The sequence below is a fragment of the Cherax quadricarinatus genome, unplaced genomic scaffold (assembly GCF_038502225.1).
Source record: "Cherax quadricarinatus isolate ZL_2023a unplaced genomic scaffold, ASM3850222v1 Contig1165, whole genome shotgun sequence".
Classification (NCBI taxonomy): domain Eukaryota; kingdom Metazoa; phylum Arthropoda; class Malacostraca; order Decapoda; family Parastacidae; genus Cherax; species Cherax quadricarinatus.
The window spans coordinates 1-103,458 of record NW_027196191.1 but is presented as its reverse complement, the minus strand read 5'-3'; the positions used below and the strand labels follow the sequence as shown (position 1 = coordinate 103,458).

Below are 103,458 nucleotides of genomic sequence, written 5' to 3'. Positions count from 1 at the left end.
CCGACTTATGACCTAAGCTTGGTTCCGACCAACCGGTTGCAAGTCAAAATGGACACAAGTCGAACCTTTGAAAACGGCTGACATACTGAGTAGGGCATACTGTCAAACCTTCCCTAAATAAACTACCTACATAGTACTGTAATGTACAATCATTATTTCATTCTTTTTACCATAATTTACTTCTATTGTTATATTTTAATTATACATGTACTGTATATAATGTATACATACATGGTAGTGAACTGTATTGCAAATTTTACATCGCATACAGTATCATATGTTACTGTTATCTTTATGTATTGTCGACACAGTGGAATGGGAGAATACCACTGGTAGTGTCATCCTGCCTGAATGTAGTATAACCTATACCCTAAGTAAAGAGAAACAACTCTGCAACATGTGTAATACGTATCCAGCCAGGTGGGTGGCCGGGTAGGTGGTCAGGTGGGTGGGTGGTTGGCTGGGTGGTTGGCTGACTGAATGTGGCTGTCTCTCTCTCTCTCTCTCTCTCTCTCTCTCTGTATCTTTCTATATCTATCTATATCTGTATCTATATCTATCTATATCTATTATTATTTTTTTTTTTTTTACACAGGGTTTGACAAGGTTAAGGATCCCAAGCTTTATTGACAAGCTATTTACAGGTTAAGGATTCCTACCTTTATTGGCAAGCTAAGAGCTGTTACCTACATCAGCTCATTTGAAAGCATTTTTATTGTTATGAGACATACAAGTAGGGAACAGGATGAAGTTGGAGCCATCTGTGGGCCAGCATTTTCATTTGATCAACTGACTTTTATCTCGTTGACATCATTATGCTGTACGAATGTGTTCCATACTCGAGTCATCCTGGGTATATATGATCTCAGATGGAATGATGTTCTGGAGAAGGGTACAGCCAGAGTGAAGTTGCTGCTTTCTGCCCGTCTTGTGGCATAAAAGCTTGTTTCACGCTGTCCTCGAAGTGGTCCAAGTGTGGTACTTTGACAATATTGGCCTTGTACATATATATCTATATCTATCTATCTATCTCTCACTCACACTCACACTCACACACGCACACTCACATGCACACGCACACGCACACACACACAGGTACACGTAAGTGAAGTTATCATACATAGTATAAATTACCTAGGATAACCCAAAAAATCCAGACAAAGTGCTATTCAGTGGATCTGTGCTCAAGTGCCTTAACCCTTTGACTGTTTACGCACCACTGTTTCTGACGTATTTATACGCATAAATTCTAGCGGCTTCAAATCAAGCAGGAGAAAGCTGGTAGGCCCACATGTGAGAGAATGGGTCTCCATGGTCAGTGTGCACCATATAAAAAAAAATCGGGGAGCCAATGGTGCATTGTGGGAATGCCATTTCAGTTGTCCTTTTTCAGCATGCTTAGCGGTAAGAAATACGTGACTCCCCAGCAAATCTGGGACTCTTCTCTTCCCAAGTGATACTCTTAACACAGATGGAAGTGTCAGTGAAGATCAATTTCATGATTTCGAGGAGTTTGAGACCAAAATCAATTGAGGAGGAGGAAGAAGAGGAGGAGGAAGAGGCAGAAGAGGAGGAGGAGTGTCAGCATAGTTGCTGATCCCCTTATATGTGTTGTATAGCATATCATAGTACCATCCATGTGCTTTATATAGAAGATCCCTAGGCCGAATGACTGTATGACGTCACGGGATACAGCATGAGTCAGCGAGACAAGCTGCCTCCCTCTCAGTCGACGCATAGGCATAGAAGAAGGCAGAACACGGCAGGCTGGGCTCCATCTCCCATTACCACAGTCTGACAATATAGCGTTACCATCCAACAAGTGAGTTTACCTTATCCATCAATCTCCTACCGAACCCCACACGACAAATTGGTGGCAACGGAGGGCCTGTAATTCTGGAGATAAATTTCTACTGAGACGGTCGCCATCTCCTGACGCTAGGCCGACCTAGCCAGCCAGCTACCCCCGCAAGTGCCTACCAGCCTCTACAATATTCACTGGTCAGTCTCCTTGTATTAGTGTTTATCTGCTTATTTGCATCACTCCCAAGGGGTTGACCCGAGTTTGCAAAATAAGCCAGCAACCAGTCTGTGGTGAGGGAGTCAGTCAGCCTAGCCTACTCCATCCAGCTTTTGCCTGCCAAGCCAACTTTCCACCCCTGCTGTGCTCATCATGAGAAGTTATCAAACCATTCTGTGTGAAGGGTTAAGCCAAGCCAGCCAGCAACTAACCCAGGTGACTAACCCAGGTGTCTTAATCCAGTACTCAAGCAAGCCACGTGGGTACAGTCTTCTCATCGCTTTGTGCTTCAAGCTCCAAGCCATTCTGAGTGCCTTTTCATCCCTGTGGTGTTGTGGCATTTTGTGGGTTTGTTTTTAAGCCAGTCGGCTTAGAAATATCTTCTCGCCAGTGAGGGTGTCCCCGGTGAGGCTTACGCCGTTCATCCCACTTACCATGCAGTCTCACCCCTGCCCGGCCCCAGCCGCCTCACTCAGCCACTCACCCAACCACTACCACTGTTTGTACTCTTACTACGGGTCCTAGCACCATATTTTAAGGACCACATAGGGGGTCAAGAGCTAGAGTGTGTCTTTTGCCATCGGCGCCACCGTTAAAAGCCTCCTGTGTGAAGTCTATCGCCGATGTAAGCGCAAATTCTACGATCACGTGTGGACAGTAGCCAGCCACGAGACGATAGCCTTCATCCTTCCACCATCTACTTAATTCTTCATCAAGTCGTTACAGCGATAATAATTTTCATAGAGACATTTGCGAGTGTTGAGACATTTCTTTTTGTGTTTCCAGTTATTTCTTAGTGACATTCAGTGACTCTTGATTAGACTCAGTGTTTATTATATACTGTTTGCAGTATTTTTTTATCTTCTTAATTCAGTGTTAATTTTCGTGCTATTATTTTATGCCTGTTGTGTTGTGTTTCTTTTTTTATACAGGAAGTAAGTACCTTAGTGTTTTTCCTTTGTTGTGTGTGCAACATATGAGCAGTGTAGAATTTGTGTTTACACTTCAGAATCACCTTGTGTTCTCAGTATTTTGCTATAAGAACAATTTACAGACAATTTACTACCTTGTATTCTGCATCACAATTCAGTGTTGTCTGTTATAATTTTTATCCCAGCATTTGTGTATTCTTGTTTTGTTTTCTCTGTGTTTACCTGGAGTTTACCTGGAGAGAGTTTCGGGGGTCAACGCCCCCGCGGCCCGGTCTGTGACCAGGCCTCCTGGTGGATCAGCGCCTGATCAACCAGGCTGTTGCTGCTGGCTGCACGCAAACCAACGTACGAGCCACAGCCCGGCTGATCAGGAACTGACTTTAGGTGCTTGTCCAGTGCCAGCTTGAAGACTGCCAGGGGTCTGTTGGTAATCCCCCTTATGTGTGCTGGGAGGCAGTTGAACAGTTTCGGGCCCCTGACACTTATTGTATGGTCTCTTAACGTGCTAGTGACACCCCTGCTTTTCATTGGGGGGATGGTGCATCGTCTGCCAAGTCTTTTGCTTTCGTAGTGAGTGATTTTCGTGTGCAAGTTCGGTACTAGTCCCTCTAGGATTTTCCAGGTGTATATAATCATGTATCTCTCCCTCCTGCGTTCCAGGGAATACAGGTTTAGAAACCTCAAGCGCTCCCAGTAATTGAGGTGCTTTATCTCCGTTATGCGCGCCGTGAAAGTTCTCTGTACATTTTCTAGGTCGGCAATTTCACCTGCCTTGAAAGGTGCTGTTAGAGTGCAGCAATATTCCAGCCTAGATAGAACAAGTGACCTGAAGAGTGTCATCATGGGCTTGGCCTCCCTAGTTTTGAAGGTTCTCATTATCCATCCTGTCATTTTTCTAGCAGATGCGATTGATACAATGTTATGGTCCTTGAAGTTGAGATCCTCCGACATAATCACTCCCAGGTCTTTGACGTTGGTGTTTCGCTCTATTTTGTGGCCAGAATTTGTTTTGTACTCTGATGAAGATTTAATTTCCTCATGTTTACCATATCTGAGTAATTGAAATTTCTCATCGTTGAACTTCATATTGTTTTCTGCAGCCCACTGAAAGTGTGTGTGTGTTGAACATTTTTGTGTTAATTCTTTTCATTCAGCCAGTGTCTAATTTGTCTTATTTCCACAGACAATAGTGCCATTATTTTGTGCAAGCAAGAAATTATTTTCCAAATTTTTCACACATCAAGTTTCATAGCAAGAAAATTCTAGTATTGTGTTTATGTTGATGTGTTGTGTTCTGCATCACTGTAAGTGTTCAAACCTTTTTGTTCTGTGTTTTTGCACCTATTATTTTTCATGTTTCATTGAACAAATTCACTCTTAGTGCAATTTTTAAGTTGTTCATTTAAAGCAAATTGTTCTTTTGCTTGTTAAGTGTTGCTTAAGCTGCAGTTAAGAGTTAAAGTGTTCACTCAGTTCATTCCTTGCTAATATTTTTTTTTAATCTTGTAAACTATATTTCTTGTGTGTGTGTAATTTTTTTATTATTGCACATTGACTAATTTTGCAATAATTCTGGTGCAAGCATTGTGTCGTCATTAAAATTTTTCTTTCAGAAATTTTATGTAGTGTGTGCAGCACTTTTGATTAGCAATTGTTAACCCTTTGAAGGTCGAAAGGCCCTCTCCGAAACTCGTTCTCAGTGTCGGCCAAATTTCAAAAAAAAAAAAAATTATTTTTTCTTATGAAAAAATAGAGTTTTTTTCCTAAACATTATAGGATAAACAAAAAAAATTTACCATCAATACTTACGGAGATATGGATGCATGAAGTTTGCAGAAAATGAGCCGCGTATGGCAACAGCGGCGACTGCCGCTCACCCGGTAAACTTTAGTTTACTAGTATTTGAAGGTTTGTTGTATTTTTCACTATTTTATTTTTTCACATAACTTATGTGGCCTATGAGACCAAAGTAAGGTGCAATGTACATATATACATTCGTTGTAAACAACACAATAAGCACACAAACATAATTATCAATATATTGTTTACAAAACTTGTTTACAAAAACAAACAATACAAAACACTGTTTATTATTATTGTTCTATAATATATATACCAATATACAGTCACTGAACATATTCCTATTAGTTCTGCAGCTTGTGGAACTCTGAAACATGGTGTCATACACAATGGTGTTTTATCTTTCTCCCTCATTCTATCTCTTTCAATCTGTCTCTCTCTTTCTATCTGTCTGTCTATCTCTGTCTCACAGGTACACATAAATACAAGTATACATAGTATAAATTACCTAGGATAACCCAAGAAATCCAGACAAAGTGCTATACTCTGCTTGAAGATGTGAGTAAAAGTGATGACACAGTCTTGTGGCTCTCTGAGACAGAGAGCTAGACGGATAGACAGGGAGCTTGACAGACAGGCAAATAGACAGACAGAAATGTTAGTATACCAGCAAAAACAAAGGGAGGGAGATGTTTATCTCATCTTTTGGCATCAGCTCTACCCTCATTTACCCTCATCAAACGTCAGCACTTATCAGATGTTATCTCCCCTTATCTTGTTACTGTCATGGGTGAACATTTATTATTACCTATTATTATTATTATGTATTATTATTATGTATTATTATTATTATGTATTATTATTATTATGTATTATTGTTATCATTACGTATTCTTCTTCTTCCTCCTCCTCCTCCTCTTCTTCCTCCTCCTCCTCTTCCTCCTCCTCCTCCTCCTCTTCTTCTTCTTCCTCCTCCTCTGCCTCCTCCTCCTCTTGCCTCCTCCTCCTCTTGCCTCCTCCTCCTCTTGCCTCCTCCTCCTCTTGCCTCCTCCTCCTCTTGCCTCCTCCTCCTCTTGCCTCCTCCTCCTCTGCCTCCTCCTCCTCTGCCTCCTCCTCCTCCTCCATTCTTGGAACAAGTTTGAAGAGCTTGTAGTTCATAATCACTATCATCACCAATGCTCACATCTGAGTCTGGGATTTTGGAAAATAGGAGTTTCCTCTTTGATTCTGGTACAACTGAACGTGAACAAGATGGCCCAGCACCAGAGGTGGAAGGCTGTGGGTTGTCTGGGTTTTCCTCACTATTACCCATATTATGGTCATTAGTTTCGGTCAAAACCTCACCAGAACCTTGAAACTCATCTTCACTGTCACTTCCATCTGTATTAGAACTGTCACTGGGGAACAAAAGTGTCCCAATTCGCCGAGGAGTGAGGAACTTCTTACCACAGGGCACGGTGGAAATTGTGTACTATGATGGCATTCCCACAATGCACCACTGGGTCCCAGATTTTTTTCCTACTGCGCACACCCACCACACAGACCCATTCTCTCACATCTAGGCTTATCAGCCTTTTCCTGTGAGATTTGAGGCCGCTAGAATTTATGCGTACTAGTACGACAAAAACCCCTACGCGTAAGACGTACTAGTACGACCAAAACCCTCAAAGGGTTAATTGCAGTATTGCTACAGTTTATTTCAGTGCAGTTTCTTATGCTCTGTTCTGTGCATAATATTTTATTCTTTGTGTGCCATTTTATTTTATTTTAGTGAATTGTTTCCCAGTTTTTCTTAATTTTGCACAAGCTTTATTGAGTCCAATTTAAAATTTTTTGATTGATTCATCATTTTATTGTTGAATTTCCCTATTGCATTGAGAGTAAAGACAACTCACTGTGCCATTCATTCAATTTTAAAGTAAAGTTGAGCAAATTAGATTTGAGTAAAGTACAAGTTCTCTTGATTTTCAAAGTGTTGTTTATTCAGTTGAGTATTTTCTTGTGTGAGTTTCCTTGCTTTCTGTGTGTCCTGTCAATTTTTAATTACTTATGCAGAATGGTTAACCATTTTCTTCCCATTTAAGTTCACTGTGTTGTGTGTTCCTCAGTTACCTTTTTCTTTAGTTTCTCTAAATTCTTGTTTTACATTTTGCAAACATGTCTCAAGTCTTCTCAAGCGATGCCTCAGCACATATGCTGCTAGTACAACCATTGATGCATCAGTTCACAATTCGAGTAATCCTTTATCAAATAATAGACACTCAGACTTCTAGCCTGCGTAATTTCAGTCGTGATCCGTATGATGCTATGCCATTGTTCAATGGCAATCCAGACAACCTAGAAGGTTGGTTTACTGCTGTTCGAGCCAGAGCTAATGCTTCAGTTGATGGTCTTCCATCTGAGAGTTGTTTAATCAGTATCGGAAAGGAGAGTCTAGCCCGTTCTCCAGCCGCCTCACATGTGTTTAACTTAATTCGAATGAAGGACTTTCAAGACCTAACCAGGTGGCAAGATTTTTTTATTTATTATCACACTGGCCGATTCCCACCAAGGCAGGGTGGCCCGAAAAAGAAAAACTTTCACCATCATTCACTCCATCACTGTCTTGCCAGAAGGGTGCTTTACACTACAGTTTTTAAACTGCAACATTAACACCCCTCCTTCAGAGTGCAGGCACTGGACTTCCCATCTCCAGGACTCAAGTCTGGCCTGCCGGTTTCCCTGAACCCCTTCATAAATGTTACTTTGCTCACACTCCAACAGCATGTCAAGTATTAAAAACCATTTGTCTCCATTCACTCCTATCAAACACGCTCACACATGCCTGCTGGAAGTCCAAGCCCCTTGCACACAAAACCTCCTTTACCCCCTCCCTCCAACCTTTCCTAGGCCGACCCCTACCCCGCCTTCCTTCCACTACAGACTGATACACTCTTGAAGTCACTCTGTTTCGCTCCATTCTCTCTACATGTCCGAACCACCTCAACAACCCTTCCTCAGCCCTCAGCAAGATTATGAACAGTTAATTCATAACTATCTTGAACTGGTGCGAGAAACCGATCCTTTTGTCGTTCTCAAAGAATTAGTGTGCACAGCTCCGAGGCCGGAGGATTCATTAGATGAATTTGCCCTTCGCCTAAATAACCTAATGTCCTCATTCGTTAGAGCAGGTCAAAATTCCAAGTACCTTAAAGATAACAATAAACCAGCTCTTGAAGGGTTTGCTATATTAGCAGCATTCAGAGTTATCAAACAACTAATGCCACCGACATCTATGTATGTGTACAATTCAAGTCCTCTAGATGCTACTATGGGACCGCTCGCAGCTCTCATCCATGTACGTAATTTGTGTCCCGAGGGAACCTTCCCTTATCGAAAGTCTACGCCAACCACTTTGTCTACTCCTGTACTTCCTCTAGTTTGTGCTACTACCAAAACTCCCAACCTTAATCACTCGCGTCCATCATCCAAAGCTAGTGTTAAGAGCCATCATTCCCGTAGCACCCGTAGTATGTACAGTACCCACAGTCAAAGAGCTTGCTACAATTGTGGTTTCCGTGGTCATATTGCAATTAATTGTCCTGATAGTCACCCTACGAGGCGTTGTACTGATAATGAGTACCAGTCAGATCTTCCCTACTGTACTTATCATAGAATACATGGACATGACACATCTGGGTGCAATGCTCTCTACAACCTTCAGTACTCTAGATCATTCCGTGGCCGTTCCAACTGCAGAGTCAGGAGAGGAAACAAACGTCGTGGTTCTCAAACTAACCAGAACCAGGCTCATTTTTCCAATTCAGGGGAATCCGAGCGCCCCAGTCTACTCGACCAGTTGTAACAGTAGGTGATAATGAGTACACCATCCCAGTTCAAAATTCCTATGAAGCCTTAGCCAGCCTTGAGAATGACAACCTCGCTGTTGATGTTGCTTCACACGTCTCTGACGTAGAGGAATTTGGGGATGAAGTAGAAAATGCCTTCTCCGATAAATAACAAAAAGGCACAATACCGTGACTGGAACAATACACAAATAACCCGCACATAAAAGAGAGAAGCTTACGACGACGTTTCGGTCCGACTTGGACCATTGACAAAGTCACACTAACAGAGGTGGAGCAGGACGGCTATATATAGGCAGGAAGAGGTGGTAGTAGTAGTAGTAGTAGTACAAGAATTGTATATAATACCGACAGGATGAAATTAAGACACATGCACAACACCCGGGCATCCCCATCGTAGACGTTTCGCCATCCAGCCAGCCACTGGATGGCGAAACGTCCACAACAAAGACAACCAGACGCCGCACATGTGTCTTAATTTCAACAGTAGTTGTAGTAGAAGAAGAGGTAGTAGTAGTGGTAGTGGAAGAAGTGGGAAATAAGGAAGACGAGCCAGTCAAATACAAAGGAAGGGGAGCACTGCAAGAGAGCTAGATACCCACAGAGGGAGAGCAAGCGCACAGAGGTGAGTGAAAGGGGAAGTGGTGAAATAAAATAAATGAAGAAGGAACAGAAACACGAGACAGGAGAGAGAAAGACAACACAGAGGAGAAAAGGAGAGAGGAAAAAGGAAGAGGAAGAAGAAAAAGAAAAAGAAAAAGTGAGGATTCAGGTTAAGTCACGGGTGTTCTGAAGTTTGGAGCATTTTACAATGTAGTGGGAGAGGAAGGCATCTACAGAGACGAAGCCAGGGCTAAGGTTCATACAAGGAAAGTTGTGTATTAGAGAGGATTCAACTAGACGGCAACTGTTCGAGTTGGAAGTAGGGAAGACAGTTTTAGCAGAAGACCAGTCAATAGGATGGCTATGATCTCTGACGTGACAGAAAAGAGCATTGTTAGTGTCGGCAAGCCTAACACTATTTTTGTGCTCCCTAAGTCTGTCAGAAAGAGATCGACGAGTTTCTCCGAAGTATTGAAGAGGACAGGAGGAGCAAGAAATAGAGTAGACACCAGGAACATCTGTAGAGGGAGGAGAGGTATGAACGAGATTAGTGCGAAGAGTGTTAGTCTGGCGGAAGGTAAGCTTAATGTCTAAGGGACGGAGAGAATTGTTGAGATTAGAAAGACCGGAAATGTAGGGAAGGCAGAGGATAGAAGAGTTCCCATGAGTAGAGAGTTTGGGAGAGAAGAAATTGCGTTTAGCACGTGAGAGGGCAGAGTCTATGAAATGGGAAGGGTAGCCAAGACGGGAGAACGAATTATGAAGAGTGGAAATTTCTGCTGGAAGGAACTGAGGATCACAGATGCGGAGGGCACGGAGAAAGAGGGAGATAAGAACACTTTTCTTGACAGGGGAAGCATGATAGGAAAAGTAGTGAATGTACATGCCACTGTGCATAGGTTTATGGTAAACGGAAAAGGAAAAACCTGTATCTGAGCGGTGGACATGGACATCAAGGAAAGGAAGTAAGGAATTAGATTCCCATTCAGCTTTAAACTTAATGGAAGGGGCAAGATTATTAAGAGCTTCAAGAAAAGGTTGGAAGAGACTGGAGTCATGAGGCCACAGAGCAAAGATGTCATCCACACAGCGGAGCCAGAGTGAAGGTTGCACATCGAGGGTAGGAAGAAGAACAGTCTCGAAGTATTCCATGTAAAGATTAGCAAGGACAGGAGAGAGAGGAGAGCCCATAGCGACACCGAAGGTTTGAGAATAATATTTCCCTTGGAAGGAAAGAAGTTAGAGTCCACACAGAGGCGGATCAGATCAAGAAAGACATCAGTGGGGATAGGGAGATGAAGAAACCCTTCATGGGCCTTCTCTCTAAGGAAATCAAGGACATCTCCGATGACAACCCACCTTTCTGTTTGCACATAACTCCTAATGAAACGATAGGTCCTTTGGTACAAGATTCTATCCATAATGCGCCCGTTCATGTGTTCATGGACTCTGGTGCACAAGTTAATATCATCAGGTCTAGCTTGTTTAAAGAGAAGCAGTTACGACGTGTCCTCCTCGTTGAACCAACTACTGTAACCTCCCTTAGTGGAGTAGCTGGTTCCCTTCTGCGAGTCCGAGGTCAGACTTCGCTCACCTTTACTATCCAAGGTAAAGACTTTACTGCTGCTTTTCTTGTTGTCGACCAGATTACTTTCCCTGGTGACCTTCTACTGGGATTTGCTTCCATGCGAGACTTACGCATTGTGCTCGACCCTTACCGATGGCATGCCCAAATTGACGACTTGATCGTTCCATTTTGGGGTTACCAGCTTGGATCAGAAATCTGCCATACTGCCGCAGAGTACGATGTACGGATTACGTCCTTACAAGCCAATGCATTTTCCAGTAGCGTACCCAAGCGGTCAGGCACTAGTAACTCTGTCACTCCCATCTGTGTTCCACCTACACCTTCAGATATGCAAGATAGTGTATTGCCTCAAGTGTCCGAGGATGCTCAGACTGCTTTGAGTGCTCAGCCTATCCCTGCAATGTCTGCTAGTCCAAGTAGTAGTTTCTCCACAGGGGACGCCTTGTCGGAAAACGATTACTTGAAACTAGTAATGCCATCTCTTGTTGATGTCACATGCCGTCTGCAAAAAGACGTCTCTGTTGCGGCTAGTGCTCTCACTAGAGTGTCTGTTGTTGTTCCTAATGTTCCAGATGGTGATAACGTCCTAGTTGACAGTGATTCCTGCAAGGTCAAGGGTTTATTTGTTGAACCTTCCTTACACGTTGTAAGAGACAGTAAGATCCATTTATTCCTTGCTAACACCTCGGGTGACAGTGTTCGTCTCAGAGCAAATACCAATCTCGTTGACCTAGTTCACTATCCTTACCCTGTTCAAGTACAGGATGATGTGCCACCTGACCAGTGGGTCAGTGCTATTTCAACAGGGAAGACCTCATCCACTCCACTGGATCAATCCATTCCACCAGTTGAGGAGAAAGACTTAGCTCCCACTGACTTCCCAGACGAAGTCAAGCGCTTGTTGACGCTGTTGAACAAACGTCGTAGAGCCATTGCCTTACCAGGTGAGAAGATGGGTATAACGAACTTATTGTCCCATCGTATTCCACTTGAACCTGGTACTAGGCCTATCTATATACCTGCATACAGAATGCCTCATTCCCAAGTTGCTGTCATAGAAGAACTGATCAATTAAATGCTCAATGATGGAGTTATTGCACATAGTAATTCACCCTGGAATGCACCCTTAATCCTAGTGCCTAAGAAGGATGGTACTTGGTGCCCGGTGATTGACTTTAGGAAGTTAAATGCGAAAACTATTCCAGATCGCTTCCCACTTCCTGTACTAGGTGATCTTTTACGCAATATCGGAGATAACAAAGTCTTCTCGACCCTGGACTTGTTACAAGGGTTTTGGCAAGTCCCTCTTCAAGAGGACAGCCAAGAGTTAACCGCATTCTCCACTCCCACAGGTCATTATCACTTCCTTCGAATGACTTTTGGATTACGATCCTCTCCTATCACGTTCTCTAGACTCATGACCAATATCTTTAGAGGTCTTATAGGAAAAGCACTTATGGTGTACTTAGATGACGTAATAGTCATGTCCAAAGATGTGGATACACACCTGAAAAGACTTGATATAGTACTTGGTAAGCTTGAAGAAGCCAATTTAAAGATCAAACTGTCTAAATGTCAATTTTTCAAATCAGAAATTAAGTTTCTTGGTCACGTAGTCACTCCTAGAGGCGTTACGACTGATCAAAGTAAAGTAACGGCAGTATTAAATTTTCCATCCCCCAAAACTGCTGATGCTGTAAGATCCTTTGTGGGTCTAGCAGGTTTCTACAGATCTTTCATTGCTAATTTTTCTTCAATAGCAGCTCCTCTAACTGAATTGCTTAAGAAAGATGCTCCTTTCGTTTGGACCTTCCGTCAAGAAAGAGCATTCCAGACACTAAAAGAAAAGCTAACGTCTGCTCCTATTTTGAAATTCCCAGATTTTTCTAAGCCCTTCTATTTGACAACTGATGCTAGTTCAATTGGCATAGGTGCCGTACTAGCTCAGAAGACTGATGGCAAGTACAACGCAGTTGCATTTGCTAGTAGAGTCCTTACGAAGGCTAAACGTAATTATACAGTAACGGAGCAAGAAGCTTTAGCAATAGTATGGTCTTTAAAGCACTTTCGAGACATTATTTACCAGTACCCTGTTCATGTCTTGACAGACCATGCACCACTGATACCTTTATTCCAGAACAAACAACCTACTGGAAGGTTAGCCAGATGGACCTTGACTATCCAAGAGTTCAATTTCACTTTTGAATATTTACCTGGCAAGTCAAATGTAGTCGCAGATGCTTTATCGTGACACGTTAGTGTAGTTACTGCGGATCCTCCATTTACTGTCGAGGATGTAAAGAATGCCCAAAGAACAGATCCCATGTGGTCTGGTGTGATTCGATTCCTGCTCCAGGAAGATCTTATTCTGACTGTGAAGCCACCAGCACCCATCAGTGACTTTGTAATGAGCCAAGAATTACTGCATCGAACAGCCAAGTTGGGTACTCCAAGTAGAAGAGTGTACCATTTAGTAATTCCACAGTCACTAGTGAACGTAGCTCTACAGCTAGTTCACAATGCACCAGGTGTTGCACACCCTGGTATGGATCGTTCTGTGAAACAAGCCAGAATGAAATACTTTTGGCCACGTATGGCAACTGACATTTCTGAGTATGTTAAGAAATGTAGTGTTTGTATGCAACATAAAGGAAATGTCAATGGTCCTAATCCAATTCAAGTGTACCCAACCACTAGCGAACCGTGGGAAAGAGTTGCCCTTGATTTATTAACCAATTTAAAATGTTCCCTCCAAGGCAACAAACATCTGTGTGTTATGGTAGACCATTTCACCAGATATTGTGAGTTAGTTCCTATTGCAGATAAGACTGCCGAGACAGTAGCTAAAGTGTTTAAAGAACGCATTATCTGCAGGCATACCACCCCTAAGTCCTTAGTAACAGATAAGGGAGGTGAATTCTGTAATAAGATTCTTGAAAATTTGTGTACTTTGTACAAGATCTCTAAATCCACCATTGTTCCTCATCATCCTGCCAGCAATGGGTTAGCTGAACGAACGAACCTTGATGTTTTGAGAGCCACTATCAACCCCAATAGTGAAACTTGGGATGAAGTTATACCAGATGTTCAATGTGCCATAAATTCTGCTTACAATGCTTCCATAGGTGATACTCCACATTATGCATTGTATGGTGTAGACAAGCGTTTACCCTATGAGTTGTCATATTCCACTCCGAAACCCAATTACAACCCTGATGATTTCATAGCAACTCGTACCAGCATAGCTCAGAGTGTTTATAGAAGAATCCGTGAAACACTTCATAAATCAACAGCAGAATTTACTAGAGTAACTAATAGCCGTGCTAAGCCATCAAAAGTTAAAGTAGGTTCGAGAGTAATGCTGACAAATTTCAACAAAACATCTGAAATGCCTAAACTCGATCAAAAGTTTGTTGGCCCTTATCGAGTTGTAGAACATATCTCTGGTAATAAGTATAAGGTTAGAGAAATTAGTACTGGTAAGTACAAAGAATCGCATTTAGATCATATGAAATTAGTATGCGATGTTGATGATATTGCTACCCAGACTAATGTGACAGATGCTGAAAATCCTCTTCACTCTGTACCCTCTACCTCAAATACTCAGTCAGATATTCAACCTGAATGTCGTTACTCCTTGCGTACTCGACAAGTAATGAGAAACCCACAAGTATCTTTTGTAGATACTCGTTCAGATCTTCCTCAGTCAAGGCATGTGTTAGCCATTACAGAGGAATTCAATCCTCCAAGAGATGATAACCATTCTGCATATGTAAACCTCACCCTCGCAGAATTGGGTTTAAATGTACGTAGTCTGTATAACTAGATGTCCGAGATGAAGGAAATTGTCAACTGTTTGTTATTAACTGATTAGTTTTTCAGAATTTTTTTTTTCGTGTCCACGTTCCCTCCGTATTCTGAGAATTTGACAGTATGTAATGATCTGAGTACGCACCAGATGCCTTTGCTGTTAATTTCACCTTGTATATGAATATTTATTCTTCCACAGAATCCGTAGAGTGCATGAATACAGATCGATCGATCAATTCCATCCATAATGTACAATGATTTGTTCTTATAAGTCGTAATGCATTACACTGAAACTCATTATGTTAAAAGTGATTACGTTAACACCCATTACGTAAAACTCATTTTGTCAACATCCAGTATGATACCATCCATTAGTTCTAAATTATATATGAATTTGTTATTGTATAGAATCAGCCCAGAACCACCTGCCTGTTCAGCCTATAGCATAGTAGTGTATGTCAAGACGACATACGTAACATGACCGAGCTGTCAGCATAGTTGCTGATCCCCTTATATGTGTTGTATAGCATATCATAGTACCATCCATGTGCTTTATATAGAAGATCCCTAGGCCGAGTGACTGTATGACGTCACGGGATACAGCATGAGTCAGTGAGACAAGCTGCCTCCCTCTCAGTCGACGCATAGGCATAGAAGAAGGCAGAACACGGCAGGCTGGGCTCCATCTCCCATTACCACAGTCTGACAATACAGCGTTACCATCCAACAAGTGAGTTTACGTTATCCATCAATCTCCTACCGAACCCCACAGGAGGAGGAGGAGGAGGAGGAGGAGGAGGAGGAGGAGGAGGAGGAGGAGGAGGAAGAGGAGGAGGAGGAGGAGGAGGAGGAGGAGGAGGAGGAGGAGGAGGAGGAGGAGGAGGAGGAGGAGGAGGAGGAGGAGGAGGAGGAGGAGGAGGATGAGGAGGAGGATGAGGAGGAGGATGAGGAGGAGGATGAGGAGGAGGATGAGGAGGAGGATGAGGAGGAGGATGAGGAGGAGGATGATGAGGAGGAGGAGGATGATGAGGAGGAGGAGGATGATGAGGATGATGAGGATGATGAGGATGAAATAATATTGTTCCCTTGAAGCAAGAAAAAAAACAGTTCACCCCATGACAGTGACAAGATAAGAGGAGATAACATCTGATAAGAGCTGACGTTTGATGAGCGTAAACGAGGGTAGGGGAGGGTGCAGCTGATAAGAAAAGATTAGATGACCATCGCCCTTGCTTTGTTTTTGCTGTTACACAAACATTTCTGTCTGTATTTGTCTGTCTGCCAAGCTCCCTGTCTATCTGTCTAGCTCTGTCTCAGAGAGAGCCACAAGACTGTGTCATCATCACGTTTACTCACATCTTCAAGCAGAGTATAGCACTTTTTCTGGATTTTTTGGGTTATCCTAGGTAATTTACACTATGTATACTTGTATTTATGTGTACCTGTGACAGAGATAGACAGACAGATAGAAAGAGAGAGAGAGATTGAAAGAGATAGAAAGATAATTAGATAGAATGGAGGGGAAGCAGCATCCGACCCCATTGTTTTGACAGGCGGTAGGGGGATTGAGTAACGAGACAATATGTCATTTTGACAGCTGCCGACTCCTGACTCAAAACAATTATAAGCCACACACTCACACACAAGACAAGCTTGCTGAATGAAGATAATAGCAGTTATATGAAAGTATCTAGTGACTATATATGTGTATTATATTATAGAAACCAGAAGGAAGGAAGAATGGAAGGCAGGAATGAAGGAAGGAAAAAAGTAAGGGAAGATGAAGGAATGTAGGAAGGAAGGTAGGAAAGGAATGCAGGAAGGTAGGTAGGAAAGGATTGCAGGAAGGTAGGAAAGGAATGCAGGAAGGAAGGAATGATGACACATGACCATTTACCTAGGAAAACTACATAACACAACTGCCTGCTAAAACTTTGAGGAAAACTGCTCAGACGAGGTGTTTTGCCTTTGCACATAAAAAAAAAGGTCCACAAAAATGCACACACACTGGTTTTGTGTGTGAGGAGTGTAAAACACCATTGTGTATGAAAACATGTTTCAAAGAGTTCCACAAGCTGCAGAACTTCTAGGAATATGTTCGGTGACTGTACATTGGTATATATATTATAGAACAATAGTAATAAAAAAATTTTTGTATTGTTTGTTTTTGTAAAGAAGTTTTGTAAACAATATATTGATAATTATGTTTGTGTGCTTATTGTGTTGTATACAACGAGTGTATATATGTACATTGCACCTTGCTTTGGTCTCACAGGCCACATAACTTATGTGAAAAAATAAAATAGTGAAAAAAAACAACAAACCTTCAAATACAAGTAAACCAAAGTTTACCACGTGAGCGGCAGTCGCCGCTGTTGCCATACGCGGCTCATTTTCTGCAAAATTCACGTCTCTATATCTCGGTAAGTACTGATGGCAAAATTTTTTTTTGGACTAAAACACTCAGAAAAATAATCTTAACATTTTCATAAGAAAAAATATTTTTTTTTTTTTTTGAATATTATGCGACATAGAATGACAGTTTCAGAAAGGGGCCTGCGACAGTCAAAGGGTTAAATTAATAATAATAATAATAATTATTATAACAATAATACGTATGTACTAATATTAATAACAATATTATTATTAAACTATAATATAATAATCGTGTCCACTCATTACTTACCTTAAAATATCTGTAGTCTTAATGTAGAGTGAAAGGTGAGTAAACAAGATTAAATGAATAAACGAGAGAGAAAATGAGTGTAGAAGGTTTGCGAGTTTTGTAAACAAACTAGTTGTTGTTGTTACCAGCCCGGACACGAATGGTTTTTGTTCACTCTGTCAAGCCGACCAGAAAAACATCTCGTATTTGTTAATTTATGTTACGTAGCATGTGTATTATATAATTTTGAAAAAAAAACATAGATGGATTAATGTTTTATACACATTTAATGCACCTCAGTGATTATTATTGTTATTATCATTATTAATATGGCATCTTCAAGACCAATTACACTCTTAATGAGTGGGTCTGAGACAGACAAGCAGACAGACAGACACAAGTAGACAGAAAGAGAGACACAGGTAGAAAGACAGACACACACGTAGACAGAAAGACAGACACAGGTAGACAGAATGACAGACACACAGGTAGACAGACACAGGTAGACATAAAGACAGACACACAGGTAGACAGAAAGGCAGACACACAGGTAGGCAGAAAGACACACACAGGTAGACAGAAAGACACACACAGGTAGACAAAGACAGACACAGGTAGACACGCAGGTAGACAGAAAGACAGGCACACAGGTAGACAGACAGACACACAGATATACAGACACACAGATATACAGGCAGACAGATACAGACAGGTTTATGTGCAACAGTGAAAACAAATAGAGAGTTCGAGAGTAAGAGCCTTCTTGCCACAATCCCCAGTGCAAGATTCAGACTTCATCTTAGGGGCCATGGTGAAATTTACTGTCCAGTTAGTACAGTTAATACAGTATGATGCTGCTGATAGGGCAGGGTTACTCAAACTGATGCTGCCTGGATGACGCATTGCTGCTGCGAGTATCGTCAAATATTGTACAGCGGTGTGCATCAGCCGGCCCAGCCCAGCTGCCAGATGCACGGTCGTAAGTCGAGTGGACATATGTCGAGCAGGTCGTAAGTCGGATGGTAGGTGTATTCTGGTATAACATTGATGATTACGTAACAGAATGAAGCAAGGAAAAGCTGATGCTCCTGAGGTTTTGTAATTTGCTTACGTTGGCTCAGACATGTACTATATTACAAAATGTAATGAAAAACTATAAGTAAAACATTACTATAAGTAATACTGCAATAAGGATATTTCTTATTGTCTCAAGGCTATAAATTAAGTTTCAACTTGCTGGGCATTAATAATATTTCTTTGGAAATTGTGACAGACTGACCTTACAATCTTGTGGGTTAGGATTAGGAGTATACAGTCACAATTTAGTTTTACAATAAACAGATATTTCTTTCTTAAATTCCATATAAAAATGTGTCAAAAATTTTTAAATTTACCACAAAAAAATGTTTACCTTGCCATGTTTCTTGTAGTCGTGGTTCCCCTGACCAAACATACGCTGAAGATATGTCAGAGAAAAAACGGATCAGTAACCTTGTATATGAAGAACAAAATGGGAAAATGCCATGACTGAAGCAATACACAAATAGCCTGCACATAGGAGAAAGAAACTTATGATGATGTTTCGGCCCAACACTCAAACACTGTGACTGGTCAATAGTGCAAGTCGGACCAAAACATTGCCATAAGCTTCTTTCTATGTGCAGAATTATCTGTGTACCGTATATTAATATTGTATTATTAAATTCATAAAGCAGTTTATCAGCGGCTGAAGCAGCAGCATCCTGTAAACCTGCTTGCACTCTTTCTCTCAAAATCAATTATAAGATATTAGCTTTTCATTACTATTTAAGTTGTTTTATATACAACAGTATATAATAAAACAAAATATTATTCATAAACCCTACACAATTTAATTTTTTTAATGGCCCTCACTTTAATGTGCACACATATGGGTATGTCCCACTTTAATGTGGTACATACCACTATTTAGTTTGAACACAAACAGGATATGAAATATACAGGATATGCAACATATAGGATAAGTAACACTGTGGTGATGACTGCTGATGCAGTAGAAACCTGAGGTACTTTTCTCTGTGAGGACTGAAAATATACCCACAAATTATACCCGAGGTTATACAAAATCCATTACTAGAGTGAGTCTATCTCCCGCCTAATGGTCCTTGATGATTTATGGCCAGTAATATACAGTGAACACAATGAAACACAAGGGACTATCAGAAGCTGGCATGATATAATAAGATCCATGGTGGGTTTGGAGAGGCTGACCTGATAGAGCACAAATAAGGGTTGAAGACTCACAACCTGATTAAATTACAGTATGCTCAATAATAACCCACATGAGGACAGAAACTCATAAGATTGATTTTTATGTGTATAATTTGATCCTTTTTCTGGGATCATCTTCAGCTGAAGTGGATCCCAGAAGGGGATCAAAATCTATAAATCAATCTTCTGAGTTTCTGACTCCATGTGGGTTATTACTGAGCACTGAAAGGTGTTCCTCACACTTTAGTTAGTATGATTATAGTACAGTATATAAATGAATAAGGAAACTATTTAGAAATGTTCTAACAAAGGAGTGGAAAAGAATAAAGTAGTAATGAGTCAAAGAAAGATAAAACACAACTCCTATTTGGAACATGCAAAGAGGCTTGTAACTGACAATGAGGGTACGCAGGTCTCTGTCTGCCCTGACACATGATGAGATTGAAGACTTTGTTTGAAGTACAAGTAATTAAGAATCAAGTAATTAAGTTTCTGAAATGAATTTATTTGTATGCAAAACAATCACAGTGTTGCAGCCAAAGAGTTTTTCAAGACCTTGCAGTTGTGCAAAGGAATGGAAATCAACCCAGGTAGTTGTGTCTGTAGACACATCCTACAAGGGATGCCTCCATAGACACACCTACCTGGACTGATCTCCTTTCCTGTCCACTATTGCAAGCTCTTGAAAAAGCGTTGGTAGCAACATGAAAGCCCTAGGGCTGTAATTCAGCTTTTCCCTGTAGTTTTGTATTTACCGTTGCGCTCGTTTGTGACTGCTGCGTTTAGCTGTTGTTAAGCTTTACATATAAGGCGCTTTTAGTTTTATTTATCTACAGACATGTTTTGAAGTCTAGGTTAATTTTTAGTGTGTAGTACATATGCATTTGGCATTTTTGATATGTAAATTATTAATCAAGCACTATATTATAGTGGACAAAGCCTTCACACTTATGTTTTGTCATCTGAGGAAGATGATAAAGTGATGTATAGCTCAACATAAAATTAACTAAATTAACTATACATACTGTATTTTTTTTTAATATTTTTCATGAGATTTTGGTAAATAAATTGGTAAACTACACATCCTATCACTTGCAGTAATTAAACCACTGTTACTTAATACAATTACCGTCTTCCATCATAGTTATGTATATGCCTTACTAATTTTTTTTTTTTTACAAGTCGGCCGTCTCCCACCAAGGCAGGGTGACTCAAAAAGAAAGAAAATACTTTCATCATCATTCAAAACTTTCACCTCACTCACACATAATCACTGTTTTTGCAGAGGTGCTCAGAATACAACAGTTTAGAAGTATATACGTATGTATAAAGAATACACAACATATCCCTCCAAACTACCAATATTCCAAACCCCTCCTTTAAAGTGCAGGCATTGTACTTCCCATTTTCAGGGCTCAAGTCCGGCTATATAAAATAACCGGTTTCCCTGAATCCCTTCACTAAATACAGTGGACCCCCGGTTAACGATATTTTTTCACTCCAGAAGTATGTTCAGGTGCCAGTACTGACCGAATTTGTTCCCATAAGAAATATTGTGAAGTAGATTAGTCCATTTCAGACCCTCAAACATACACGTACAAACGCACTTACATAAATACACTTACATAATTGGTCGCATTCGGAGGTAATCGTTATGCGGGGGTCCACTGTATACCCTGCTCACACTCCAACAGCTCGTCAGGTCCCAAATACCATTCGTCTCCATTCACTCCTATCTAACACGCTCATGCACGCTTATGTATATTTTTTATTTTTTTTTTTATTATCACACCGGCCGATTCCCACCAAGGCAGGGTGGCCCGAAAAAGAAAAACTTTCACCATCATTCACTCCATCACTGTCTTGCCAGAAGGGTGCTTTACACTACAGTTTTTAAACTGCAACATTAACACCCCTCCTTCAGAGTGCAGGCACTGTACTTCCCATCTCCAGGACTCAAGTCCGGCCTGCCGGTTTCCCTGAATCCCTTCATAAATGTTACTTTGCTCACACTCCAACAGCACGTCAAGTATTAAAAACCATTTGTCTCCATTCACTCCTATCAAACACGCTCACGCATGCCTGCTGGAAGTCCAAGCCCCTCGCACACAAAACCTCCTTTACCCCCTCCCTCCAACCCTTCCTAGGCCGACCCCTACCCCGCCTTCCTTCCACTACAGACTGATACACTCTTGAAGTCATTCTGTTTCGCTCCATTCTCTCTACATGTCCGAACCACCTCAACAACCCTTCCTCAGCCCTCTGGACAACAGTTTTGGTAATCCCGCACCTCCTCCTAACTTCCAAACTACGAATTCTCTGCATTATATTCACACCACACATTGCCCTCAGACATGACATCTCCACTGCCTCCAGCCTTCTCCTCGCTGCAACATTCATCACCCACGCTTCACACCCATATAAGAGAGTTGGTAAAACTATACTCTCATACATTCCCCTCTTTGCCTCCAAGGACAAAGTTCTTTGTCTCCACAGACTCCTAAGTGCACCACTCACTCTTTTTCCCTCATCAATTCTATGATTCACCTCATCTTTCATAGACCCATCCGCTGACACGTCCACTCCCAAATATCTGAATACGTTCACCTCCTCCATACTCTCTCCCTCCAATCTGATATTCAATCTTTCATCACCTAATCTTTTTGTTATCCTCATAACCTTACTCTTTCCTGTATTCACCTTTAATTTTCTTCTTTTGCACACCCTACCAAATTCATCCACCAATCTCTGCAACTTCTCTTCAGAATCTCCCAAGAGCACAGTGTCATCAGCAAAGAGCAGCTGTGACAACTCCCACTTTGTGTGTGATTCTTTATCTTTTAACTCCACGCCTCTTGCCAAGACCCTCGCATTTACTTCTCTTACAACCCCATCTATAAATATATTAAACAACCACGGTGACATCACACATCCTTGTCTAAGGCCTACTTTTACTGGGAAAAAATTTCCCTCTTTCCTACATACTCTAACTTGAGCCTCACTATCCTCGTAAAAACTCTTCACTGCTTTCAGTAACCTACCTCCTACACCATACACTTGCAACATCTGCCACATTGCCCCCCTATCCACCCTGTCATACGCCTTTTCCAAATCCATAAATGCCACAAAGACCTCTTTAGCCTTATCTAAATACTGTTCACTTATATGTTTCACTGTAAACACCTGGTCCACACACCCCCTACCTTTCCTAAAGCCTCCTTGTTCATCTGCTATCCTATTCTCCGTCTTACTCTTAATTCTTTCAATTATAACTCTACCATACACTTTACCAGGTACACTCAACAGACTTATCCCCCTATAATTTTTGCACTCTCTTTTATCCCCTTTGCCTTTATACAAAGGAACTATGCATGCTCTCTGCCAATCCCTAGGTACCTTACCCTCTTCCATACATTTATTAAATAATTGCACCAACCACTCCAAAACTATATCCCCACCTGCTTTTAACATTTCTATCTTTATCCCATCAATCCCGGCTGCCTTACCCCCTTTCATTTTACCTACTGCCTCACGAACTTCCCCCACACTCACAACTGGCTCTTCCTCACTCCTACAAGATGTTATTCCTCCTTGCCCTATACACGAAATCACAGCTTCCCTATCTTCATCAACATTTAACAATTCCTCAAAATATTCCTTCCATCTTCCCAATACCTCTAACTCTCCATTTAATAACTCTCCTCTCCTATTTTTAACTGACAAATCCATTTGTTCTCTAGGCTTTCTTAACTTGTTAATCTCACTCCAAAACTTTTTCTTATTTTCAACAAAATTTGTTGATAACATCTCACCCACTCTCTCATTTGCTCTCTTTTTACATTGCTTCACCACTCTCTTAACTTCTCTCTTTTTCTCCATATACTCTTCCCTCCTTGCATCACTTCTACTTTGTAAAAACTTCTCATATGCTAACTTTTTCTCCCTTACTACTCTCTTTACATCATCATTCCACCAATCGCTCCTCTTCCCTCCTGCACCCACTTTCCTGTAACCACAAACTTCTGCTGAACACTCTAACACTACATTTTTAAACCTACCCCATACCTCTTCGACCCCATTGCCTATGCTCTCATTAGCCCATCTATCCTCCAATAGCTGTTTATATCTTACCCTAACTGCCTCCTCTTTTAGTTTATAAACCTTCACCTCTCTCTTCCCTGATGCTTCTATTCTCCTTGTATCCCATCTACCTTTTACTCTCAGTGTAGCTACAACTAGAAAGTGATCTGATATATCTGTGGCCCCTCTATAAACATGTACATCCTGAAGTCTACTCAACAGTCTTTTATCTACCAATACATAATCCAACAAACTACTGTCATTTCGCCATACATCATATCGTGTATACTTATTTATCCTCTTTTTCTTAAAATATGTATTACCTATAACTAAACCCCTTTCTATACAAAGTTCAATCAAGGGCTCCCATTATCATTTACACCTGGCACCCCAAACTTACCTACCACACCCTCTCTAAAAGTTTCTCCTACTTTAGCATTCAAGTCCCCTACCACAATTACTCTCTCACTTGGTTCAAAGGCTCCTATACATTCACTTAACATCTCCCAAAATCTCTCTCTCTCCTCTGCATTCCTCTCTTCTCCAGGTGCATACACGCTTATTATGACCCACTTCTCACATCCAACCTTTACTTTAATCCACATAATTCTTGAATTTACACATTCATATTCTCTTTTCTCCTTCCATAACTGATCATTTAACATTACTGCTACCCCTTCCTTTGCTCTAACTCTCTCAGATACTCCAGATTTAATCCCATTTATTTCCCCCCACTGAAACTCTCCTACCCCCTTCAGCTTTGTTTCGCTTAGGGCCAGGACATCCAACTTCTTTTCATTCATAACATCAGCAATCATCTGTTTCTTGTCATCCGCACTACATCCACGCACATTTAAGCAACCCAGTTTTATAAAGTTTTTCTTCTTCTCTTTTTTAGTAATTGTATACAGGAGAAGGGGTTACTAGCCCATTGCTCCCGGAATTTTAGTCGCCTCATACGACACGCATGGCTTACGGAGGAAAGATTCTTTTCCACTTCCCCATGGACAATAGAAGAAATAAAAAAGAACAAGAGCTATTTAGAAAAAGGAGAAAAACCTAGATGTATGTATATATATATATGCATGTGCGTGTCTGTGAAGTGTGACCAAAGTGTAAGTAGGAGTAGCAAGATATCCCTGTTATCTTAGCGTGTTTATGAGACAGAAAAAGAAACCAGCAATCCTACCATCATGCAAAACAATTACAGGTTTTTGTTTCACAGTCATCTGGCAGGACGGTAGTACTTCCCTGGGTGGTTGCTGTCTACCAACCTACTTCTTTCTTTCTTTCAACACACCAGCCGTATCCCACCGAGGTGGGGTGGCCCAAAAGGAAAAACAAAAGTTTCTCCCTTCATATTTAGTAACATATACAGGAGAAGGGGTTACTAGCCCCTTGCTCCTGGCATTTTAGTCGCCTCTTACAACACGCATAGCTTACGGAGGAAGAATTCTGTTCCACTTCCCCATGGAGATAAGAGGAAATAAACAAGAACAAGAGCTAGTAAGAAAATAGAAGAAAACCCAGAGGGGTGTGTATACATATGCTTGTACATGTATGTGTAGTGTGACCTAAGTGTAAGCAGAAGTAGCAAGACGTACCTGAAACCTTGCATGTTTATGAGACAGAAAAAACACCAGCAATCCTACCATCGTGTAAAACAATTACAGGCTTACGTTTTACACTCACTTGGCAGGACGGTAGTACCTCCCTGGGCGGTTGCTGTCTACCAACCTACTACCTATGTATAATAAACTAATAATGTAGAGTCAAACTGTCCCAGTTTACTTACCTTCTTGTGTGCCCTCTTATCATGGTTGTCACCCCCAAGCTTCTGGAGGAAAAACCAATAAGAGAATGAAATTAGGATTACCTGGATGACCTCATCCCACATAACACAGGTATAACACAATTTTCCAGAGCCCTTGATTCCTAGGCCTTGCTGGAATATGGATTTTGCCAGGCCAAAAGAGGTCACAAAATAATAATTAAACAGTATACCTCTAACATGGACAGCTAGAAACTTAAATGAAACATTAGTATAAATTACTTTTTTATATTAATTACTGTACTTATGAAGAATGTTGCACAGCACTACCACTCCCAAAGTGATAATGTTTAGAATTATACTGAAACTGAAGAACTAATCACAAAGGTCTAGATGCTGTTTTTTTTTTTTTTTTTTTTACACAAAGCAGTTTCACAGGCTAAGACCTGTTATTCTATCTGAAATCATTTCAAAGCCCAGCCCTATCTCAGGTATACTACCGCACCCCAGGATGTGACCCACACCAGTCAGCTAACACCCAGGTACCTACTTGCTGCTAGGTGAAAAGACACAGCAGGTGTAAGAAAACACACCCAATGTTTGTAATGTTTCAGGGAGGATATCTGGGATACTTGAAGATGAAGCTGTAGGATATTCACACGAAAGCCTACTGCTACAACACATTCTTCTAGGCTGTCTTTTTAAACATTTCATCCAAGTGCAGCTGTTTCATTTGTTCTGATCTTTCCCTATGTAAATTTTCATGCATCAAATAAAAATTCCTCAGCACTTGCTTTGTCACTAAGGAATGTTGTTCTAACCCTATGATTAATTCCCCTCACAGCTCAATGAACTTATCAATAATAGCCATAGCTATTTACAAATTAATTGTTTAGCTATTAACTCTAGCCATCATTAGAGCTGTTAGCAAGATACACTAAGAATCTCACAAAATCATGGGACTGCCACTATCAAATGTAGTGTAAACAATATAACTGAGTACAGGATGCATACAACACCATGCATGACCACCAGGTACACTAGTCTGGCAAGAAACTAGTCTTGTATTTTGTCCGAAATAAAAAAGGTGCTTGACCATCTGTTGCCAGGAAACTTGTGTTGTACCTGTACAATTCTTACCCACCAATCAAGTGACCCTTAAGTTTCAGATCATAAAAATATAATTCTGAGCTACACATTTTGTGATGATGACATGTACACTCAAAAAATCCAAATAATTTTCCAGTTTCATAATACCTAGAGTGAGTACATGTAACTTTATTTCTTGGTATGGAAGACAGAATTAACAATTTCACAAATACAAATTAAAGCATTATTAAAAAGTTAAACAAAACTCAGCTTCAAAGTGCTTAGAATACAAGGAATGTATTATAAAAATGTAACTTCAGTAGTTTCCTATTAACAAATTTAAACTTAAAGATTCATGCATTCAGAGAGGAGATAATATGGCTGATATGATGCTCAATACACAGAGAAGAGAAAGATTTCTTAACTCACCTTCCTATGTTCCCATTTGTCATGGCCATCAGCACCAAGGGTCCTCTAAATATACAAATATATAATTAAAAACATTAGAGCAAACTAGCAGCCAAGAGTAATACAGGACTAAAAAATAAATAAAATAGATGGTATTCAAAATTCAGTATTGTTTTACATTTTCTAGGTTTTCAGTAACAAGTGCAAACAAGTGGATAAATAAAATACCATATATGGTAGAGAATGCAAGAAAAAATTCCCTATACAAGCCTTTTACAGTCTACAAATATACAAGAACAAATATATACCCTGCTGAGAAGAGGGGAACAAATTGTAGGGAGGAGGGAACAAGAGCATATATGTGTACTGTCATACCTGAGCCTAATTTTGAGGGTTTTTTCTAACCTTGCTGCCTGGCCCATGGCCAGGCTTCCTTGATCATTGCTTGATGACCCACATATCCATCTCAGCTTAGCTGATCTGGTACATGATAAAGGTAATAGTTCAGTTATCTTCTGAAAATATCTACCTTTGTCCCAGCAATATTAGTAATATATGCTGGTAGTAGGTTATAAAAGTCTAGGGTAACAGCTCTGTCCTACACATGTGCAACATCTGGGTATCTTTATTGTAGATGTTTTGCCATCCAGTGGCTTTATCAATACAATTTCAAGGACATGACTGGAAGACAGAAGAGCTATATGCTCTGCATACAAAGGGGCTTTCGGCACGTACACCCAACTATTATATTCTTTTGTACAACTATGTATCATGTCAAAATAAAATTATTATTATTATTATTAAATACAAAAGATGAGGTAATCAGTCCCTCAGCCTCGGAACTAGTGTGAAGAGCACCGGCTACGGTGCTGGTTTACGTTTCGACGACATCCTTTGGGAAAGATGTGAATATGTGGAGTAACTTGAGACTGAAGGTTAAGGTAAAACATTCTTATGAATCGCCTTATGAAAGATTAACTTTAATTAGAATTAATTATTAAGCAGTTGAGTAATTCTCTCAGTTTTCACCTCCATACTTTTCTCACACCTTCTGTAATGATGATAAAAATACAAAGCTCTCTCTAATCATGCCTATATACTTTACACAATGATTCCCCTCTTTCCCAGTTTGTAAAAGAAAGATGCAGTCTAGGAATATTGCAGCAGCACATAAAGAATATTTAAGATAAAAGCTATGCATAATATACACAAAAACTATTAGAGTGACTCACCCTGTCATGGGGCTGGAGATCATGGTCATCACCACCAAGAGTGTGCCTGTCATGGGGCTGGAGATCATGGTCATCACCACCAAGAGTGTGCCTGTCATGGGGCTGAAGATCATGGTCATCACCACCAAGAGTGTGCCTGTCATGGGGCTGAAGATCATGGTCATCACCACCAAGAGTGTGCCTGTCATGGGGCTGGAGATCATGGTCATCACCACCAAGAGTGTGCCTGTCATGGGACTGAAGATCATGGTCATCACCACCAAGAGTAAAGACACAGTAAACTACAAATTCTTTGCAATAAATGATGTACAAGCATACCTCACTTTAAGGCACTTCACTTTAGAGCGCTTCGCTAATATTACACTTTTCAATTATATTCATGTTTATTAATATCGGCACAATTTTATTGCCTACACTCAGTCTGTTTACAGCATTTGTATACTTTGTGTCTCAGTGTCATATTCTGGCAATTTTCAAAACTTTTCACACTTTTTACCAATGTAATTGTTATTACTGTAAATATTAATTACGGTACAATGAATGCCCCTAAGTTTAATGCCAGTGAAAAGAAGTCACAAGCCTCTTACCTTAAATCAAAAGCTAGAAATGATCAAGCTTAGTGAAAAAGGCACACTTACTGCTGAGATTGATCATAAGCTAGGTTTGGTGTGCCAAACAGTTAGCACAGTAGTGAACTTAAAGGAGAAATTCCTGAAAGAAATAAAAAGTGCTATCGCAACGAACACTGAAGTGATAAGAAAGCGAGACAGCCTTACTGCCAATAATGGAGAAAGTTTCAGAAACCTAGATAGAAAATCAAACTAGCCACAATGTTCCTTTAAGTCAAGGCATAATCCAGAGCAAGGCCCTAACTCTTTTCAATTCTATGAAGGCTGAGAGAGGTGGGAAAGCTGCAAAAGAGAGGTTTGAAGCTAACACATCTCCACAACATAAAAGTGCAAGGTAAAGCCACCAGAGATGCAGCATGCCATAGAGAAATCCTTTGTGAAAGGAAGTGTCAGTCAATGAGGCAAACTTCACTGTTGTTTTATACAGTGGACCCTCGCCTAACAATATTAATCTGTTCCTGAGAGCTCATCGTTAGACGTAATTATCGTTAGCCGAATTAATTTTCCCCATAAGAAATAATGGAAATCCAATTAATCCGTTCCAGACAGCCAAAGGTACAGTATTAAAAATTTTTTTGTTTTTTTTTCATGAAATATACATTTCCCTACAAAGAAAACAATGAGACATGCGCAATAACTATATAAATAAATGCTAAAATGACACTTACCTTTATTGAAGAGTATTGATAAGTGATGAGACACTGTTTTTCTTCAACACTTTGGGATTTTCAGAGTGATACACCAGTAAAGGCTTCACTTTGCAATCCCCACTAGCATTACAACAAAACAAGAAAGTTAGCCTGTCTTCCATAGGCTTGTGTCCTGGGAGTGCCTTTTCCTCCTGAGTAATGTAGGTCCTGTTTGGCATTTTCTTCTAGAACAGGCCTGTTTCGTCGCAACTGAACACTTGTTGGGGTTGGAGTTTTTCAGCTTCGCCATACCTTATCACACTGTGTATGCAACTACGATTCTTAAATCTCTCAAACCAACCTTCACTAGCCTTAAATTCACCAATATGAGCACTAGTTCCAGGCATTTTTTCCTGTTCACCTGGGTGTTAGTTGACTGGTGTGGGTCGCATCCTGGGGGACAAGATTAAGGACCCCAATGGAAATAAGTTAGACAGTCCTCGATGACTCAATGACTTTCTTGGGTCATCCTGGGTGGCTAACCCTCTGGGGTTAATTGTTTCTCGGTAATTGTTTCTCATTAAGCCACGCCAACAACAGTCTCTCCACATCTTCGAGTAGTACAGCTGACGGTGGAGCAGCAGCAGCTGACCATGGTACGATAGTATTTCAATAGTATTTCTCACCTTTTTCACCATAGGGTTGGAACTAGAAACTTTCTTTGGGCTCATGGTAGCTTATTTAGCAGTTACAAGCACTATAAACAACGGAAAAATACAAAATGTATCAAATGTATGCATGAAACCGGCCACCCTGGCTTGTAAACAATGACAGCAGGGCAGCTGAGGCGCTCAGGCTGGACGGACAGGTTCGGGACGAATCACGTTGGGCGAGTTTTTTATCGTTAGGTGGGCCAAAATTTTTATGTTCAAATGCTTCGTTTGGCGGATTTAACGTTATGCGATGCTTTCGTCAGGCGAGGGTCCACTGTATTAAGAAAGTGCCACATCCACAAGCAGCCCTACCATTCAACAACTGTCACCATAAACAAAAGACAAAAATATTTTAAGGTTAGCAATGCTGTAGCACTTTTTTTTTTTTACTTCTACATTGTTTTTTTAAGGCCTAGCATACAAGATGTTTGGAAAGAGTTGCCAATGTCCAACTAAATGTTCTGATGAACAGTTCTCCCATCACAAGACAAAATGAAGATAAATTCTTGCCTGTCCCTTGACAACAACTTAAAATTCAACACCTACATTCAGCATATAACAAAAAGAAGTATCCAAATCAGTTGGCATCCTCTCCAAGATGCATTACTTGTACCTCAAACAGCACTTACTTACATTATACAACTCTCTAATCTATCCCTATCTCACATATGCAATTTATGCCTGGGGATCCACCATAGTAAATCACCTAAAGGCAATAATACCACAACAAAAGAGCAGCTGTACGAATGATTACCCAGTCTACTGCCAGACAACCCACTCCCCCCAATCTTGGAAAATCTGAACTTACTTAATATACATAAAATTCACTCATACTACTGTGAATACTACATATAGAGGACAATTAATTCTAATACCAATTCTGCCCTGAAATGCTTTCTTGATAGTTGCAACAGAACTCACAGGTATAATACTAGACACAAAAATCTCTATGATATTCTGTGTCCAACTCAATCTGTGTAAATACTTAAAGTGCATAAAACGCCCTAAAATGTGAAAATATTTGCCTGAAGATTCCAGAATCAACCTATAAGCCAGCCAATTCAAAGCTACCCTTAAAACACACCTCTTTACCTAAATGTGATCCTGACAACAATTTATTATGCCAAACAAATCCTGAAACACTATCTTTCATCCAATATTATCCATTCCTGTTCCATCCTTCCTTCAACTCTCATTTATTACTAGAAACACATTCTTTCCTTATATCAGTTCAGGTACCTAGCTAACCTAACATAAACTCACCTAACCTAAACTAAATTAACCTAAACTAAACTAAATTAACCTAACCTAACCTAAACTAACCTAACCTAACCTAAACTAACCTAATCTAACCTTACTCACCACAGTCATGCTTATGCCTCATATCTGCAAACACAGTTTAGCACTTTGTCTGGCTTTGTTGGTTATCCTAAGCAATTTACACTATGTATGATAACTGTATTTATGTATACCTGTGCCTAAATAAACTTAGTCCTTAATTCTGTTCAAGGGACGCCTTTCCTTCAAGAAATATCTATCAAGCAAACGTAACTGCTTGAATGACAAGTGTCCCGTGAACAGAATCAAGGACTAAGTAAGTTTATTTAGGCACAGGTACACAGAATTACAGTTATCATACATAATGTAACTTACCCAGGATAACCCCAAAAAGCCAGACAAAGTGCTATGCTGTGCTTGTGGATATGAGGCATAAGCATGAAGGGCAAGTAGTACACATTTTGGCCACGGTTGCATTTTTCCACTTGTTTAAATGTGACAATTCTGCAACATGTGTAATACCTGTTTGGCTAGCTTATGATCAGGTTCATGAGCAGCTCTCTCTGAGACAGAGAAAGTGTGACACAGGCAGACAGAGAGATGGACACACAAACACACAAACAGATAGAGACAGAGACAGTCATGTTTGTGTGTGTGGAACAGTGAGAACAAATAGAAAACATGCTAAGGTTCATTGGGGGCACTGCTTATGGTGCAGCAATGTTGAGTGACTGCACCAGCAGCAATTTAGAGTGCCACTTTGTCTGACACTGCTTCAAGGAGTTTCATATACTCCAGCACCTCTAAAATATGGCTGGGACCTATAAATAATTTGTAAATATTTCTAGACAATGTGTTTGTGACTGTTTCATTACTATATCTGTACCTAATATTTGTGTAAGAACAAAGATTGGTCATCATACCACAAGATGTACTATAAATTGTAATTATCAATTTATAGTAGCAATAGCCTGCAAACAGCAGGACTCCATGTTGGCATCATGTGAGCCTCCAGTGCCAACTTTGCTGCCCTATATCTCAATAAGTACTGGCACTAAAAAAAAAAATCTTATCACACACACAGAATTGCCCCTCTTTGTTTAATTTTTTTTTTTTCAAAACAGAGTGCTGGCAGTACAACATAGATCAACATGCCGAGAATTGTAAACAAATGCTTATGAGAGGCAGTGACTGGACCAGACACCAGATTCACAGTTTTCTCTAATGCTGAATCAGAGAAAATGTAATGTTTACCCTTCACCCTCCTCCCTCCCTCCCTCCTTGACTCGCTGGTACTCACCACTTGATAGCATATAAACACTGCATGTTTATATGCTATGTTTATATGCTATGTAATGTCTTTCTTACATAATTTTGAAGAAAATATCATAGATTAATGAAAATGTCTATATTATCCTAAAATAAAACATTTCACCCTTAAACAGTCCAAACGTATATATACGTTCACCTGCGCAGCGCCCCGAATATTTTGAGAAAAAAAAATCGTTTTTTTTATAGGAAAAAAGAGCATGTGGTACCCAGGCGTCCCCAATTTTTTTCATATGGTGCACACCCATTCTCTCATGTCTAGGCGACTCAGGCCTATTATGCCAATGTTGAATGAATGACAAATGAAACGTATATACAGGTTTGGGGCGCTATGCGAGAGAACGTATATATACGTTTGGACCGTTTAAGGGTTAAAGTGCCCAAGAGTGATTATTATTATAAGTCCAATACAGCCGATCTACAAAATGATGGCTGAATACAGGGATAGAATTTCGGCCAAAAAAACAGCTGAAATCCAAATTGGCTGATATCCGGAACGGCTGATAACCAAGGGTCCACTGTACATAGAATACAAGCCTCATAATTAGTTTTCCCAAGAATGCATTGTATAATTAATGGCCTTCTTCTATGCCTACATTTGTATCAAATTGTGTGTATATTCTCTTATCTTCTTAATATGGCTCATAAGCAATAACAAAATTTTATTTTGTTTACATGAAAAACTCCCCAAAAAACTTTTTTTGTTCAATCTACACAAAGTAAACTGTCTTGACTGCAAAACCCACTTAATATTATACACTTTAAACTAAAAATTATGATCAAACTCCACCAAGTAGCTAAACTTGATAATGACTACACTGTTTTTATAAATAAAACTGCCATATAATGCTTAAATTCTTTTGCAGTACAGTATTTCTTTCCCCTTTCCTACCTACCCTCCTCAACTCTTTCCTCACACTGCAGTCTAACAAAGATATTAAATAGAAACAATAAGTGTCAAGTTCACCACAAGACTCACCCTGTCATGAGGTTGCTGGTCATGATCACCACTGCCAAGTACACGCTGTACATGCAATTAAGAGAGTCATTACAATTTATACGCTTCATTACGATTCATACTCTGATGCTTCTCTATAAAGAATAAGTTGAATAACTCTAAGATATATAAACATACATATATACACGAATATCCGATAAAAGTGTAAAGAACACTTGTCTATGCTCAATAATAATCCACATGGAGACAGAAACTCAGCAGGTGAATTGGACTGTATATTTCGACCTCCTTCTGAGGTCCTCTTCAAAAAATACAAAAAATGAAAGAAAACCATAAATATATAGGAAGGTTGTGCATTTCAGCAGTGCTGGCATTCTGTATTATGTTTGATACTGGTATGTACTTCTTAAGGGTGAATTTTGAAATAACATCTGGTTTCCATTTTCCCCGTGAAATATTAAAATTACGCATGGTAGCTATGAGAGCAGATTCTATGATTTTGTGTTTGCAGCTGCAGTGTGATTTGTGTTTGATGGTGGCAGCTTCCCAGTGAATATTATTATTGTTGTTGCTAACATGTTGAAAAATGGCTGAGTTCTCTTGATGATAGCATTAAGCCATGCTGCCCAATATATATACTTGGAGGCAATCTTTGTATGATATCTGATAGGCTCCTGGTATGTCTTGTATAACTGAATGCTTATGTTTCTTGGAAAAGAGATTCCCATTTTGTTAAAATAGAAAGTGATTATGTTGGTCACTTTGTTGAGACAACTGAGTGTTCCTTGGTGGTAGGACACCATTTTACTGGATGGAGTTGAGTTTTTGTGAACTGAAATTTTGTAATAGGTGATATTTGCTTTCTTTTCATCTTGTCTGTTGAACCAGTGAGGGTATCCTAGTTTTGAGACTTGTTTTCTTTGATGCTCTCACCACCAGAAATAACAATCAGGTTGAATTTTCAGTTTATAGGAAGCCTACTCACACTCCCAACTATGTTCATTTCTACAGATGCCATTCAATGCAAACTAAAATGAACACCTTCTCAAGCTTGTTCTTATGTGCACTCAGCATACGTAACCCCTCAAAGCTGGACAAAGAAAAAGAAATCCTCAGAACACAAGTCTCAAAACTAGGATACCCTCACTGGTTCACCAAACAAGGTGAAAAGAAAGCACATATCACCAATTACAAAATTTCCATTCACAAAAACTCAACTCCATCCAGTAAAATGGTGCCCTACCACCAAGGAACACTTGGTTGTCTCAACAAAGTGACCAACATAATTACTTTCTATTTTAACAAAATGGGGAACCTCTTTTCCATGAAACACAAGCATTCTGTTATACAAGACACACCAGAAGCCTATAAGATACCACACAAAGATTGCCTCCAAGTATACACTGGGCAGCTTGGCTTAATGCTATCATCGAGGATCACTGAACATAAGAGAGCAGTATGTTATGGACAAGAGAACTTAGCTATTTTTCAACATGTTGGCAACAACAATCACATTATTCACTGGGAGGTTGCCACCATCAAACACAAATAACACTGCAGTTACAAGTGCAAAATCATAGAATCTGCTCTCAGAGCTACCATGCATGATTTTAATATTTCATGGACAATGAAAACCAGACATTATTTGAAAATTTGCACTCTAAAAAGAACATACCAGTACTTAACATAATACAGAATGCCAGCACGAAATTAAGAATTACATAGTACAGCCTCTCCTCACTTAGTGATGTACTCATTTACCGACGCCTCAGACTTAAGATGGGCTCTTTGGCCAGTATGCATGCCTAAATAATGTATATCAGAGCTGATTCCTCTATTCTGTTTATTACAATATACAGTACACTGCTGTATAAACATTTAAAAATATATGTACCAGAAACGTTGTAAATGGTGCAAAGGTGACATTAAAACAATATCAAAGATAGTTGACACAAACCCACTACCATTATAGTACTATGCTCCTCGCATAGCGACAAATTCATTTACCAACACGGTCTTAGGAACAAAACTCCGTCATTGAGGAGAGGCTGTACAGAGAAACCTTGCCTAAATGTTAAGTTAGGTTTCAGTCACCTACTTCAAGACCTGACACACCACACTCACTTGTTTCCTGACCTGACTTCCCACTAGCTGACTTGATGCTTCAAGTCAGCTACACTGCTGAGATGTCCAAACTTCCTACATATTTATGATCTTCTTTCATTTTTGTATGTTCTGAAGAGAACCCCAGTAGAAGGTTGATATATACAGTCCAATTCATCTTCTTTCTGAGTTGTTATCTCCATGTGGGTTATTATTGAGCACAGACATATATGTACAATGAAGACAACTACGATAATAAACATAATGTATACAGTACCTTCTTGTGTGGCCTTCTGTCATGGTCATCACTGCCAACATTCTATGTGAGAAAAATACATGTATTACTTATATATCTTCATTTTCCTTTATAATTCTGTCAACTTGTAAACCCAACATACAAACATAATGATGCACAAAACCTTTATAAATGTGCACTAAAATCCCTTATTTTTTTTTTTTATTTTTAACAAGTTGGCCGTCTCCCACCGAGGCAGGGTGACCCAAAAAGAAAGAAAATCCCCAAAAAGAAAATATTTTCATCACCATTCAGCACTTTCACCTCACTAATACATAATCACTGTTTTTGCAGAGGTGGCCAGAACACAACAGCTTAAAAGCATATACGTATCAAGATACACAACATATCCCTCCAAACTGCCAATATCCCAAACCACTCCTTTAAAGTGCAGGCATTGTACTTCCCATTTCCAGTACTCAAGTCTGGCTATATAAAAATAACCAGTTTCCCTGAATCCTTTCACTAAATATTACCCTGCTCACACTCCAACAGTTTGTCAGGTCCCAAATACCATTCGTTTCAAATCCCTTAATATTCTGTAAATTAAAGATTCCATTAAAAAAAAAATCCAGATTTTACATAATCATTCAGCAGCTTTGAACATTCCTGAAGTTGGCAAACGATCATATCAAACTCTTCTGATAATATTACTCGCTCCTTCAAAAATCTAAAATTCATTTTACAACTAAAAATAAAAATCATATTTTGAAGAGTTCCAGATATAATATATATTGAAAGTAATGTATTGTAAAAAAAAACTTGTTTATTGTATGTAGAAACATTAAATTTAACTGTGAGACAAAGTAATTAAATGCAAAACATTTTCTTGATCTTTCAATCACATTGTTAAGGAAGTCCTTGAAAATGTGACGCAAAATCATGAATGTGGGCACAGTTTACATAAGAACATAAGAACATAAGAAAGGAGGAACACTGCAGGAGGCCTGCTGGCCCATACTAGGCAGGTCCTTTACAATTCATCCCACTAACAAAACATTTGCCCTACCCAATTTTCAATGCCACCCAAGAAATAAGCTCTGATGTGAAAGTCCCACTCAAATCCAACCCATCCCACTCATGTACTTATCCAACCTAGATTTGAAACTACCCAAAGTCCCAGCCTCAATAACCCAACTAGGTAGACTGTTCCACTCATCAACTACCCTATTTCCAAACCAATACTTTCCGATGTCCTTTCTAAATCTAAACTTATCTAATTTAAATCCATTACTGCGCGTTCTCTCTTGGAGAGACATCCTCAAGACCTTATTAATATCCCCTTTATTAATACCTATCTTCCACTTATACACTTCGATCAGGTCTCCTCTCATTCTTCGTCTAACAAGTGAATGTAACTTAAGAGTCTTCAATCTTTCTTCATAAGGAAGATTTCTGATGCTATGTATTAATTTAGTCATCCTACGCTGAATGTTTTCTAACGAATTTATGTCCATTTTGTAATACGGAGACCAGAACTGAGCTGCATAATCAAGGTGAGGCCTTACTAATGATGTATAAAGCTGCAGTATGACCTCTGGACTTCTGTTGCTTACACTTCTTGATATAAATCCCAGTAATCTATTTGCCTTATTACGTACGCTTAGGCATTGCTGTCTTGGTTTAAGGTTGCTGCTCACCATAACCCCCAAGTCCTTTTCGTAATCTGTATGGCTAAGTTCTACATCATTTAATTTATAAGTACTAGGGTTATGGGCACTCCCAAGCTTCAGAACCTTGCATTTATCTACATTGAACTGCATCTGCCACTTTTCTGACCAAGAATAGAGTTTGTTTAAATCCTCCTGAAGTTCCCTAACATCTACGTTTGAATCAATTATCCTACCTATCTTTGTGTCATCGGCGAATTTGCTCATATCACTAGTAATTCCCTCATCAAGATCATTGATATATATTATAAATAACAACGGGCCCAAGACTGATCCCTGTGGAACGCCACTTGTTACAGATCCCCACTCGGATTTAACCCCATTTATGGACACTCTCTGCTTCCTGTCAGTGAGCCATGACTCGATCCACGAGAGCACTTTTCCCCCAATGCCATGAGCTGCCACTTTCTTTAACAGTCAATGTGGTTAAATTGCATGCCATGATAGTATTACAATGGAACCTCAGTACTCAAACAGCTCCCTACTCGAACAATTCAGTATTTGAACGCTTTGTTCGGTAAAAAAAATCCCTTGGTAGTAGACCGTTTGCTCGGCACTTGACCAAACAAACATGACCTGCCAGAACTTCGCTGTAAACTATTTTGTATCTCTTTGCATTTTTGGGTGTTTTTTATATTATTTGTATAAGTCACCATGGGACGCCTAAGAAGATCAGTGATAACAGTCAACAAAAAAGAAAATTGGCTGGGAAAAATTTGTTCGGTACTCGAACAGATTGGCACTCAAACAGCCTTCTGGAACGAATTAAGTTTGAGTACCAAGGTTCCACTGTACTTGTTTCCTGTGACCTTACTGCAGCATATATGATTAGATAAAATAGGTTAACTTTGCGCCTGAGCTGTCCCCTTTGCATTAAGGTTTTCCTCAGGACTCTGTTCTTGGACCGGTATTGCATACTGTTTATGTTAGTGGCGTAGCCTCAATGTTGGAGGTCCAAGGAGCTGATTATCCTTTTTATGCTGAAGATACACAGGTTTATATCTGCATTCTTAATGTGGAAACCAGTGCAGAAATCAGTTTAAGTTCTTTTTTGATGGCCATTTGGACTTAGATGACAAAAAGAAAATTGAAACCAAGTGAGGGTAAGACAGATTTTGATTGTAAGGGAAAATCTCAGACAGGAAACTAGATTTTGATGATTTTGATTGTGGTACTGTCAGATTGTAGCCTGTAGGATGAGTGAAGGATCTGTCAGTATGCAGCCTGTAGGATGAAGGATCTGTCAGTATGCAGACTGTAGGATGAGTGAAAGATGTCAGTATGCAGCCTGTAGGATCAGTAAAGGATGTCATTATGCAGACTGTAAGATGAGTGAAGGATCCGTCAGTGTGCAGCCTGTAGGATGAAGGATCTGTCAGTATGCAGACTGTGGGATGAGTGAAGGATCTGTCAGTATGCAGCCTGTAGGATCAGTAAAGGATGTCATTATGCAGACTGTAAGATGAGTAAGGGATCTGTCAGTGTGCAGCCTGTAGGATGAAGGATCTGTCAGTATGCAGGCTGTGGGATGAGTGAAGGATCTGTCAGTATGCAGCCTGTAGGATCAGTAAAGGATGTCATTATGCAGACTGTAAGATGAGTGAGGGATCTGTCAGTGTGCAGCCTGTAGGATGAAGGATCTGTCAGTATGCAGACTGCAGGATGAGTGAAGGATCTATCAGTTTGCAGCCTGTAGGATGAGTGAAGGAACTGTCAGTATGCAACCTGTAGGATGAGCGAAGTAACTGTCGATATAAAGAATAAAGATTTTATTTCTTTGCAAAGGTTACAATGTGTAATTACAGTTTTGATTTGTTAAGTACAAAGAAAGCCACTATTGTGCCGGGGCATTTCGGGCAGACTAATCCTAGTACATAATAACTATTTAAGTCTAGACAAGATAAGAATGGCTAACTTTCTAATAAATCTTTATTTCATCTTAATACTAATGCGAGGTAGTCAAGGTGGAGGTCTGTAAGAATAATAAGCTTGTTGTTGCAAATAATAAAAACAATATTACAGCTAGTGGTTCAAACATTAATATTTCATGCAGACTGTAGGATGAGTGAAGGAACTGTCAGTGTACAGCCTGTAGGATGAGTGAAGGAACTGTCAGTGTGCAGCAGACTGTAGGATGAGTGAAGGAACTGTCAGTGTACAGCCTGTAGGATGAGTGAAGGAACTGTCAGTGTACAGCCTGTAGGATGAGTGAAGGAACTGTCAGTGTACAGCCTGTAGGATGAGTGAAGGAACTGTCAGTGTGCAGCAGACTGTAGGATGAGTGAAGGAACTGTCAGTGTACAGCCTGTAGGATGAGTGAAGGAACTGTCAGTGTACAGGCTGTAGGATGAGTGAAGGAACTGTCAGTGTACAGCCTGTAGGATGAGTGAAGGAACTGTCAGTGTGCAGCAGACTGTAGGATGAGTGAAGGAACTGTCAGTGTACAGCCTGTAGGATGAGTGAAGGAACTGTCAGTGTACAGGCTGTAGGATGAGTGAAGGAACTGTCAGTTTGCAGCCTGTAGGATGAGTGAAGGATTTGTCAGTGTGCAGACTGTAGGATAAGTAAAGGATCTGTCAGTATGCAGCATGTAGGACAAATAAAGGATCTGCCAGTATGCACCTTAAATCTCAAATTACTTTTTACTTTCATTATTATTATTATCATTATTACTATTAATATTGCTAACAGTGTAAAATGATTACAAGGGAAAGCCCGTACATAGTTCTGCATAGTATTTCAGGCAGTCTTGGGCTAGTACTACTGCTTACAAAAATTAAAAAAAATATATATTCGACAATATATATAAATACAAAACACACAGGTGCTCCTTTAACTCATAATGGGGATACATTCAGATGAACCGATTATAAGTTTAAAATATCCTAAGTCAGAAATGACCATACGATGTGATAAATAATTAAATAACTAGTCACTGAATGAGTAAATAACTACTGTAATTAAATACCAGTACTGAAAATTAAATATATAAATACAAGTTTATCCTATCAATAAATGTACAGTACTGTATAATACAAAAAAATAACATTAGGTCTATTGCACCATAGTAAAGTCAAAATATTGTAAGTCAAACCATTGTAAAGTAAGGAGCATCTGTACTGTAAAATTTTATACTATACATAGTTCCCCTTGCTTTATGCTGATTCATTCTGCGCAAATTTGCTTACATGTGATGACTAGTTTCTATCGGTAATTTACTAGAAATTTGTTCTCTTGCAATCTCCAAAGCCAAGTAACATTTAATTTATTGCAATGTCTCTTTAGATATTATTCTAAACTGGTTTACATTAATATTTAAAAGAAAGAATGAATGCAGAGAAAAACAGATCTGAGCATGGGGGAAATCCTATTAACATACTCTGAAAGACGTCCTATGGTTGGTTTTCAATTTCAGCATCTTGATTCTAGTCTACAGAAAATGGACACCTGGTCAGATGAAGTTATGTTTTGTTGAAGCTGGGAGAAGCAGAGGTAGGGTGGGAGGGTAGGGTGGGAGGGTGGGATGGTAGGTGGAAGGGAAAGAGGGGAGAGAGACGGAGGGAGGGAAAGAGGGAAGAGAGACGGGGGGGGGGGGGGGGGGGAGGTGGCCTGATAGGCAAAGCCCTCGCTTCACATGCTGAGGGTCTGTGGTTCGATTCCTGGCAAGGCTGGAAGCATTAGGTTTGTTTCCTTACACCTGTTGTCTATGTTCACCCATTAGTAAAACAGGTATACAGTGGACCCTCGACTAACGCTATTAATCCGTTCCTGAGAGCTCATCGTTAGTCAAAATAATCATTAGTCAAGTTAATTTTCCCCATAAGAAATAATGGAAATCAAATTAATCTGTGCAAGACACCCAAAAGTATTGAAAAAAAAAACTTTTAACACATGAAATATTAATTTTAATACACACAAACTGAAGAAGACATGCACAGTTACATGACACTTACCTTTATTGAAGATCTGGTGATGATTGATGGGATGGGAAGAGGGGAGTGTGTTGATGGTCTTAGTGTTTAGAAGGGGAATCCCCTTCCATTAGGACTTGAGGTGGCAAGTCCTTTTTCAGGGTTACTTCCCATCTTTTAATGCCACTAGGACCAGCTTGAGAGTCACTGGACCTCTGTCGCACAACATATCTGCCCATAGAGGCCTGTACCTCCCGTTCCTTTATGACATTCCTAACGTGTTTCACAACATTGTCAGTGTCACCATTAAACACTTGTTCAGGTTTCAGTCCTTCACTGTCTATGTACTCCTTGAATTCCTGCACATATTTTTCAGCTGCTTTTTGGTCCAAACTGGCAGCCTCACCATGCCTTATCACACTATGTATGCCACTACGATTCTTAAATCTCTCAAACCAACCTTTGCTGGCCTTAAATTCACTCACATCACCACTAGTTGCTGGCATTTTTCTAATTAAATCGTCATGCAACTTCCTAGCCTTTTCACATATGATCGCTTGAGAGATGCTATCTCCTGCTATCTGTTTTTCGTTTATCCATATCAATAACAGTCTCTCAACATCTTCTATCACTTGCGATCTCAGTTTCGAAAACATAGTTGCACCTTTGGCAAGAACAGCTTCCTTGATTGCCGTTTTCTTGGCCACAATAGTAGCGATGGTTGATTGGGGTTTTGTGTACAGCCTGGCCAGCTCGGAGACATGCACTCCACTTTCATACTTAGCAATGATCTCTTTCTTCATATCCATAGTAATTCTCACCCTTTTTGCTGTAGGGTTGGAACTAGAAGCTTTCTTGGGGCCCATGGTGACTTATTTTGCAGGTGCAATCACTAAAAAGGCTGTGATAATATGAAATGTTCCGATTGTATGCTTGGAAGCGACCGCGGTGGCTGGCTGGCTTGTAAACACTGGCCAGAAGTGGACGCGTCTCGGACAGAAGGAATAGTGTTGGTCGAGTTTTTTAGCGCTAATCAAGGCAAAATTTTTGCGATAAAATGTATCGCTAGTCAGATTTATCTTTAATCGATGCCATCGCTGGTCGAGGGTCCACTGTACTTGGGTGTTAGTCGACTGGTGTGGGTCACATTCTAGGTCAAAACTGACCTAATTTGCCCGAAATGCTCTGGATAACAAGGGGCTTTCTATATAGTAGTATGTCATTGATGTCAGCTAGGCCTGTATAACTTGTACACGTTTCTTTTTTTTTTTTTAACACATTGGTCGTCTCCCACCAAGGCAGAGTGACCCAAAAAGAAAGAAAAATCCCAAAAAGAAAGTACTTTCATCATCATTCAACACTTTCACCTCACTCATACATAGTCACTGTCTTTGCAGAGGATCTCAGATATGACAGTTTAGAAACCCCTCCAAAATGCCAATATCCCAAACTCCTCCTTTAAAGTGCAGGCATTGTACTTTCCATTTCCAGGACTCAAATCTGGCTAACTGGTTTCCCTGAATCCCTTCACAAAATATTACCCTGCTCACACTCCTACAGCTCATCAGGTCCCAAAAACCATTCGTCTCCATTCACTCCTATCTAACACGCTCACACATGCTTGCTGGAAGTCCAAGCCCCTCGCCCACAAAACCTCCTTTACCCCTTCCCTTCAACCTTTTTGAGGACGACCCTTACCCCGCCTTCCTTCCCCTACAGATTTATACGCTCTCCATGTCATTCTACTTTGATCCATTCTCTCTAAATGACCAAACCACCTCAACAACCCTTCTTCAGCCCTCTGACTAATACTTTTAGTAACTCCACACTTCCTCCTATTTTCCACCCTGCAAATTCTCTGCATAATATTTACACCACATGTTGCCCTTAGACAGAACATCTCCACTGTCTCCAGCCACCTCCATGCTGCAGCATTTGCAACCCATTCTTCACACCCATATAAGAGTGTTAACTTACATATGTACTTTTAGAAATAAAGATACTGCTATTATTAATATTATTTAATCAAAACTGATGATATTTTAAAATTTTTTGGACTACAGTATTTCTTGCTTACCACTAAAATTAAAATATTTTGACTAAAATTCATTACTTTACAGTCAGAATACAGATCCAGCACTTACCAACTCGGCGAAGCTCAGTCTAGATTAATGGTGGAAGACTTCAAGACAAGATGAGAAAGTTTCAGTGGTTGTGAGAAGGATGGAAATGTAAAGACTTTGCTGTAGCTCAAACATGAGGAGAGGAAAAAGAAAAACTTGAAAAAAGATCAGAAAAGCTATGGCTGTTAAATAACAAAATCTAGCAGATAATGACAAATATTTTAGAGAAAATGGTGCATTAAAATTTGACTGAACAAAAAAGCTAGCAAGCAGTAAAGGACATTTCTGAGTAACTACGAGGAAGGGGCTGGAGGAGTAGCTAGACATTAGGTAATTAGGTAAAGGAATAAATTATTCATGGAAAGTACCATACTAAACTTCTAATAAGAGCAATAAAGAAATATGAAAGATATTATATTAAAGGATATAATGACTATAAAGGTCAGCTATGTAAAACATTAGAAGAGTAAAGGTTACCTTTAGAAAAGCACCTGACATGCTTGAATATAAAATAAAAGAAAATTCTGGAGAGGTTGCAAACATTTGAAAGTAGAGCAAAATTAATGCCAATATACATCAATAAATGCTTACATCCACAAAGTTACACAAAAACAAAATAATTGTAAATGGTAAAAATATGAATAGCAGAATATTACTTTAGTAAACAGGGTGATTATCAACTAGGAGGGAGAGGAATAGTTTACTGAAAATCTAATACATTAGTGATGCTCGTGGGCAATAAATATCTAAAATGGAGGACTTTTCAGGATATGCTTAGCATTTAAAGTGAGTGAATGTGTGTGTGTGTGTGTGTGTGTGTGTGTGTGTGTGTGTGTGTGTGTGTGTGTGTGTGTGTGTGTGTGTGTGTGTGCGCGCGCACGCGTGCATGCGCGTGTGCGTGTGTGCGTGTGTGCGTGTGTGTGTGTGTGTGTGTGTGTGTGTGTGTGTGTGTGTGTGTGTGTGTGTGTGTGTGTGTGTGTGTGTGTGTGTGTGTGTGTATGCGCGTGAGTGAGAAAGTGAAAGAGAGAGCACACAAGACATTTAGAAAGGGTAACCAGCAAGAAATTAAGAGTGTAAGGCTATAATACAAGAAACAGAGAGTAATCAAGCAGGTGAAAGAAAAAAAAAAAAGGACAAAGAGCAAGCAAGGGAGGGAGGAAGAGAGAGAGAGAGAGTGAGCAAGAAGAAAGGAAGGGTGACTGAACAAGTCAGAGGTAAGTTAGAGCAAGAGATTGGGAGTGTAAGCAGAACATAATGAGAAAAAAGCTGCAACCGTGTTTTTGGTTTAAAGCAGCAACTTTGCAGTGTATTTTCGTATGTTTTTCATGGTTGTATTCTTGTATTCTCATTTGATAGAATGGAAAATATATTACATAAATAGAGATGATTTTGATTGGTTTCAGGATTGCAAGTAGCTTGAAACTGAGCTCAAGGTAGAGGAAATGTTCGATTTTTGCCGATATTCAAAAATAAACAAATGATGTCACTTGTCCAATGTGAGTCCAACTGGGCAGTCTAATATGCATTTAGGAATGCATTGACATTATTTATATAATTAGTCAGCATAACAGTACAGTAAAACTTTTAATTTTTGTGTTAAAAAAATTCAAAATGGAAAGCAAGTGTAATATAGAGAGGCATGGGGATGTAACTAATGGACAGAGGAAATATTTTTTTAGTGCTACAAATATCTAGATTGTTTATTCTGGACCCTATTTTAAAATTGGCAGTTTTTTAATTTTGTGTGAAACTGGCCAAATTACAGATTTCTGATCACTTTACTGGATAGCTGAAATAGTTAAATGGGTGTTTATGTACTAAATTGATAGAATACATGAATACTTACAAAATAGCTATGAGTTTGGTTGACTGGAACAATGGAATTGGTCAAAAATAGGGCACAAAGTGGGCAAAATCGCCAATGCATAAATATCGCTGATACCACTAAATTTGTGAGAGCATAATCCCATTAGTTTTTCATCAAATTTGTTACTTTTAGTTTCATTACCTTTGGAAAAAGATTCTCTATCACTTCATAAGATAAAATTATTATTACTTTTTTAAATTCTTTGTGAAAGGGTCAAGTATATAAGATTAAAAATGTGGCATAGCTCCAAGAAAACAGCTCCCCTCTACTACTGATTTTAAAATTTTCCAGAGCACTGTGTTAAGTCAGAAAATAGGCAAGTTTGGTACAGATTTGCCAATGTGTTGTTACTCCAGAATGCTAAGTATGATACCCCAAAAGGTTGGGTCTCAAGTCAAAAAACAGAAGCTACAATGCTTAATAAATACAATGTTTCATTTTTAAAAGATTGAAAATTTGAAGTTGATCAGAAAAAGCATTTTCAAATTATCCCCAAACCGTTGCTATAAGGAAAATAAACCATACCCCCGGCCGGGATTGAACCCGCGGTCATAGAGTCTCAAAACTCCAGCCCGTCGTAATCGTGTCATTACGATTTCTTAAGTCATGTTAAGGAAAATATTCTGAACCCCATAACATATTCCCTTACACTGATACCTAATTACACACACACACATTCTCATATATACACACAATGATCAAGATATTACATCACAATTTGTCTAGAAGGTTGTGTATCAATAGATAGCGGATCAAAAACATACCTTCTGTGCCTTGTTCTTGTTATGCTTGCCATGTTTCTGTAAACAAGTCAGCAGGGTTGAGGGATGAGTCATCAGGGTTAGCTTAGTGGGGTAAAGCTTGAGAACTATACATGACAGGTTATCAGAAGGGAATTTACATGGTTAGGTAATTCTGTATCACATCTCACACATCTAGAACTACTACACATGACAATCTCTGATCCCATAAAATCCTTGAGCAACCTTATTAATGAAGTGCGTCACAAACACATATATAGATGTCATCCAACAGATTCAACCTTTATGCAGAAAAAACTGCTATAGAGTACATTATGTTGCTAGAAAATATACTATCATCCAAGAAGGCCTTGAAATAACAATGAAGAGGTGCAAGAGTGAAGAGAACCTTGCATTCAAGGTCACTCAGTAAGTCAGTCAAGTCATTCAGTAAGTCAGTCAAGTCACTCAGTAAGTCAGTCAAGTCACTCAGTAAGTTAAGTCACTCAGTAAGTCAGTCAAATCACTCAATAAGTCAGTCAAGTCATTCAGTCAGTTAGTCAAGTCACTCAGTAAGTTAAGTCATTCAGTAAGCCAGTCATTCAGTCAGTCAGTCACACAAACTCATGTTAACCTCATTTTCTGTGTACAAAGTAACACTTCAATTACGGCTACAGGTTATCTCTTGTCCAATATCTTTGTTAATTCTAAGACTTAAGTGTTTATTCCTCTTTGTGCCACTTTCAACAACACTAGTATGGCTACTGGGTGTAATGACTGCTTGGCAGATATAAGATATAGCAATTAAAATATCATAACACAATTGACAACCACAGCTGCCTTGTAGCAGAGAAAGACTGGATATGTATGAATTACGAATGTTGGGATGGTGGGGTGGTGTCCGGGAGTGGTAGGGGAGGGCTCCCCGGCTGCTCCACAACAAGGCAGCCGCTTGAGCAAAAGAGAATTTTATTTTTCCTTCCCACAAACTGAACCATGTTAAATTAATTATACGACGTGTTACATAAAATTGTGCAGCAATTCTTCAATGGCGGTCTACTGTATTATTATAACGATAAAGCTTCAGTTCCCTAAATTAATAATAATAATAATAATGACAGAGCTTCAGTTCCCTAAATTAATAACAACAATACAGTGGAACCTCAAATATCGAACTTAATCCGTTCCAGGACTTAGTTCTAAATTCAAAGTCTTTAAAGCGAAGCAATATTTCCCATAAGAAATAATGGAAACACAATTAATCCATTCCAGAAACCCAAAAATATTCACCAAAAAAAATACATTTTATAGAGATTAATTACAGTTTTACATACACACAACAAATATAGTGTTCAATTATGTACATATTAATAAATTTAAATAAACATGTAAAATAACATTTTACTTACCTTTATTCAAGATTGGTGATGGCATCTGGAAGATACGGAGGAGGAGAGAGGGAGTTGGGGTTAGTGTTTGGAAGGAGAATCCCCCTCCATGAGGACTTCAGGTATCAAAGCCCTCTCTGGGGTTACTCCCTTCTCTATCTATTAATGCCACTAGGACCAGCTTGAGAGTCACTGGTCGGACCCCTGTCTCACAAAATAACTGTCCACAGTCCTCTGTTTCTGGTGCCTCTTTAAGATTTCCTTAAAATGGGACATGGTTCTGTCACTGAACTTGTTACAAAGATGGCTTGTTTCAGCTTGCTCAGGGTGGTACTTCTCCACAAACATTTGGACATCATTCCACTTCTGTATTATTTCCTTCTTCACATCTATGGTGTTTCTCACTTTCTTTACCACAGGGGTACCACTAACAAGTTTCATTGCTCCCATTGTAGCTTATTTCACAGTCTCACAAGCACTAAACACAATGAAATAATCGCAAAATGTTTGAATGAAATTGCAGGTTAGTATTCACTCAAGCATCAACAAAACCAGACTGGCTCGCAGCGCCTGCGTGGGGACACGGACAGAGCAGGCTGCCAGACAGGTCCGGTACCCGGCGGTTCAAAAGTAGGGGCAAGTTCGATAATAGGGACAAAGTTGGTTCAAAAAAAGGGTTCTATTTTCAAAGAGTTCAATAAGCGATAAGCGATAATAATAATATTATTATTTTTTTTTTTTTTTTTTTTTTTTTTTTTTTCAACAAGTCGGTCGTCTCCCACCGAGGCAGGGTGACCCAAAAAAGAAAGAAAATCCCCAAAAAGAAAATACTTTCATCATCATTCAACACTTTCACCACACTCACACATTATCACTGCTTTTGCAGAGGTGCTCAGAATACAACAGTTTAGAAGCATATACGTATAGAGATACACAACATATCCCTCCAAACTGCCAATATCCCAAACCCCTCCTTTAAAGTGCAGGCATTGTACTTCCCATTTCCAGGACTCAAGTCCGACTATATGAAAATAACCGGTTTCCCTGAATCCCTTCACTAAATATTACCCTGCTCACACTCCAACAGATCGTCAGGTCCCAAGTATCATTCGTCTCCATTCACTCCTATCTAACACGCTCATGCACGCTTGCTGGAAGTCCAAGCCCCTCACCCACAAAACCTCCTTTACCCCCTCTTTCCAACCCTTTCGAGGACGACCCCTACCCCTCTTTCCTTCCCCTATAGATTTATATGCTTTCCATGTCATTCTACTTTGATCCATTCTCTCTAAATGACCAAACCACCTCAACAACCCCTCTTCTGCCCTCTGACTAATGCTTTTATTAACTCCACACCTTCTCCTAATTTCCACACTCCGAATTTTCTGCATAATATTTACACCACACATTGCCCTTAGACAGGACATCTCCACTGCCTCCAACCGTCTCCTCGCTGCTGCATTTACCACCCAAGCTTCACATCCATATAAGAGTGTTGGTACTACTATACTTTCATACATTCCCTTCTTTGCCTCCATAGATAACGTTTTTTGACTCCACATATACCTCAACGCACCACTCACCTTTTTTCCCTCATCAATTCTATGATTAACCTCATCCTTCATAAATCCATCCGCCGACACGTCAACTCCCAAGTATCTGAAAACATTCACTTCTTCCATACTCCTCCTCCCCAATTTGATATCCAATTTTTCTTTATCTAAATCATTTGATACCCTCATCACCTTACTCTTTTCTATGTTCACTTTCAACTTTCTACCTTTACACACATTCTCAAACTCATCCACTAACCTTTGCAATTTTTCTTTAGAATCTCCCATAAGCACAGTATCATCAGCAAAAAGTAACTGTGTCAATTCCCATTTTGAATTTGATTCCCCATAATTTAATCCCACCCCTCTCCCGAACACCCTAGCATTTACTTCTTTTACAACCCCATCTATAAATATATTAAACAACCATGGTGACATTACACATCCCTGTCTAAGACCTACTTTTACCGGGAAGTATTCTCCCTCTTTTCTACACACCCTAACCTGAGCCTCACTATCCTCATAAAAGCTCTTTACAGCATTTATTAACTTACCACCTATTCCATATACTTGCAACATCTGCCACATTGCTCCTCTATCCACTCTATCATATGCCTTTTCTAAATCCATAAATGCAATAAAAACTTCCCTACCTTTATCTAAATACTGTTCACATATATGCTTCAATGTAAACACTTGATCTACACATCCCCTACCCACTCTGAAACCTCCTTGTTCGTCCGCAATTCTACATTCTGTCTTACCTCTAATTCTTTCAATTATAACCCTACCGTATACTTTTCCTGGTATACTCAGTAAACTTATTCCTCTATAATTTTTACAATCTCTTTTGTCCCCTTTCCCTTTATATAAAGGGACTATACATGCTCTCCGCCAATCCCTAGGTACCTTCCCCTCTTTCAAACATTTATTAAACAAAAGTACCAACCACTCCAACACTATATCCCCCCCTGCTTTTAACATTTCTGTCATGATCCCATCAGTTCCAGCTGCTTTACCCCCTTTCATTCTACGTAATGCCTCACGTACCTCCACCACACTTACAGTCTGCTCTTCTTCACTCCTAAAAGATGGTATACCTCCCTGGCCAGTGCATGAAATTACCGCCTCCCTTTCTTCCTTAACATTTAAAAGTTCCTCAAAATATTCTCGCCATCTACCTAATACCTCCCTCTCCCCATCTACTAACTCCCCTACTCTGTTTTTAACTGACAAATCCATACTTTCCCTAGGCTTTCTTAACTTGTTTAACTCACTCCAAAATTTTTTCTTATTTTCATTAAAATTTCTTGACAGTGCCTCTCCCACTCTTTCATCTGCTCTCCTTTTGCACTCTCTCACCACTCTCTTCACCTTTCTTTTACTCTCCATATACTCTGCTCTTCTTATAGCACTTCTGCTTTGTAAAAACCTCTCGTAAGCTACCTTTTTCTCTTTTATCACACCCTTTACTTCATCATTCCACCAATCACTCCTCTTTCCTCCTGCCCCCACCCTCCTATAACCACAAACTTCTGCCCCACATTCTAATACTGCATTTTTAAAACTATTCCAACCCTCTTCAACCCCCCCACTACTCATCTTTGCACTAGCCCACCTTTCTGCCAATAGTCGCTTATATCTCGCCCTAACTTCCTCCTCCCTTAGTTTATACACTTTCACCTCCCTCTTACTTGTTGTTGCCACCTTCCTCTTTTCCCATCTACCTCTTACTCTAACTGTAGCTACAACTAAATAATGATCCGATATATCAGTTGCCCCTCTATAAACATGTACATCCTGGAGCCTACCCATCAACCTTTTATCCACCAATACATAATCTAACAAACTACTTTCATTACGTGCTACATCATACCTTGTATATTTATTTATCCTCTTTTTCATAAAATATGTATTACTTATTACCAAATTTCTTTCTACACATAGCTCAATTAAAGGCTCCCCATTTACATTTACCCCTGGCACCCCAAAATTACCTACTACTCCCTCCATAACATTTTTACCCACTTTAGCATTGAAATCCCCAACCACCATTACTCTCACACTTGATTCAAAACTCCCCACGCATTCACTCAACATTTCCCAGAATCTCCTTATTATTATATTATTATTATAACGACAGAGCTTCAGTTCCCTAAATTAATAATAATAATAATAATAATAATTATTATAATAATGATAGAGCTTCAGTTACCTAAATTAATAATAATAATAATAATAATGCATAATATGTATGTAATAATAATTCAGATTGCTTCTACTAGTTGGCACAGCTGATGGCACATCTGATGGCACAGCTGGTAAGCAGTAAATATGTTTCCATCCCAGTGGGGGCAGTTTTCTCGCGCTTGTTTGCATTTTTTTTACAATCATTTGGCCAAATTTCTTTTTTCTAACCATGGGTCCTAGTGATCTACTGTAGTTAGCCTCAAAAATACTCAGTTTTCTCTTACAGTAAGAACATGGAAAGATACTATAGTCAAATTGGGATAGAAATGGCGACGCTTTTTCTGCTGCCTCTGCCACAATATTATGGACTATTTTATTCATTCTAGAGTATATATCATGTTTCTGTGCTAATTATATTGTTTATTATGTCATATTAGATGAATTGTGATAGATAAATAAGCCATACAGTTGATAATAGCGTTATATTCAAGTATTTTTTCTCGTCTCTCCAGAGTGCAGGAACGAATTAATGGCTTCTCAATTAATTTAAATGAGGAAAATTAATTTGATACACGAGTAAATTTGTGGGCGAAGGGCTTGGACTTCCAGAAAGCGTGTGTGAGCATGTTAGATAGGAGTGAATGGAGACGAATGGTACTTGGGACCTGACGATCTGTTGGAGTGTGAGCAGGGTAATATTTAGTGAAAGGATTCAGGGAAACCGGTTATTTTCATATAGTCGGACTTGAGTCCTGGAAATGGGAAGTAAAATGCCTGCACTTTAAAGGAGGGGTTTGGGATATTGGCAGTTTGGAGGGATATGTTGTGTATCTTTATACGTATATGCTTCTAAACTGTTGTATTCTGAGCACCTCTGCAAAAACAGTGATAATGTGTGAGTGTGGTGAAAGTGTTGACTGATGATGGAGAGTATTTTCTTTTTGGGGATTTTCTTTCTTTTTTGGGTCACCCTGCCTCGGTGGGAGACGGCCGACTTGTTAACCCTTTCAGGGTCCAAGGCCAAAATCTGAAGTGGTGCCCCAGTGTCCAAGAATTTAAAAAAAAAAAAATTATTTTTTCTTATGAAATGGTAGAGAATCTTTTTGTGAATGTAATAAAACAAAAAGTACGAAATTTGATGGGAAATTGATGAAATTATGCTCTCGTGAATTTTGACGAGTCAGCAATATTTACGAATCGGCGATTTTACCGAATTTGACTCCCATTTTAGGCCAATTACATTATTCCAGTCGACCAAATTCTTAGCTATTTCACTAGTATTACTTATATTCTATCGACTGAGCACAAGAAATCACCAAGTCAACTGTTTCAACTACAAAATAAAGTGACCGGAAATTGGTAATTTGGCCAATTTAACACAAAGTTCAAAATATTCCAATTTCAAAATAGGGTCCAGAATAAACAATATAGGTATTCCTGGAACTAAACTAACATTTCCTCTGTTCATTAGTTACGTTTTGAGGCTTTACAAATAAATTCCATTTTGATTTTTTATTCACATAATGAATTTTTATTCACACCAAAAAATAGAAGATTTACTGTTATGCAATATTGTAATAATTGTATAAATATCATCACCACATTTGTGAATGTATATTAGAAACATCAGCTGGCGTGTATTAGACGTGTGAGGTCGTTTGTTTACTCTTGAACATCGGCAAAAATTTAACATTTCCGCCACTTTGAGCTCAGTTTCAAGCCATTTCCAGTGCTAAAACCAATCAAAATTATCTCTATTTCTGTAATATGTCTTCCATTCTATCAAATGAGACCAAGAAATCACAAATACAACTATAAAAAACATATGAAAAAACACTGCCAAGTCGCTGTTTTAATCGAAAATCACGGTCTCAGTTTTTTTTCTCTCATTATATACAGTGTGCTGCAGGATTTGTTTTATGTGGTGCACACATACCACATAGATGTATTCTCTCATATCTAGGCCCAAATTTACCACTCACAGTTTATCAGAGTGAGCTGAGCTCATGACGTAGATGTACGGTTTGGACCCTGAACATAAAGCCGTAGATCTACAGGACGGACCCTGAAAGGGTTAAAAAAAAAAAAAACGAGTAAATTGAGTTACGAGCTAGCTCCTGGAACGGATTAAACTCGTAAGTCAAGGTTCCACTGTATGTGCTCACGGAGCTTGTAAACAAACCGGGTGGCACGCCGTATTTGAAAGACGCTTGCCGTATAGCAAATTCTGGTCATTTGAAATCACTGTATTAGCGGAATGTTGTAAGACGAAGCGCCATAAAGTGGGGCCCTGCTGTATATTTTTTTTGTAGCTTCCAATGTTTTATTACATATAAACTACATTATTTGTACCACATAAAGAAACAAAAATTGTATTGCATGATATTGCATATATGTATTGGTTAAATAATTGTCATTCTATTTTTTAACTGTTCTAGTCTTCCAACACTATGTACAAGAAATATTTATAATATTACAGTTGTTTCAAGGTGTGATAAGTCATTCCAAATTTATTATCCTGTAATAAATGGGAATATTTTGAGGAACTGTTAAATGTTGATGAAGATAGGGAAGCAGTGATTTCATGTATAGGGAAAGGAGAAATAACATCTTGTAGGAGTGAGGAAGAGCCAGTTGTGAGTGTGGGGGAAGTTCGTGAGGCAGTGGGTAGAATGAAAGGGGGTAAGGCAGCTGGGATTGATGGGATAGAGATAGAAATGTTAAAAGCAGATGAAGATTTACTTTTGGAGTGGTTGGTGCTATTATTTAATAAATGTATGGAAGAGGGTAAGGTACCTAGGGATTGGCAGAGAGCATGCATAGTTCCTTTTATAAAGGCAAAGGGGATAAAAGAGAGTGCAAAAATTATAGGGGAATAAGTCTGTAGGTTGGTAGACAGCAACCACCCAGGGAAGTACTACCGTCCTGCCAGATGACTGTGAAACAAAAACCTGTAACTGTTTTGCATGATGGTAGGATTGCTGGTTTTCTTTTTCTGTCTCATAAACACGCTAAGATAACAGGGATATCTTGCTACTCCTACTTACACTTTGGTCACACTTCACAGACACGCACATGCATATATATATATACATACATCTAGGTTTTTCTCCTTTTTCTAAATAGCTCTTGTTCTTTTTTATTTCTTCTATTGTCCATGGGGAAGTGGAAAAGAATCTTTCCTCCGTAAGCCATGCGTGTCGTATGAGGCGACTAAAATGCCGGGAGCAATGGGCTAGTAACCCCTTCTCCTGTATACAATTACTAAAAAAGAGAAGAAGAAAAATTTTATAAAACTGGGTTGCTTAAATGTGCGTGGATGTAGTGCGGATGACAAGAAACAGATGATTGCTGATGTTATGAATGAAAAGAAGTTGGATGTCCTGGCCCTAAGCGAAACAAAGCTGAAGGGGGTAGGAGAGTTTCAGTGGGGGGAAATAAATGGGATTAAATCTGGAGTATCTGAGAGAGTTAGAGCAAAGGAAGGGGTAGCAGTAATGTTAAATGATCAGTTATGGAAGGAGAAAAGAGAATATGAATGTGTAAATTCAAGAATTATGTGGATTAAAGTAAAGGTTGGATGCGAGAAGTGGGTCATAATAAGCGTGTATGCACCTGGAGAAGAGAGGAATGCAGAGGAGAGAGAGAGATTTTGGGAGATGTTAAGTGAATGTATAGGAGCCTTTGAACCAAGTGAGAGAGTAATTGTGGTAGGGGACTTGAATGCTAAAGTAGGAGAAACTTTTAGAGAGGGTGTGGTAGGTAAGTTTGGGGTGCCAGGTGTAAATGATAATGGGAGCCCTTTGATTGAACTTTGTATAGAAAGGGGTTTAGTTATAGGTAATACATATTTTAAGAAAAAGAGGATAAATAAGTATACAAGATATGATGTAGGGCGAAATGACAGTAGTTTGTTGGATTATGTATTGGTAGATAAAAGACTGTTGAGTAGACTTCAGGATGTACATGTTTATAGAGGGGCCACAGATATATCAGATCACTTTCTAGTTGTAGCTACACTGAGAGTAAAAGGTAGATGGGATACAAGGAGAATAGAAGCATCAGGGAAGAGAGAGGTGAAGGTTTATAAACTAAAAGAGGAGGCAGTTAGGGTAAGATATAAACAGCTATTGGAGGATAGATGGGCTAATGAGAGCATAGGCAATGGGGTCGAAGAGGTATGGGGTAGGTTTAAAAATGTAGTGTTAGAGTGTTCAGCAGAAGTTTGTGGTTACAGGAAAGTGGGTGCAGGAGGGAAGAGGAGCGATTGGTGGAATGATGATGTAAAGAGAGTAGTAAGGGAGAAAAAGTTAGCATATGAGAAGTTTTTACAAAGTAGAAGTGATGCAAGGAGGGAAGAGTATATGGAGAAAAAGAGAGAAGTTAAGAGAGTGGTGAAGCAATGTAAAAAGAGAGCAAATGAGAGAGTGGGTGAGATGTTATCAACAAATTTTGTTGAAAATAAGAAAAAGTTTTGGAGTGAGATTAACAAGTTAAGAAAGCCTAGAGAACAAATGGATTTGTCAGTTAAAAATAGGAGAGGAGAGTTATTAAATGGAGAGTTAGAGGTATTGGGAAGATGGAGGGAATATTTTGAGGAATTGTTAAATGTTGATGAAGATAGGGAAGCTGTGATTTCGTGTATAGGGCAAGGAGGAATAACATCTTGTAGGAGTGAGGAAGAGCCAGTTGTGAGTGTGGGGGAAGTTCGTGAGGCAGTAGGTAAAATGAAAGGGGGTAAGGCAGCCGGGATTGATGGGATAAAGATAGAAATGTTAAAAGCAGGTGGGGATATAGTTTTGGAGTGGTTGGTGCAATTATTTAATAAATGTATGGAAGAGGGTAAGGTACCTAGGGATTGGCAGAGAGCATGCATAGTTCCTTTGTATAAAGGCAAAGGGGACAAAAGAGAGTGCAAAAATTATAGGGGGATAAGTCTGTTGAGTGTACCTGGTAAAGTGTATGGTAGAGTTATAATTGAAAGAATTAAGAGTAAGACGGAGAATAGGATAGCAGATGAACAAGGAGGCTTTAGGAAAGGTAGGGGGTGTGTGGACCAGGTGTTTACAGTGAAACATATAAGTGAACAGTATTTAGATAAGGCTAAAGAGGTCTTTGTGGCATTTATGGATTTGGAAAAGGCGTATGACAGGGTGGATAGGGGGGCAATGTGGCAGATGTTGCAAGTGTATGGTGTAGGAGGTAGGTTACTGAAAGCAGTGAAGAGTTTCTACGAGGATAGTGAGGCTCAAGTTAGAGTATGTAGGAAAGAGGGAAATTTTTTCCCAGTAAAAGTAGGCCTTAGACAAGGATGTGTGATGTCACCGTGGTTGTTTAATATATTTATAGATGGGGTTGTAAGAGAAGTAAATGCGAGGGTCTTGGCAAGAGGCGTGGAGTTAAAAGATAAAGAATCACACACAAAGTGGGAGTTGTCACAGCTGCTCTTTGCTGATGACACTGTGCTCTTGGGAGATTCTGAAGAGAAGTTGCAGAGATTGGTGGATGAATTTGGTAGGGTGTGCAAAAGAAGAAAATTAAAGGTGAATACAGGAAAGAGTAAGGTTATGAGGATAACAAAAAGATTAGGTGATGAAAGATTGAATATCAGATTGGAGGGAGAGAGTATGGAGGAGGTGAACGTATTCAGATATTTGGGAGTGGACGTGTCAGCGGATGGGTCTATGAAAGATGAGGTGAATCATAGAATTGATGAGGGAAAAAGAGTGAGTGGTGCACTTAGGAGTCTGTGGAGACAAAGAACTTTGTCCTTGGAGGCAAAGAGGGGAATGTATGAGAGTATAGTTTTACCAACGCTCTTATATGGGTGTGAAGCGTGGGTGATGAATGTTGCAGCGAGGAGAAGGCTGGAGGCAGTGGAGATGTCGTGTCTGAGGGCAATGTGTGGTGTGAATATAATGCAGAGAATTCGTAGTTTGGAAGTTAGGAGGAGGTGCGGGATTACCAAAACTGTTGTCCAGAGGGCTGAGGAGGGGTTGTTGAGGTGGTTCGGACATGTAGAGAGAATGGAACGAAACAGAATGACTTCAAGAGTGTATCAGTCTGTAGTGGAAGGAAGGCGGGGTAGGGGTCGGCCTAGGAAGGGTTGGAGGGAGGGGGTAAAGGAGGTTTTGTGTGCGAGGGGCTTCGACTTCCAGCAGGCATGCGTGAGCGTGTTTGATAGGAGTGAATGGAGACAAATGGTTTTTAATACTTGACGTGCTGTTGGAGTGTGAGCAAAGTAACATTTATGAAGGGATTCAGGGAAACCGGCAGGCCGGACTTGAGTCCTGGAGATGGGAAGTACAGTGCCTGCACTCTGAAGGAGGGGTGTTAATGTTGTAGTTTAAAAACTGTAGTGTAAAGCACCCTTCTGGCAAGACAGTGATGGAGTGAATGATGGTGAAAGTTTTTCTTTTTCGGGCCACCCTGCCTTGGTGGGAATCGGCCAGTGTGATAATAAAAAAAAAAATAAAAAAAAGTCTGTTGAGTACAGGTAGTAGGTTGGCAAACAGCAGCCGCCCAGGGAGGTACTACCGTCCTGCCAAGCGAGTGTAAAACTAAAGCCTGTAATTGTTTTACATGATGGTAGGATTGTTGGTGTCCTTTTTTTATCTCATAAACGTGCAAAATTTCAGGTATGTCTTGCTACTCCTACTTACACTTAGGTCACACTACACATACATGTACAAGCATATATGTACACACCCCTCAGGGTTTTCTTCTATTTTCTTTCTAGTTCTTGTTCATTTCCTCTTATCTCCATGGGGAAGTGGAACAGAATTCTTCCTCTGTAAGTCATGCATATTGCAAGAGGCGACTAAAATGCCAGGAGCAAGGGGCTAGTAACCCCTTCTCCTGTATAAATAGCTAAATTTAAAAAGAGAAACTTTTGTTTTTCTTTTAGGGCCACCCTGCCTCGGTGGGATACGGCCGATGCGTTGAAAGAAAGAAGAATGTTGAGTATACCTGGTAAAGTGTATGGTAGAGTTATTATTGAAAGAATTAAGAGTAAGACGGAGAGTAGGATAGCAGATGAACAAGGAGGCTTTAGGAAAGGTAGGGGGTGTGAAACATATAGGTGAACAGTATTCAGATAAGGGTAAAGAGGTTTTTGTGGCATTTATGGATTTGGAAAAGGCATATGACAGGGTGGATAGGGGGGCAATGTGGCAGATGTTGCAGGTGTATGGTATAAGAGGTAGGCTACTGAAAGCAGTGAAGAGTTTTTACGAGGATAGCGAGGCTCAGGTTAGAGCATGTAGGAGAGAGGGAGATTATTTCCCAGTAAAAGTAGGCCTTAGACAAGGATGTGTGATGCCACTGTGGTTGTTCAATATATTTATAGATGGGGTTGTAAGAGAAGTGAATGCGAGGGTCTTGGCAAGAGGTGTGGAGTTAAAAGATAAAGAATCATACACAAAGTGGGAGTTGTCACGTTGCTCTTTGCTGATGACACTGTGCTTTTGGGAGATTCTGAAGAGAAGTTGCAGAGGTTGGTAGATGAATTTGGTAGGGTATGTAAAAGAAGAAAATTAAAAGTGAATATAAGAAAGAGTAAGGTTATGAGGATAACAAAAAAGATTAGGTGATGAAAGATTGGATATCAGACTGGAGGGAGAAAGTATGAGGAAGTGAATGTATTCAGATATTTAGGAGTGGATGTGTCAGCAGATGGGTCTATGAAGGATGAGGTGAATCATAGAACTGGTGAGGGGAAAAGGGTAAGTGGTGCACTTAGGAATCTGTGGAGACAAAGAACTTTGTCTGTGGAAGCAAAGAAGGAAATGTATGAGAGTATAGTTGTACCAACATTCTTGTATGGGTGTGAAGCATGGGTGATGAATGTTGCAATGAGGAGAAGGCTGGAAGCAGTGGAGATGTCATGTCTGAAGGCAGTGTGTGGTGTGAATATAATGGAGAGAATTCATAGTTTGGAAATTAGGAGGTGTGGGAGTACCAAAACTATTATCCAGAGGGCTGAGAAGGGGTTGTTGAGGTTGTTCGGACATGCAGAGAAAACAGAACAAAACAGAATGACTAAGCTTCTCTCTTTTATGTGCGGGTTATTTGTGTAATGACTTCAAGAGTGTATAAATCTGTAGTGGAGGGAAGGCGGGCCAGGGGTTGGCCTAGGAAGGGTTGGAGGGAGGGGGTAAGGAGGTTTTGTGTGCGAGGGGCTTGGACTTCCAGCAAGCGTGCATGAGAGTATTTGATACAAGTGAATGGAGACAAATGTTTTTTTATACTTGATGTGCTGTTGGAGTGTGAGCAAAGTAACATTTATGAAGGGATTCAGGGAAACCACCAGGCCAGACCTGAGTCCTGGAGATGGGAAGTACAGTGTCTACACTCTGAAGGAGGGGTGTTAACGTTGCAGTTTTATAACTGTAGTGTAAAGCACCCCTCTGGCAAGACAGTGATGGAGTGAATGATGATGAAAGTTTTTCTGTTTTGGGCCACCCTTGGTGGGAATCGGCTGATGTGTTAAAAAAAAAAAATGTGGAATGAATAAATCATCTTTCATCCACTTGCACACACTGTTTACTAGTAGGGAAGCTGGTGGTGAAACAACAGCTTCTGGTTCATTGTTTGCTTATGCTAGTTAGGTGTATTATTATGTCAGACACATAGTCATCATCTGGAGGTACAAAAAGTTGTGCATACTAGCATGTTGGACACATAATCATTTGTTGCACACTAGTACATTGGACAGTCATCAGTTGACACAATTAAAATGTTAAATGGGAAAACTGTGAAACTAGTTTCCATTTTTAACTTTATTATTTTAACTATTAAAAAAAGTCCAGTTAAGTAAAAAAGTCATACTCCCTTAGGGGGTCAAGCCCCCATCCCGAATTAAGAGCCACTGGAGTACTTAAGAAATAAGAGGATATGGTAATGACAAAAAATACTCTTGGGTGCACACAGGGTAGATAAAGGTAGACTCTACCAGGATTGAGCAAGAACAAAAGGGGCTTGACTAGATATTGTACACCTAAATAATCCACAGGTACATCAGAAACAATTTGTTCAACCTAGGAGCCATAAAGAAGCAGACTGTCATGAACAATGACACACTGGAAGCAAACTCCACACAAAGATACAACAGGGTATTTCACCTAAGTCTGTTGAAGACAGAGATGACACCAAGAAATGAAGCTCAAACCTCGAAAGTACAACATATAATTATAAATAGAGAAGTACAAAATTACAAACACACAGACAAAAGACCAATAACGTACACTGTACACACAAGGATTTAGAGAAGATGAGAGCATAATAAGAGCAATAATACTGTACAAATATTATTACAAGGCTATGTGATAAATACTAAGCATTTAGTGTGCTTTATCTATTGAAAATGAGATTTATGCAAGAAGTGACCTTAAGTTCATAATCAGATGGCAAAACATTGAAAAGATCAAAGGCAAGCAAAGTGACCATTCAGGGTGATAACTGTACAGTGCCCACAAACAAAATCAATGACAATAAAAATCACTGACATTTTATCATTTTACATGCAAAATATTATTAAAAAGGGGAAATAAAAAAAGAATTGAATAATTACATTACTTTTGTAACCTAATACTGACTCATTCCATCTTTAGCCTTTACAGCCTCTCCTCAATTATCAACATACTCATTTACCAACACCTCAGATTTATGAAGGGCTCTCTGACCAGTATTCATACCTTAATAACATATATTAGAGCTGATTTCCTTTATTCTGTTTATTTCAATATACAGTACACTACTTATAAACATTTAAAAATATAACAGAAATGTTATAAATGGTGCAAAGGTGACATTAAAACAATATAAAAAATGGTTGACGCAAACTCACTACCATTATACTGTAGTATGCTCCTCACTTAGTGACAAATTCGTTTAACCATGTGGTCTTAGGAATGGAACTCCGCTGTTAAGCGAGGAGAGGCTGTATTACCTGCTTAATTCTTGAGAGCATATTAGAGATATTCTTGAAATAATCACTGTCCATTGTGATTCCATGCCTTCCTCTTTCCAGGGCAAAAACAAAAGCCTTCTCTCCCAAAATAAGCTTACAGGGCCCCATTGCAATCACTGGTAACCAAAATATAAGCTGCCAAATAGTCCAACAGGAAAGTTCAAAATGGGGGACAAGAATACATGAAAATGCAGCCTCCTCAGCAACATGAGAGCTGCCTGATATATAATCAGCTTCAGTAACATTTCCCATAGGCCATCTAGTGCAAGAGAAATGATAAAACATTGAAATTCGTTGGAGTATTTTGCAGTGTCGACTCAACGATTTACTGAGTGGCCACTAAGTAAATATGAGGTGTTGCATGCATATTGTTGGTGTCAACAATCTATACATTTCTCAAGTACAATACAACAAACCTTATTGTGTGTCTTCTTGTCATGGTCATCACCTCCTTGGGCAAGCTTTAAAAAATTTTATTAACTTAAAAGCCTACATATTATTTGTTTAATATTTCTTTAATATACATGTACAAGCTGTCATCCAATGAGAGAGGGTGACAAAAAAAAAAAAAAAAAAAAAAAAAAAAAAAAAAAAAAAAAAAAAACTCCTGCACTCTAGCATCACTCATTCAACAGCTGTCTTGTCAGAAGAGCACATATATCACAATTGAAATGACCGTTAGAACTGCAATATACCCACCCATCTTTCAGAGTCTACGGAACGTTATGACACTGGCTACAGGCCAATAGGTGATTAAAATCTGGACTTTTGAACATCAACTGCAAGTCAGGCTATGTGGTTTCAAAAGTGGTTTCCTTCAGCTTTAGGTTGAATACTGCACTATGCTTAACTGTCCAACTTCCTTAAAGAAGCAGATCTTACCGAGACTGATTAACCAAATTGTCCTTACCATAATTCTCTATGTGTAGTGTAGTACAGTGGAACCTCTACTTGCGAGTTTAATCCGTTCCATGACCTTGCTTGCAACTGGATAATCCATTCCATGACCTTGCTCGCAACTGGATAATCCGTTCCATGACCCTGCTCGCAACTGGATAATCCATTCCATGACCTTGCTCGCAACTGGATTTGCTCATTTGCAGAGTCAATTTTCCTCATTTAAATTAACTGAAATGCAATTAATCCATTCCAGTGGAATTCTGTACTTCAATAATCTTGCTAATATCAACTCTATGGCTTATTTATCTATCTCACTTCATCTAATATGACATAATAAACAATATAAATAACATAGAAACCTGATATATACTCTAAAATGAATAAAATATGTCATTCATGTAGTGGTATGGGCGGTGTCAGCGGTGGACGAGAGTTTGTCTGGAGACTGGGCAAAATACTTCATGAATAATTTTGCTAATATCATCTACACGGCTTATTTATATATCACAGTTCATCTAATATGACATAACAAACAATATAAATAACATAGAAACATGATATACTCTAGAATGAATAAATATGTCATTATGTAACAGGTGGAGGTAGCCACAACCGCTCCCTCTTTGTTGTGGTAAACACTGCCATCTAATGACGGCCTTTTGAAACCATCTATTATTATAATTATTATATGTAGTACATTATTATTATATATGTATTATTATTATACATATTATATTATTTTTATGATTATTATTGTATTATATTATTATACATATTATTATTATACATATTATTATTATTATTATTATTTTCACTTATATGTTCAGTTAAATGTTTCACTGTAAACACCTGGTCCACACACCCCCTACCTTTCCTAAAGCCTCCTTGTTCATCTGCTATCCTATTCTCCGTCTTACTCTTAATTCTTTCAATAATAACTCTACCATACACTTTACCAGGTATACTCAACAGACTTATCCCCCTATAATTTTTGCACTCTCTTTCGTCCCCTTTGCCTTTATACAAAGGAACTATGCATGCTCTCTGCCAATCCCTAGGTACCTTACCCTCTTCCATACATTTATTAAATAATAGCACCAACCACTCCAAAACTATATCCCCACCTGCTTTTAACATTTCTATCTTTATCCCATCAATCCCAGCTGCCTCACCCCCTTTCATTCTACCTACTGCCTCACGAACTTCCCCCACACTCACAACTGGCTCTTCCTCACTCCTACAAGATGTTATTCCTCCTTGCCCTATACACGAAATCACAGCTTCCCTATCTTCATCAACATTTAATAATTCCTCAAAATACTCCCTCCATCTTCCCAATACCTCTAACTCTCTATTTAATAACTCTCCTCTCCTATTTTTAACTGACAAATCCATTTGTTCTCTAGGCTTCCTTAACTTGTTAATCTCACTCCAAAACTTTTTCTTATTTTCAACAAAATTTGTTGATAACATCTCACCCACTCTCTCATTTGCTCTCTTTTTACATTGCTTCACCACTCTCTTAACCTCTCTCTTTTTCTCCATATACTCTTCCCTCCTTGCATCACTTCTACTTTGTAAAAACTTCTCATATGCTAACTTTTTCTCCCTTACTACTCTCTTTACATCATCATTCCACCAATTGCTCCTCTTCCCTCCCGCACCCACTTTCCTGTAACCACAAACTTCTGCTGAACACTCTAACACTACATTTTTAAACCTACCCCATACCTCTTCAAACCCATTGCCTTTGCTCTCATTAGCCCATCTATCCTCCAATAGCTATTTATATCTTACCCTAACTGCCTCCTCTTTTAGTTTATAAACCTTCACCTCTCTCTTCCCTGATGCTTCTAGTCTCCTTGTATCCCATCTACCTTTTACTCTCAGTGTAGCTACAACTAAAAAGTGATCTGATATATCTGTGGTCCCTCTATAAACATGTACATCCTGAAGTCTACTCAACAGTCTTTTATCTACCAATACATAATCCAACAAACTACTGTCATTTCGCCCTACATCATATAAGTGAACAGTATTTAGATAAGGCTAAAGAGGTTTTTGTGGCATTTATGGATTTGGAAAAGGCGTACGACAGGGTGGATAGGGGGGCAATGTGGCAGATGTTGCAGGTGTATGGTATAGGAGGTAGGTTACTGAAAGCAGTGAAGAGTTTTTACGAGGATAGTGAGGCTCAAGTTAGACAAGGATGTGTGATGTCACCGTGGTTGTTTAATATATTTATAGATGGGGTTGTAAGAGAAATAAATGGGAGGGTTTTGGCAAGAGGCGTGGAGTTAAAAGATAAAGAATCACACAGTGGGAGTTGCCACAGTTGCTTTTTGCTGATGACACTGTGCTCTTGGGAGATTCTGAAGAGAAGTTGCAGAGGTTGGTGGATGAATTTGGCAGGGTATGTAAAAGAAGAAAATTAAAAGTGAATACAGGTAAGAGTAAGGATATGAGGATAACAAAAAGATTAGGTGATGAAAGATTGGATATCAGACTGGAGGGAGAGAATATGGAGGAGGTGAATGTATTCAGATATTTGGGAGTGGACGTGTCAGCAGATGGGTCTATGAAAGATGAGGTGAATCATAGAATTGATGAGGGGAAAAGGGTGAGCAGTGCACTTAGGAGTCTGTGGAGACAAAGAACTTTGTCCTTGGAGGCAAAGAGGGGAATGTATGAGAGTATAGTCTTACCAACGCTCTTATATGGGTGTGAAGCATGGGTGATGAATGTTGCAGCAAGGAGAAGGCTGGAGGCAGTGGAGATGTCATGTCTGAGGGCAATGTGTGGTGTGAATATAATGCAGAGAATTCGTAGCTTGGAAGTTAGGAGGAGGTGCGGGATTGCCAAAACAGTTGTCCAAAGGGCTGAGGAAGGGTTGTTGAGGTGGTTCGGACATGTAGAGAGAATGGAGCAAAACAGAATGACTTCAAGAGTGTATCAGTCCATAGTGGAAGGAAGGCGGGGTAGGGGTCAGCCTAAGAAAGGCTGGAGGGAGGGGGTAAAGGAGGTTTTGTGTGCGAGGGGCTTGGATTTCCAGCGGGCATGCGTAAGCGTGTTTGATAGGAGTGAATGGAGACAAATGGTTTTTGATACTTGACGTGCTGTTGGAGTGTGAGCAAAGTAACATTTATGAAGGGATTCAGGGAAACGGCAGGCCGGACTTGAGTCCTGGAGATGGGAAGTACAGTGCCTGCACTCTGAAGGAGGGGTTATAATGTTGCAGTTTAAAAACTGTAGTGTAAAGCACCCTTCTGGCAAGACAGTGATGGAGTGAATAATGGTGAAAGTTTTTCTTTTTTGGGCCACCCTGCCTTGGTGGGAATCGGCCAGTGTTTTAATAAAATTATAATATAATTATTCTTTTTCTTCTTTCAACGCACCGGCCGTATCCCACCAAGGCAGGGTGGTCCAAAAAGAAAAACAAAAGTTTCTCTTTTTAAATTTAGTAATTTGTACAGGAGAAAGGGTTACTAGCCCCTTGCTCCCAGCATTTTAGTTGCCTCTTACAACACGCATGGCTTACGGAGGAAGAATTTTGTTCCACTTTCCCATGGAGATAACAGGAAATAAACAACAAGAACAAGAACTAGTAAGAAAATAGAAGAAAACCCAGAGGGGTGTGTATATATACATATAAATGCTTGTACATGTATATGCAGTGTGACCTAAGTGTAAGAAGTAGCAAGACATCCCTGAAATCTTGTAATTTTTATTCACACAAAAAATATAAGATTTACTGTTATTCCATATTGCAATAAATAATGTCAACCCATTCACGACTGCATACTGGAATGGACAGTGACGTCATTTGTTTACTCTGAAACAGCCAAGCAATGGACCATTTCTCCTAGGTTGAGCTCTATTTCAAGGTACTTTTCATCGTGAAAGCAATTAATATCGTATCTATTTCTGTAATATATCTCCATTCTATCAAATGAGACCAAAAAAACGAGAATACAACCATAAAAACCATTCGAAATTACTGCAAAGGGGTGGCTAATTGCTGAGAAGTGAACTCCATTATTTATGCTTAGATTTCTTTCATTTTTGGTGTACGTTAAGAAGCATCTTTCCATCATACATTGCCCAAGTTTCAATAAGATAGTCCAACAAACAAATGAGATACAATTCCCAAGATCAAGAGCAAGAATCCCTCACCAGTGTCAAGGAACCTGCCTTGAGGTCTGCTCGCTTGTGGAAATTTTGCTCGCGTATGGAAGCAAAAAATCGACCCATCGACTGCTCGTATTTGGAAAAACTCGCACATGGACACTCTCGCAAGTAGAGGTTCCACTGTATATACAGAACATTAAACTCCAATATAAACCCTCCGCTCAAATATCTCCTTGATAGCTACAACAGAATGCAGTCACAATAAAAGGCACAAAGCATTCCTTGATATCCCTTGTGTTTGTCTCACACTACGCAAAAATGCAATGTACATACATAGCCCGAAGATCTGGAATTCATTACCCAAACCAGTAAAAGATCCCCTGACTGCATACTAACCAAACCAACCAAAACAACATCTAACCAGTTTGAAGCAATTCTCCCAAATATTATATGACCTCAAGTTTATTAAAACACTGTTTGCAACTTCAAGATTATTCTTCTTATAAACCTTCAACTTTGACAACCTCGCATTAGTATTAAAATTAAATAATAATGAATAATTAAAAACATACCCATTCTTATCCTGTCTAGACTTAAGAAGTTTTTAAGTACAGTGGACCCCCGACGTACAATGTCCCCAACCTACTTGAAAACCGACCTACGATGCGTTTCAGCATAAAAATTTGACCCCGACCTACATTGAAAAACTCGACCTACAGCATTCGTCCGATACGCACGTCCACGTGTCTGCGTGGCCTGAACGAGCCTCAGCTGGCCTGCCTTCAGTTAGTGTGCCATTGTTTACAAGCCAGAGTGGTCGTTCCCATGCATAGATTTGGAACATTTTCTATTTTTACAGTTTTTTAGTGCTTCTAACTGCTAAATAAGCCACCATGGGCCCAAAGAAAGCTTCTGGTGCCAACCCTGTGATAAAAAGGGTGAAAATTACTATTGAAATGAAAGAGATGATAGTGAATAAGTACGAAAGTGGAGTGCGTGCCTCTGAGCTGGCCAGGTTGTACAACAAACCCCAATCAATCATTTCTACTATCCTGGCCAACAAACAGGCAATCAAGGAAGCTGTTGTTGCAAAAGGTGCAAGTATCTTTACGAAACACAGATCGCAAGTGCTCGAAAATGTTGAGAGGCTGTTATTAGTGTGGATAAACAAAAAACAGATATCAGGAGACAGCATCTCTAGAGCGATCATATGTGAAAAGGCAAGGTAGTTGCATGACGATTTAATTAAAAAAAAAAAGCCTGTAACTAGTGGTGATGTGAGTGAATTTAAGGCCAGCAAAGGTTGGTTTGAGAGATTTAAGAATTGTAGTGGCATATATAGGGTGATAAGGCATGGTGAGGCTAGTTTGGACCAAAAATCGGCTGAAAAGTATGTGCAGAAATTCAAGGAGTACATAGAGGCTGAAGGATTGAAATCTGAACAAGTGTTTAACTGTGACGAAACAGGCCTGTTTTGGAAGAAAATACCAAACAGGACTTACATTACTCAGGAGCAAAAGGCACTCCCAGGACATAAGCCTATGAAAGACAGGCTTACTCTTTTGTTATGTGGTAATGCTAGTGGTGATTGCAAAGTGAAGCCTTTATTGGTGTATCACACTGAAACTCCTAGAGTATTCAGGAAAAACAATGTCCTCAAGGCTAATTTGTGTGTGATGTGGAGGGCAAACAGTAAGGCATGGGTCACTAGGGACTTCTTCTATGACTGGTTTCACCATGTGTTTGCCCCCCACTGAAAAATTACCTCCTGGAAAAGAAATTGGGCCTTAAGTGCCTCCTGTTATTAGACAATGCTCCTGGTCATCCTTCAGACTTGGCAGAGCGACTTTCTGGGGACATGAGCTTCATTAAGGTCAAATTTTTGCCTCCTAATACCACTCCTCTCCTCCAGCCCATGGACCAGCAGGTCATTTCCAATTTCAAAAAACTCTACACAAAAGTTATGTTTCAAAAGTGCTTTGCAGTGACCTCAGACACTCGATTGACCCTAAGAGAGTTTTGGAAAGATCACTTTAGTATCCTCAGTTGTGTAAACCTTATAGGTAAGGCTTGGGAGGGAGTGACTAAGAGGACCTTGAACTCTGCTTGGAGGAAACTGTGGCCACAATGTGTACAAGAGAGGGATTTTGAAGGGTTTGGGGCTAACCCTCAGGAGCCTATGCCAGTTGTGGAATCTATTGTGGCATTGAGGAAGTCCTTGGGGTTGGAGGTTAGTGGGGAAGGTGTGGAAGAGTTGGTGGTGGAGGACGATGAAGAACTAACCACTGATGAGCTGCAAGAGCATCTGCAACAACAAGAGGCCAGACCTGAGGAAACTGCTTCAGAGGAGGAGAGAGAAAAATTGAAGAAGTTGCCTTCTTCAAAGATTAAGGAAATGTTTGAAAAGTGGCTTGAGATGCAAACCTTTATGGATGAAAACCACTTTCACACAGCTATTGCAAGCCGTGTTGGCAACCCGTACAATGACAATGTTGTGAACCACTTTTGAAAAATCTTAAAGGAACATGAAGTACAGAGCTCTATTGAAAGATTTTTGGTGCGACAGACGTCCAGTGACTGTCAAGTTGTTCCCAGTGGCATTAAAAGAAGGGAAAATTATCCCAGAAAAGGAAATTCTACCTAAAGTCCTCATGGAAAGGGATTCCCCTTCCAAAAAAATAACCTACATCATCTCCCCTCCTCCCATCTCATCACTCATCGGCACATCTTCAATAAAGGTGTCATTTATTGTTCATTACACAATAATATACAGTTATTATGCATGTCTCCTTGATTGTCTGTGTAGGAAAATGTATATTTCATGTGGTAATTTTTTTTTTTCATACTCTGGGGTGTCAGGAACGGATGAATTTGATTTCCATTATTTCTTAGGGAAAAATTAATTCAACCTACGATCATTTCGTCTTATGACGGGCTCTCAAGAACGGATTAATATCGTAAGTTGGGGGTCCACTGTATTAGGATTAGTCTGCTTGAAATGCTCCGGCATGATAGTGGCTTTCTTTGTAATAAACAAATTAAAATTGTAATTACACACTGTAACCTTTGCAAAGAAATAAAATCTTTATTTTTATCTTAATATTTTACACGGCATTTTAAGCAGATATTCGCAACACGTGAGATCACTGCAACAGCAATAGATATGAAATTATTACAGCAGTACACTATGTACTCCAGTTAATTTTATGCTGTTACGATTTAATATTGCATCTTTACGTTTGTTTACATTTCTCTCAACTGCGAATGTTTGTAAGTGTTTGTGTGCATAAATTTTGAAAAATTTTAACTTTTTATTATATATTTGTGTATATTTTATGGGAGTAAATGATAAAATAGACATCTATATATATATATCTTATGCATTCATGATATACCCAACTTTTTCTTAATTTTTTTTCATATTTCTAGGCTGTGTGGTTTGTCTGCGAGTTTTTTCAAATTGTCACAAATCTCTAAATATTGTTCCAATACATTTATTGAAAAAATCTGCGTATTGGAGTTTACCTGGAGAGAGTTCCGGGGGTCAACGCCCCCGCGGCCCGGTCTGAGACCAGGCCTCCTGGTGGATCAGAGCCTGATCAACCAGGCTGTTGCTGCTGGCTGCACGCAAACCAACATACGAGCTACAGCCCGGCTGATCAGGAACTGACTTTAGGTGCTTGTCCAGTGCCAGCTTGAAGACTGCCAGGGGTCTGTTGGTAATCCCCCTTATGTGTGCTGGGAGGCAGTTGAACAGTCTCGGGCCCCTGACACTTATTGTATGGTCTCTTAACGTGCTAGTGACACCCCTGCTTTTCATTGGGGGGATGGTGCATCGTCTGCCAAGTCTTTTGCTTTCGTAATGAGTGATTTTCGTGTGCAAGTTCGGTACTAGTCCCTCTAGGATTTTCCAGGTGTATATAATCATGTATCTCTCCCTCCTGCGTTCCAGGGAATACAGGTTTAGGAACCTCAAGCGCTCCCAATAATTGAGGTGTTTTATCTCCGTTATGCGCGCCGTGAAAGTTCTCTGTACATTTTCTAGGTCGGCAATTTCACCTGCCTTGAAAGGTGCTGTTAGTGTGCAGCAATATTCCAGCCTAGATAGAACAAGTGACCTGAAGAGTGTCATCATGGGCTTGGCCTCCCTAGTTTTGAAGGTTCTCATTATCCATCCTGTCATTTTTCTAGCAGATGCGATTGATACAATGTTATGGTCCTTGAAGGTGAGATCCTCCGACATGATCACTCCCAGGTCTTTGACGTTGGTGTTTCGCTCTATTTTGTGGCCAGAATTTGTTTTGTACTCTGATGACGATTTAATTTCCTCATGTTTACCATATCTGAGTAATTGAAATTTCTCATCGTTGAACTTCATATTGTTTTCTGCAGCCCACTGAAAGATTTGGTTGATGTCTGCCTGGAGCTTTGCAGTGTCTGCAATGGAAGACACTGTCATGCAGATTCGGGTGTCATCTGCAAAGGAAGACACGGTGCTGTGGCTGACATCCTTGTCTATGTCGGATATAAGGATGAGGAACAAGATGGGAGCGAGTACTGTGCCTTGTGGAACAGAGCTTTTCACCGTAGCTGCCTCGGACTTTACTCTGTTGACGACTACTCTCTGTGTTCTGTTAGTGAGGAAATTATAGATCCATCGACCGACTTTTCCTGTTATTCCTTTAGCACGCATTTTGTGCGCTATTACGCCATGGTCACACTTGTCGAAGGCTTTTGCAAAGTCTGTATATATTACATCTGCATTCTTTTTGTCTTCTAGTGCATTTAGGACCTTGTCGTAGTGGTCCAATAGTTGAGACAGACAGGAGCGACCTGTTCTAAACCCATGTTGCCCTGGGTTGTGTAACTGATGGGTTTCTAGATGCATGGTGATCTTGCTTCTTAGGACCCTTTCAAAGATTTTTATGATATGGGATGTTAGTGCTATTGGTCTGTAGTTCTTTGCTGTTGCTTTACTGCCCCCTTTGTGGAGTGGGGCTATGTCTGTTGTTTTTAGTAACTGTGGGACGACCCCCGTGTCCATGCTCCCTCTCCATAGGATGGAAAAGGCTCGTGATAGGGGCTTCTTGCAGTTCTTGATGAACACAGAGTTCCATGAGTCTGGCCCTGGGGCAGAGTGCATGGGCATGTCATTTATCGCCTGTTCGAAGTCATTTGGCGTCAGGATAACATCGGATAGGCTTGTGTTAATCAAATTTTGTGGCTCTCTCATAAAAAATTCATTTTGATCTTCGACTCTCAGTCTGGTTAGCGGCTTGCTAAAAACTGAGTCATATTGGGACTTGAGTAGCTCACTCATTTCCTTGCTGTCATCTGTGTAGGACCCATCTTGTTTAAGTAGGGGCCCAATACTGGACGTTGTTCTCGATTTTGATTTGGCATAGGAGAAGAAATACTTTGGGTTTCTTTCGATTTCATTTATGGCTTTTAGTTCTTCCCGCGATTCCTGACTCCTAAAGGATTCTTTTAGCTTAAGTTCGATGCTTGCTATTTCTCTGACCAGTGTCTCCCTGCGCATTTCAGATATATTGACCTCTTTTAGCCGCTCTGTTATTCTTTTCCGTCGCCTGTAAAGGGAGCGCCTGTCTCTTTCTATTTTACATCTACTCCTCCTTTTTCTTAGAGGAATAAGCCTTGTGCATACATCGAGTGCCACCGAGTTAATCTGTTCTAGGCATAAGTTTGGGTCTGTGTTGCTTAGTATATCTTCCCAGCTTATATCGGTTAGGACTTGGTTTACTTGGTCCCACTTTATGTTTTTGTTATTGAAGTTGAATTTGGTGAATGCTCCCTCGTGACTAGTCTCATTTTGTCGGTCTGGGGCTCCACGCATACATGTCTGAACCTCAATTATGTTGTGATCTGAGTATATTGTTTTTGATATGGTGACATTTCTTATCAGATCATCATTGTTAGTGAATATGAGGTCTAGTGTATTCTCCAGTCTAGTAGGCTCTATTATTTGCTGGTTTAAATTGAATTTTGTGCAGAGATTTAAAAGCTCGTGTGAGTGTGAGTTTTCATCAGAGCTGCCTCCTGGTGTTATTTCTGCAACAATATTATTTGCTATATTCCTCCATTTTAGGTGCCTTAAGTTGAAATCCCCCAGGAGCAAGATGTTGGGTGCAGGAGCTGGAAGATTTTCCAGACAGTGGTCAATTTTTAACAGCTGTTCCTGGAATTGCTGGGAAGTTGCATCCGGAGGCTTGTAGACTACCACAATGACTAGGTTTTGGTTCTCGACCTTTACTGCTAAAACTTCCACCACATCATTTGAGGCATTAAGCAGTTCTGTGCAAACAAGTGACTCTGCAATGTACAGGCCAACCCCCCCCTTTTGCCTGTTCACTCTGTCACATCTGTATAGGTTGTAACCTGGGATCCATATTTCGTTGTCCAAGTGATCCTTTATGTGGGTCTCAGTGAAAGCCGCGAACATTGCCTTTGCCTCTGCAAGCAGTCCACGGATGAAAGGTATTTTGTTGTTTGTTGCTGGCTTTAGACCCTGTATATTTGCAAAGAAGAATGTTATCGGACTGGTGGTATTGTTGGTACTGGGGGGGGATTTTTTTTCCGGCATTAGTATCTGTATCTGTTGGTTTGGAGTCAAGGGTCAACTGTGTACATTAATGACCAAAGTAATAATTGAAAATTCAACAAAGGATGCCTGTACAGTGGTACCCTGAGTTTCGTATAGCTCCCAACTCAAATAATTATGTAAGTGTTTTATTGTAAGAGCTTTTGTAAGTGTATTTTTGGGGGTCTACAACAGACTAATCTAATTTACATTATTCCTTATGGGAACAAATTCGTTCGGTAACGGCACTCGAGCAGCTTTCGAGAAAGAGTTATGGCTGAAACACAGGGTACCACTGTATCTTTAATTTATAAAATAATTTTTAAAATATTACTCTATGAAAGAATTAAGTAATGCAAAATGATGTAAATACTAGAAAAGTTAAACACGGCTTATCATCAATGACACTGCTGCAGTTTATGACTTACCCGTCCATGAGGCATCAAGTCATGATCATCTCCCCCAAGAAGTGGCTGAAACATAAGCAGAAATAATAAATACAAAGCAATCACTTTCTTCAGCAGTATAACTCATATACACCTACCATCCGACTTACGACCTGCTCGACTTACAACCACTCGACTTACGACCGTGTTTTTTATGCCAAATTTCTGGGAAATAAACAACTATTTGTGTTGTACAGTGTTTATCCTAAACCTTACAGTATAAAATACAGTACTAACAACATAAAAAGTAAAGTAAAACATGAAATACCAAAATAAAACAATAAAATAAAGTCATTACAAAAATGTTTTGTTGATATTCAGTAGTAAAGTTCGACTTACGACTATTTCGACTTACGACCGCTTTCTCGGAATCGAACTCGGTCGTAAGTCGGATGGTAGGTGTATACATTTTTTTCCCACCAAGGCAGAGTGACCCACACAGAAAGAAAAAGCCAAAAAGAAAGAAAAAACTTTCATCATCATTCAACACTTTCACCATCACCCATACGTGATCACTGTCTTTGAAGAGGCACTCAGGTACAACAGTTTAGATGTCCCTCCAAACTGCTAGTATCCCAAACCCCTCCTTTAAAGTGCAGGAATTGTACTTACCACTTCCAGGCCTAAAGTCCAGCTAACCGGTTTCCCTGAATCCCTTAAGATTTATATTGAATCTACAACTAGTTTTATGACTAAGACACTGTGATTAATCTAAAACTTGTAAAAATTTGAAAGAAAAGGGGATTATTACAGAATTGATAATTCAGTTATACACTTAAGTATCTAATAGCACCTTAATTATTTTAACAAGTAAGTTTATGAACTACAGTAGATATTTACAGTTAAAATAAAGAAGCTAATGGATATAATAGTAAAAGAATGTATTAAAAGCAAAATCAGTAGCACCTGAGGTAGTCTATAGCACCTGGAGTATTTTAATGGCAAAATAGTGAACTTATTACGCTTGAGCCCCTGAGAATAGCACTTTGATAATTTTAACAATTGTGAATATATGAACTGAGGTAGTTATTTAAAGCTAAAATAAGGGAGAATATATATAAGGGACTAAATTAAGTAAAGTTACACAAAGTTCAATGGACAGATAATCACTATGATATAATATAATGGCAAAATAGTGAACTTATTACACTTTAGCACCTGAGAATAGCACCTTGATTATTTTAACAATTGTGAATTTATTTATTTATTTATTTATTATAAATTTGTGCACACATACAGAGGTACAAAAAAAAAAAATACAGATAAGAGCAGTATGCCAAAGCCACTTATACTATGCATAGCATTACGGGCTGGCTTAAAATTAACTTAAGATTAACTAAGCAATGATGAAGTCAGTGATAAAACATTAATGTAAACAGATTACTATAAAGCACAAGTGAGTATTACAAAGACAGGTCATATGAAGGATTCTGTAAGGTAGTGTATTTAAAAATAATAAAGTTAGATTCGGTTTTAGGTTTAACATTTATGTGATATAATTGTGAGAAACATTTAAGATATACAATTTATAAGGTTCAGTTATTCAGTATTTATTTGGTTTTGGGTGAGTAAGTGATCTTTGAATAGAGACTTGAATTTATAAGCAGGTAGTGTTTCTTTTATATTTACAGGTAATGAATTCCAGATTTTAGGGCCTTTTATGTGCATTGAGTTTTTGCATAGTGTGAGATGAACACGAGGAACATCAAAGAGTGATCTGTGCCTTGTGTTATGGTCATGTGTTCTGTTGAGGTTGGCAAGGAGATGTTTGAGGGGAGGGTTAATATCAGAGTTAAGTGTTCTATGTATGTAATAGGTGCAGTAATAAGTATGGATGTTTTGTATGGTGAGTAGGTTTAGTGTATTGAATATTGGTGGAGTGTGCTGCCTGTAGTGAGAATTTGTTATCATTCTAACTGCAGCCTTTTGTTGGGTAATTAGTGGTCTGAGATGGTTAATTGTTGTTGAGCCCCATGCACAAATTCCATAGGTGAGATAGGGGTAAATAAGAGAGTGATATAGGGCCAGGAGGGCTGACTGTGGAACATAGTACCGTATCTTCGATAGTATGCCTACAGTCTTGGAAATTTTCTTAGAAATTTGTTGTATATGTGTATGAAATTTGAGTCTATTATCAAGGTGGATTCCTAAGAATTTTCCCTCTGTTAGCTTTGTGATAGGTGATCCGTTTATCATTATGTTAAGAGGGACATCTGTAGCTCTGTTACCAAACTGAATGAAGTAGGTTTTGTCAATGTTTAGTGTAAGTTTGTTAGTCCTCATCCAGGTAGATATTTTCTGTAATTCGGTATTTACAGTATTGGCTAGTGTGACTGGGCTCGGGTGAGAGAAGACGTATGTAGTGTCATCTGCAAATAGTGTGGGTTTGAGTAATTGCGAAGCATTTGGAAGGTCATTTATGTATAGGAGAAAGAGAAGAGGGCCAAGGACACTTCCCTGTGGGACACCAACTGTAATTGGTTGCGCAGAAGAGTTTGCCCCATTTGCGTACACATATTGGCTTCTGTTGCTGAGGTATGACTTGAGGTAGTTGAGGGAGTGCCCTCTTATACCATAGTGTGACAATTTTACGTGGAGCAAGTCATGGTCAACTGTATCAAAAGCTTTACGTAAGTCAATGAAGATCCCCAGTGGGAGTTCTTTTTTCTCTATTGCAGTGTATATATGTTCTAGCATGTGTATAATAGCATCATTAGTATTTTTATTAGGCCTGAATCCAAATTGGCAGGGGTTGAGTATGTTTTGGGAGATAAGGTAGGAGTAGATTCGTTTATGAATTAATTTTTCGAAGATTTTTGAGAGAGGGTGTAAGTTGGATATTGGCCTATAGTTATTCAACTCTGTTTGGTTTCCTCCTTTGTGGATCGGGGTGACCCTTGCTATTTTGAGTACTGTAGGGAAGGTGGAGGATTCAATGGATTTGTTAAAGAGTGTTGCAATGATTGGAGATAGCACTTGTGACACTTTTTTGTATATAAAGGGTGGTAAGGTACTTAAATCTCCTGCCTTGTTTTTTAGTGCATTGATAATAAGGGAGACTTCGTATGGGTTAGTCGGAGCTAGGAACAGTGTGTTCGGGTAGTTGCCGGTGAGGTAGTCATTTGGTGGGGTATCTGAGCTTGGGATTTTATTGGCAAGGTTTTGTCCTATAGTGGAGAAGAAATCATTGAGTCTGTTTGCTGTTTCTGTTGGTGGGAGTTGGGGTTCATCTGATTTTGCTAATTTTATTTCGCTATTTCGTGATATCTTTTTTGTTCCCAGAATTTCTGATAGGGTTTTCCAGGTCTTTTTTATATCACCTCGTAAGTTGGATAATCTGTTCTCATAATACAATTTTTTTGCCCTTCTTATCAGGCTGGTTAGGATTGACGAGTAACGTTTTGTTTGGTCTCTGGTTATGTGACCCATTCTGTACTGTTTTTCATATTGGTGTTTTGTATTTATGGATTTGAGAATGCTGGGTGTTAGCCAGGGACTGTTCAGTCTCTTTGCTGTCATCTGTTTAGTTTTTTTAGGGCAGTGCTTGTTATAGAGGTATTGGGTCTTTTTCACAAAATATTACTCTGCTCACACTCCAACAGCTCGTCAGGTCCCTAAAATCATTCATCTCCATTCACTCCTATCTCTAACACACTCACGCATGTTTGCTGGAAGTCCAAGCCCCTCGCACAAAAAACCTCCTTTTACCCCCTCCTCCAACCTTTCCTAGGATGAACCCTACCCTGCCTTCCTTCCACTACAGATTTATATGTTCTCCAAGTCATTCCACTTTATTCCATCCTCTTTAAATGACCAAACCCCTCTTCAGCCTTATAATATTTTTAGTAACTCCACACCTCCTCCTAATTTCCACACTACATATTCTCTGCATAATATTTAAACCACACATTAGGAATGAATGGAGGTGAATTATTTTTGGAACCTGATGAGCTGTTGGGGTGTGAGCAGGATAATATTTTGTGAAGGGATCCAGGGAAACCGGTTAGCCAGACTGAGTCTTGGAGGTGGGAAGTACAATGCCTGCAATTTAAAGGAGGGGTTTGGGATATTGGCTGTTTGTAGTGACATCTAAACTGTCATATTTGGGCATCTCTACAAGGACAATAATTATGTGTGAATGGTGGGAGATGCATGACATGTTGAAAAAAATTTGTATCATAATCTATATTTTGTTCTTGAATCAAATACTTAGAGGTGAGGAAATGGATAAAGAGAAATACTGAGAAAAGAAGTCACTGGTAGTCATGGTTTATGGTCTGGCCTCACAATACTATATTAACCCTTTCAGGGTTGGTGCCATACTAGTACGGCTTGCACGCCAGGATTGGTGTTGTACTAGTACGCATAAACTCTAGCACCTTCAAATCTAGCGAGAGAAAGCTGGTAGGCCTACATATGGAAGAATGGGTCTATGTAGGCAGTGTGCGCAGTATAAAAAAGATCCTGCAGCACACAGTGCACGAGAAAAAAAAAAACTCCGAACGTGTTTTTGGTTGAAAACAGCGACTTTGCAGTGTATTTTCGCATGCTATTTATGATTGTATTTTAGTTTTCCTGGTCTCATTTTATAGAATGGAAGACATATTATGGAAATTGAGATGATTTTGATTGGTTTCACAATGAAAAGTACCTTGAAATTGAGCTCAAAGTAGCAGAAATGTTTGATTTTTGTCAAAGTGCAAAAGTAAACAAAACATGTCATGCGTCCAATACACGTCAACTGGCGAGTCTAATATTCTTTCACAAGTGCGCTGATATTATTTATACCATTTCTACACTAACGCAGTAGTCTGCATAACAGTAAATCTTCTATTTTTTGCGAGAATAAAAATTCAAAGTAGAAAACAAAAGAAATGTAACAGAGGCCTGGGGACGTGACTAATGAACAGAAGAAATGTTATTTTAGTGCCAGGAATGTCTGTCTTGTTTATTCTGGACCCTATTTGGAAATTGGCATCTTTTGAAATTTGTGTGAAATTGGTAAAATTGCCAATTTCTAACCACCTTATTGGATAGTTGAAATCAGTAAATGGGTGGTTTCTTGTACTCATTCGATAGAAAAAAATGGAGTTCTAGTGAAATAGTTATGATTTTTGTCAACTGGTACATTGGAATTGGCCGAAGATAGGCTCAAAGTGGGCAAAATCGCCGATGCGTAAACATCATCGAGACTGCTAACTTCGCAAGAGCATAATTCCATAAGTTTTCCATCAAATTTCATACTTTTGGTGTCATTATGATCGGGAAAAGATTCTCTATCATTCCATAAGATTTTTTTTTTTTTTTTTTTAAATTTCCGACCCTGAGAACAAGTTTAGGAGAGGGCCTGCCGACCCTGAAAGGGTTAAGCAAACTAAAAGAAATTTATCATCACAGTCTCACCTGGCTATGTTGCTGCTGATCATGTCCATCCTGTCCAAGGAGGGACTGTTGAAAGACAAAACACTGTTAAAAAAACAGTAAAAATCTTTTTCATTTTAATATAGGCACAAAAGAATAAAACATAATTTACAGATGGCCATAACAGCTTGTAAGACAGGGCAACAAAGGAGGCGTAACATCAAATTTGTCATTAAGATGTTTAGTTGAAACAAGGTAAGGGCACCAGCCTGTGCTGTGGTCTACTCAATTTTTTACTTTACTAAGACCAACTGTAAATTGTCATGCTTCGATTTCACCACCTCTATTCAATCACATCGTAAAATGCAGGTTATTGAGCCAATTTCAATAACAAGTAATTTTTTTGTAATTGAATAATTGTCATTTACAACCTGTCTCAATGTACTTGTGACTAATTATGCATTGCATAATTAGTGACTTTATTTTGTGCTTACTTTCATATCAAATTATGAATATCAACAGTAACTTCATCGTATGGGTCAAGAGAAAAAATTACGATGTTGTTATCCTTAATACTACTGCTATTATGCAGAAAATTCGGAGTGTGGAAATTAGGAGAAGGTGTGGAGTTAATAAAAGTACTAGTCAGAGGGCTGAAGAGGGATTGTTGAGGTGGTTTGGTCATTTAGAGAATGGATCAAAGTAGAATGACATGGAGAGCGTATATATCTGTAGGGGAAGGAAAGCGGGGTAGGGGTCGTCCTCAAAAAGGTTGGAGGGAGGGGGTAAAGGAGTTTTGTGGGCGAGGGGCTTGGACTTCCAGCAAGCGTGCATGAGCGTGTTAGGAGTGAATGGAGACGAATGGTATTTGGGACCTGACGATCTGTTGGAGTGTGAGCAGGGTAATATTTAGTGAAGGGATTCAGGGAAACCGGTTATTTTTATATAGCCGGACTTGAGTCCTGGAAATGGGAAGTACAGTGCCTGCACTCTAAAGGAGGGGTTTGGGATATTAGCAGTTTGGAGGGATATGTTGTGTATCTTTATATGTATATGCTTCTAAACTGTTGTATTCTGAGCACCTCTGCAATAACAGTGATTATGTGTGAGCGAGGTGAAAGTGTTGAATGATGATGAAAGTATTTTCTTTTTGAGTATTTTCTTTCTTTTTCTGAGTCACCCTGCCTCGGTGGGAGACGGCCGATTTGTTAAAAAAAAAAAAAAAATCTGTTAATCTCATTACATGAGCTTTCATTCTATGACCACTGTTGTAAAATAACCTTGCAAAGTATCTGAAGACCACAACTGTGTTTTGGTTTCTTCTAATGCTATTGTGACTTTATAATAAGGACCTAACTGCTTTAAATCCATGCTGGCTTGGGTCATATAGGTATGATTTACTATAAAAAATTTAATTTGTTATCTCACCACCCTTTCAAACTTTTAAAGAATAATAAGGCCCAATAACATGACTGTAACAATATACAAATAACTCGCAGTGAGGAGAAAGAAACTCATGTAGATGTTTTGGTCCAACCATTAACTAGTGGTCATAGTTAGACCGAAACATCAACATGGTTCCTTTCTCCTATGTGCAGGTTATTTGTTGTATTTTCAAACTTTTATAATGTGTGTGATGTATGTGACACAAGTCTAATTTTATGCTATTGATATGCTGCCTCCTCTATGCAAAAGGGCTATTTCCACATTTTTTAAAGTCTCTGGAATTTTGTCTACATCTAAGCTCTTTCTCCAACAAATACTGACTTTCCATGCTAGTGGTATCCTGCACTTCTTCATAAATAAAGTTTTGGGGACTAGTCCCAGGTGCTGCCTCTAAATTCAAGGATCCCTATTCAATGGATTTTTTAAATTAAGGAAAAAAAAAATTGACCAGGCAGATACTGGAATCCTAAAATTGGAAAAAAACCTCTAATTCCAGATTTTGTCAGTAGCAATAGTGTCTTAGTTAACTGTTTGCCAAACACATTCATATTTTGTGTATATACCTTGTATGCATGTATAAAGAGGTTACATTAATTTGGTAAAGAGAGATAAAGAACTAAAGATTTACTTGGTCATTAGTGATTGTCAGGAAAAGGAGAGAGGGAGGACAGGAGGGAGTAAGAAGAGGGGGAGGAAGGAGGGGAAGGAAAGGAAGGTGGCAGAAAGGAAAGGGGAGGGGGGAAAAGACAGGGGTGGGTGGATAGCCACTGTCCCAATGAGAGAGTCCCAAACCTTGGCAGAGGTGAGAGGAGAGGGGGATGGGCTGTCTGAGCACAGGAGGGAGACCTGGCAGTGTGTTTATATCAGACATATGATTAGCAGGGTGGGCATATTTTTATGATAATTTATAAAAAACTAAACCTGCATGGGGTATTCAGCACTGGCACTGGTAGAGAGCATTCTACTGTATAACAAGCAGTAAGAAAAAGAAGTAATGAGTGAGGAATCAATACTATCGGCTTAACTTACCTCTCCATGGTGTTCCTGATCATGCCCATCCTGTCCAAGCTGGCTCTGTTAAAATATGAAAAAATGTCAAACTTTGAATACACAGACACAATACAAGGAATAAGTATCTCTGACACAAACTACTGATATATTCCATGTAATAAAATGCTCAAAAATTTGGAACTCACTGCCTGAAAATGCCAAAAGTTCCTTGTCTGCCAACATCTTTAGTAATATTGTTAGCATTTTAACTGTGTCTGACTTACTAGTAGGAGGGTGATAACTGTGTGTCTGACACACTGTTATGCACAAATTTTTGTGCTTTCAACAATGCCACCTGCCAATATTTTTGGGTCTCCTACAACTTCTATCTGCCTTTGAAAAAATCAAAGGCTAGAGATGGTTACCACTGCCTAACTAGCAACAGTAAACAATGAAATCAGGAGCTGTTGTTCCACCACCAGCTTCCATACATGCAAACAGGGTGTGGAAACTGCCAAGATGCTTATTCATTCCAAATTTATTACAATTTCATGATACTAACAGTGGAATTCAGCCAAAAGAACACTATGTATTTTTAACCTAGGATAATCCAATAAGGCCAATGGATGGGTAAGCAGTGTATTCATGAATGAAAACAAATTATACAATAGCTCAATAGACAACAAAAAATATTGATTAATGAAGTGAAGTATTCCTGAAAGAAACATTTAAGTGGTTACTTGAATTTTATTTCTCCTTCTTTTTCCTTCCCATTTGTTGTTGAGGTGGTTCGGACATGTAGAGAGAATGGAGAGAAACAGAGTGACTTCAAGAGTGTATCAGTCTGTAGTGGAAGGAAGGCGGGGTAGGGGTCGGCCTAGGAAAGGTTGGAGGGAGGGGGTAAAGGAGGTTTTGTGTGCGAGGGGCTTGGACTTCCAGCAGGCATGCGTGAGCGTGTTTGATAGGAGTGAATGGAGACAAATGGTTTTTAATACTTGACGTGCTGTTGGAGTGTAAGCAAAGTAACATTTATGAAGGGGTTCAGGGAAACCGGCAGGCCGGACTTGAGTCCTGGAGATGGGAAGTACAGTGCCTGCACTCTGAAGGAGGGGTGTTAATGTTGCAGTTTAAACACTGTAGTGTAAAGCACCCTTCTGGCAAGACAGTGATGGAGTGAATGATGGTGAAAATTTTTCTTTTTCGGGCCACCCTGCCTTGGTGGGAATCGGCCAGTGTGATAATAAAATAAATAATTTTTCTCATAACACCCTTTGCTCTTTCTCACTTACATCAACGATCTCTCCAACGTATCTCATCTCCTTAAACCTGTTCGGTTCACAGATGACAAGACTTCTGTGTTCTCCCACTCAAATCCAACTGCTCTTATTGACACTGTTAATGACGAGCTACTAAAAATACCTACCTGGACAACCACTGGAAAACTCACCCTTAACCATTTCACTGGCTGTGCCATAGTACTACTATGGCTTTGAGGTCATTGGCTGTGCTATAGTACTATGGCTTTGAGGTCACTGGCTGTGCCATAGTACTCTGGCTTTGAGGTCATTGGGTGTGCTATGGTACTATGGCTTTGAGGTCACTGGCTGTGCTATAGTACTATGGCTTTGAGGTCACTGGGTGTGCTATGGTACTACACCATGAGCTCAGCTCACTCACATAAGTTGTGAGTGGCAAATTTGGACTTAGATATGAGAGAATGAGTACGTGGTAAGTGCGCACCATATAAACAAAATCCTGCAGTATGCAGTGCATGAGAAAAAACTGGAACCTTTTTTTTTTTTTTTTGGTTTAAAACAGTGAGTTTGCGGTGTATTTCTGTATGGTTTTTATAGTTGTATTCTCAGTTTCTTGGTCTCATTTGATACAATGGAAGATAGATTACAGAAACAGATAATTTTAATTACTTTCAAGACTGAAAACAGCTTGAAATTGAGCATAAATTAGTGGAAATACATATTCAAATTTTTGCCGATATTCAAGAGTAAACAAATCACGCCACTCATCTGATGCACATCCAACTGGTGGGTCTAATGTGCATTCATGAATGTGCTGATCTTATTTATACAATTATTACAATACAGTGAAACCTCTACTTGCGAGCGCATCCACATGCAAATTTTTCCAAATACGAGCAGTCGATGGATCAATTTTTTACTTCCATACATGAGCAAAATTCCCATAAGCAAGCAGACCTCAAGACAGGTTCCTTGATGCTGGTGAGGGGCTCTTCCTCTTGATCTAGGGAATTGTATCTCATTTGTTTGTTGGGCTATCTTATTGAAGCTTGGGCAATGTATGATGGAAAGATGCTTCTTAACCCTTAACCCGTAAACGGTCCAAGCAGATCTACGTTCACATGCGTAGTGCTCCAAAAGTAGATCTACGTTTTTTTAAATATTTTCAAAAAAAAAAAAAAGAAACGTAGATCAAAGTATTTTTGCACGCTTTCAAATGTAAAAAAAAAAAAAGATCTACTTTTTTTACATACTATCAAATGTTAAAAAAACGTATATATACATTTGGACCGTTTACAGGTTAAACTGTTCAAACGCAGATCTACGTTTTTTCAACATTTGAAAGTATGTAAAAAAAGTAGATCTTCTTTTCTTTTTTTACATTTGAAAAAGTGCAAAAAAAACTTTGATCTATTTTTTTTTTTGTTATACTATTTGAAAATATTTAAAAAAAAAAACATAGATCTACTTTTGGAGCACTACGAATGTGAACGTAGATCTGCTTGGACAGTTTAACCCTTTCAGGGTCCAAGGCCCAAATCTGGAGTCACGCACCAGTGTCCAAGAATTTAAAAAAAAAAAATTTGTTATTTTTTCTTATGAAATCGTAGAGAATCTTTTTGTGAAGGTAATAAAACAAAAAGTATGAAATTTGGTGGAAAATTGACGAAATTATGCTCTCGCGAATTTTGATGTGTCAGCGATATTTACGAATCGGCGATTTTGCCGACTTTGACTCCCATTTTAGGCCAATTACATTATTCCAATCAACCAAATTCTTAGCTATTTCACTAGTATTACTTCTATTCTATCGATTGAGCACAAGAAATCGCCAAGTCAACTGTTTCAACTACAAAATAAAGTGATCGGAAATTGTTAATTTGGCCAATTTAACACAAAGTTCAAAATATTCCAATTTCAAAATAGGGTCCAGAATGAACAATGTAGGCATTCCTGGCACTAAACTAACATTTCCTCTGTTCATTAGTTATGTTTTGAGGCTTTACAAATAAATTCCATTTTGATTTTTTATTCACATAATGAATTTTTATTCACACCAAAAAATAGAAGATTTACTGTTATGCAATACTGTAATAATTGTATAAATATCATCACCATATTTGTGAATGTATATTAGACCCACCAGCTGGCGTGTATTAGACGTGTGAGGTCGTTTGTTTACTCTTGAATATCGGCAAAAATTTAACATTTCTGCTACTTTGAGCTCAGTTTCAAGCCATTTCCAGTGCTAAAACCAATCAAAATCATCTCTATTTCTGTAATATGTCTTCCATTCTATCAAATGAGACCAAGAAATCGCAAATACAACTATAAAAAACATACGAAAAAACACTGCAAAGTTGCTGTTTTAATCGAAAAATCATGATTTCATTTTTTTTCTCTCATTATACACAGTGTGCTGCAGGATCTGTTTTATGTGGTGCACACATACCACATAGATGTATTCTCTCATATCTAGGCCCAAATGTACCACTCACAGTTTATCAGAGTGAGCTGAGCTCATGGCGTAGATCTACGGTTTGGACCCTGAATGTAAAGCCGTAGATCTACGGGACGGACCCTGAAAGGGTTAAGGGTTAATGTACACCAAAAATGAAAGAAATCTAAGCATAAATAATGGAGTTCATTTCTCAGCAATTAGCCACCCCTTAGTGGTATTTTTGTATGGTTTTTATGGTTGTATTCTCAGTTTTTTGGTCTCATTTGATAGAATGGAAGATATATTAGAGAAATAGATATGATTTTGATTGCTTTCACTACGAAAAGTACCTTGAAATTGAGCTCAGCATAGGAAAAATGTTCGACTGTTTTGGCTATGTTCAAGAGTAAAGAAGTGACATCACTGTCCATTCCAATATGCAGTCGTGAATGGGTTTACATTATTTATACAATTATTGCAATAAGGCACAACAGTAAATCTTATATTTTTTGTGTGAATAAAAATTATAAGTTATTTATATTGTAATAATAATAATACAAAATAATAATAATAATAATAATAATAATAATAATAATAATAATAATAATAATAATAATAATAATAATAATATGTATAATAATAATAGTATAATATAATACAATAATAATAATAATAATAATAATAATACTGTAATAATATTTAGTGAAGGGATTCAGGGAAACCGGTTATTTTTATATAGCCGGACTTGAGTCCTGGAAATGGGAAGTACAATGCCTGCACTCTAAAGGAGTGGTTCGGGATATTAGCAGTTTGGAGGGATATGTTGTGTATCTTTATACGTATATGCTTCTAAACTGTTCTGTTCTGAGCACCTCTGCAAAAACAGTGATTATGTGTGAGTGTGGTGAAAGTGTTGAATGATGATGAAAGTATTTTCTTTTTGGGGATTTTTTCTTTTTTGGGTCACCCTGCTTCAGTGGGAGACGGCCGACTTGTTAAAAAAAAAATAATAATAATAATATATATTTTTTTTTTTTTTTTTTTTTTTTTTTTTTTTTTTTCAACAAGTGTTTACCACAACAAAGAGGGAGTGGTTGTAGCCGCCTCCACCTGTTACATAATGACATATTTTATTCATTCTAGAGTATGTATCAGGTTTCTATGTTATTTATATTGTTTGTTATTTCATATCAGATGAACTGTGAAGGATAAATAAGCCGTACAGATGATATTAGCGAAATTATTCAAGAAGTATTTTGTCCTGTCTCCAGACAAACTCTCGTCCACTCCGACACCGCCCATACCACTACATGAATTGCATATTTTATTCATTTTAGAGTATATATATCAGGCTTCTATATTGTTTATATTGTTTATTATGTCATATTAGATGAAGTGAGATAGCTAAATAAGCTGAAGAGTCGATATTAGCAAAATTATTGAAGTACAGAGTTCCACTGGAACGAATTAATTGCATTTCATTAATTTAAATGAGGAAAATTGACTCTGCAAACGAGCAAATCCAATTGCGAGCAAGGTCATGGAATGGATTAAACTTGTAAGTAGAGGTTCCACTGTATTTCATAATAGTAAATCTTCTATTGTTTGCGTGAATAAAAATTCTTTATGTGAATAAAAATCAAAATGGAATTCATGTGTAAAGCCTGGAAACATAACTAATGAACAGAGGAAATGTTATTTTAGTGCCAGGAATGCCTGCATTGTTTATTCTGGACCCTATTTTGAAACTGGAATATTTTAAAATATGTGTGAAATTGGCCAAATTACCAATTTCTGATCACTTTACTGGGTAGGTAAAATAGCTGACTGGGCGATTTCTTGTGCTCAATTGATAAAATGGAAGATATAATAGCAAAATAGCTAAGTATTTAGTCAAATGGAGCAATATAATTGGCCTAAAATAGAACTCAAAGTGGGTAAAATCGCCAATGCGCTGTGTAATATCACCGACACAGCAGAATTCGCGAAAGATTAATTTTGTCAACTTTCCATCAAATTTCATGCTTTTTGCTTTAGTACCTTCATTTTTTGAAAATTCTTGGTCAGTATGGATAAGTTTCAGATCAAGGATCTGGACAGTAAAAAGATTAATACAGTAAGGCACCACTTATACAGCATGTTAGGTTCCAGGCTACCGCCAGAAAGCCGACATTGCTGGAAAGCAGAACGCCACTCTTTCCACTTATAAATGCATACAAATGCCAGATAAGTTTACACTAACATATATTAAGCTAACAGTAGAACTAGGCATTGAAAACAACAAAAAGTAAAATACATACAGAGTACATTCATTACTTACCTTAAAATGTTTGTAGTCTTAATATAGGGCAAGCATATATTGCTGAAAGTCAGGTGTGGTAGGTATGGTAGCCCACCTGGCTACCATACCCACACGGAGCAGTATTATTATTATTATTATTATTATTATTACCATTGACATACCTTGTTCACTGAGTTTACTCATTTCTAATAACTACCCTTAGATGCCATCATAAACGAAGGGAGAAGTGATGAGAACAAGTCGTGGCAGGAATTGTAAACAAATCTGAATGCGTAATTGGAGTCACTGAGTCAAACGTTTGTTGATACACATTTTCTTTGGTGCTGGACAAGAGAAAACAGAATTTTTTCCCTCTGCCCGACTACCACATCTCACATTTATGTGAAAACTTTTCTACTGTGGGTGTATGTATCATGTTTATATGCTATGAAATGTGTTTCTGATATAATTTTGAAGAAAATATCATGGATAGATTAATGAAAATGTCTACATTAACATAAAATCAGTCAAGACTAGAGAGACACTCTTAAGTGATTTTAATGAGTACCAGCACACCTGATCAGTGTATAAGTTTATTTAGGTACAGGACACATAAGTATAATTATCAGAGTACATATAAATATGAAATAACTTTAAAACACTTGAAATTCTGGAAAGTTTCCAGACATAATGGAGAGATGTGGAGCTCACAGAGAATGTAAACAAACCAGGTGGTGCACAGCGACTGTATTAGAGTCAGGTGGGGGGTGCCGTATAGCAAGTTTTGGTCATAATTTGAAATGTCCATACAGTGGACCCCTGAGTTTCGTGATTAATCCGTTCAGAGAGTCTGCTGAATGTCGAAATTGCCGAATGGCAAAACCATTTTCCCCATAAGAAATAATGGAAATAAAATTAATCCGTTCCAGACACCCAAAAATATTAAAATAAAATATTTTTTTTTCAAATTAAATAAAGATTTACATACTGAAAACAATGAGAAATCAAGTACATACATATAAAAAAAAATAACAACATTACACTTACCTTTACTGAAGACTTCTGAGTGGATGGAAGACGGGAGGAGGGAATAGGGGGAAGGTGTACACTATTGTTTGGAAGGAGAATCTCCTTCCATTAGGACTTAAGGTGCGAAGTCCTTATCTGGGGTTACTTCCCTTCTTTGTTTTTTAAAGACACTGGGAACAACTTGAGAGTCACTGGACCCCTGTCGCACAAAATATCTGTCCAGAGACCTCTGTTTCTGGCATTTCTTTAAGATTTGTCTGAAGTGGGACACAACACTGTCATTGTACATGTTGCCAATTCGGCCTGCAACAGCTTTGTTAGGGTGAAGTTCATCCATAAATGTTTGCACTTCAGTCCACTTTGCACAAATATCCTTCATCTTTGAAGAAGGCACCTTCCTCCATCTCTCTTCCTCCTCCTCTGCAGCAATTTCCTGAGCTGTGATCTCTTGCTGTTGCAGATGAAGCTCTTGCAGTTCTTCAGTGGTTAGCTCTTCCCTGTAGTCCTCCACCAACTCTTCCACATCCTCGCCACTCACCCCCCACCCCAGGGACTTCCCCAATGCCACAATAGATTCCACAACTGGCATAGGCTCCTTAGGGTCAGCCCCAAACCCTTCAAAATCCCTCTCTTGTACACATTCTGGCCACACTTTTCTCCAAGCAGAATTCGAAGTTCTGCAAGTCACTCCTTCCCAAGCCTTACCTATAAGGTTTATGTAAGTGAGGATATTGAAGTGATCTTTCCAGAACTCTCTTAGGGTCAATTCAGTGTCTGAGGTCACTTCAAAGCACTTTTGAAACACTGCTTTGGTGTACAGTTTTTTGAAGTTTGAAATGACCTGCTGGTCCATGGGTTGGATGAGAGGAGTTGTATTAGGGGGCAAGAACTTCACCGTGATGAAACTAAATTCCCCCACTATTTACTCTTCCAAGTCTGGAGGATGAGCAGGAGCATTGTCCATTACCAGGAGGCACTTGAGTGGCAATTTATTTTCCAGGAAGTATCTCTTCACACTGGGGCCAAACACTTCATTAAACCAGTCTAGGAAAATTTCCCTTGTGACCCATGCCTTATTGTTAGCCTTCCACATCACACACAAATTACTCTTGGCAACACTGTTTTTCTTGAACACACTGGGATTTTCAGAGAGATACACCAGTAAAGGCTTCACTTTGCAATCCCCACTAGCATTACTACAAAACATGAGAGTAAGCCTATCCTTCATAGGCTTGTGTCCTGGGAGTGCCGTTTCCTCCTGCGTGATGTAGGTCCTCTTTGTCATTTTCTTCCAAAAGAGGCCTGTTTCATCACAATTAAACACTTGTTGGGGTTTGAATTCTCCAGTGTGTACGCACTCCTTAAACTCCTGTACAAACTCCTCAGCTGTTTTTTTTTTGTCAGAACTGGCAGGCTCACCATGCCTTATCACACTGTGAATGCCACTATGCTTCTTAAATCTCTCAAACCAACCTTTGCTGGCCTTAAAATCACAAGCATCACCACTCGTTGCAGGCATTTTCTTTACGAGATCGTCATGCAACTACCTTGCCTTTTCACATGTTATCGACTGCATAATACTATCTCCTGCTAACTGTTTTTGGGTAATCCACACCAACAATAACCTTTCCACTTCTTCGAGGATTTGCGATCTCTTTTTTGTCAGCGTATCTACCCCTTTTGCAACAACAGCACACTTTATTTCCTTTCCCTTCGCCACGATCGAAGTGATGGTTGAATGGGGTTTGCCATACATCCTGGCAAGTTCTGTAACATGCACTCCGCTCTCATATTTTTCAACGATTTCCTTCTTGAATTCGATAGTGTTCCTCGCTTTCTTTATCAAAGGGCCTGCACTAGCTTTCCTTGTGCCCATGGTGACTTATTTAGCAGTTGCAAGCACAAAAAACAATGGATTATTATGAAATGTATTGTATGAACCTGCGGGGTGATGGTCACGTGCTGGTAAACAATGGCACACTGAGTGTGAATGGTGCGGGAGACTGGCTTTGTGTGCGCGGCGATGGGCGGACGGGTACCAGATGGTCGCTGAATCATGAGTTCAGTCACAAACCGTGAGGTCGGATTTCATGAAAGTCGATGCCGACGAAACTCGGGGGTCCACTGTATTAGCGAAATGCCGTAAAGCAGGGCCCTACTGTACAGACAAAGCATAATACATGTACATGCTATTTGGAAACAGAGCTTCAACTATCCAACTTTACATATTGATCAATAGTTCTCAAATTGCAAGACACAATGAAGTCAAATTTTTAGGTCTACATCTGGACTGCAACTTGAAATTTAATACCCTTATCCAACACATAGCAAAGAAGGTCTCCAAAACAGTAGCCATCCTCCCCAAGATACATTACTATGCACCCCAAATGACAATAACTACACTATACCACTGGTATTTATGCCTGGGGATCTACTACAACAAATCACCTTAATAAACCATTAATAACCCAACAAAAAATTGCTGTGCAGATCATCATCCATTCCAGTGCCAGACAACACACACCTATACTCTTCAAGAGTTGAAACTTAATATACAAAATATTCACTCATATTACTGTGCCTATTACATTTGTAAAACATTAAACTGCAACATAAACCTTCTTCTGAAACTTTCCCTTGATAGTTGCAACAGAACACACAGGCATAACACAAGACCATAAACTCTCTGACATCCCTTGTGTTCGACTCACCCTATGCAAAAACTCAATATACATAAAAGGCCCTAAGATCCAGAATGCATTGCCTGAATCATTGAAAGGTCCCCTGTCTGCCAATTAATTTAGAGCTATTGTTAAAAAGCACCTCATCTCCTCATGGAGTCAGAGTCAGAGTCGAGAAGCCAGAATCAGAATCATGGAGTCGGAATCGAAGGTTTTATGTGCCAACTCCACAGCCCTGCTTGTAGGATACAAAAACAAACAAATCAACAAACTTACTCAAATAATATTAATGATGAGGTGAAGAGAATTCCATCTTAATTAATGTCAATCATACCAAGTCCTTACCTGCCCATGAGGCTGGAGATCATGTCCATCTTGCCCTAGATTTTCCTGAAAAAGACATTTAGAGTTATAATTACAACTAGTTTATGTATGAACAGAACGAATCTCTCTCAAGTGACAAGAAGACAGAGGGTGGAGGGGAGGGAGGACAAAGACAGAGGGTGGAGGGGAGGGAAGACAAAGACAGAGGGTGAAGGGGAGGGAAGACAAAGACAGAGGGTGGAGGGGAGGGAAGACAAAGACAGAGGGTGGAGGGGAGGGAAGACAAAGACAGAGGGTGGAGGAGAGGGAAGACAAAGACAGAGGGTGGAGGGGTGGGAAGACAAAGACAGAGGGTGGAGGGGAGGGAAGACAAAGACAGAGGGTGGAGGGGAGGGAAGACAAAGACAGAGGGTGGAGGGGAGGGAAGACAGAGGGTGGAGGGGAGGGAAGATAAAGACAGAGGGTGGAGGGGTGGGAAGACAAAGACAGAGGGTGGAGGGGTGGGAAGGCAAAGACAGAGGGTGGAGGGGAGGGAAGACACATGGGTCCAGAATATCGGACTTATAATTTTGCACGATAATTTCAAACATGTCAGGTTCAGGAGCTTTTTATAACAAACAAAATGCTAATCTAAATCAATGGCAGTGTAAACGCATAGATTATTATTATTATTATAATCATGGGGGAGCGCTAAACCTGTAGGATTATACAGCGCCGGGGAGGGAAGGAAGGTATTCAGGCTTAATTCTGGGAACTGGAACACAAATCCAATTCCCTAGATCAAGAGCCTCTCACCAGTATCAAGAAACCTCCCTTGAGGGGAGTAAATATAGAGAAAACCATAGAGAATACGTAAGGCGTACTTATTGCTCACTTATGCTCCCTTCTAAATATTCATTACACACTAACCTTAACTTCAGTTTTTAATTTTGAGTGTTATTTAAAGTGTAAACTTTAAATATAAAATTTCATCAGTTTTCTTAGTACATCACTCTTCTACACACATCTGCCATTACTTTCTTTAAGCACTGCAAGGCCCCCCTATCTGCCAATCCATTCAGAGCCATTGTTAAAAATCACCTCAACCTCTCTAACATAATGAAACAACAATATGCTATGTCTAACAAAACCAGTTCATTTGATTCTGGCCCTGTTCTTCCAGCCTTCCTTCAACTTCCACAGAAAATGGGTAACACATTGTGTCCCACTGTATTTCCATTGTAACTAAGTAACTTCTTGTATCTTCACCATCTCTGTTTAATCCCTCTACAAAATTGAAGGTCATGGAACCAGTTTGAAATAATAAGTCATATTTCTGAAATTGTACCATTTGTTCATTACCTACCTTTCTTATTGCACATATGACTGTAGTTAACTGCATAAGAAATTCTACTTAATAGTCTATGTCTAACAATATACAGTGGACCCCCGGTTAACGATATTTTTTCATTCCAGAAGTATGTTCAGGTGCCAGTACTGACCGAATTTGTTCCCATAAGGAATATTGTGAAGTAGATTAGTCCATTTCAGACCCCCAAACATACACGTACAAACGCACTTACATAAATACACTTACATAATTGGTCGCATTGGGAGGTGATCGTTATGCGGGGGTCCACTGTATTCTTATTCTCATTATCTGTAATCCTCATTAAATACACCAAATGTGTTCAAAATATGCTCTTAATCTTAGGTTAGTCTTAAGTTTGCCCAAAATGCTCTGCATATTAAGGGGCCTTCAGCATGCACACCTAAATGTTACTCACCTCTGTATAAACATTGTATCATACTGAAATAAAGAATCTTTAATCATGAAGTAACATTTAAGCATTAGTATTAGTTTGGCCAAAATGCACTGCATATTAGTTGCTTTCTTTTGTGCCTACCTGTGTCTTATTACATGTAAACTACATTATCTGTCCCACATAAATAAATAAAAATTGTAATGTATTGCATTATTATAAGACAAACTGAAGGGAAAAAATTGTAGGTCTACACCTTGACTGCAACTTGAAGTTTAATACCCATTTCCAGCACATAACTAAGGTGGTCTGCAAAACAGTAGGCATCCTCTACAAGATACATTACTATGTATCTCAAACAACACTACTTACACTGCACTACTCTCTAAGCTATCCTTAGGATCTACATGTACATCAAATCATCTAAAACCATTAATAACTCAGCAAAAAACTGTGCAAATGATTACCCAATCCAGTGCCAGACAACATACTCCCCCACTCTTTTAAAGCTTAAATTTACTTAATATAGACAAAATGCAATCATACTACAGAGACTTCCCTACATACGAACATTTGCATTTCAACTTTCAATAATACAAACAATTTGCCCTGAAGTTGAACATGTGGGAGAAAGATTTAGTTCGCAGTCTGCCGTGTGGTGGCGGCAATATAGCGTAGGAACTGCTGAGATGTAAACAATACATAGTTGATTACTCTAGCGGAATCGTTCATACGTGTGGTTGTGTTCTTTCCACAAATTCAGTGTCATTTGTGATTATTATACCCTCAACATGTCTGATGTTAAGCACAAAAGCAATGGTGATGCAAGTGGTAGTGCATCACCATTGTAGTCTTGCCAGGAGCCTGAATCAGTGTCATCGACTTCAGTTGCTATGACATTCAGGCCAACACCCTCTCACCGTCTGTTTTATTAAATTTATACGTATTATTTATTATAAACATTATAAACTTTATTTTATTCATAACATAAGTTTTGTTTGCTAGAGTACAGTATGTATTTTTCCTGTGTTCACGTATACTGTATACATACGTATGTTGGACTTACGAACAACCACTCAGAACCGAACCTGTTTGTAAATAGGGCAAACTCTGTACTGTGCCTCTCCTCACTTAATGACAGAGTTCCGTTCCTAAGAACACAACGTCAAACAAATTCATCGCTAAATGAGGAGCATACTATAATGGTAGTGAGTTTGTGTCAACCATCTTTGACATTGCTTTACTGTCACCTTTGCACCATTTATAACACCTCTGGTATATTTTTAAATGATTATACAGTAATGTATTGTATACTGAAATAAACAGAATAGAGGAAATCAGCTCTAATATACATTATTTAGGTATAAATACTGGTCAGAGAGCCCGTCGTAAGTCTGAGGCGTCGGTAAATGAGTATGTCGCTAAGTGAGGAGAGGCTGTACATAGGACAATCAGTTCCAAAATACATAAACCCATCTCTCAAATTCTTCCTTAACCCTTAAACGGTCCAAACGTATATATACGTTCATGTGCGTAGCGCCCCAAACGTATATATACGTTTTCTTTGTCATTCATTCAACATTGCCACAATAAGCCTGAGTCACCTAGACATGAGTGAATGGGTGTGTGCACTCACTGTGTGCCATATTAAAATAATTGGGGATGCCTGGGTACCATATGCTCTTTTTTCCTTTTAAAAAAAAAAAGTTTTTTTTCTCTCAAAAAATTTGGGGCGCTACGTGAGTGAACGTATATACAGTGGACCCCCGCATAGCGACCTTAATCCGTGCAAGAGGGCTGGCTGTTATACGAAATGTTCGCTATGTGAATGAATTTTCCCCATAAGAAATAATGGAAATCAAATTAATCCGTGCAAGACACCCAAAAGTTTGAAAAAAAAAATTTTACCACATGAAATATACATTTTCCTACACACAAAGCGAAGGATACATGCACAATAGTAGAGTAGTACATGCACAATATATATTGTGCATGTACTACTCTACTAAATGAAGAATAAATGACACTTACCTTTATTGAAGATGCAGCAATGACTGATGAGACACTGTGTCCTGGGAGTGCCTTTTCCTCCTGAGTACTGTAGGTCCTGTTTGGTATTTTCTTCCAGAACAGGCCTTATCACACTGTGTATGTCACTACGATTCTTAAATCTCTCAAACCAACCTTTGCTGGCTCTAAATTCACCAATATGAGCACTAGTTCCAGGCATTTTCCCTGTTCACCTGGGTGTTAGTCGACTGGTGTGGGTTGCATCCTGGGAGACAAGATTAAGGACCCCAATGGAAATAAGTTAGACAGTCTTCGATGACACTGACTTTTTTGGGCTATCCTGGGTGGCAAATCCTCTGGGGTTAATTGTTTCTTGGTATTCTCAATAAGCCACACCAACAACGGTGCTACAGCAGCAGCAGCAGCAGCTGACGATGTTACAGCAGCAGCAGACGATGCTACAGCAGCAGCAGCAGCAGACGATGCTACAGCAGCAACAGACGATGCTACAGCAGCAGCAGACGATGCTACAGCAGTAACTGACGATGTTACAGCAGCAGCAGACGATGCTACAGCAGCAGCAGCAGCAGACGATGCTACAGCAGCAGCAGCAGCTGACGGTGGTACAGCAGCAACAGACGATGCTACAGCAGCAGCAGACGATGCTACAGCAGCAGCAGATGATGCTACAGCAGCAGCAGACGGTACTACAGCAGCAGGAGCAGCTGACGGTGGTACAGCAGCAGCAGCTGACAGTGCAGCAGCAGCTGACGGTGATACAGCAGCAGCAGCAGCTGTACCACCAATAGTAGCGATGGTTGATTGGGGTTTATTATACAACCTGGCCAGCTCGGAGACACGCACTCCACTTTCATACTTATCAATGATCTTTTTCTTCATCTCCATAGTAATTCTCACCCTTATTGCTGTAGGGTTGGCACTAGAAGCTTTCTTGGGGCCCATGGTCACTTATTTTCCAGAAAAAAATCACCAAAAACACTGTAATAATACAAAATGTTCCGATTGTATGCTTGGATGTTACCGCGGAGGCTGGCTGGTAAACAATGCCACCCGCAGAACATGTGAGCGTGGCTCAGGCCGCACATTGGACGCGTCTCGGACGAAGGCCGCTGAGCGGGTTTTTGGGCGCTATGCGGGGCAAAATTTTAGCGATCAAAGCATCCGCTATGCGGATTGTCCGCTATGCAAGGCGTCCGTTATGCGGGGGTCCACTGTATACGTTTGGACAGTTTAAGGGTTAACAGCTGCAGCATAACGTACAGGCATAACACACGATGCACAAACGTCTTTGACATCCCCCGTGTCTGACTCGATGAACATAAAAGGCCCCAAAATCTGGAACTCCCTGCATGAAGTTTCTATCTACCAATTAATTCAGAGCTACTGTTAAAATGCACCTCATCTCCTTAACCCTTTGACTGTTTATGCCGTATAAATACGTCTTACGTGCCACTGTTTCTGACGTATATATACTCAAGAATTCTAGCGGCTTCAAATCAAGCGGGAGAAAGCTGGTAGGCCCACATGTGAGAGAATGGGTCTGTGTGGTCAGTGTGCACCACATAAAAAAAATCCTGCAGCACACAGTGCGTAATGAGAAAAAAAACTGATCGCTTTTTTGGATTAAAATGCCAACTTTGAGGTGTTTTTTCATTTAGTATTTATCGTTGTATTCGCGTTTTCATGGTATTAGGTGATAACATGGAAAACATATTACAGAAATAGAGATGATTTTCATTACTTTGACGATGAAAACGACCTTGAAACTGAGCTCAAAGTAGTGGAAATGTTCAATTTTTAAAAATGTTCAGGAGTAAACAAATCACACCACACGTCCAATACACATCAACTGGGGAGTCTGATATTCTTTCACTAGTGCACTGATATTATTTATACCATTTTTACAATAATGCAGTAGTCTGCATAACAGTAAATTTTGTATTTTTTTGTATGAATAAAAAATCAAAATAGAAAGCAATAATAATATAAGAGGGGCCTAGAGATGTGACTAATGAACAGAGGATATGTTATTTTAGTGCCAAGAATGTTTACCTTGTTTATTCTGGACCCTATTTTGAAATTGGCATCTTTTGTAGTTTGCGTGAAATTGGCCAAATTGCCAATTTCTGACCACTATATTGGGTAGTTCAATTTGGTAAATGGGTGGTTTCTTGTACTCAGCTGATAGATAAAATGGAGTTCTAAAGAAAAATAGCTATGAGTTTGGTCAACTGGAACAACGGAATTGGCTGAAAACAGGGCTCAAAGTCGGCGAAACCGCCGATACGCAAATGTCGCCGAGACCGCTAACTTCGCAGGAGCGTAATTCCGTGAGTTTTCGACCAAATTTCAAACTTTTGGTGTCATTACCATCAGGAAAAGATTCTCTATCATTTCATAAGAAAAAATAATTTTTTTTTTCAAAAACTTGTCGACATAGAATGACAGTTTCAGAAAGGGGCCTGCGACAGTCAAAGGGTTAATGTAATCAAGGCAGCAACACACTGTGTGAAACAGAACCTGTTTTTCATCCAGTTCTGTCCCTGTTCTTCTTTCAGGCTTCCTTAACCCTTTCAGGATCCGTGCTGTAGATCTACGGCTTTACGTTGAGGGTCCAAACCGTAGATCTACACCATGAGCTCAGCTCGCTCTGATAAGCTGTGAGAAGTAAATTTGGGCCTGGATATGAGAGAATACATTTATGTGGTATGTGTGCACCACATAAAACAAATCCTGCAGCACAGAGTGCAAAATGAGAGAAAAAAAACAGACCATAATTTTCGATTAAAACAGCGACTTTGCAGTGCTTTTTTGTATGTTTTTTATGGTTGTATTTGCGATTTCTAGGTCTCATTTGATACAATGGAAGATATATTACAGAAATAGAGATGATTTTGATTGGTTTTAGTATTGGAAATAGCTTGAAATTGAGCTCAAAATAGTGAAAATGTTAAATTTTTGTCGATGTTCAAGAGTAAACAAATGACCTCACACGTCTAATACACGCCGGCTGGTGGGTCTAATATATGTTCACAAATGTGATGATATTATTTATACAATTATTACAATTTGCATAACAGTAAATCTTCAATATTTTGGTTTGAATAAAAATTCATTATGTGAATAAAAAATCAGAATGGAATTCATTTGTAAAGGCTGAAAACGTAACTAATGAACAGAGGAAATGTTAGTTTAGTGCCAGGAATGCTTGCATTGTTTATTCTGGACCCTATTTTGAAATTGGAATATTTTGAGCTTTGCACTAAATTGGCCAAATTACCAATTTCCGATCACATTATTTTGTAGTTGAATTTGGCGATTTCTTGTGCTCAGTCGATAGAATAGAAGTAATACTACTGAAATAACTGAGAATTTGGTCAACTGGAATAATGTAATTGGCCTAAAATGGGAGTCAAAGTCGGCAAAATCACCGATGCGTAAATATCGCTGACACATCAAAATTCGCGAGAGCATAATTTCGTCAGTTTTCCACCAAATTTCATACTTTTTGTTTTATTACCTTCAGAAAAAGATTCTCTACCATTTCATAAGAAAAAATAACAAAATTATTTTTTGAAAATTCTTGGACACTGGTGCACACTTTGAAATTTGGCCTCTGGACCCTGAAAGGGTTAAACTCCCATACATGACTGGTAACATATTTGTCCCATTATATTTATATTGTAAGGTAAGTAACTTGCTGTATTTTCACTATCTCTGTTCAATAGCTTCATAAAACTGAAGATCACTGAACCAGTTTAAATATTATGTAACTCTTTTGTAATTGGCCATTTGTCACTAACTACCTTTCATGTTGTACTTATGACTGTAAACTACACAAGAAGTCCTTCTTAATAGGCTATGTCTAATTCTTATGTACCATTTAAACCTTGTGATTAGTTGCCCAAAATGAACTGTATAATTAGTGGCTTTCTTCTGTCTACTATTGTACTAATACATTTATCTACATTATTTGTAAGGTTCACAAATTAACATTATCATGAGGGGACCTGAGGTGCCCACCTAGAATATATCATGTTCACATTCACACTAGCCCGTGTCAGGCTAAATTTTTTCAAAAATTCATTGTACATAAAAGGGCCCAAAATCTGAAACTCTCTGCCAGAAATCTCCAGAACCACTGGTTCAGCTAACATTTTTAAAAAACACCTTATCTCCTTAACCTATCCCAGCCCATCATAAATACATACAGTAAGACCCCGCTTTATGGTGTTCCACTAATACGGACATTTCAAATTATGACCAAAACTCTCTATACGGCTCCCCCCACCTGACTTTCTAATACAGTCACTATGCCCCACCCGATTTGTTTACATTCTCCACGAGCATGACTCTCCATTATGTCTAAAAACTTTCCAAAATTTCAAGTGTTTTAAAGTTATTTCATATTTTATATACTCTGATAGTTATACTTATGTGTACCTGTACATAAATAAACTTACACACTGTGCTGGCGTGCAGGTACACATTAAAATCACTAAAGAATATTCATTTTTAGTTTTATGTAACAGTCAGTACATTTTTAATGTATTATTATATTGTCATTTGGGATCCAGAATGGATTAATTTTATTTACATTATTCTTTATGGGAAAAATTGCTGTGGTAGTCATCCATTTTGGTTGTCCAATCAACATCTGGAACAAATTAAATTCAACAACCGAGGTTCCATTGTATTTGTGCGAATGAAGAATAGCTTATTTCCAAACAGGAATCCTGGTGACTCAACCACAGAAATATTTACCAAGTTTAACAGAGAAAAATAACTAACATTAACATAGATGAAACCAGTTTTTAAAGAATTTACTATATAAAGATATGAAAAATATTTTTTCAATAAACTAAGTCATAAAAAACAGCATTATTTAACAGCCTATCACAGAGCCTATTACATACATACAAAATAATGTTTCAGTAAGTCAAAATCAAATAAATACATATCACAGCAATATCATACCTTTTCATAATGTTTTGTTTCTGGATTGTATACTCCAAGATTCTGAAATCAAATATCCCCTTGTTTACTATGTAAACATTCCTCAAGACATATTGGCAACAAACAATACACTGCCAATGAATATAATATTAATAATTATACATGCTAGGTTAGAAATTTTTAGAGTAAAGCATAACAGAATCATGTGTACAACAACGGAAAAACAAATTTATTATACATAACACTTAGGTGAACATAAAACATAAATATTAATTACAGTATGCTATGAAGCATTAAGCAAAATAGTGTGGTGTATAAAAAAATCTTTCTATAAAGTCCACGTTGTGCAATGCTACTGCATATTTAGTATATCAGATACAGTAAACATCCAATAAAACAGATCAACAGGGAAGAGGTACAGATGTCAACTTTAGCAATATATTCATTACATATATTAAAAGTTTTGATAAAAATATATATATATATATATATATATATATATATATATATATATATATATATATATATATATATATATATATATATATATATATATATATATTATATTTTTATATATATATATATTTATATATACAGTGGACCCCCGGTTAACGATATTTTTTCACTCCAGAAGTATGTTCAGGTGCCAGTACTGACCGAATTTGTTCCCATAAGGAATATTGTGAAGTAGATTAGTCCATTTCAGACCCCCAAACATACACGTACAAACACACTTACATAAATACACTTACATAATTGGTTTTGTGTGCGAGGGGCTTGGACTTCCAGCAGGCATGCGTGAGCGTGTTTGATAGGAGTGAATGGAGACAAATGGTTTTTAATACTTGACGTGCTGTTGGAGTGTGAGCAAAGTAACATTTATGAAGGGATTCAGGGAAACCGGCAGGCCGGACTTGAGTTCTGGAGATGGGAAGTACAGTGCCTGCACTCTGAAGGAGGGGTGTTAATGTTGCAGTTTAAAAACTGTAGTGTAAAGCACCCTTCTGGCAAGACAGTGATGGAGTGAATGATGGTGAAAGTTTTTCTTTTTCGGGCCACCCTGCCTTGGTGGGAATCGGCCGGTGTGATAATAAAAAAAAAAAAAAAAATATATATATATATATATATATATATATATATACAGTGGACCCCCGGTTAACGATTTTAATCCGTGCAAGAGGGCTCATCGTTATGCGAAATAATCGTTATGCGAATTAATTTTCCCCATAAGAAATAATGGAAATAAAATTAATCCGTGCAAGACGCCCAAAAGTATGAAAAAAAAATTTTTTTACCACATGAAATGTTAATTTTAATACACACAAACTGAAAAAGGCATGCACAATTACATGACACTTACTTTTATTGAAGATCTGGTGATGATTGATGGGATGGGAGGAGGGGAGAGCATTATCTTCTTACTGTTTAGAAGGGGAATCCCCTTCCATTAGGACTTGAGGTAGCAAGTCCTTTTCTGGGGTTACTTCCCTTCTTCTTTTAATGCCACTAGGACCAGCTTCAGAGTCACTGGACCTCTGTCGCACAACAAATCTGTCCATAGAGCTCTGTACCTCCCGTTTCTTCAAGACTTTCCTAAAATGGGCCATAACATTGTCATTGAAATAGTCACAAGCACGGCTTGCAACAGCTGTGTCAGGGTGATTTTCATCTATAAAGGTTTGCAGTTCAAACCACTCTGCACACATTTCCTTAATCTTTGAAGTAGGCACAATGGATTCCACAACTGGCATAGGCTTCTCAGGGTTAGCCCCAAACCCTTCAAAATCTTTCTTAATTTCCATACTAATTCTCACCCTTTTTACCACAGGGTTGGCACTAGAAGCTTTCTTGGGGCCCATGGTCACTTATTTTCCAGAAACACCACCGAAAACACTGTAATAATACGAAATATTCCGAGTGTATGCTTGGATGTTACCGCGGAGGCTGGCTGGTAAACAATGGGACGGCCGGCACATGTGAGGGCACATTGGACGCGTCTCGGACGAAAATCGGTATGCGGGTTTTTAATCGGTATGCGGGGCAAAAATTTTGCGATAAAAGTAATCGTTATGCGGAAAAATCGCTATGCGATGCCATCGTTATGCGGGGGTCCACTGTATATATATATATATATATATATATATATATATATATATAAATATATATATATATATATATATATATATATATATATATATATAAATATATATATATATAAATATATATTTTTTTTTTTATCACACTGGCCGATTCCCACCAAGGCAGGGTGGCCCGAAAAAGAAAAACTTTCACCATCATTCACTCCATCACTGTCTTGCCAGAAGGGTGCTTTACACTACAGTTTTTAAACTGCAACATTAACACCCCTCCTTCAGAGTGCAGGCACTGTACTTCCCATCTCCAGGACTCAAGTCCGACCTGCCGGTTTCCCTGAACCCCTTCATAAATGTTACTTTGCTCACACTCCAACAGCACGTCAAGTATTAAAAACCATTTGTCTCCATTCACTCCTATCAAAAACGCTCATGCATACCTGATGGAAGTCCAAGCCCCTCGCACACAAAACCTCCTTTACCCCCTCTCTCCAACCTTTCCTAGGCCGACCCCTACCCCGCCTTCCTTCCACTACAGACTGATACACTCTTGAAGTCATTCTGTTTCGCTCCATTCTCTCTACATGTCCGAACCACCTCAACAACCCTTCCTCAGCCCTCTGGACAACAGTTTTGGTAATCCCGCACCTCCTCCTAACTTCCAAACTACGAATTCTCTGCATTATATTCACACCACACATTGCCCTCAGACATGACATCTCCACTGCCTCCAGCCTTCTCCTCGCTGCAACATTCATCACCCATGCTTCACACCCATATAAGAGCGTTGGTAAAACTATACTCTCATACATTCCCCTCTTTGCCTCCAAGGACAAAGTTCTTTGTCTCCACAGACTCCTAAGTGCACCACTCACTCTTTTTCCCTCATCAATTCTATGATTCACCTCATCTTTCATAGACCCATCCGCTGACACGTCCACTCCCAAATATCTGAATACATTCACCTCCTCCATACTCTCTCCCTCCAATCTGATATTCAATCTTTCATCACCTAATCTTTTTGTTATCCTCATAACCTTACTCTTTCCTGTATTCACCTTTAATTTTCTTCTTTTGCACACCATACCAAATTCATCCACCAATCTCTGCAACTTCTCTTCAGAATCTCCCAAGAGCACAGTGTCATCAGCAAAGAGCAGCTGTGACAACTCCCACTTTGTGTGTGATTCTTTATCTTTTAACTCCACGCCTCTTGTCAAGACCCTCGCATTTACTTCTCTTACAACCCCATCTATAAATATATTAAACAACCACGGTGACATCACACATCCTTGTCTAAGGCCTACTTTTACTGGG

The 103,458-nt window shown here is 39.1% G+C and overlaps 1 protein-coding gene across 5 annotated transcripts; it reads right to left on the bottom strand.

Moving 5' to 3' along the window:
- Nucleotides 1-18,611: 18,611 nt before the first annotated feature.
- LOC128693493 (paternally-expressed gene 3 protein) lies at nucleotides 18,612-100,111 on the bottom strand (the record flags this gene model as incomplete). 5 transcript variants are annotated; one of them, XM_070080871.1, is given in 13 exon segments in its annotated part: nucleotides 18,612-18,719; nucleotides 25,389-25,430; nucleotides 26,883-26,927; nucleotides 28,094-28,330; nucleotides 33,651-33,695; nucleotides 36,010-36,051; nucleotides 46,363-46,398; nucleotides 61,856-61,900; nucleotides 73,494-73,538; nucleotides 78,915-78,959; nucleotides 81,348-81,392; nucleotides 91,341-91,385; nucleotides 100,070-100,111. In XM_070080871.1, coding segments are annotated over 13 exon segments (780 nt in total), but the record flags the coding sequence as incomplete, so codon positions are not given.
- Between the last annotated feature and the right edge of the window lie 3,347 nt (nucleotides 100,112-103,458).